Source organism: Myxine glutinosa, chromosome 2 (assembly GCF_964187855.1).
Source record: "Myxine glutinosa chromosome 2, kmMyxGlut1.1, whole genome shotgun sequence".
In the NCBI taxonomy this organism is placed as follows: domain Eukaryota; kingdom Metazoa; phylum Chordata; class Myxini; order Myxiniformes; family Myxinidae; genus Myxine; species Myxine glutinosa.
The window spans coordinates 242,372,344-242,516,522 of NC_136262.1; the positions used below are offsets into that span (position 1 = coordinate 242,372,344).

Genomic DNA, 144,179 nt, shown 5'->3' on the forward strand with positions numbered 1-144,179 from the left:
TAGGAGGGACTCGGTCTGTGGAATATTTTAATGGTAATTATGACGTCACAGGTCACGTGGTTCGGCCGCCATATTGTTTTTCGTGAAAACACGAAAAACCCTTTTTCTCTGCAACGGCTGAACAGATCGAGGCCAAACTTTGCAGGCAGAATCGCATACCCATGACGAACAAAAACTTCAGCGAGCATGACGTCATGCGTCACATGGTTTCAGAGTTATGACGTTTTTAAGCATGAACCTTTAAAACCGAGCTCCTCCCTATTTTTGATCTAATCGAGGGGAAACTTCACAGATCTGTTCAGCATGTCAGTCTACTAAAATGTCATTTTGGAATTTGCGATAGGGCACGTGGTTTGGCAGATATCGTTAAGTAAACGAAAATATTTTTTTTTAAACGGATATCTCTTGAATCGTGAGCACCTCAGACCGTGCGTTGGTAATTATATAATTCACACAGTGCAATACGTGCAGGCCGCTGCACGGAGCGACCTTGCGGGCTTATCAACGAGGCGAGGCGTGACACACGTGTCTCAGCATACCTCAGATCAAGTTTGAAAACCAGCATCAATCGTGCATAAATTTGCATATTCGATCATTTTTGACAAAGTTATGGCACTTTGTTTATTCTAGAGTTCTCCTCAAGCCGCAACGCGCGCCCTCAGCCTTGTCTCGCGAACGTCAAAAGCGCGACATAGCGCGGAGCCAAGCCGAGCAACATATATATATATACACATCGATCATTGATCTTGAAAAACAACGTATTTTGTCGTGCTTCTGCTGACCTGTCTGCGAGGTGTATAAATCTAAGTCCCGAGTGCGAATCACAGGTGAGCCCGTCCTGAGGTAATTAGTGATTGGGAACGATTCAGAACCTACAGGTAAATAACCCTTGGTAATTTCACCAACAGTTTTCCGGACTATAATTTGGAGTGCGGTAAGTCAAAGCTGTTAATATTCCTTGTGTACAATATGCTGTAATCGTGGACTGTTCTTTAAAATGCTTTCCTAGAATAAGCATCAAGTCAAAAACGTTTTCACTGAATTTTGTTTCCATTGACACAATTCTTCATATCAGGCAAGAATACATTGAATTCACATAGTTTACCAATAAATCAACAATACATCTAGGGAGGTTGGAGTGTCACTTTACCATATGCTTCTGTGCGTATAATCTGCGTGAATTCTTTAAATATATATCTGATACTCTGCCCTCTTAGCAGTATACACAGTACGCGTCAGAAGTAACCTAGCTTCCACGGTCCGCGGATAACCTGGTCAGGATAACCCGGTCAGGATAACCCGGTCTCACATCATCCACGCCCACATTCAACCGTGCATAAATTTGCATATTTAATGAGGTTCGTCTGTCACACTTTGGTTTCGTGCGATAACTCCACCAAACATTGGCTTTCAACAAAATTTTGTACACACGTGTCTCAGCATAACTCAGATCAAGTTTGAAAACCAGCATCAACTGTGCATAAATTTGCATATTTAATTAGATCCGTCTGTTCGTCTGTCACAGTTTGGTTTCCGTACGATAACTGCACCAAACATTGGCTGATTTCAACAAAATTTTGTGCACACGTGTCTCAGCATAACGCAGATCAAGTTTGAAAACCAGCATCAACCGTGCATAAATTTGCATATTCGATCATTTTTTACAAAGTTATGGCACTTTGAGCTTTGGTAGGGGACATGTATTGCAGCACAATACTCAGAATGCTTGTTTATAATGGTCATCTTGGTCACAGCGCACGATACGACGTGACTTGTTGCACGTGTTGAGTGTAAGTTGGATGGCATTTATCCATCTTTGCAAAACGTTTTAATTTGGTCATATGGAAGGTAAACGTGCCTCAAGTCAGATGTTTACCTCCGCCACCGAAGACGGACGGAGGTTGTTTTCACCCCTGTCTGTGAGCAAGATATCTCAAAAAGCTATGGGCGGACTTGGACGAAACATGGACAGGTTCGGTGTGTGACAAGAACAAGCCGATTCGATTTTGGTGAAGATCCGGATCCAGATACAACAACTTTTAAAGCGATTCTTCACCATTGAGAGATTTAGGGCCGAAAAATGATATCTCAAAAAGTTGTGGATAAGTGATGACAAAATTAGGTAGCTGACTTGGGTAGAAGTCAAGAACAAGAACAAGCCGATTCGATTTTGGTGAAGATCCGGAACCAGATACAACAACTTTTAAAGCGATTCTTCACCATTGAGAGATTTAGGGCTGAAAAATGATATCTCAAAAAGTTGTGGATAAGTGATGACAAAATTAGGTAGATGACTTGGGTAAGGGTCGAGAACAAGAACAAGCCAATTCGATTTTCGGTCAGGTCCGCATACAGATCCAGCCTATAGGTGGGATACAAACCGTAAACTGTTCAGCCGGGCGGAGGTTTGCGCTCAACTGAGTGCCATTTCACCCTTAAAAGCAAGAATGATAAAAAAAATTGTTTTATGAAGGATTTAGTGTACTCATGTGTTTTATTTCACAATATAAACTGAACATATTTCACTGAGAATACGTTGAAGAAACAATGACAGTAAATTTTTACTTTCTTGGATCTTTTGGTATTACAAGAGACAGTAAATTCGATTGCAATCATCATGTGAATCTTGACGAGGCCATTATCCTCGATTCATTTTGACATCATCAGATCTGGCGTCAGGGAAGGCAAACTATTGGTGGCGCTACTTCAGGATGTACACAATTTCATTACATTACACAACCCAGAGGCTTGACAAAACACCATCCACATTTGATGACGATTCATTAAAGGCAGTGATCTCCAAACTATTAAACTTAGCAGATGTTGGGACAAATGCTGAAAGGCATGAAACTCAAGGCCACAGACAGGATTACTTAGAGATGTGCAGGAACGAGCTCGGTCTTGCCCGAGGCTGTGATGAACTGGATGAGACTGCCCGTAGTAGGACGGCCTTTGCCCACTGCCCACTGGTGCAGAGTCCTGAGATGTAAAAGTACAACATTATCACCGTAAAATCAATTATCAACGTCCTCAATTACACCGGTGCAAGGTTGCAGTCTCGCGGCAGGCCCAGCAATGCATTTGTGACAGGGATCCATTATAGTGCATCAACGGGCATTGTAATCCATTATTTAGGTAACGAATGCATCTTCGCCGGGTGTTCAATTACGAATCTGGCCCAGTGGATGCATCATCACCGAGGCTGTCGCCGATGCAGTGTTTATAGGTTAGGGTAGCAATTTGGAACTTGCTCTGGGTGCCAGCACGAAATGGCCGACTCTTTGCTCAAGACACTGTGGGGTCTTTAACATCCACCTCGGTATCAAGTCCCAAATTCTGGTTGATGCAACAACACCTTGCCTGTGAAGCCCAAAGGCGAGAATGGCCAGGTGAGCTCAAAGAGTAGTATGATACCTCTCAGTTCTAATCTAATTTCTTAAAAGGTCAGATTTATGGGGTCCAGTACAAAATATTGCCTCATACCACAATGTAATTCAAAACAAGTTGGACACATAAAAATTTCAGTCTTCAAATGAAAAATTATAACCTAAAACAATATTTTTGCCTTTTGTTGGACCCATCACACAGGGCTGGCAGGATGGCCTAGGCCCTAGAGGTATGCACACTCGCCTCTAAGCAGTCTAGCTTGGATTTGAATCTCAACCCAGCTATAAGCTGTCATCCTGGTGTATCACAGGCAGGGTGAGGCATCAATGTGTGTGCCGTCTCTTGGAAGGGCGTTAAACCAGACGTTCTGTCTGCCAGCAATAGTTGGTGGACGTTAAAGATCCCACGATGTCCATCCCGAAGAGCAGGCGAGCTATTGCTGGCACCCTGGCCAAATTCCAAATCCCTGCCCGAACCTACAGGGGGCACTGCATTAGTGAAACAGCCACACCCTTTAGCCAATGATGACTCATAGCAGTGTGCTGTATACAAAAGAAGAAGAACCACCCATGACCAAAATCTCATATGCTGAATCAATGAAGACCAGCTTACATCAACATCAAGTACAGTGATATTTTTCCACAGTGAAAAGCAACTACCAAATACAATTTCCAGATTCTGTTTTTTAATGAGATATCACCCGTCACAAAGCCTCTAAGGCCACTCGAGGTGGGGACTAAATTGTTCAAAAGTCTGTGCGGCCACAACTATCCTGCAGAGGTCAAGAAAATGCTGACGTGGTGGCACCAAGGATTCACGCAACTGTACCACCTGGTCATCCGATTGCCATTGTAAGTATTATATCCTGCTCCGCATCAGTCTCATCACCTGTTGTCAGAAGCCACCGTCTATTGTCATGTGGATAAGTAGGCAGCTGCTGTGTATGCCCAAGGCAGTGTCAACTTAATGATTTATCTGGTTTCTCCTTGGACTGCTGCAATGTTTCATATCAAATGAGTTGTGCTCAATATTTAATGTTTACAGAAATGTGCACCTTTCACCACTGATTAAAACCAAAAGGTGAGTTCTCTTGGATTACTCCATATTAAAAAAAAATTCCAGCTGCATTCTCAACTGTCAAACATCCCTTTCTTCTCATTCTGATGACTAAACAACAACAACAACAACAACAACAACAAAATCTTTATCAACATAATTTAAAAAACTATTTGATTAAAGTATTTACTGTGGGAGGGGAAACATGAAAAAAGAAAACATTCTTAGTCCAATAAAGTTAAAGTCATCATTTTTAATCAACACTAACGTGGAGCAGGTAAGACAATACCAGTCTCAAGTGAAGGTCAGGAATGTCTTCATAATGCAAGTCATCTTCTTCTTTCACATACATGTCCTTCTATCCTGACAGACTCCCATTCCTCAACAATGGATGGAGGCCTTCAATGTCAGACATGAGTTGAGGGTCGTCTCTCTCGACATATCTCGTGCTTTTTACGTCTGGCATCCCGCCTTGCTCTTCAAACTCTTTGCATATGGCATCCAAGGCCAACTCCACTCTTGGGTTACCGACTTTTTCAACTATCGCAGACAACATGTGGGTCTCAATGGAATCCTTTCATCTCCTCTCCCTGTCAAGGCTAGAGTGCCCCAAGGCAGTGTTCTGGGCCAAATCCTATTCCTGATTTTCATCAATGATGTCTCTATAGGGTTGGTCCATTGGAGGTATTGACTTGACACCAGCATGGAAAATCCCCTTTATCTATTCGCTGATTACTCCACCCTCTGCCGTGACATCCCTCATCCTTCAGACAGGCAAGCTGCAGCCTCTTCCCTCTCTTTAGACCTTGAAAAAAAAAAATTAGAAACTGGTCAAACACTTGGAATAAATCTTTCAACACCGATAAATCTCCCACACTCACTCTCCGAAAGGACGGTATTGAAAACCCTCCCATCTACTTTCTTAGCAATCTTCTTGAGAAAGTTTAGTCACTCAAACTGCGAGATCTCACTATCAACCATGATCTTTCTTGGGCAAACGACATTTCAAAGTTGTCCTCCAAAGCCAGTTACCCACTAGGCATCCTCCGTAGCACGAAGTCCTTCTTTGGCACTCCAACACTCTTATCTACCTAGGTCTTCATCCGCATGTTGGTGGAGTAATGCTCTCTCCTCTGGGCTTGTGCCCCTGCCTCAAACCTTGCTCAGCCTGATGTCATGGAAACCAAGACCTTCAAGATCAATGGAATCTCCCATGATGAAGCTGAGTCTCTGGGCCTACCAATTAACCATCACAGGCAGGTTAGTGGCCTCTGTCTTCGACAACCTCCTTTGTGGTCTTGCAACCTCTGCTCTTTCCGTGATTTGTCCCCCACAGGTTTCTCACTATCAACCATGATCTTTCTTGGGCACAAGAAAACACTGGTTAAAGAGATTAACCTGTAGATTTGCACGAAAGTCTCCTTCCTCCAAGTCATGATGGCACCTTGTCAAGCCTCTGGTATTTGTTCCCCCTCCATCCCATCCCTTTTCTCAAACCAGCAGTACTAAAGACTCTGCCAAGGATAATGCAGAATGTCTAAACTCAATTTTTGTCTCCAAATGTCGTGTACCTAATCCATCCATCTACGTCCACATCTTACTCCGACGTACCCATTATATACTGGACTTTATCCTTCTCATGCGAGACGGTAGCAATAGTACTGTCTGGCCGAGGCCCTGCTTCGACAACAGGCCCCAATGGCATCAGTGCCCATGTTCTCAAATTTTGCTCTGTTGTTCTTGCTTCACCTTTATCTGCGCTATTCAGTCTGATTTTTTTCGCAGGGAGGAAATCAGCAAACATCACTCCGGTCTACAAGGAAGTTGCAAAAACAGATCATATCAACTACAGACCAGGGGGTTTACTTCCAATTAAAAGGAAAGTCATGAAATCCATCATTGCTTCCCATGTGAAGTCTTTCCCGTTTTCTAACAGCTTGATCTCATACCATCAGTTTGGATTCTGTCCGAGTCACAACTCTGGGCATGCTTCTGTTCCGCTCTTAGCAATGGTTGGAGGCGCTAAATTTCAATCAAGAGGTTAGAATATATTGGGCATTCTATATCATCTTGCATCCTCTTTGCTTGCCAAGCAACGTGTTGCTGTCAATGGAAACCTCCCCCCCTCTACCAGTGGAGTTCCCCCAGGCATTGTGTTGGGCCTAGTCTTGTTCCTAATCTATCTATAATTCCAGTAATCTCTGTGTGTGTGTGTGTTTGTCTGTGTGTTTGTCTGTGTGTCTGTGACCGCTGTTTCTCGACAACCACGGGTCCGATATACTTTAAACTTGCCAGGTATATTGCTGGGGACCCGAGGATGTGCCTTTTCAAGGTTTCATATTAATCGGACAAGTAGTTACCGAGCTATGGCGATTTATTTACCAAACTCCGCAAGCCGTTCGCTTTGGCTTTGCGAATTGGACCAAACCATTTCATGTAAATAGAGGGGGGGGATTGTCACCGTACTCGCAAGCCGTTCGCTTTGGCTTTGCGAATGGACCAAACCCTTTCATAGACCAAACCATTTCATGTAAATAGAGGGGGGGGATTGTCACCGTACTCGCAAGCCGTTCGCTTTGGCTTTGCGAATGGACCAAACCATTTCATGTAAATAGAGGGGGGGGGATATAATTTTAGATATATATATAGTACGGGCATGCCCTAGTATATATAATTGACCTCACCGATACTCTGGAAAACCCTCTCTTCCCCTTTGCAGATGACTCCACATTGTGTCATACAATACCCCATCCCACTGCTCGGCAGACTACAGCTGCGTCACTCCCTGCCGAACTGGAATTGATTAGATGTTGCTCTGATAAATGGAACATGTCCTTCTATCCTGGAAAATTCTCATCGTCTCATCCCATCGCTCCAGAAGGATCATCAAACAAACGTACCTATCTATTTGCATTGTAAGCGCCTGGAAGAGGTCCAGTCTCGTAAACTTCTCAGCCTCACCATCAGCCATGATCTCTCCTGAGCCAACCACATAGCAAATCTGGCCTCCAAAGCCACCCACAGACTGGGCATCCTCCGTTGATCCAAGTCTTTCCCTTGTGCATCAGTCGACAAGGTTTTTGTACATAGCTTAATGGAGTGCTGCTTGCCCCAATTGCCTGGTGCCCCAGCATCACACCTGTCTCTCTTGGATCCTGTGGAATGTAAAGGCCTTAACATTATTGGAATATCCCACGACAAGGTCGAAGTACAAGGTTTGTTGCTTTCACATTGAAGGCCAGTCGGTTCTCCATCTTTTACCACCTATTCTCCAATATTGCTCCCTCTGCTCTGTCTTCTGCCCTTCCCCAGCAACTCAAGTATTGATTCGTTCTTCCAGTAACCCAATCTGGTTAAACTTCCAAAAACCCAGCTGACTGCACTGCACTCTAACTTTGTTCCTCACTTCTTCCATCTTCCAGAGGCTGTTCTTTCCCCCTGGGTTACAAACAAGCAGGCTGTGCACTGTCGCCTCTGGTCATTTGCAATCCTGACCTCTATCTTTATCTTCATCTTTATTACCCCCCATCAACTCTTCCAAACCCAACCCTTTCCCATGCTGGTTTCAGTGTTTCCTTCCCTTTTCCCTCAGTCTTCCTTTCCTATCCCCTTGCTGGTGTGTCCCGTTGTTGCCCCACTACCCCACTATCACTACAACCTTGCTCTTCCATTTACGTTGCTCTTGCACAGGAAGGAATATATAAGGATGGCTTTTTCCATGAAAAGAGACAAGTGACTTCTGACAAGACACGTGACTTTTTGTATGACTCTGCAAGCTTGCAAGTGCCATGTCAGGATGCAAATTAGTAGTAAAAATAAATAAATAAAAGGCAGTATCTGATGCATCATTTCTTTTAAATATATTGTATATCGTATTTATTTGGCTGGGCAAAGTTCAAAACAAAGTTACTGCAGCGCTTGCGAATCCACAAATCTCCGGAAGTGAGTGTACCCAGTTGTCACACAAGTAGTTGAAATATTAACGTAAGGGATGAATCAATGCACTCACTCTGCAACAAAACTCGAGTGGCGTCCACGAGCCAAAATCGGCATCCGGCATAAACTTCCTGTTCATTGGTGTATCCAGAGTGACTCTGAGAACAGAATAACAAATTAATCACGAGTAGTGTTAACATTGCCACCACAATTCATCGATATGGCACGTAGACCTAATGGACGGGAATTCCCAGAAATTGACGAATTACCAGGCCTGAATCCATATGGATTAAAAAAAAAAGAAGATTATAAACTTCATACGAGTCAGGAAATGTGGTGCTTCTCTGAGCATGCTATTGAGTGGATCATCACAACTTTGGACTCCAATTCAAAGAAATACTCAAACATGTTCATCACACTGAGTCTTAAACTAGGCAGAAGTCACTGCTGACGATTCAGTTCAAGTAAGGGCCCGCGAAACCCTGCATGATAGACACACTCACGGCAAGATGGCCAACACAGTCACTCCTCCAGGTAGACCACTTTTCTCAGAGGCGAGGCTGCAAGTAAGCTGATGCACGGCGGCCTTGGCTAGACCCGTAACCCAGCATACCTGCATGCGAAAAGACAACATGCACCCTCAAATATATCTGTTTCACACTCTTTCCTAATCTCTTTCCATCACGTGCACCCTTTCCTAATCTGAAAGCAAAAAATTATTTTAGAAAATCCAATAACCCCCATCATGCTGCAGCCTGTCCTGGGAAAAAAAAAAAGGGAAGACCTGGTTAGAGCTGAGCTTTTCAATGCCAACAAACAAACTCACAGACTTGCAATTACCAAAGGCAAAGAGTGAAATGACATCACGTTTTCCATTTCATGATGGTCATTATACAAATACGATTTAACTTACAAAAGTTATTGATGTAATATCAACCACACTGGAAGGGGAGTGGGGGTGAGGGAATTCCAGCCCGGGGAGAATAAACATTCCTGAGGCATTTCAGTTTTAGTCTTCACTCCCAGTTTTCAAGCAAGTGGTGTACCATCTCGTCAACCACCGACTTACCCATGATATTTTGTACCATAGGTGTAGTTTGACTTCTCTATTTGGGGGGGGCAAGGGTTTAATATTAATAATGGGTAGCTAGGTCTGACTTACAAAATTACCGTTTGTTAGTGTAGTTACAGTGTACGTGAAATCACAACAGTTTACGTTCATTATTTTTACTCACGTTTAAAGTAAGGGATGTTTTTATCTAAATTGTAAGCTACTAGGGCATTGCCCGTACTATATCTATATCTAAAATTATATCCCCCCCCTCTATTTACATGAAATGGTTTGGTCCAAAGCGAACGGCTTGCGAGTACGGTGACAATCCCCCCCCTCTATTTACATGAAATGGTTTGGTCCAAAGCGAACGGCTTCCGGAGTTTGTAAAGAAATCGCCATCGCGTGCACAAACGCGGCAGGAAAGCGAATGAATCGCAAATTCGTTTTTATTAGTTTTAAAACATAGTTTAACGCCAACATAGTTTGCAAACGTGAAATAAATGAATACGCTCTCAAATGTGCCATCCGAGGCAGAGTGTGTCCGCCACGTTCGGCACACGCGATAGTTCGCTGCTCTCTGATTGGTTGAATCGTTTTTTGGACATAGCTCGGTAAGTAATTGTCCGATTAATATGAAACCTTGAAAAGGCACATCCTCGGGTCCCCAGCAATATACCTGGCAAGTTAAAAGTATATCGGACCGTGGTTGTCGAGAAACAGCGGTCACAGACAAACGTACAGACGTACAAACGTACAGAGATTACTGGAATTATAGATAGATTGAAAAAAATTAAGGTGGGGCATTTCCCCCTCCCTGCCCTCCCACCGAACTCCACCGGAGTTTTGTACCCACCTTACCCCTTCCTCATTCGACAATCTTACATGTAGGTCACTGTTTACTCCCCTCTTCTCTTTTCCTGCCCATTTCCTCACTTTTGTCCATGTTACCCCACTGTCCCACTATCAGTTTTCCAAAGCCTTTTATTTTCACCCTCTCTCACCTCACTCTTACATGAACCCTCTGTCACCCCACTCTTCTTACAAAACACTGGAGTAAATATAAAACTAGAAAGGCACTCTTCGACGTCGCAACATCGACAAATATGCCTCCGTCCACATTATCACATCATTATACACACTTGTGTGCAGCCGCAGAAGTCGGCCTCACCATCAATGAAGAAAAGACCGAGTTCATGTCGTTTGGCAACATTGGTGATCTCATCTCTCTCAGTGGTACCAAATTGAAGTGTGTCCCAGATTTCCAATATCTGGGGTCATACGTTGACAACACTGCGAAGAACATGGAGGTCCAGATTGCGAAAGCCTGGGTAGCGTCAGCAAGGATGAATGTTGTTTGGAGGTGCGACCTATGCAGAGAATTGAAGGATCACTTCTTCCGCGCCACTGTCGAGAGACTTCTCCTGTACGGAGCAGAAACTTGGACGATGACCAACACTCTGTCCAAACGGCTCGATGGTGTATACACCAGACTATTGAAGGCATCACTCAACAGTCAACATTTCATGGAGAGCACAATGGACTAACGAACAGCTGTATGAAAGATCCCCAGAGTATCGGAGTCACTACTTCAGAAATATCTCAGGTTAAGTGGGCACTGCTGGAGAAGTGATCGAGAGATGGCCCAAGATGGTACTTTTCTGGAACCTTATCATGGTCTCAAGACCATGAGATACTCTGGGGATATATGAAATACTCTGATACAAGACCAACTTCTCTCAAGAGGACGACCCGCTACAACCTTCATCGATAAACTGGAACGCGACACAAAATCAACAGGCGTGACCTCCCTGAAGCGATGGCGAGAAGAGAACAAGGGAAAAAGATGGTCAGTAGTGTCCGATCGAGATCGACCAGATGATGATTATCTATCTATAATTCCAGTAATCTCTGTCTGTACGTTTGTCTGTGACCGCTGTTTCTCGACAACCACGGGTCCGATATACTTTTAACTTGCCAGGTATATTGCTGGGGACCCGAGGATGTGCCTTTTCAAGGTTTCATATTAATCGGACAATTACTTACCGAGCTATGTCCAAAAAACGATTCAACCAATCAGAGAGCAGCGAACGATCGCGTGTGCCGAACGTGGAGGACACACTCTGCCTCGGATGGCACATTTGAGAGCGTATTCATTTATTTCACGTTTGCAAACTATGTTGGCGTTAAACTACGTTTTAAACTAATAAAAACGAATTTGCGATTCATTCGCTTTCCTGCGCGTTTGTGCACGCGATGGCGATTTCTTTACCAAACTCCGGAAGCCGTTCGCTTTTGACCAAACCATTGCATGTAAATAGAGGGGGGGGGGGGGGTTCTGTGGTCGTTGCGAATGGACCAAACCATTCATGTAAATAGAGGGGGGGGATTGTCACTGTACTCGCAAGCCGTTCGCCGTTCGCTTTGGCGTTGCGAATGGACCAAAACCATTTCATGTAAATAGAGGGGGGGGGGGAGATATAATTTTAGATAGATATATAGTACGGGCATATATATAGTACGGGCATGCCCTAGTCTATCTATAATTCCAGTAATCTCTGTTTGTTTGTACGTTTGTACGTTTGTTTGTTTGTCTGTGACCGCTGTTTCTCGACAACCACGGGTCCGATATACTTTAAACTTGCCAGGTATATTGCTGAGGACCCGAGGATGTGCCTTTCCCAAGGTTTGAAATTAATCGGACAAGTACTTACCGAGCTATGGCGATTTAGCCGTTCGCCGTTCGCTTTGGCGTTGCGAATGGACCAAACCATTGCATGTAAATAGAGGGGGGGGGGGGTTCTGTGGTCGTTGCGAATGGACCAAACCATTCATGTAAATAGAGGGGGGGGGGGGTTCTGTGGTCGTTACTGCCACGTGGCTTCAAAGTTTTTTTTTTGTTGTTGTTGTTTGCACGCATGTTTTTTTGCACCCACGTACGGGGCACGCCCTAGGATGTTTACACACACACACCCCTACACAAATTTTTTTTTTTTTTTTTTTTTGGCAAGGAACGGGCACCCACGTACGGGCACGTCCTAGCTTATATATAGTACGGGCATGCCCTAGTATACATAATTGTACCAAGTTTGATTTAAATCCCAGCAGCTGTTCTTAAGTATCACATTTTCACCTGATATGACTTGTGACCTCACCAAAATCACCTCACTCCTCACCTTTGACACCAAAATGTAATCAGTTCATCTTTTCATCATAATATACTAACAGAAGTACCCGGCGTTGCCGAGGGGAGGGGAACGGGGGGGGGGGGGGAAGGGGAGGGAAGGGGAGGGGGAAAGGGGAGTAGTCAGAATTGGAAGCTCTTTTACGGAGAATTTATATCTTAAAGGGGAGGGGAGGAGGGGAAGGGGAGGGGGGAAGGGGGAGAGGGGGAGGGGAGGGGGAGAGGGGGAGGGAAGGAGGGGGGAAGGGTGGGGAGAGGGGGAAGGGGTGCTGTCATAAGTGGAAGCTCTTTTACAGAGAATTTATATCTTAAAGGGGAGGGGGGAGGAGGGGGGGAAGGGGAGGGGAGGGGGGGGAAGGGGAGGGGGAGAGGAGGGAGAGGGGAGGGGAGTGGGGGAAGGGGAGGGGGGAAGCAGGGGGGAAGGGGAGGGGAGGAGGGAGGCAGGAGAGGAAGGGGGAGTGGCTCACGTTTGAGTGAATGTGGCTCACGTTTGAGTGAATGTGGCTCACGTTTGAGTGAATGTGGCTCACGTTTCTGAGTTAAATGTGATGCCGATCAGGAAGAAGAAGCCATACTACCAAATTCGTACACTTCCGGAATTGTTTGATTTATTTGTATTCAAATGTCTGGCAATTGTTTTGTATTTATTTATGCGAATGTGTACTTGTATATAACTGTCATTAATTTAAAAAGGCTTCGACACTATCGAGCGATTTTTTATTTTTTTGTAACTCCAAAAAAACGAACTTTATTTAAAAAGGCTTCGACACTATCGAGCGATTTTTTATTTTTTTGTAACTCCAAAAAAACGAACTTTTTTTTTCAATTGTTTTTGTTTTTTTGGCCTATAACACTCCCAGGCACTCACTGATGAACATCTGAAAGTTTGATGAAGATCCGTTCAGCCATCTCTGAATAAAACGCGGACACACACAGACAACTCACGTTTATATATATATATATATATATATATAAATCGGGATTTAAATTTAATTCAAAAATTGATCCAGACGTCTATTCTCTTTCAAACATTCAAACCGACAGAGGTAGTTATGTATCACAGCATCTGTAGAATTTTCACCCTTTTACTCAACTCCGTTTCGCTGTTATTTAGTGGAGCAAAAAGTCAACTGAGCTTTATAGATATTTAGATACTTATACCAAGTTTGGTCAAAATCACATCACTGGTTCACAAGTTCGCACGGTAGCAGAATTTTTACCCAACGGGACCTCTGAGCCTTGACCACTTAACCCAAAAATCTAATCAGTTTTGCGTCATTGTACATACTTGTACCAAGTTTGACGAAGTCCCTTTTAGCCGTTCTTAAGTTGGCACAGCAACGAAAAACTGTCATGGACGGACAGCCAGACGGACAAACTGAAAACATAATGGCAGAGAAAACGTTTGTTCTTTTCCAAACACGTGCACCTCTATGGCTTTAACACGGTGCTGGCTTCAGTTGGACACGAGGGTGAAAGTCTGCCAGGATAGTGACGTGCCTCAAAAGGTGAACAACACCTTTGGGAGTTTCAGTTTTTAATTACGGTTCTCACTGCAATGATAAACAATGTAAACCACAAATTGAAGGCTAAGACAGTGCTTGCGTCAAAGAAATTCCATTTCAATTGTGTGTAAATTAGAATCTGCGGCATAATCCACATGTTTAAAAACAAATGAGCACGCAGGTGTTATTACATCACCCTCGAGTGATGAGTGCCTAGCTCCACAAGAGCAACTAGAATGGCACTCGGGAGAGCGCATGCCTCTGCCAGGCCGAAGCGTTTACGTTTTGTATCCCACTGATAGGCCGGATGTGGATCCGGATCCTCACCAAAATCTAATCAGCTGGTTCTTGTCAACTACCCAACTCATCCACCCAGTTTTGTCACAACCCGTCCACAACTTTTTGAAATATCGTCCTACGTATCATTTTTGGCCTGATCTCTCAATTGCAAAGAATCACTACAAATTTGAGTAAACAGATCAGGATCGTCACTAAAATCGAATCAATTCGTCTTTTTCAAACACCCGACCTGTCCACCATATTTCGGCCGAATCCATCCATAACTTTTTGAGATATCCTGCTCACAGACAGACAGACAGGTGAAAACATAACACTGTGCACCTTCGGTGGCGGAGTTAACTACAAGCACGGATTTGACACCAGTCTCTATTCAAACACTATATTTGTATTCAGGTCCTCTTTGTATTCAGCCTCTTACCCAGCATGCACAAAGTATGCATTTAAGGCGGTATCATCCAGTATTTCAAAAGAGACAAATTGGTGCATAGAGCAGACTGTAGAGTGTAGACAATGCTCAAAATACTCCCATCTCCACCATGAATAAACTTACGATTATGAACTTTCAGGGAAAAACAAAGGAAATGTAGGTTCGGCCTAACTGTGTTGGATGCTCCAGCTCCTCCTGATGTAAGCATTCTAGTCTCCAATCAAGCCTAAGCCATTCTCTCTAGAAAGAACAACATGTTGGTATATCGTTACATGACAATTTTAGAGCAAAGCCTCGATCTTGTATACAAAAAAAAAAAAAAGGCAAAATGTATCGTCAAACCAAATGTGACCCACGCCTCAAGAGAAAAAAAAAGAAATCGTTTGTGTTTTGATATAATATTGTTCAAGATGCCGTGATCTGCATTTATGCGAATGAAAGTGGGATCTGTATCATTATTGGCTTTTTACTGTGATACGCACAAGCCAGGCCTCTGTTCTGTTTCCACTCAAATGTTTAGGCACACAAACTACAGCCACTGCAGTTTACAAATGACCTTCAATTTGAACTTGGAAACAGCTTTAAACAAATATCTGGGAAATTAGAAATCGACACAATGACGAGCATGGTTCATGGTTGTCGCGAAATAATCACAATGTATGTTTATTTTATCTTGTTTTATAAGTAGATCAGTGTAATAAAGGCAAAAGGATAAGACAGATATATTAGTATATACAAAAGTACAGATATTAACAATTCACAATACAGATCCACGAGTTGCTTTGCACATGGTCAGCAGAAACAAATGACCAACGAGACATCAGGAAAGCACTTTTGGAAGGCCATTACAGAGGCCTAAGTAATTATCAAGTCTACGACCTGACTGCTCAACCATGATCTGTCACGTCATGTCAGTGTCCAGTCCAGGTTAATTGAGAAATTGTTTTGTTTCAATATCGAACAAATACAAACGGGTTTAATTGCAGAGGGAGGGTCAATAAAAGACGCTACTTTTCATCAAACACGCGCACACACACAAACTTATTTTACCAATAGATGCAAAAATCTAGTATAATTTCTTGTGGTCCCAGAAGCAAACAAAAAATATATATTTATAACAGCTCTCAGTTCCCATAGCACCCCTCCTCCCAAACATGAATAATAGTAAATATCATCATTTTAAACTTACCTTGTGCATTGACAAGACCCAGATATGACCTTCCCAACGGTGTGAAGAAGCACAAAGGTTTAGATAGAACACGCCAGTCTACGAACCTCCGGCATTTCACCTGTCCACGTGGCCATGAGTTTTTGCAATACGGACTGCAAGATATCAACCTTTTTGCACCAGTTGATCAGGAAGTTCTCCAACTGTTTCATTGTGCAGACGCCTAACCCTTTCTCTCAGGTCGTTTGCGCTCTATCGAGTGCTTTCCAATAATTTTTGCCTTCTTTAAAAGTTTTTAGTCGCCCCATGCTACAATCCTTATTTGGCAGGCATGAAATACATCCAGGACACCCCGATGAACTTCACTACTTTGGGTTTCTGCGTATGCACGCCGAGCAATCTGGGGTAGATCACATCATTTCAAAAGTTCCAGATTAATAAATAGCATATTGTTTATTTTGGAGGGGCTGTGATTTGTCTACTTCAATAGTCATGAATGAAGCATATGTAAGAATATCTACGCAGTAACACATCATCCCTATACAAATGCATAAGCTACAAATGTATAAACGACAAATAACAGCTACAAATGTATGTTCATTTGGTCCGTGTTTGGGTAGTTAGCCATCTCTATGTAATAATCAGGGAATGATTGTCCTGTTTAAATGTGAATCATACGAAGGATGATGCGTTGTCGATAATTAATTTAGGTTCAATGAAAGGAATCGTATGTGCAGCTTTGTGTAATCACTGGGTAAGGCGCCAAGGTGGGGCCTTGGCAACGTCCAGGTAAGAGAGAGAGGATGACGAGTTACGATTGCCTGCCGAGGGGTGGAGGTTCGTTGCCCCTAGAGGGGACAAGCTTGGATCGCTTCAAGAGGAGCAGTGTTGTCCAGAGAGCGAGGGAAGGTAGTTGGAGATATACAATGAGAGTGGAAGGTTGATCGTGCTACTGAGGAGTAGTGTTCTTTGCTCGTCACCCTGTTTCATCGTCCTGCCTTCTCCCTGTTCCTGCTTTGTCATCTTGCTCGCCTGCTCATGTGCCTGTTCGTCCTCCTGCCCATGTGCTTTCATTTCCCCTGGTTCGTCGTACTGTTTTGTCACCTGCTTGCCTGTTCATGCCTGCCTGGTAATATTTTGTCTCCATATTCGTCAGCACACCAAGAGAGCTAAGGCCCCACCCACTTCTCGTTATCCTTTCCCTTCTGTAAATGGGTCTGGTGTGAGGCACTATATATTCTATTTTATTGTATATAATTATTTATTTATCTAATGCATTCCATATTCCATCCTTCCCTTCCTTATCCCTCTGTCGAATCTCCATCAGGTCTATCTTCCCTGGTTGTTTGTTCTGAAATAAACCCCATTTTAAAAGCGGCAAGACCCTTATGTGATTATTGCGTTCCTGCGCACTCAAAGCCACCATTAGTCTGACATGTCCAAGGGAGTAACAGCCAGTTTGGTCTAACCGTTCAGTGGCCGATGTTATTCAGCACTGAATAGGACAATATTATTGAAAGTATTAGCACAGGAAGGAAACGTTCAGGATTATTTCACCAATTTTTATGCAATCTCTATTAGAATGACTATCTAAGTTGTTGAATCTACAGTAACTAAAAACTTTCACTTGGTACCAAATGTAGATCGATACCAGGAGAAACAGAGCCAATCCTCCTGAGCAAGTGCACATGTAGTGGTGGATTTTGCGGTGTTGACCGGGTCTCAGGTGGGATTCCAAGATGCTCCAGTGGTTCAATTGAGCTTCAGTTAGGGCTCTAGACTGGCCATTGCAAATTTTTAATGTTGTTTCCATTTGAGCCAATTCCTAACAGACAGCAATATAGGAAGATACATTTTTATGCTGGTAGATACAAGCACTCTTAGTCATACATCAACGCATAATCCTAAAGTTTGGCATGTAAGCAGATTCCTTTCTGGCTTACATTTTGTCACGTGGCGGGGGAGCGGAAGGGGGGAAAACCGAGCATTCACAACAGTGTCAAATTTGTTGCCAAAGTGAGCTAAATCAAAATTGAGCATGGCGAGACCATTAACTCCTTCGACACTATACCAATCTTTCAAAGAGTATACATCGACAAGGTTCCAAATTCCTGTTTGCCAATTAGGTCTCCTCGTTTCTGTCTGCCCTGAGATAGATGTCAGATTAAAGAAGAAGAAAAAAAAAAAAAGAAAAAAAAAAAGAAAAAAAAAAAGAAAAAAAAAAAGAAGTATTTCCTTTCATCTGTCCTTACTTCCTTTTCTCCACCTGCACAACACCACCCCAAGAATCTTTGAGCATCCATCTCCTTTGACTATTGGTATTTCAAGGTTGGCCTTTTATTATTGTCAGCGCAACTCGCATTATGTGGAAATGCCAGATTGATAGTGTGATGCAGACATGTGTTACATGACATTTTCCTGTGTCAGAGGTTTGTTTTGGGTCGAGTCCAAGATAAACTGCACAAACGGTCTTACACCCTGGCACAGACAACATACCAAATTTCCAGGCAATTACAACAAACGCTTACCTCTTCAAAGTTCTACATCTTCACAAATAACGAGTGCTAACAAAAGTGAAATTAAAACAAAATATTTTCGGTTTACTTGAGTAAAGATGACTGATGCATAATGACTAAGCAATACTAGAGTAAGCAAGGCCTACATACAATGCAAAGATGAACCATATCAAACTAGAACGGCATGTGGTACAGCACATACCTCCACCAGGCTGCACAGTTTAAGTTTTGTATCCCACTGACAGGCCGGATCTGGATCCGGATCCTCACAAAATCCGAATTGGCTTGTTATTATCACCTACCCAACTCCTCCACAAAGTTTTGTCATAATGCGTCCACAATGTTTTAAGATATTGTGCTATATATATCGTTCTTGGTCATACAGTATCTCTCAATGGTGAAGAATCACCAATATTCTAATAGCCCTATCCACACCATCACAAAAATCTAATCAAGTCGACCTTGTCTCACACCAAACCTGCCCATCACGTTTTGTCCAAAACCATCCACAACATTTTGAATTATCATGCGATACAGTACATTGTACCGGGAATTATCATTCCCGATGTGTACCCCGGTTTAGAATAGGTACACCGTATCCCTGCGTGTCGTAAGAGGCGACTAAAAGGGTTGGCGTCAGGAAGGGCATCCGGCCAGAAAAACATTGCCTCAAAAAGAGAACCATGACAATTACAACCACATATGGGCAGGATACAGCCCGAAGCACCCCTTGGGGGACGCCACTCCCTCTCGTCAAAACTCAAGGTGGAGAACCCGATGGAAGCAAGGGTGGAAATCACTCCATTTATGATGACGAAACGTCTGATGCCCGAAGTGGAGATCGGTTTCTGAGGTTTGGGACATGGAATGTAGGGACAATGACAGGGAGATCAGGAGAAGTGGTGGAAGTATTGGTCAGAAGAAGAGTGGACATATGTTGTGTGCAAGAGACGAGATGGAAGGGAAGTGGTGTGAGTATGGTGAAGGGTAGGCAGGGACAGAAATACAAGTTTGTGTGGCAAGGGTTGCCCGGAGGGCGTGCATGGCGTTGGTGTCCTGTTTTCTGAGGAGTTTGTAGACAGTGTGGTGAGTGTGACTAGAGTGAGTGATAGGTTGATGATGGTGAAAATGATGATTGGAAAGCTCTTGGTGAACGTCATCTCGGGATATGCTTCGCAGGTTGATCGGAGCGATGAAGAGAAGGACAAGTTCTGGTGTAAAATAGAGAAGCTGATGGAAAACATGAAAGATGAGGAAGTTGTTGTGGTAGGAGGAGACCTAAATGGACATGTGGGAAGGAGTATGGACGGTTTTGAGGGAGTTCATGGGGGTTACGGTTATTGTGTGAGAAATGGAGAAGGTGAAAGGATTTTGGAGTTTGCTGATGGAGTTGATTTGTAATACTCAGTTCCAGAAAGATGATAATAAGCTTGTTACATACACGTCAGGTGGGTCGACGACAACCGTTGACTACCTGATGGTGCGTAGGCGAGATAGGGGGCACCTCCGGGACACAAAGGTGATCCCGGGGGAGGAGGCTGTTTCACAGCACCACTTGGTTGTCTGCGACATAAGGGTGAAAGGTGCGAGGAGAGCTCGGCGGGTAAAGTACCAACCGAGAATGAAGGTGTGGAGGTTGAAAGAGGTGACAGTAAGGGAGGCATTAAAAGAGAGGCTCAGTAGGGTAGAGGATGATGTGGTTGAGCTTGAAAGTGGTTGGATGTCAATGAAAGATAGTCTGTTGGGAGCTGTTGGTGAGGTATGTGGATGGACACAAAAGGACCACAGAGGCACTCGGAAACATGGTGGTGGGATGATGAAGTTGGAAAGAGGATTGACGAGAAGAGGAAGAAGTTCAAGGAGTGGCAGAAGGCGAAGGGTACGGGGGCAGAAAAAGCAGAGCATGAAAGTTATGAGGCAGCCAAGAAGGCTGCAAAGAAAGAGGTAGCAAAGGCGCAGGAGGCATGTAGGAAAATGTTCGGAGAACGCTTGGATTCGGAAGAGGGTCAGAGAGCAGTATTCATGATTGCAAAGCAGATAGCGAAAGAGAGGTGTGATGTGATGGGGGTGAGTTGCTTGAAGGATGAAGTGGGACAAATCGTTGTGGACCCAGATGGAATTAAAGGAAGATGGAAGAGATATATGGAAATGCTGTTGAATGCAGAGAATGAATGGGATGGCAACAAAGAGAGTAACCCAGTTTTAGGACCGGCAGAGAAGATAACTGAGAAGGAAGTTGAAGAAGCGATAAAAGCAATAAAAAAAACCACCGTTTAGAGGCCATTTTTCCCCGCAAAGCGGGGGTTGGCCTTTTCGGGGACCGTGGTAGTTGTTGTTTTTCGGTCCCCTTTTTGAAGCAATGTTTTACGGCCGGATGCCCTTCCTGACGCCAACCCTTTTTGCCGCCTTTAACGACAAGCAGGGAATAACCAGTGAACTGGTACTCAATTAGCCGACCTCGGAAGGATGACAGGCTGAGTCAACCCCCCTGGCATTAATTCGGCGATCGACCGAGATTCGAACCCAGGATCCTAGGATCCTAAGCCGGCACCCTAGCCGCTAGCCCAACACCAAAGCCCAAAGCGATAAAAGCAATGAAGAGTAGAAAAGCGGGAGGGCCGACAGGAGTTGTGGGAGATATGTTGAAGGCAGCAGGATGTTGGGGTGTGAAGAGAATGACAGAGATCTGTAATCTGGTGGTGAAAGAAGGCCACATTCCAGTGGATTGGGAACTGAGCACCCTCGTCCCTCTATACAAGTGGAAAGGTGACCATCTGGACTGTGGCTCGTATCGAGCGATATAGTTATTGGAGCATGGAATGAAGGTATTGGAAAGGGTGTTGGAGAGGAGGATGAGGAAGAAAGTGAAGATTGACGAAATGCAGTTTGGATTTATTCCAGGAAGAGGAACGACAGATGCGCTTTTTATTGTAAGGCAGTTGCAGGAGAAGTATATGGAGAAGAGGAAGAAGTTGTTTCTTGGGTTTGTTGATCTGGAGAAAGCATTCGATAGGGTTCCACGTGAAGTAGTAACATGGTCATTGAGGAAGTTAGGAGTGGAGGAATGGTTGATCAGAGTAGTGATGGCAATGTACAAAAGAGCGCGCACAGCTGTAAGGACGAAGGACGGGAACAGTGGTGAGTTTGATGTGAAGGTGGGAGTGCATCAGGGGTCGGTACCAAGTCCACTACTATTTGTAGCCGTGATGGAGGTGCTGGCTCAGAACGTAAAGGAGGGTTTACCATGGGAGTTGTTGTATGCAGATGATCTGGTGTTGATTGCGGAAAGTATGGATGGACTGAAGGAAAAATTGAACAAGTGGAAGGAATGTATGGAGACAAAAGGTCTGAAGGTGAATATCGGAAAGACGAAGGTAATGGCAAGTGGTAAAGCATGTGGTGAGGTGGAAAGAACTGGGAAGTGGCCGTGTGCAGGAAGGGTGTCGGAGTGAACTCTATTCAATGTACAATGTGCGCTGAGTGGGTTCATGAAAAATGTAGTGGTCTGAGAGGGTCATGAACCAGTGTGGCAGCTACATTCAAATGTAAGGTGTGCACAGAGGGAGCTGCAGATGGAGGAAATGTTGAGTTGGATCTTGGAGATGGCGTGAAGCTGGAAGGTGTGAAAACATTTTGCTACCTCGGAGACGTGCTGAATGGAGAAGGGGAATCAGACTCGGCAATGGTTGCTCAAGTGAGATGTGCATGGAAGAAGTTTCGGGAACTGAGTGGTGTGCTGATGATGAGGGGAGTGTCGTTGAAGCTGAAGGGAAAGGTGTATGCTGCATGTGTGAGAAGTGTTATGATTTATGGGAGCGAGATATGGGTAATGAACGTAGAGCAGCAATGAAGGCTGGAAAGGGTGAAAGCGCGAATGGTTCGGTGGATGTGTGGAGTATCGTTGAGAGAGAGGAAGACAAATGATGAATTGCGAAAGATGATGGGAATAGAGCCTGTGATTGATGCTGTGAAGAGGAACAGGGAGATGATTTGGTCATGTGTTGAGGAAGGATGAAAGTGACTGGTTGAGAAGAATGATGGAAATGAATGGTGAAGGAAGTAGAGGACGGGGAAGACCGAGAAAGACTTGGCTAAAGATGGTGAAAGAAGAAATGCGGGAAAGTGGGTTAACAAGGGGAGATGCAGGAAATAGGGCAAAATGGAGAAGATTGTCATGGGGACCGCAAGGCTAACCCCCGCTCTCGCAGGGAAAATGGCCTTAAAATGCATGTTGTTGTTTGTTTGTACAGTACATTGTTTTGGCCCTCTGAATGGTGAAGAATCACTAAAAATTTAAAAATTCTCATATCCAGATCCAGATTTGAATCTTTACCAAAATCGAATTAATTAGTTCTTGCCACACACTCAACCTGTCCACCACGTTTCATCCAAATCTGTCCATAACTTTTTGAGATATCCTGCTCACAACCAAAAACAGACAGACAAACAAATAAACAGGGGTGAATACATAACCCCCGTCCACTTTCGCTGGCAGAGGTAAAAATGAAAAACAAACAAACAAACAAAAAAAAACAGCAATGGAAGCAAAGAATATACAAAAATGTGTAACGTCGTGCAACAAACCTTTGTCAAATATTTAAATATGGGAAGAGAAGAACATCCTTTAGTTTTGTGAGGTTTTTTTATTTGAAGCAATTAATATTTAAGTTTTGTCTTTATGCCCTTCACATCCATGATATAAACAACCAGTAAACCTTCTCCCCTATGCAATCCTCCCCAAAAAACATGTTCAAAATTACAAATGTGAAATAAATAACCTACACTTGTCACTTACACTCAAGGCAAGTTTACGTGATATGACTTGTAACCTCCCTTCTTTGATTAAAGTCCTTGCTGAATTTTCTCGAGGCACCCAAGGCATGTTCAAATGATCAGAGGGACGTGCCAGACGAGTTGTTTTTTTCCAAGCCGGACACAACTAAACGGAACTGCATTTAGCAAACAGAACTACATTGCATCACCAGATTAAATTTTTATCAGATAGTCAAAATAAGATAATACGAGGCTGCAACAGCAGGCCAGATTCTTTTTCCTGGGTGTTATCTGCCGTACTTAATGCAATTCAATCCGAAATACTCAAATCCAGTTAGCGTTTGACACAAGAAGCAGCCTCGTTCAGCACTTTGCTCCAGATTCGGAAATGACAGATGTAAATTCCATGTCCAATATTACTTGATAATTGTCCATGTACGTCATGCACGATAACTCGGAAGTAGCACACATGCCTTTTAACTGTCTAGTCTGGGTCCATGACCTGCCCAGACTACAAACCGCAAAGTTCGTGCTCTGCAAGCAGAGTGTTGCATCAATAAGCAAGCAGAGTCTGTCAGGTGATCTGTTAGGCTGGGTGTCTCGTCCCGTCTGTTGGCATCGATTGCTGGACGTCAAAGATCCCATGGTGACTTTTTCAAGAGCAGGTCATCGTGTGCTCCAAATTCCTAACCTAATCTACATTTACTGTATCGGTGGCACAGCCACACTCTCATATATGATGCAACCTGTGGAAAGGTGCTGTACACAAAATAAGCTTAGCATAATATTTAATCTGATCAAACGAAGCTGGCTCAGAATGTCCCTGTCGGGAACTGGCATATCCAGCAAGAGTTTTTGTAACAAAAATGTACAACCCACGAAATCCCTCCGACATCATTGCATAACGCATATGTAAGGTCTTTTTGAATGTGTCCACCAGAACTGCAGCTGAGTCTGAAGTATCGAGATTGTCCAGTGACATAAAAGTATTTGTGAGAACATACTAACTTGACAATGGATGTCACCTTGCTTCACACGTTCTTGCTCCCTCCCCCGCTCCCCCACCCTACCTCTCCTCACATCTGTTTTTTTTTCCCCTTCCCTTTGAACTTCCTTTCCGAGAAGATGTCATGTGTGTTATCTAACGATTGTGCTTTCTTGCCTTTCCCACGATGCAGTTCTTGTAATTATCTACTATGAATGGATGATGTGTGTGTGTGTGTGTGTGTGTGTGTCATACTTTTTGTGTTTATCAATTGCATATGTCTATTAATTAATTATATAATGTACCTTTTAACCCTTTAGACTGCCGAGACCACTTCAATCTTTGAAGACCCTTTAAGACCCTTGAATGAATGAATGAATGATCGTTTTAAGGCCATTTTTCCCGATAGAGCGGGGGTTAGCCTTGCGGGCTCCACGACCTCATGGTTCCCTTTTTGAGTTTTAAAATGAAAACGGACGTTTTAAAATGAAAAACGCAGTGTTGTGTGTTCTGCAGGCAAATGCAACCAGTGATTACACACACGGATGTGCAGGCAAGATGACATGTTTCCTCCGTGGTTTATCTATGTTACATGTGATTATACTAAGGGATGCACCTGAGGCTCTTACACTTGCACAAAAATAAGTTTGGGGGAAATCTGATGTTTTTGAGGGACAATACACCTTGATGATATTGTAGAATTTCAGAGAATCATATAATTTTGAGGCTTCGCTGGCAGAAGTATTTATCTCGAAGATGGCACATGCTTGCCCGTTTTGATACAATGAGATAAGATACCCATTCTATGCCCAAGGAATTCTGAGTATTTGGGGATTGTGAGGGAGTGGGGGAGGGGTTGTTGGGGTGTGGGTGGGATTTGGGGGGAAGAGAATCTGGAGCATGTTGGTAAGGGTCAGGGGAGGGGCCATGGGGGTAGAAGGTCGAGTGGGGGACATACCTCGTTGCCCAGGTGAACCTGAGTTTGGGTGGGGTTTGCAAGGGGTGAGGTTGTGAGGGGTGGGGTGTCGAGGTGGGGGAAAGTCAAAGTGTAAAACCATTCTGGAGGAATGGTCACACTTGATGCCAATTGAAAGCACAGTAGGTCAGATGGTGTGGTCGGTGAATCAGAACACACACACAGACACACACACAGACACACACACACACACACACACACACACACACACACACACACAATACAAGTTGTCACAGCATGTGTCACATCAGTCAGCCAACCCTCACATATGGAGAATATAGTGCAGAGGGGAAGAGGGGAATTCTGCCATTATTGCTTACATGTTAAATAGACGGTTTAGTGTTTTAACCGACAGGTTTTCAGAACCCTCCCCTTCCCATCCCCTTTCTTCCCCATTCCTCCCAATCCCCATTCTTCACCCCTTCCTTCTCCCCCTACCCTATTATCTGCCCTCTCTCCCCTTCCCTCCCTTCCCACACCTTCTCCCTCCCCGTTCTCCCCTTCTCTCTTCCTGTCCCCCCCTTTCCCCTCCCCTTATCTTCCTCCATCTCCTCCCACCCCCTTCACTTCCCCTCCTCTCTCCTCTCTCCTCTCTTCATATTCCTGGCACAAAGTGACCTTGCTTTGCCCAGCAACACCGGGCACTTTTGCTCCTTACAAAATAAATAATAACTAGAACAATACTCTTCCACGGTTGACCGATATGCCTCCGCCCACATTATTACATTATAATACTTGTGCCAAGTTTGATTTAAATCCATTCAGCTGTTCCCAATTTTTACCTGACATGACCTCTGACCTTTGACCTCTTGACCCCAAAATTTAATCAGTTCATGTTTACATCACGATACATACCTGTACCAAGTTATAATTTAAACCCCTTCAGCTGTTCACACGTTATCACATTTTTACCTGACATGACCTCTGACGTTTGGCCTTTGACCTCGGGACCACAAAATTTAATCAGTTAATCTTTACATCATAATACATACCTGAACCAAGTTTGAAGCAGATCACTTCAGCCGTTCCCAAGTTATAAACCTATTACAGACTTGGCCCTTTGACCTCTTGACCCCAAAATCTAATCATTTCATCCTTTGATCATTCTACATACAGCCTGGTATTGGCTTAGCAGTTAGGGTGCCGGCTTTGGATCCTAGGATCCTGGGCTCTAATCCCGGTCGATCGCCGAATTAACACCAGGGAGGTTGACTCAGCCTGTCATCCTTCTGAGGTCGGCAAATTGAGTACCAGTTCACTGGTAATTCCCTGTGTGTCGCAAGAGGTGACTAACAGGTTTGGCAGCAGGAAGGGCATCCAGCCATAAAACATTGCTTCAAAAAGGGGACCAAGGTGCCCGAAAAAGGCTAACCCCCGCGCTGCGGGGAAAATGGCCTCCAAAGGTGGTTCTTTGATCATTCCACATAATTGTACCAAATTGTCAGAATCCCATCACTGGTTCACAAGTTAACGGTAACAGGATTTTTACCTCACATGACCTCTGACCTTTGACCTCATGACCCCCAAATCTAATCCGTTCATCTTTACCTCATTATATATACCTGCACCAAGTTTGACTAAGATCTCTTTACAAACAACAACAACAACATGCATTTTAAAGGCCATTTTCACTGCTAGAGCGGGGGTTAGCCTTGCGGTCCCCATGACAATCTTCTCCATTTTGCCCTATTTTCTGCATCTCTCCTTGTTAACCCCCTTGCCCGCATTTCTTCTTCCACCATCTTTAGCCAAGTCTTTCTCGGTCTTCCCCGTCCTCTACTTCCTTCTACATTAACTTCCATCACTCTTTCTCAACCAGTCACTTTCATCCTTCCTCAATACATGACCAAACCATCTCAACCTGTTCCTCTTCACAGCATCAATCACAGGCAATATTCCCATCATCTTTCGCAATTCATCATTTGTCTTCCTCTCTCTCAACGATACTCCGCACATCCATCGAACCATTCGCATTTCCACCCTTTCCAACCTTCGTTGCTGCTCTACGTTCATTACCCATGTCTCGCTCCCATAAATCATAACACTTCTCACACATGCAGCATACACCTTTCCCTTCAGCTTCAACGACACTCCCCTCCTCATCAGCACGCCACTCAGTTCCCGAAACTTCTTCCATGCACATCTCACTCTAGCAACCGTTGCCGAGTCTGATCCACCTTCTCCATTCAGCATGTCTCCGAGGTAGCAAAATGTTTTCACACCTTCCAGCTTCACGCCGTCTCCAAGATCCAACTCAACATTTCCTCCATCTGCAGCTCCCTCTGTGCACACCTTACATTTGAATGTAGCTGCCACACTGGTTAATGACCCTCTCAGACCACTACATTTTTGATGAACCCACTCAGCGCACATTGTACATTGAATGGAGTTCACTCCGACACCCTTCCTACGCACAGCATAGGGCCACTTCCCAGTTCTTTCCACCTCACCACATGCTTTACCACTTGCCATCACCTTCGTCTTTCCGATATTCACCTTCAGACCTTTTGTCTCCATACATTCCTTCCACTTGTTCATCTTTTCCTTCAGTCCATCCATACTTTCCGCAATCAACACCAGATCATCTGCACACAACTACTCCCACGGTAAACCGTCCTTTACGTTCTGAGCCAGCACCTCCATCACAGCTACAAATAGTAGTGGACTTAGTACCGACCCCTGATGCACTCCCACCTTCACCTCAAACTCACCACTGTTCCCGTCCTTCGTCCTTACAGCTGTGCGCGCTCTTTTGTACATTGCCATCACTACTCTGATCAACCATTCCTCCACTCCTAACTTCCTCAATGCCCATGTCAATACTTTGCGTGGAACCCTATCAAATGCTTTCTCCAGATCAACAAACCTAAGAAACAACTTCTTCCTCTTCTCCATGTACTTCTCCTGCAACTGCCTCACAATGAAAAGCGCGTCTGTCGTTCCTCTTCCTGGCATAAATCCAAACTGCATTTCGTCGATCTTCACTTTCTTCATCATCCTCCTCTCCAACACCCTTTCCAATACCTTCATTCCATGCTCCAATAACTTTATCGCTCTGTACGAGCCACACTCCAGAGGGTCACCTTTCCCCTTGTATCGAGGGACGAGGGTACTCAGTTCCCAATCCACTGGAATGCGGCCTTCTTTCACCACCAGATTACAGATCTCTGTCATTCTCTTCACACCCCAACTTCCTTCTGCCTTCAACATATCTCCCACAACTTCCGTCGGCCCTCCCGCTTTTCTCCTCTTCATTGCTTTTATCGTTTCCTCAACTTCCTTCTCAGTTATCTTCTCTGCCGGTCCTAAAACTGGGTTACTCTCAATGTTGCCATCCCATTCATTCTCTGTATTCAACAGCATTTCCATATATCTTTTCCATCTTCCTTTAATTCCATCTGGGTCCACAACGATTTGTCCCACTTCATCCTTCAAGCAACTCACCCCCATCATATCACACCTCTCTTTCGCGATCTGCTTTGCAATCCTGAATACCGCTCTCTGACCCTCTTCTGAATCCAAGCGTTCTCCGAACATTTTCCTACATGCTTCCTGCGCCTTTGCTACCTCTTTCTTTGCAGCCTTCTTGGCTGCCTTATAACTTTCATGCTCTGCTGTTTCTGCTCCCGTACCCTCCGCCTTCTGCCACTCCTTGAACTTCTTCCTCTTCTCGTCAATCCTCTTTCCAACTTCATCATCCCACCACCATGTTTCCGAGTTCCTCGGTGGTCCTTTTGTCCATCCACATACCTCACCAACGGCTCCCAATAGACTAGCTTTCATTGACATCCAACCACTTTCAAGCTCAACCACATCATCCTCTACCCTACTCAGCCTCTCTTTTAATGCCTCCCTTACTGTCACCTCTTTCAACCTCCACACTTTCATTCTCGGTTGGTACTTCACCCGCCGAGCTCTCCTCGCACCTTTCACCCTTATGTCGCAGACAACCAAGTGGTGCTGTGAAACAGCCTCCTCCCCCGGGATCACCTTTGTGTCCCGGAGGTGCCCCCTATCTCGCCTACGCACCATCAGGTAGTCAACGGTTGTCGTCGACCCACCTGACGTGTATGTAACAAGCTTATTATCCTCTTTCTGGAACTGAGTATTACAAATCAACAAATCAGCTCCATCAGCAAACTCCAAAATCCTTTCACCTTCTCCATTTCTCACACCATATCCGTAACCCCCATGAACTCCCTCAAAACCATCCATACTCCTTCCCACATGTCCATTAAGGTCTCCTCCTACCACAACAACTTCCTCATCTTTCACGTTTTCCATCAGCTTCTCTATCGCACACCAGAACTTGTCCTTCTCTTCATCGCTCCGACCAACCTGCGGAGCATATCCCGAGATGACGTTCACCAAGAGCTTTCCAATCATCATTTTCACCATCATCAACCTATCACTCACTCTAGTCACACTCACCACACTGTCTACAAACTCCTCAGAAAACAGGACACCAACACCATTCACGCCCTCCGGGCACTCTTGCCACACAAACTTGTATTTCTGTCCCTTCCTACCCTTCACCATTCAGTTCTCACACCACTTCCCTTCCATCTCGTCTCTTGCACACAACATATGTCCACTCTTCTTCTGACCAATACTTCCACCACTTCTCCTGATCTCCCTGTCATTGTCCCTACATTCCATGTCCCAAACCTCAGAAACCGATCTCCACTTCGGGCTGTACCCTGCCCATATGTAGTTGTAATTGTAATGGTTCATTTTTGAGGCAATGTTTTTATGGCCGGATGGCCTTCCTGACGCCAACCCTCTTAGTCGTCTCTTACGACACGCAGGGATATGGTGTACCTATTCTAATCCAGGGTACACACTGGGAAACGTTTAAAACATGGAAATTCTGGGGGGGGGGGGGGGGGGGGGGCGTCAGTATCACGGCTGCGGTTTAAACATATTTAAATAATATTCAAACAAAACCATGAAAAATAATCTGGGAAAAGTGTCTAAGTGAGGACGTGGATCTGAGAAAGAAGGAGCAGAGGTGGAAGAAAAAACGAGATATAGGGAGCGGGACACAAGTCGAGACGAGGAGGAGAGCGAACAAGCACGTGTCCGGGAGGAGAAAGAATTAATAAAGAATTTATTTTTTGGGGTTTGTTTATTTGTTTGCTTTGTTTTTAAAACGTTGGACAAAGGGTAAGATGTTCGTGAGAGGTAGGGGGGAGAAGAGAAAATCAAAGAAACAAGCAAATACTATGAAGGAAAGAACTTATATTCACAAAATACTGACGGTGGGGGGGGGGGGGAGGGAGGCCGCGGCCGCGCATGAGGTGCGAACAAAAAACGACTAATTACACATAAATTTGCAATATTTACAAAACCAAAACTAAATAGACATGCAATAACACATACACAATAAAATAACCAGTGGAAATTTTACAAAGACACGAATGGGAAAATACTCAAACTTTGATGTCGTGGAGAGATCGAAGCAAGCCTCCTCGCTCGAGGGACCGGAAGCGGATTTCACCAAGATCTCTTTAGCCGTTCTAAAATTATCGTGGGAATGAAAACCTATTACAGAAGGACGGACAACCTGAAAACATAATGCCTCCGGCGACTTCGTGGACTCGTTGGTCCGTTGGACCAAATTTTCATTGGTCTTCACCGCCTTGTGGCATACCTGCCTGCCGTACTGTTGGAGCATTAGCTGACCTTTCACCAAGTCCAGATATGCTTGGGCCAAGGTGGGGATAATACATTTGTTATTATTATTATTATTATTGCAACAAAAAACATTGTAACAAATCATATATTAATGAATACGAATCATATTAATAACAATAATAATAGTAGTATCATTTGGCAATACTAATAACGAATGTATTATCCTCACCCTGTCCCAAGCACATCTGGACTTGGTGAAAGGTCAGCTAATGCTCCAACAGTACGGCAGGCAGGTATGCCACAAGGCGGTGAAGACCAATGAAAATTTGGTCTGACGGACCAACGAGCCCACTACTGATAATTACACATTCAACGACTTGCAAAAATGACGACCAAGTTGCAGGTTTACAGACTCACCTCTACTAAAGTTACAGGACCTAAATTATGTCGAGTTTTCATTCCGAGTCTGATGAAGTTGCAGATTAGAAAAAAAAAAACCGATATAATCGTCCTTAAAGAGTCGGACTGAAGCCCAAGTCTCTTCCTTCAGTAAGACAGGCCTGGTACGTGTTACAAAAAAATAGTGTGATGTTAGGTGTTCCCATTTGAGCATGTGGTCAATGATGCTGCTATCCCATGGTAAAAATCGTACACACCATATTTGTTTGTCCAATTAATTTGCGATTCATGTAAAAATGAAATAATGCCACCAAACGTCCTTGACCTGCTTTTAAAGTACGTGCACGCTCCTCAATGAGCCTCAAGGTGCATTCATACAGAAGGCTTTGACCAGGGTAAATCCGATGGTTTCATAACCCCATTCCACGTTAATGAAAGTTAACATGTCGATACTATGGAATCAATCCACCAGGAACCATGGATAAGTAGTTCAGAATAGGTTTTTGTGACCATGGCACAATCATTTGGTCCAATGTGACCCGTTATCGAAAGGCATGACTTGTGTCTCCGAAATTCTCCACAGGTACATTTGAAGCATGTCCATGAAAAGAACGAGCGCAGCGATAATGCTCCTCTCCTGGTCATACAGTAATTGCATGATCCACCGCCAGCCTTCTCGGTGGCCAAATGGTTTGCTCCTTTTAATACTCAGATTTAATAGGTATTCCTCTTAATTCCCACATTTGATTAGGCATAGGGAGAGGTAAGTGATTTACAATCCAACAATGTCAAATGGGGCATAAACGAGTTATCGAGTTGTGGGTGTTGATGCAGCAAAAACCAGACCAGGTGTGCCACTGAGGGCAGCTTGTGCTCCTGTGAGCTGCAGAAGCCCCCCATCCTTAAGATGCCGAGAGGCCAAGCTGACTGCAATGGTGGATGTCCAAATGCTCTGCTTCAGCATCAGGTCGGTGTTCTTACAGAGTGCTGTAGTACAGGGTATAATGTCACAAAGCTGCCTCAAGACAAGGTGCATATACATACATGTTGCACATCTTGAGAAGACAGAAGGTAAGTTAATTGGTGACATGGAGATAGACTAGCGATGTGAGCACGGATTGCTAAATCAGAGGGTGCTGCGTCAAATTCCACGTTCCACAATCTTCCTGTTATAATATGCTTATTGGTTACATCATCTACCATCTATAAGTCTTAATCATTGAAATAAAACAAAATCTACAAAAACACAAAAACTATTCCAATGTTGTGTGCATTCAAACAACGGCTGAAATTGCTCAAAGAAAAACACCAACTTGTGTTCAGTACTAAATAAATGTACCACATAAATGTACTGTACAATACGAACCTTTAGCCTTGGCATTTCCTCCAGCCCATCCTCCAGCTACACACAGCAGGGCATCGAGTTTATCATCTCCGAGTGTGGTGGAAACACCCGAGGCCACCTAAAGAGGCAAACATGGCAGAGTCATGTTCAACATTCTGCATTTACAAACAGAAAATGCCAAAATAATGCAAACCACACCTGCCACCCCCACCCCCACCCCGACCCCATGGCTGGCAAAGCAAACAAAAACCTTTGAAACTACATTGTCAAAAGGGTAAAGGAAAACATATTTTATGTTAATAAACATCATGTCCTCTGTGATATCTGCAAGAACATGAACCACATCCCGCTGCTGGCAAAGAGCAGGACAGGACCATCTGTTCTTCTACATTTGGTGAAAGAAACGACAAACCTATAAAGCAAAATTAAGAGGGTAAGGTAGAAGATATTTTATCTTAAATAGACTGTCTTCCATGATATCTCCAAGAGAGCACATTAGGAGCAATCTTTCTTTTATTCAAATATAGAGTTAGGCCAGCCACTCACTGGGGTAATCCATCCGTGTGAATCCTTGGTGGTTATTCAAGACGGTTTAACATATTTGTGATGTTCGCCACAGATACAAATACACAATGCGCAATGATATGAACATACACTGATGCAAACCACGAGTTTCCCAAGCATTATGCAAATTTCGAATGCATTCATATTGTTACGTTTGTGGGGGGTAAACAATGAAACACCTTAGTCGAGATAGAATCGTGTAGATTAGAATGCTCCGAGTGTCACGTAGAGGAATCTCGATGTATCTAAGTAGGTTGCCTGTCCGGGTGAGAGCGTTCGCATGTCGCCATAAGGGGCGTGGCTTTGTGTTAAGTAATTCGAGGGCTTAAAGATTAATTCCCCAGTGTGTAATTTGCCCCTGTGATCTTCCCTCCATCTTTATTACAATTAAAAAGCCTGCCAAACAACAACTATAACAAACGACTCCATTCGCTCAACGCTGCCAGGGCTAACCAACACCCAGCACATTGGTCGATTGTGCCAGTCAAGCCCCGCCTCATGGCCTCACGTCATCTAACCATTCTCGAACGACGACTAGACTCCTATCCCCCCCCCCCCCTCCCCCCGACGACTCGTAATGGGGAGGCCATGCCACGCCATGCCTTCGTGATTGAGTAGCGCTCGATGATGGACAGAGTGTGACGTCAGCGTGGAATATTCGAGAGCTGGAGGAAAAAGACATCTCGCCCTCTTGGTCTCCCTTTGTCCTGGCGCTTGTTGGAGGCAGGCGCATTTTGCTTCTCTCTGTCCTGACATTCAGCAAATCAAGCGGTCGCAGCATTTTTGGTATTCTCTGGCTTGGTCTCGGGCGGTGGCGCATATTTGGCTTGTGTACGCTTGTGGAAAAAGACTGAGCAGGAGCGGTTCGGGGCAGTCGGCATCGCAAGGAAGAGAATCGGCGTGGGTGGTGGACTGGGTCCGCGTTTGCTGTTGTGGGGAACCACGAGGGAATCGCAGGAGAACCAGCCGCGAGAAGTACCTCACGTTGGGACGTCGAGGAGCGCGACTCCACGCTAGTTTGTGCGCTTCCCGCACCGTGGTTTGGAGGCAACGAACGTCAAGCTCCTCGTTGAGACCAGAGCTAAGGGCCGGCCGGCAGAACCATTATTTATTTTGTTTTATCATTCCCTTGTTTGTATATGAGTCCGAGAGGAGCCATCTCAAAGTAGGAAATAGGTTTTTACCTCACATTCATTTTAATTGCTTGCATTATTTTCATTAAATCATTATTTGTGACTTTCATTTCTTGTCTTGTTTCGTTTCTTTGTTTGTGGGTTCGGATTAACCCTGTGTGTTCCTGATTAGATAAGGCTGTGTGTTCCTGTGATTAAACACCCTGTGTGTTCCTGCCTTCCCGCGCGCGTCAAATATAATCCCGCCAGGGTTCGGAGTACGCCTCGGAGTTAAAGCTCTTTACGGCTATCCGTCACCTCGGGGATCTTCATCCCCGGCGAAGCGACAATATTATTACCCATTTATATATCACGGTGCGTAAGATCAAAATTAAAAACAGAAGAAATTCAATTCTGAATTGAGCAGACAGCTCTATTAAACCGTTTGCTTTACCCTGACTTGAGGGGATGTCAAATGTGTGGAAATCCAATGTGGATACTGTGAGAATCATTAATCCAACAATGGATTTGCTATGTTGCCAATGATTCACTCAAGCAGTAGAGTATTCCTGACTCCTGTTAGTGGGTAAAGGGGAGGTCCATAGCTGAGTTGTGTTACGACTTTAGCCTGGACCATGTGTTCGAGTAAGGTATATTTACCCTTGCATTAGAGAAATTGTCAGAGATAAGTCTTCTTGTTAAATGTGCACTGAGGAGCCAATGAGCATCAGAGAGCAGAATAGGGTAAGATTGTTGGGTTCGGTAGGACTTCCTGTAACTCGACGCCATTGCGCACCGAGCCGCACTTGGGTGACCTGTACGCCATAAACCTGTGCCTGCCTTAAGCCCTCGCTTGCCCCTTTGTTCCTCGTGAGAGTCCAGCATTTGGTGCCATTACCTGGAGATGGGCCTTATTTATTTTGTACACAGGTTTGCATTTCCCATCATCCCCGGTTTGTGTCTGTTGCCAACTTGGTTAGTTATCCTATATTTATAGAAGCCTGTCTTCCACATCCCACATATTATTTCAATAAACCCACTTTTAATGACAAGAAATGCTTTCACGCCTTTTGACTCCCATACGTTTTCACAGCCAGGTTCGGCTTTTATTGGAACAATCCTTGTGGAACGTAATTGGAAAGAATGCAATTTAGAGATAGCAACTGAATGCAGTAATTTAAAGATCGCTTAAGCATCTGCGGAGTTCTTACCAAACCTTTGGCTCAGTCGGTCTGTGTTAACGGACCATCTGACGCGACACTATACCCAACAAGAATGGCACTCAGTAGAGAGCATCGTGCACCTCCACCAGGTGAATATATATGAATGAATGATCGTTTTAAGGCCATTTTTCCCCGCTAAAGCGGGGGTTAGCCTTGCGGGCCCCATGACAATCATGGTTCCCTGTTTGAGGCAATGTTTTTATGGCCGGATGCCCTTCCTGATGCCAACCCTTGGTCACGCTCTTACGATGCGCAGGGATACAGTGTGCCTATTCTGAATCGGGGTACACACCGTGATCATTCATCCCAGCAAGTTGGTACTCAATTTGCCGACCTCGGAAGGATGACAGGCTGAGTCAACCCCCCTGGCATTAATTCAGCGATCGACAGGGATTCGAACCCAGGATCGTAGGATCCCAAGCCGGCACCCTAACCGCTAAACCAACGCCAACCAGGTGAACAGTTTACATTTTGTATCCTAGAGTAGACCAGAAAATCACAATGCAGAATCACATTTAATCAACATCATCTGTCCACAACTTTTTGAGATATCCTGCTTTGTATCGTTTTTGGCCCAATCTCCCAATGGTGAAGAATCACTTTAAAATTCTACGAGCCGGATCCGGATCCGGATCTTCACCAAAATTGAGTCGATTCTTCCTTGTCACACACACAACCTGCCCACCAAGTTTCGTCCAAATCCGTCCATAACGTTTTGAGATATCCTGGTATATGTTGGTTTTAGCCCTATCTCTCCATGGTGAAGAATCACTTAAGAAACTAAATAATTCTCATATCCGAATCCATATTCAGATCTTCACCAAAATCGAATCGATTCTTCTTGTCACACACACAACCTGTCCACAAAGTTCCGTCCAAATCCAACCATAACTTTTTGAGATATCCTGCTATGTATCGTTTTTGGCCCAATCTCCCAATGGTGAAGAATCACTGAAATTTTTTTAGTAGCCGGATCCGAATCCGGATATTCACCAAAATCTAATTATTTCGTCCTTGTCACATACGCTACCTCTCTGACAAATTTCGTCTGAATCCGTCCACAACTTTTTGAGATATCTTGTTCACAAACAAACAGACAAACAGACAGACAAACAGACACACACACAGACAGACACACAGACAGACACACAGACATGGGTGTAAACATAACCTCCATCCACCTTTGGTGGTGGAGGTACAGTAATTATGTGGTGAAGCAGTGGTGACTTGGGAGAAACCAGGGATTCATACAAACAATGAGCTCCAGTTTTCTTCGTTCATATGCAGCACAAAGGCTGCGGGGTAGCATCATTGGCTGAGGGTGTGGCTGTGCCACTGATGCAATGCCCTCTGCTAGTTAGAGCAGGAATGTGGAATTTGTTCATGGTGCCGGTGATAGCTCGTTTACACTTTGTGAAGGACACCATGGGATATTTTACATCCACCAACAAATGCTGGCATACAGGACGCCAGTTTAGCATCCATCGGAGGGACGGCACACAGACTGATGAATCACCCTGTCTGTGAAATACCGGGAAGACAGTTTATAGCTAGGTCAGAATTCAAACCCAGGCTAGACAGCTTAGAGGTGAGAGTTGCCTAACCCTATGCCTATGCCATCCTGTCAACCCAATTGCTCCAGTGTGGTCAGCTTTAAACAGACATGACATTTAGCAATCAAATAAGATTCAAATCTGTTACCACTTTCCCCCATTGTTTGAAATGGAAATAACCATTCTGAGATATTTGGCGAAACAATGACCAGCAGTTTCAGAAATTTGTGAAATACCGCAGTGGTCTAAGCTTAATGTTACCTTCAATAGTCCGTTTTGGCCGCTAATGACATCAATACCAACAGATGCGAACTCGCGAGTGATGTTACGGGTAAACAAGGAGTTGGAATAATCTTACTCTTTAGAACTATTGTAGTCACACATCGGTAAATGAAACACTGAAATGCAAGTCATAATGGAAGGAAGTAAGTCTCACTTGTTCTTCTTTTCTCTCACCTGTGGATCCAACTTCCACAGTCTGTTCAGTCCATTTGTTCCCTCCATGGCTTCAAAACAGTTGTTCACCACTAAATCAGGTCATCCCTCATCCATATTCATGATCTCATCCACCCCAAATGATCCCATTCCCAAGCACTCCTTTTTCCAGATTACTGTAATTCCCCCCCCTCTTTTCATTTGATCCTTTCCTGTTTCATCCCAGCTTTCCCCTTCCCCTTCTTGCTGTATTTCATTCAGCAAGTGTGCAGCTTGTTCACCCCATGTGTCCTTTCCCCTCCTCTTGATCTCATTCTCACTTCCACTCTGCTGTTGATGTTTTCCCTTTTGTTCCCCTCCATGCAAATTCTCTATATAAATGTGTATCGTGTAGCGCCACCACCAGGTGGGAGAGGGTATTACAAGTCCTTACCCTTTGCAGGGCAGTATTCTTTTACCCACGTTTTCCAGTGCATTTAGGTGTTTTGAATAACGCAGCGAGAGGTACTTTGGAAAGGTACTTCGAATTATACGTTTGAAAGAGGACAATAACGTAACCCTCCTGGCCGGGTCCTTCTGTTCAGTTATAAAGTGCCACCAAAATAATTTTTCAATTACCTAACAATGTTGAAGAAACACATCTCAACAAATAATCAACAAGAAAACTCCAAACCGAAGCTATGGCTCAATGAGAAGTTTAAGAAGAAAATACAGGTACTTATTAATCACTCTTTACAGGAACCAAATTGTGTGAATGAATCTCTGCAAGGTTCCGAATCAGTTGATGTGAGTGAGGCTTCCACCAACGCTAGAAGGGTATTCTGTAAGAAAGGCAAGCATCTCAACTCTGACGACAACAAAGGAATAGTTCATCCGAACTCCAGTGGAATTAGTACCAAGGCGATTGCAGACTAATATGGTTGTACGGCCCCACACGTCTGTGCCAAACACACCGATATTATAACGAGGTAAGCTGCCACATCATCATCATCAGACATCATCGAGCTGAAGAAACAAGGAATTCCCCAGCTATTGCAAACCTTTATAGGCCCTGCTCTCTGCCTTTGAACTGCAAAGCTGTTGCCAATTTTTGGTTCAACCTATTCAGGAGAGAAAACATTCTCTGTGATGGGGGACATCAAAATCGATACATGCAACAGACCGATGTGATGGGAGACATCAAAATCGATATATGCAACAGACCGATAGGTGTACACCTCACTGCTTAGTAACTGCACCTGCCTTACTCCCAACTTCAAAAGGTTGGTGGAAAATGCACTCAGCATTCACATCAAGCTCGCCCTACACTTATGACTTACTTGAAATGCTTTGTCCTTTCTATTGACACGTTCAATTGGCAAATTACATTATTAGTGTTTATATAATGTAATACGGATGTATATTTGAATTAAAATGCATCACTTTGGCTTGTAATCGTGGTAAAGGGGGTCTTGCAGTCCTTTTAGTCATTTGAGGGTCGGACGTGAGGTACGCCGATTAACCTAGGTTGCCCACCATTGCTTAAATCCCTGGAAGTATTTTGCTCAACTTTGACATACTAAGTATGACTGCAACATCAGCTTGTCATAAAGGTAACGTACCACAGTTTAATTAATGTTGCAAAGTTAATGAGATTAAAAACTAGAGCTAAGTCGATGAAGTGCCATCGCAAATACCCACACTTCCAATCTAAAGTTTAAAGATGGCAAAAGGTTCCATCAGGAATGACCCAATATCAAATTTTTAATTTAAAAAATTTAGTTTCCCGTTTTGACCCCTGTGACCCGATGTCCCCACCCTATGGGGCATGATCTGTTAAAAAAAAGTTTTAAAAGGTGCCTGTAATTGCATTTTCTGATATTTGACCTTTTGACCCCACATCATGGGGCATTGGGGCAGGATCAAACATGATACTGCTGTCGCACCGTCTCGCCATGGTGGTGATCACAACTACCATGCTTGGTGAATTTCGGCCCAACCGTTTTGGAGGAGATGGAGCAACGGACAGACAAAAGGAGCAGATTACAATATCCCCCTGATCCTTTTTCCCAAAAAGCATGGAAATGAAGGTAAAACAGTTTGGCTAATCCACTCCATTAATACTAAACCCGATTTGTGCTGAAAGCAACCATTGAAGTCTGATGACCCCACAGGTTTTTTGGAAGCAACACATGTTCAAACATGGACTTTGTCAGGAAAACAAATACCAGAAACGCACAAGGAAAACATTTTCAAAATCAACAGACAGCCATGTCCACAATTTCTGCCCTCTTTGAAACAAAGCAAATAGCCAACAGGTCAACACTCCACCTCAATCACCAACAGTTTAAATACAACGGCCGAGTACACAAAGTTTAAACAGTTATTGAAAAAGAATATATGAACGGGAGAGCCCAGACGATTTCCAGATTGCATGCATCATGGGGCCCGACAGGACGGTGCAAAGGTAGTGCACTTACTAATGTGCTTTGAGCACAATTAGCTTTGAGCTAATGTGCTGTCTATTCATTTTGATTCCAGATCCGACTGCAAACTATCCAACTGTTGCTTCACAGACAGGGCGTTGCATCACAAAGTGCTCCATCCCTCAGATGGACGTTAAACCGAGCGTCTAATCTGCTAGCATTAGTTGATGGAGGTTAATGAACCCACGGTGTATTTTGACAAAGAGTTGGCAAATTATCACCGGCATCATGAACAAATTCCAAATTCCTTCCGCAACCGACAGGAGACACTGCATTGGCTATGCTCCCTAGTAATTATGCAAACTAACAGTCATGTGATAGATTTGAAAGAAGAAGAATCAGATGGCCACAATATCTCCCAATTATTCTCACAAACACGTACACAAACATGAACCATTTTCCCCTATAATGGTGCATGAGGAATGATGCCGGACACCACTGTTCCTCCCTACCCTGGCACTTAATTCAATTTGTTCACAGTTAATTTTTATTTAATTTGATTCTCTACATGACCACTCGATGACTGTAGTGTGTCCCCATCCACTTTGGCATAATGCCGTGGTTAATTAAATAAAGTCTATATCATTATGTGGTATCCTGGCACACAAAACATTTGGCCATTTTCATGGAAATATATATTTTTAAAATTTTTAATTACAAAAAAAATTGCTTTGATTTTTTGGAAATGGCTGATTGAGCTGACCGAATTTTACTTGACCTCTAAAATGTCTTCCTGGTTTTTTGGAAGATATACAAATCACAGGCATGGCGTGGGATCAATGAGTGTTCAATCCCTCGGATAGATGTTAAACTGGGCATCCCGTCTGTCAGCATTAGTTGGTGGGCATTGAAGATTCCACGGTGCCCTTCGCGAAGCGTAGGTGAACTATCTCCAGGGCACAGCAATGTATTGCAGTCAGGGTAATATTGAAGCAAGGAGATGCAACACTGAAAGAACCATGTATGGCTATAGTACATGTGGTGCCAGCAACATACCTCATCAGCCTGAGCAGTGAATGAATCGTTGCTCTTGATCACGATGGAAGCATCGGCCACGTCGCTCGCCTCCAGGTCAACGCTAAGAACCCACTGTGCGACACAACAGATACAAACGGAATGCATAACAAGAACTCCCCCTAAGGGATGTTTTCATTCCAAAGGTAACAGTGTTTTGCACTACCTGTACCAGTCTTATTATGGGTACTGGTGTGCATACATACCTCCTCTAAATGAACATCTTTGCATTTTCCAAATCAAAGCAATCATCTACAATTGAACATCTGTGGCAGATTACACTTAATCACTAACAAATTACATTTGTATATCTTAACACAATGTTTTCTTTGTACGTTAACAGATGTTTATCACACCATCCTAAAATAAACAATTTGGAAGTGTACTTTTGAAAGCGAGATATGCAAACATAAGCTTTGAGATTTCAAAAATAATAACAAGTCGTAGCATTGCTAATTATACTTTTGCTACGTTACATTGATTACAATCGGTTTGAACGATCTGTATGTGCATATATTAATAAATGTGTATATATTAACCCTTAGTTACATTACATTACATATTATTAACCCTTAGTATATATTAACCCTTATGTTGTTAGATGCAGACGTCAAAAACACTACATAAACGCAGCCATTGGGCCTCGGAGGCCCAACGGATGTATTCGTGTAATGTTATTTTTATTCTTTATAGATTTTTTTTTCTTTCATATCCTTTTTCAATCCAAGTCGATGCTCATGGGCGTGTATTTGCACAAAAAATGTGAATCATTGATCCTATTATTTGGAAGAATCCCATACAAGTAATGAATCTTATTTTTTTTTGGCAAAAAAAATTTGCTTTTGGTTTTTAAACTTTTTTTTTCTCTAAAAGGTTGAGGCTCATGGAGGAGTATTTGCTCAAAAGATATGATTCACTAATACTTTTATTTCGAATGTATATGACCACAACTGTCAAAAATCCTACGCCAATGCAGCCATTCGGCCTCGGAGGCCCCACAAATGCATTCGTACACAGTTTTTTTTTTAATATAGATTTTTTTTCTTTCTTTTCCTTTTTCAATCCAAGTCGATGTTCATGGATGTGTATATGCTCAGAAAATGTGAATCATTGATCCTATTATTTGGAAGAATCCCATACAAGTCATGAATGATTATTTTTTTTTGCAAGAAAAAAAAGATTGAGAGGGTTTTCAACTTTTTTTTTCTCCAAAAAGTTGAGGCTCACGGAGGAGTATTTGCTCAAAAAAAATATGATTCACTGATCCTTTTATTTAGAATGTATATGTCCACAACATTGTCAAAAATCCTACACCAATGCAGTCCTGGGCGGCCCCTGGGAGGCTAAGCATTTTATTTACTTATTATGATTATGTGTAATGTGTAATAAGTGTAATGTGTAATAAGTGTGATGTGTAACAAGTGTAATGTGTAATGGGTTATGTGTAATGTGTTATGTGTTATGGGTAATGTGTTATGGGTAATGTGTTATGGGTAATGTGTTATGGGTAATGTGTTATGGGTAATGTGTTATGGGTAATGTGTTATGGGTAATGTGTTATGGGTAATGTGTTATGGGTAATGTGTTATGGGTAATGTGTTATGGGTAATGTGTTATGGGTAATGTGTTATGGGTAATGTGTTATGGGTAATGTGTTATGGGTAATGTGTTATGGGTAATGTGTTATGGGTAATGTGTTACGGGTAATGTGTTATGGGTAATGTGTTATGGGTAATGTGTTATGGGTAATGTGTTATGGGTAATGTGTTATGGGTAATGTGTTATGGGTAATGTGTTATGGGTAATGTGTTATGGGTAATGTGTTATGGGTAATGTGTTATGGGTAATGTGTTATGGGTAATGTGTTATGGGTAATGTGTTATGGGTAATGTGTTATGGGTAATGTGTTATGGGTAATGTGTTATGTGTTATGGGTAATGTGTTATGAATGAAGGTTTTATCTCGAATCTGAATGAAATATGTATATATTTATTCCATCGAATTATTTATATCCAAGTTATAGGAGCATACAAGAAGGCTCATGCAAAGCAAAAAAATTATGACATGGATATAACACAAGAAAACTTATGAGCTGCCTCTAATGCCCCAGGCCTGCATTAGTGTTATGAATGAAGAATGAAGCTTTTCCCACGAACCTGAATTAAAATTTTCATAATTTTGTCACTGAATTATTTGTAACCAGGTTATCGGAGCATATAATGAGGCTCATATCAAGAAAATAATGATACAACATAGTAGTACGACAACATTTATGCCTGCTGTTACGGATTTGTCACTTCCATTGTTGTGGTTCTCATCCACTGTAAACATTTTTGGTTGCATGTACTATTGTTATCGTTTAAGTGAATTGGAGATAACTGTTTTCAAAAGGTAAAAAAAAATTAACGTTTTAAAAAGAAACCGGAAACCGGATCGGGAACCGGACGAAGAAGAAGAGGAAGAAGAAGAGGAAAAGGAGGCGGAGCGAGTAAGGTGGAGAAGAAGCCGAGCTGCTTCGAGGTGTTGAGCATACTCTGGCGAACGGGGGTCACGAGTGAACTTTGGGGTTTCCTGGGAAAGGGATTCCTGTGACAGAGTTGTTATCGCTGTAACAGATAAACCTGCGTGTCAGGTTTTGCGGTCGATTCCGAAGAGAATCATTGGAGTGCCGTTACGTCTCGAATACGGGCCAGTTGGCCATTTTGCCTCGCACCCGATTTCGCATCGCTCCAGGTTTTTCACCTCGCTCCAACCATTTCAACGCATCCAGCCGTTAGACTGGTTTGCATGTGTAACATGGATTTCGAGTGGGAATTTGCGGTTCGCCGTGTGGGGAGCCGTTGAACATCCATACCCGAAGGTGTGATTTCCCAGTCGCCGCTTGAGGGTACCTTTGCCCATCTTTGGCAGTGTGACTGTCAACCGAACGGGATTCTGGTCTCGATACAACATCGTTCTGACGATCACTGGAGCATGATTCGACTTTGGCTTGAAGCCGGGACAGAGACATTGGGAATGTTCTTTTCGCTCACTTGGAGCACAGTGAGTTATATTGTACGAAACTGATGGTACCATCATAGGAATGATATATTGGTTGTACAATTGATTAATATTGTTATTGCTGTTATTCTTGTGTGACCTTAATACAATACTTGTTTGTTGGTAACAATTGGTGTGATTTCACCATTGATCTGTGACACACAGAATAACACATCTTTCTGCCGCGACTCCTCTCGGGGCTCGGAGGTACACCGTGACCGGGGTTTGGGGAGGAGCACGTAACACCTGGTCTCTTAGCCCCTGGCCTGCATTCATGTTACGAGTGAAGAATGAAGATTTTCCTACAAACCTGAATGAAATTTTCATATTTTTGTCACTGAATTATTTGTAACAAAGTTATAGGAGCATATAATTTGGTTATTGTGGAACCAAGAACCAAGTTATTGCAGAAAGTATGGATGGACTGAAGGAGAAGATGAGCAAGTGGAAGGAATGTATGGAGCCAAAAGGTCTGAAGGTGAATATCGGAAAGACGAAGGTGATGGCAAGTGGTAAAGAATGTGGTGAAGTGGAAAGAACAGGGAAGTGGCCGTGTGCTGTGGCCAGGAAGGGTGTCGGAGTGAACTCCATTCAATGTACAATGTGCGCTGAGTGGGTTCATTAAAAATGTAGTGGTCTGAGAGGGTCATTAACCAGTGTGGCAGCTACATTCAACTGTAAGGTGTGCACAGAGGGAGCTGCAGATGGAGGAAATGTTGAGTTGGATCTTGGAGACGGCGTGAAGCTGGAAGGTGTGAAAACATTTTGTTACCTAGGAGACATGCTGAATCGAGAAGGTGGATCAGACTCGGCAAAGGTCGCAAGAGTGAGATGTGCATCGAATAAGTTTTGGGAACTGAGTGGCATGCTGACAAGGAGGGGAGTGTCGTTGAAGCTGAAGGGGAAAGGTGTATGCTGCATGTGTGAGAAGTGTTATGATTTATGGGAGCGAGACATGGGTCATGAATGTGGAGCAGCAACGAAGGCTGGAAAGGGTGGAAATGTGAATGGTTCGGTGCATGTGTGGAGTATCGTTGAGAGAGAGGAAGACAAATCATGAATTGTGAAAGATGATGGGAATAGAACCTGTGATGGATGCTGTGAAGAGAAACAGGTTGAGATGATTTGGTCATGTGTTGAGGAAGGATGAAAGTGACTGGTTGAGAAGAGTGATGGAAATTAATGTAGAAGGAAGTAGAGGACGGGGAAGACCGAGAAAGACTTGGCGAAAGGTGGTGGAAGAAGAAATGCGGGTAAGGGGGTTAACAAGGGGAGATGCAGAAAATAGGGCAAAATGGAGAAGATTGTCATGAAGATCGCAGGGAAAATGGCCTTAAAATGCCTGTTGTGTATAATGAGGCTCATATCAAGAAACTAATGACATAACATAGTAGTACAACAACATTTATGCGGGGCCTCGAAGGCCCCAGGCCAGCATTCGTGTCGGATTTTCGGGTTGTAAGTGAAGAATGAAGATTTTCCCACGAGCCTGAATGCATTTTTTTTTTATGTCACTGAATTTTGTGTAACAACATGAAAGTCGGTGAAATTGAGGCTCATTCCAAAAAAAGAAAAGAAAAAAAAAAAATTGTACAACATCGTTTTTGCAACAACAACAAAAAAAACCTTGTGGGCCTCTGAGGCCCAATCACTGCATCCAAGGGTTAATAATCCAAAATTACTTTATCATCCATCCAAAATTATGTATGTGCATGTAGTAATAAATAAATAAATAAATATAAACAGAGGGTTTTGGAAGGTGTAACAAAGTCCTCCCAGGACATGAAGTATCCACCCCTGCTTCAGTGAAGGATTGCGATCCATGGGCAAAGTTGTGAAGTTTTGTTGTTCTCAGGGTTTTGTTCCAAGGGCTCTTTTCAGGATCGTCACTGAGGTCCGTACAGCCTCCAACTGTAGTTCGTTTGTGGTTATGTTCCCAGGGATGTTTTTTTAAAGATCTCCATAAGGCTGCTGGGCCATAGAAGTTCACGGTTCACGTTTCACGTTTCACGTTTCACGGTTCACGCGTGTAAAGAAAAGTGGACAAACGTAGTATGACTTGCTCTGGGCCATAGAACGCCTTTCATGTTTCACGTTTCACGTTTCACGCGTGAAAGGCGGAATGAACATGCACACTTTTTCTATGCGTGAACACGGAGATCTCGGTCGACCTGATTATTTTTAGACTGACATCCGGGCAAAATCCGCGTGTGGCGGATTACAAAGACAAGGACCAGAAGGCACAAGTTTGGGAGAACTTGAATGGCCGTCTGAATTCACCGACAGGTTAAGGTTTATTGTTTTCGGGTGTGTGCGCGTGTGTGTTTGTTTAATTGTGTGTGTGTGTGTCAATGTGTGTGTGTATGTGTGTGTCAGTGTGTGTGTGTGTGGTTGTTTAATTGTGTGTGTGTGTCAATGTGTGTGTGTCAGTGTGTGTCAGTGTGTGTCAGTGTGTGTCAGTGTGTGTCAGTGTGTGTCAGTGTGTGTCAGTGTGTGTCAGAGAGAGAGAGAGAGAGAGAGAGAGAGAGAGAGAGAGAGACACAGACATACAGAGTGAATGAGACAGTGATAAAGACAGAGACAGAGTGAGAAGTTGGAAACGTGTAAAGATTTATAATCCAAATTCGCTATTAGCAACACAAAAACCTGTACTACTTGTCTTTTCATTGTGTTTTAATTGATGTCATTTGCAATGACATTTTGGAATAATGTGTTCCTGTTGCTAGTGATCATTCTTCCCTGGGGGCCATAGAACATGTAAAGATTGATATTTAATTTTGTTCTGACTGCACTACAAAATACAATATTAGTTGACATTTCAGTCTGTATTAATTGATCTCATTTACAAGTACATTTTGTAGGCCTACGTGTGAACAGGTGAACAGCCAAGCATGAAATCCTATGGCCCAGGGTCCGATTGTTCACGTGAACGTGAACCGTGAAACGTGAAACGTGAACCGTGAACTTCTATGGCCCAGCAGCCTAAGGTTCTTCTTTAGCATTCCCATTGCTCAAATAATCACTGGTACAATTTCGGTGCTTTTCAGCTTCCAGGATCTTTTCACTTCATTTTTGAGTTCTTCATATTTGGTCATTTTATTGATTTCTGCATTATTTAGGCCAAAATCGATGGGTACTGATATCTCAATCAGCATTGCTGTCTTTACCTTTTTGTTCGTGAGTACTATTTCCTGTCACAGTGCTTCGTTTTCTATGTTCATGCTGGATAGGATCATCGAGTCATATGTGAGCATTATGTTCTCATTTTCAACGATTGTTTTTACAATCGAGATCGAGTCAATTGTACCCGGTGTGTACCCTGGTTAGAATAGGTACACCGTATCCCTGCGTGTCGTAAGAGGCGACTAAGAGGGTTGGCGTCAGGAAGGGCATCCGGCAATAAAAACATTGCCTCAAAAAGAGAACCATGACAATTACAACTACATATGGGCAGGGTACAGCCCAAAGTGGAGATCGGTTTCTGCGGTTTGGGACATGGAATGTAGGGAAAATGACAGGGAGATCAGGAGAAGTGGTGGAAGTATTGGTCAGAAGAAGAGTGGACATATGTTGTGTGCAAGAGACGAGATGGAAGGGAAGTGGTGTGAGAATGGTGAAGGGTAGGCAGGGACAGAAATGCAAGTTTGTGTAGCAAGGGTGCCCAGAGGGCGTGAATGGTGTTGGTGTCCTGTTTTCTGAGGAGTTTGTAGACAGTGTGGTGAGTGTGACTAGAGTGAGTGATAGGTTGATGATGGTGAAAATGATGATTGGAAAGCTCTTGGTGAACGTCATCTCGGGATATGCTCCGCAGGTTGGTCGTAGCGATGAAGAGAAGGACAAGTTCTGGTGTGCGATAGAGAAGCTGATGGAAAACGTGAAAGATGAGAAAGTTGTTGTGGTAGGAGGAGACCTAAATGGACATGTAGGAAGGAGTATGGACGGTTTTGAGGGAGTTCATGGGGGTTACGGATATGGTGTGAGAAATGGAGAAGGTGAAAGGATTTTGGAGTTTGCTGATGGAGCTGATTTGTTGATTTGTAATACTCAGTTCCAGAAAGGGGATAATAAGCTTGTTACATACACGTCAGGGGTCGACGACAACCGTTGACGACCTGATGGTGCGTAGGCGAGATAGGGGGCACCTCCGGGACACAAAGGTGATCCCAGGGGAGGAGGCTGTTTCACAGCACCACTTGGTTGTCTGCGACATAAGGGTGAAAGGTGCGAAGAGAGCTCGGCGGGTGAAGTCCCAACCTAGGATGAAGGTGTGGAGGTTGAAAGAGGTGACAGTAAGGGAGGCATTAAAAGAGAGGCTGAGTAGGGTGGAGGATGATGTGGTTGAGCTTGAACGTGGTTGGATGTCAATGAAAGATAGTCTGTTGGGAGCTGTTGGTGAGGTATGTGGATGGACAAAAGGACCACGGAGGCACTCGGAAACATGGTGGTGGGATGATGAAGTTGGAAAGAGGATAGACGAGAAGAGGAAGAAGTTCAAGGAGTGGCAGAAGGCGAAGGGTACGGGAGCAGAAAAAGCAGAGCATGAAAGTTATAAAGCAGCCGAGAAGGCTGCAAAGAAAGAGGTAGCAAAGGCGCAGGAGACATGTAGGAAAATGTTCGGAGAACGCTTGGATTCGGAAGAGGGTCAGAGAGCGGTATTCAGGATTGCAAAGCAGATAGCGAAAGAGAGGTGTGATGTGATGGGGGTGAGTTGCTTGAAGGATGAAGTGGGACAAATCGTTGTGGACCTAGATGGAATTAAAGGAAGATGGAAAAGATATATGGAAATGCTGTTGAATACAGAGAATGAATGGGATGGCAACATAGAGAGTAACCCAGTTTTAGGACCGGCAGAGAAGATAACTGAGAAGGAAGTTGAGGAAACGATAAAAGCAATGAAGAGTAGAAAAGCGGGAGGGCCGACGGGAGTTGTGGGAGATATGTTGAAGGCAGCAGGAAGTTGGGGTGTGAAGAGAATGACAGAGATCTGTAATCTGGTGAAAGAAGGCCGCATTCCAGTGGATTGGGAACCGAGTACCCTCGTCCCTCTATACAAGGGGAAAGGTGTACTCTGGAGTGTGGCTCGTACCGAGCGATAAAGTTATTGGAGCATGGATGGAGGTATTAGAAAGGGTGTTGGAGAGGAGGATAAGGAAGAAGGTGAAGATCGACGAAATGCAGTTTGGATTTATGCCAGGAAGAGGAACGACAGACGCGCTCTTTATTGTGAGGCAGTTGCAGGAGAAGTACATGGAGAAGAGGAAGAAGTTGTTTCTTGGGTTTGTTGATCTGGAGAAAGCATTCGATAGGGTTCCACGCGAAGTATTGACATGGGCATTGAGGAAGTTAGAAGTGGAGGAATGGTTGATCAGAGTAGTGATGGCAATGTACAAAAGAGTGCGCACAGCTGTAAGGACAAAGGACGGGAACAGTGGTGAGTTTGAGGTGAAGGTGGGAGTGCATCAGGGGTCGGTACTAAGTCCACTACTATTTGTAGCTGTGATGGAGGTGCTGGCTCAGAACGTAAAGGAGGGTTTACCGTGGGAGTTGTTGTATGCAGATGATCTAGTGTTGATTGCGGAAAGTATGGATGGACTGAAGGAAAAGATGAACAAGTGGAAGGAATGTATGGAGACAAAAGATCTGAAGGTGAATATAGGAAAGACGAAGGTGATGGCAAGTGGTAAAGCATGTGGTGAGGTGGAAAGAACTGGGAAGTGGCCATGTGCTGTGTGCAGGAAGGGTGTCGGAGTGACCTCCATTCAATGTACAATGTGCGCTGAGTGGGTTCATCAAAAATGTAGTGGTCTGAGAGGGTCATTAACCAGTGTGGCAGCTACATTCAAATGTAAGGTGTGCACAGAGGGAGCTGCAGATGGAGGAAATGTTGAGTTGGATCTTGGAGACGGCATGAAGCTGGAAGGTGTGAAAACATTTTGCTACCTCGGAGACATGCTGAATGGAGAAGGTGGATAAGACTCGGCAACGGTTGCTCGAGTGAGATGTGCATGGAAGAAGTTTTGGGAACTGAGTGGCGTGCTGATGAGGAGGGGAGTGTCATTGAAGCTGAAGGGAAAGGTGTATGCTGCATGTGTGAGAAGTGTTATGATTTATGGGAGCGAGACATGGGTCATGAATGTGGAGCAGCAACGAAGGCTGGAAAGGGTGGAAATGTGAATGGTTCGGTGGATGTGCGGAGTATCGTTGAGAGAGAGGAAGACAAATGATGAATTGCGAAAGATGATGGGAATAGAGCCTGTGATTGATGCTGTGAAGAGGAACAGGTTGAGATGGTTTGGTCATGTGTTGAGGAAGGATGAACGTGACTGGTTGAGAAGAGTGATGGAAATGAATGTAGAAGGAAGTAGAGGACGGGGAAGACCGAGAAAGACTTGGCTGAAGATGGTGGAAGAAGAAATGCGGGCAAGGGGGTTAACAAGGAGATGCAGAAAATAGGGCAAAATGGAGAAGATTGTCATGGGGACCGCAAGGCTAACCCCCACTCTAGCAGGGAAAATGGCCTCAAAATGCATGTTGTTGTTTGTTGTTGTTTCAATGATTGTTTTTGGTTCATGTTTCCATGAGTTTTCTGGAACTGGGATATTGAATTTTTTGCAGATGTGCCAGTGGATTACTCGACATACCTTGCTGTGCCTTTGGATGTACAGCTGCTCTGACATGAGATGTTTACATCCCGATAGGAGGTGACTCGTGCTTTCTGTTTCTACCTTGCAGAACCTACACCTGTCTGATTGACTCAGTCCCGCCATCTTTTTAAAGCCATTGGTGTTGTGTCCTTAGTCTTGGGCTATTATGATTCGTTCTCCATCCCAGTTGAGCGGACCTCTTCTTAGCAATTCCAGTGATCCTTCTTTGTCTATTCCCAATCTGTCCAACTCTTCTTTTTTTTTTTCCCCTGCTCTTTTGTCTTTCTCCCAGTTGTCACTATATATCTGCTGGTATTTCATCTTGTATTTTTCTTTTGTCTTTTTTGCAATCGTTGGGGCTATTTTCGGTTTGGTACGTGACTGACATCTTCTAATCGCACCAGATTTAGGAAGTTTTTTGCAAGGTGAGTGAGAGATACCTTTTGTGGTTTGCTGTGTTCATGCTTGTACACAAATTGTATTCAGTAGTCTGTTGAGCTTTTGAGGAAGTAGAGGACGGGGAAGACTGAGAAAGACTTGGCTAAAGATGGTGGAAGAAGAAATGCGGGCAAGGGGGTTAACAAGGGGAGATGCAGAAAATATGGCAAAATGGAGAAGATTGTCATGGGGACCGCAAGGCTAACCCCCGCTCTAGCAGGGCAAATGGCCTTAAAATGCATGTTGTTGTTTGTAGTCTGTTGAGCTTTTCATGTAATCTGCTAATCCCACAGTCGTCGCTCTGTGCACTTGATCGAGTTCCATCATGCGCCACCTCCTTCTTTCTTCGGCAGGTACATTCTTGGGATGCACTGATTTTTGTAGAACATTTTGTGTATAGTGGGGAGTTTCCTTGTTTTGATATCTAGTCTTTTTTGATATCCGCTTGCGGCCAGTTTCCTATTCCACAGCTGAACTGGAACACTGGTACTGCTAGTTGGTTTATGGCTTTGATTTTGTTGGGGTGAGATATGTTTTCAGGATCAGCCTCGTTCTACACAGGTATTCTTTGGTAATTGTTTTGTGCATCTCTAGATGACAAATTTGGTGGCCCTCTTCTACTCCAAGGTATTTGTAAGATGCTTCATTGTCCATCTCCTGTATTGGTGTATTTCAGTCGATTTTTATGTTTTTGTTGGTCTATCTTGCACAAATGTGCATTTGGCACACTTATCAAGGCCAAATTCCATTGGGATGTCATCGGCTGTTTCACCAATTTCAGTGGTTCTGACAATTTTTTGTCGTTTTGTGCAAAGAGTTTTAAATCATCCATATTAGGTGGCCGGCCAACCGGCAAAAAAGTGCTTTAAAAAAGTGTCGTAGGTATTTTTTGCTAGAAGCTGGCATCCATGCTGCATGTGTTCACAAACCTTGCTCTACAGTCTACAACATCGGGGTGGATGCCAAGCTCAAAATCGCATTTTTTCGGACATACTGGTCAAAACTGACCACTGGTGACCCAAATTACCATTTTTCAAATACTGCTTTATTTTCATCTATAAGACAAGGGCTTTCCAAAACTATCATTCAAGGATGTAGAGTCGTTCATAAAAGTTTGGTAGCCTTATAAATCCTTGAAATTATATTGAATTACTAAGAGATTCTCAACACAAAAACACGTTTTTCTCTAAATTGTAAAAACAGGCCTGGAACGAAAAAATAAAGACACCGTTTTGCCACACTTTAATGATTTATTAAACTTGATCATCCAAACTGTTTGAAAACATACATATTCTACTATTTCTAATTAAATTATTCTTAACTGGCAATGAAATTGACCCCAAAATGGATTTGATATCCCAAATCGCAAAGCGTAATGCTCGATCAATGTGGGTACAATATCGGTTTCACAATTGATATTGTGAATCAACCAACAATACAATGAAAATACTTCCATTTAGTCCTTTTAGAGTTTTTCATTTATATTGATATACTATATTCACATGTATTCATATATCCATATAAATGAAATATTGATTGATGCAGTGGATGCAACTTCTACTAGCGAACTTTGTTCATGAATAGCATAGTTCTTATAGACGAATCTGTTCGCATAGAAACACACGTCTCAAAATTGTATTTCTATGTCACAGTCCATGAATGTTTATGGTTATTTAGTCCATGGTTTGATCGGACGGATTGAAACAGTTCTCTGCATTACAGCCACATGCTGGAGTGCACACCTGTCTCGATGCATAACACTTGCAGTTAGCCCAGCGTATTAAAGTCAAAAAGTCATTTTGACCATATATGGTCAAAACTGACCATTATGTCTGAAATATGCAAATTTGAGCGTGGCATCCACCCCTATGTTATTACTCCCACCAGGGAGTAATGCATGTGTGTGTGTGTGTGTGTGTGTGTGTGTGTGTGTGTGTGTGTGTGTGTGTGTGTGTGTGTGTGTGTGTGTGTGTGTGTGTGTGTGTGTGTGTGTGTGTGAACAAGATATCTGGAAAAGTTCTGAACGGATTTGGATGAAAGTTGGTGGGATGATTGAATGAATGATTGAATGAATGATTGAATGAATGAATGAATGAATGAATGATCGTTTTAAAGCCATTTTCCCCGCTAGAGCGGGGGTTAGCCTTGCGGGCCCCATGACAGTCATGGTTCCCTGTTTGAGGCAATGTTTTTTTATGGCCGGATGCCCTTCCTGACGCCAACCCTTAATTGCCTCTAACGATGCGCAGGGATACGGTGTACCTATTCTAAGCCGGGGTACAGACCGGGATCATTCATCCCAGCAAGCTGGTACTCAATTTGCCGACCTCGGAAGGATGACAGGCTGAGTCAACCCCCCTGGCGTTAATTCAGCGATCGACCGGGATTCCAACCCAGGATCCTAGGATCCCAAGCCGGCACCCTAACCGCTAAGCCAACACCAGGCTTGCCCATCCCAATCAAGGGATGATTGCCCTTGGGATAAGGAAGAATTGATTAGTTTTTGGTGAAGCTCAGAATATTATTCCCGATCCAGGAATTTTTTGAAGGATTTTTTTACCATTGGAAGATAGGGCTCATTTTTTTTAACATTATCTTCTATATATTCTATATTTAACATTGTGATATGAAAATAGTTTTCATATTTGTTGTAAATGTAGTTTAAACTCGTGGTTATGCGTTAGAGCGGTGTATTTTTTTAGCAGCGTCGTCTTCAATGTTCATTTTTTTTTTTCTAATAAAGACATATTCTGTCATTTTAAAACCACCAAAGTGTGTATTCGGTTTCCCCGTTTCATAAAATATATCGTTTGATACGTATAATGCTTTAAAACTGTTTTTTTTGTTTGTTTTGTTTTTACCTCAGAAGAGATATCAACATTTAGCTCAGCGAATGTCATTCGCGGTGTCAGTATTTGATGAACTTATAAAGACTTATTTCCAGATTTGTCAATGGCTGAGGTATACTAACAAACGAATGAAACAGATTTGGCAAAATTCCAACTTTTTAAAAAAGCTCGCATATTCACCCAGGGTTGTGAGAGGCTGAAGAAGAAGAAATCTCGCATGGGCTTCCCAGACCAAATAAATAATTCTGGTTCTGGCTCTGCGATTTTCAGGTTTATTACTCCCGCCAGGGAGTAACGCATTCGATCGTGTCCGTCCGTGTGTGTGTGTATATGTGTGTGTGTGTGTGTGTGTGTGTGTGTGTGTGTGTGTGTGTGTGTGTGTGTGTGTGTGTGTGTGTGTTTCGTATGTTCGTGTGTTCGTGTGTTCGTGTTTGTGAACAAGATATCTGGAAAAGTTCTGAACGGATTTGGATGAAAATTGGTGGGATGATTGCCCTTGGGATAAGGAAGAATCGATTAGTTTTTGGTGACACTCAGGATATTATTCCGGATCCAGGAATTTTTGGGGGAATTTTTTTTGGGAAAGATTTTTTCTGTTTTACTGCATTGAAGCTTTTATTCTTATTCTTAAATGATGTTTTTCTCCTCTAATTCCGAGATATATAAAAATTAATTCTTTGACAGTTAGGGCTTACTTTCTTTTTCATTTATTGTTTTGGGGAGAGGGGATGTTAAACAAAATGTATTATTCCAACTAAACCCACGGCGGGAGTATGCGCTCTACTGAGTGGCGTTCTAGTTCAGCAATGTATTCTGAAGATAATTGGCGTGGTTGCCAGCTTCTAACAAAAAATGCCATGCTAAGTGTTTTTTAGGCTTGCTGGCCAGCCGCCTATATACAGTAGATGTGTCACCTTTCTTGTTTCTTTGGACATTATTTTATTGGATGTTCGGGTGTATCTCTGTCTTTGCTCATTAATGAGGTTACTTAGTGGATCCAGGGCCAGGCAAAACAGGAGAGGAGAAAGGCTGTCTACTTGGAAGATCCCCCGTCATATCTTCACGCCTGCTATTTCAATCTTTCCGTCTGATTGCTGCAGGATTAGTGTGGTATTGTATAGATCCATGGCTTTCTCAATCAGTTTGATTATTTGGGGATTTATCTTGTACATTTGCATGCAATTTGTCATCCATGAATGTGGGACACTGTCAAAAGCTTTTTTCTATCCATGACCGCAAAGGTCTATCCATGATGTAGACAATTTGATTCTTATTGTATTGGAATTTTCGAGTATGGCCTTGTTTAGTAATAGGTGGTCCATTGTACCGTAACATCATGTGTGTGTGTGTGTGTGTGTGTGTGTGTGTGTGTGTGTGTGTGTGTGTGTGTGTGTGTGTGTGTGTGTGTGTGTGTGTGTGTGTGTGTGTGTGTGTCTATACCACAAATCACCTACTCGTTTACCCACATATAAAACACGTCTTAGCTGGTTCTTTCATGTTAAAGGTGAGCTTAGGTTCTTTAACATGAATATCTTGGGATGATTATGTTGAATTTCGAAAGTACATGCTTGTGATACAGCCTAATGTTCATAGCATTGTGATGCACAGCTGTCTATATGTGGGTTAGGGTTAGTCTGTAGATGTAATACAGGTATGTCTGTTTCGTTATCTCCACTCACCAAAGGTGGAAGGACGAAGGTGGAAGGACGTCGTTTTCACAAATGTCTGTCTGTGACCATTCTAGTTTTTATTGTCATATGAAATGTAGGTAAAAAGAGCCAGTATGTATAAAAAATACATTTAATTAATGAGTACCTGCTTGTACTACCTCACCATTAACATCTTCTGCGTCATTTTGCATAACAGGTGGTTGTATATGGATTATTAAATAAAATTGTGAGTGGAAGATATCAGATTCAATATAAAAATGAAAGACATCACATTTAATGATGATGATGATCACCATTCCTTTTGCACCGTGATGATGCATAGGGCTGCCGAAGCAGTTTCCTTGGCTATTGGGCACAGTCCTGGACGGGTCGCCACTCCGACGCAGAATACCCGAATGGCTCATTCATCGAAGCAAGCTGGTACTCAATTTTGCCAACCTCGGAAGGATGCCAGGCTGTCAACCCCCCTGGCGTTAATTCAATGATTGACTGGGATTCGAACTCAGGATCCTCGGATCAGGATCCCAAGCCAGCACCCTAACCGTTAAGCCAACACCAGGCTCGCATTTAATGAACTGTAATACTATTCAGTACATTTAAACATCAGGGTGGTGGGGAGTTGGGTCAGAGATAGGCTCGTTAGGGGGCAGGAGGGCAAAAAGTTTAATAACCACTGAACTATATATTGAAAGTAGATTTGCACACGGACATTCACTGGACACAGTGGTTACATACAATAGCCTCCTGTACTTTCGAGAATGGAAGTAGCACCAAATAACAGATTGTGTCAAACCCACACAGGCAACTTGCACCCGTGCGGGCAACACGCCCCCCCTCAGGCAACGCGGACCGGCAACAGACACGCACCAGCAACTTGTACTCTCAGGCAACCCGCACCGGCAACTCACGCCCGCACCGGCAAAACGCACCCGCACCGACCGACAACTCGCACCCGCACCTCGCACCCGCAACTCGCAACCGCACCGGCAACGGACACGCAGCGGCAACTCGCACCAGCATCGGCAACTCGCACCCGTACCGGCAACTCGCACCCGTACCGGCAACTCGCACCCGTACCGGCAACTCACACCCGTACCGGCAACTCGCACCGGCAACGGCAACTCGCACCGGCACCGACAACTCGCACCAGCAACGGCAACTCGCAATTAGCACCTCGCACCAGCACAGGCAACTCGCACCAGCACAGGCAACTCGCACCAGCACAGGCAACTCGCACCAGCACCGGCAACTCGCACCCGTACCGGCAACTCGCACCCGTACCGGCAACTCGCACCCGTACCGGCAACTCGCACCCGTACCGGCAACTCGCACCAGCAACTCGCACCCGTACCGGCAACTCGCACCAGCACCGGCAACTCGCACCCGTACCGGCAACTCGCACCAGCACCGGCAACTCGCACTGGCAACTCGCACCAGCACCGGCAACTCGCACCCGTACCGGCAACTCGCACCCGTACCGGCAACTCGCACCAGCACCGGCAACTCGCACCCGTACCGGCAACTCGCACCAGCACCGGCAACTCGCACCCGTACCGGCAATTCGCACCCGTACCGGCAACTCGCACCCGTACCGGCAACTCGCACCCGTACCGGCAACTCGCACCCGTACCGGCAACTCGCACCCGTACCGGCAACTCGCACCGGCAACGGCAACTCGCACCGGCACCGACAACTCGCACCAGCACCTCGCACCAGCACAGGCAACTCGCACCATCACCGGCAACTCGCACCATCACCGGCAACTCGCACCATCACCGGCAACTCGCACCATCACCGGCAACTCGCACCATCACCGGCAACTCGCACCATCACCGGCAACTCGCACCATCACCGGCAACTCGCACCATCACCGGCAACTCGCACCATCACCGGCAACTCGCACCATCACCGGCAACTAGCACCATCACCGGCAACTAGCACCATCACCGGCAACTAGCACCATCCCCGGCAACTAGCACTATCACCGGCAACTAGCACCATCACCGGCAACTCGCACCCGCGAACTCGCAAACACAGGCACCTCACACCCACACCGTACCTCGCACCGGCACCTCTTCCGTTTTTCACTCATAATTCACGTACACATTTTCCTTTCCCTCCCCTCACCGTGTCTTCGCTTTCAGAGTCCTGTTGACGTCTCACCACAAACTGAACTACCTTCCGATGCTAAAAGCTTTTGAACACAAGGATACCGTAAAGGTGGACATACCCAACCTTTGGAGCGCAGAAACCGCACGCATGTAGCACCCAGTGCGCCACGTCCACCATACACCAATGCCCTGCGCACCACACCAGCCATGCTTGCGACTCTGCAAATCAGCGTCGTCTCACCAACTCAATCACAGACCACAGTCACCACACGCGCTGCGCACTGACATCCGCCCAGCCACCTGGACGTCACGCCCCCACCATCTCTGTCAATAAATACATTGTTTTTGCAGGAGAAGCTTATTTAACATGTTATAGAGATACAGATCCACCATACATCGCCATAAATAAAATAACGAGTCAATTGTATGCGAAGATGCTAACTACTCCATCATGGCCACAAGGTAGTACGTACAGTATTTATGGTGGAACAGCCAACCTGTGACAATTTGCGCTTTGAACGACGTTGCTCGTTAAATGGCAGGCATCCATGCCAGATCAGACATCCATAGGATGAAGAATAATATATGAGTGGATACCATCCACAATTTTGAATTTTAACATCATTTCAAGGTCAAATGTTGTATTTTTTAGAACATGCATTGATGTATGGCATAATGAAACAAAAGTGTGATTTCCTCGAAAGGAAATGTGTTGATCAATTATCATGCATCTTTGGTCCAACCAACAATTGAACCTTTTCGTAGATTTGTCGGCCATTTTTGTCCATTGGACAAAATTTTAATTGGTCTTCACAGCCTTGTAGCATACCTGCCTGCTGCACTGCTTGAGCATGAGCTTACCTTACACTAAGCACAGATGCGATGTGCTTGGGCCAGGGTGGGGATACTTTTGTTATTATCATTGCCAAATTTTATTAATATCATTATTGTCATTTATATTATTAATTAATATGTTCTTTGCTACAATGTTATCATTGTTTTTTTTGTTTTTTTATGTAATTAGAATGTCATGCTCACATGTTAAGGTTAAGGTGCCATGTTAAGGTGTATAGATCAGCTCAATAGGTCCTTCCATGGAAGGACCTATTGAGCTGATCTATACACCTTAACATGGCAATGCATTTAATACATGGGAATTCTTCCAGATTCGATGTTGTCAATTCGCCTAATCAACTCAGGAGATCATAACGAACATTTTGGTTTATCACAATCTACATCAGAAAGCTCCAGTCGAACTCCCCAAAAAACATGCCTCACACACACACACACTTCATCCATTTATAGTAGGCCGTTCTCCGAGAGTGAAATGTGATTGGCACACGAGTACTCGTTTCATTGTACAAACTCTCGTAACTGTCCCATCATCGCACATGTTGTACACATGACCACGAGACAGTCCTGCGCCCAGGTGTCTGCACATGCAGCTTCATCATGCACTGATCCAGCCACGGTTCCTGTAGATCCATTGATGATTTTACTCTCACAGATTGTCTCTCGAATGCTATCAAGTATGCAAGATGTTAACAACCTTCAGCTCAAGTCGCTAACTCTTGACAGTCAGATTCATGACTGGGCCAGTTCTGGCACGCTCAATCATGTCTGCAGATTTTTACAGTGTCTGTACTCTGTGAACCTTCATTACCCTGCGCTCGCGAAGCGAAAACCATGGTTAAGCATTCAGTTGTGTACGTGTGCCGTAAATTTTGTGCCGTATGTGTCTGCATTTTAAAAATTCATTTTCTCAGCAACTGTCGGTCCGATTGACACGAAAGTTTACCATAGAACCGCCTCCGCCTGTAGATTTTTTTATATTCATAATGACGCCATCTTGGAAAAACGTGACACCTCCATATCTCCCAAACCACGCAATGGAAAAAATTGAAACATGGCTCATTGTCAAGTACTCACCATGGGGAATAAGATATGTTAATGATGATATCATCTGTGCCTTCATTATGACGTCATAATTCGACAAGTACAACACTTATCCAATCATTGTGAATTTTTTTTCTCAGCAACTGTTGGTCTGATGGGCACGAAATTTTCACCACAGGAGCACCTCCTCATGTAGAATATTTTAATAATAATCATGACGTCATAGGTCATGTGGTACAGGCGTCATCTTGGAAAAACCGAAAAATATTGCACCTCTAAATCTCCCAAACCGCTGCATGGAAAAAATTGAAACATGGCTCATTGTAAAGAACTGCATATGGGGAATAGGTGCTGTTAACGATGACGTCATTGGTGCCATAATTATGACGTCACAATTCGACAGGGACAACGCTTAGTCTGATCAATTTGAAATGTATTGAGTGTGATCAATGCAACAATTATATTCGAGAATATACATTTATGATGTCATCGCTCACGTGGTCTGGCAGCCACATCGGATCAAAGGAAAAAAATGTTCGAAAACAGAAGAGTTGGCTCACAACAAGTTGACTGCGCAGGGTAAGTATTCTATGAATACCATCGAGTTTTACCATGTGCTTGGCAAAACCTGCAGAGCGACCAGTCGATTACTGGCCGAGAACTGCACGTTGTGGGTGCTGAAAGGCTGCTTGAGCATGGATCAGATTTAGCACTGGTCGGTGCCACTGCTGATGCCTGGCGTTGCCTTCTTAATCTGCAGGTAGAATAGCAGGCTTTGTGCCATTTGATTTCCAGTACATAAAAGTCTCCCTCGGAAATGAACTAGAGTCTAACAAATCCATCACCAAGTTTTCTTCGCTGCTGACCAACACTCCATGTCCTGGCCTTTCCATCCGATGATGCTACGTGGAGGTCACCTGCATTGCAGTAACAGAAGAAGCATCCCATCTATCTATAATTCCAGCAATCTCTGTGTGTGTGTGTGTGTGTGTGTGTGTGTGTGTGTCTGTGTGTCTGTGTGTCTGTGTGTGTGTTTGTTTGTTTGTCTGTGACCGCTGTTTCTCGACAACCACGGGTCCGATATACTTGAAACTTGCCAGGTATATTGCTGGGGACCCGAGGATGTGCCTTTTCAAGGTTTCATATTAATCGGACAAGTAGTTACCGAACTATGTCCAAAAAACGATTCAACCAATCAGAGAGCAGCGAGCTATCACGTGTGCCGAACGTGGCGAACAGACTCTGCCTCGGACGGCACATTTGAGAGCGTATTCATTTATTTCACGTTGGAAAACTATGTTGCCGTTAAACTATGTTTTAAAACTAATTAAAACTAATTTGCGATTCATCGTAACTGCGATTTGCGACCTTCCGGACAGTGAAGACTGCACTTCCGGCAGCCAATCACAGAACGCGTTATTGCGTAGGCGTGGCCGATGTAAGAGCGAGCCGAGCCGAGCGCGTGCGCCATTACGGTTCGTAATTCGATTTCTTCCGGAGAAAATAATAATTTCTCGATTTCTTATGCGCATTATTTCTCCCAATTCAGTCAGAGCGAAGGGCGGAAGCGAAGAGCGTTGTTTTTTTTGTTTACGGGCGTACGGGCGTACGGGCGGGGTAGAGCGTACGGGTAGCGTTTTTTTTTTTTTTTGGCAAGGAACGGGCACCCACGTACGGGCATGCCCTAGTCTATCTATAATTCCAGTAATCTCTGTGTGTGTGTCTGTGTGTGTGTCTGTGTGTATGCGACCGCTGTTTCTCGACAACTACCGGTCCGATATACTTGAAACTTGCCAGGTATATTGCTGGGGACCCGAGGATGTGCCTTTTCAAGGTTTTAAATTAATCGGACAAGTAGTTACCGAGCTATGGCGATTTCTTTACCAAACTCCGCAAGCCGTTCGCTTTGGACCAAACCATTTCATGTAAATAGAGGGGGGGGGGGGGATTGTCACCGTACTCGCAAGCCGTTCGCTTTGGACCAAACCATTTCATGTAAATAGAGGGGGGGGATATAATTTTAGATATATATATAGTACGGGCATGCCCTAGTCTTATCAATGTCGGTGTTGTCTCTTGCGCTTGATGTTGAACATAGGATCAATGGCCATTGCCTATCAATTAAGGGGTTTATGTGTTGGTTTGTTCAAGGGTCCTGACAGTTCCTGTACTGCCTGTAAATGAAAAGACACAACCTTTTGATGTTAAACCCTGTACTGAGGTATGCCACTGGTAAATATTGTGTCCATTTATTGGACTCCTACCCGAAGGGGACTATAGGTTTGCTCTCCGTCTGTCTGTCCGTCCATCCATCCATCCATCACACCTATGCCTTTTCAGACTTTTTCCCCATACCCTTCAACATATTCAACTCAAACTTGGTATATGACTTTATTATGACAAGTTACAGAACAAGTTAGAGTTCCCATGCATTTCATCAATAAAAAAATTTTTTAAAACATTAATTGGCACCTGTGGGGGACATGCATTGCAAAGAAACTCTCTTTTGTCATTTCCGATTTTGATATCTCGCCATAATTTGCTACTTATTTCTATAAAGTTTTTAGATAATCATTATATATATATATGATATATATATGATATATATATATATATATATATATATATATATATATATATATATATATATATATATATATATACATATATATATACATGTATATATATATATATATATATATATATACATGTATATATATATACATGTATATATATATATATATACATGTATATATATATATATATACATGTGTATATATATATATACATGTGTGTATATATATATATATATATACATATATATATATTGTTGTGGATATGAGGATTGTGTTTTTTTATTGTGTTTTTTATTGCTGTATTCTGGACCCTCCTGCCTCCAGTCTGTTGTATAAAGGTCAAAGGGCGTTCCCGTAGTTAATTCCATAAAGCATACACGAAGGACACCATATACCCCTGTTAAGTAGTTATATCCTTAATATGTGTATTAGGCTAAGGATTTGTCTTCCATTAATTTAAATACTCCATTGCACCAAGTGAAATAAGAGTAGATCCCCTTTCATTCACATTCCCCTTCCAACAATTGCCAACTGTTCCCTCCGCGACTCCATTCGCCACGAGGTCGGCTTGGAGAAGAAGGGGGAGGAGCTGCCGACTCCTGGGCGTGCCCACCCATCGTCATCAAGGGCGGAGCCAGAGGGCCGTGCCGACCAATCAGGGCCGAGGCGAGCCCACCGATGGGCGTGTCCTGGACACCAGCGGCTTGATCGCCTGAGGCGCTATATAGAGCGCGCGCGAAAGCCTGGAAGTTGTTGTTGGACTAAGCAAGAGAGGACTGAGTTGGACTAAGAGTTGGACTAAGCAAGAGAGGAAGTTGTTGGACTGGGTTGGACTAAGAAAGAGAGAGGAGAGAAGGGGCGAAGTGAAGAGTCCTGGAGTTTGTGAGAGAGGGAGAGAGAACCCATCACGCCAGACCCCCCACCAGCAGCTTGGCTCCACCAAGCAGCTCCGACCCGTTACCCCGCGCACACGACAGGATCGGTGGCATCGGCGGCCGTCGAGGTCCAGCCCGACGTCCCGTGCGGGATCAAGCTTCAGCCAGCTCCGTGCCTTCCCCCCTCCAGCCACCCACCTCCTGTCATTCCTGCCTGCAATTTCCTCATTCGTGTACGTGAGTTTGTTCTGTTTGTCTTGTCCCTGGGTATTAATTAAGCCTGTTTAGATAAGCTAGTGATTTTCACTGTGTCTCTGATTTCTTCTGTATTTTATTTTATTATCCTTCCTCCTCCTTGGTTTCCCCCCGCTTTGCGGGGAAAAATGGCCTCTAAACGGTGGTTTTCTTCTCCTTGGTTTCTTTGATTGTGAAAATAGTAGGAATAAATTTAGTAGCATTTCCAACCTTTTTGCTTTGGTGTTCTTCTTCTTCACATCCTTCGCTTTAGTCTTTTCCCCATTGAATATCTGTGGCGCGATTCGGCCAACGTTCAGGAATCGGGTTAGTCGGGGTAACTGTTCGGGCGCGGCGGCCATCCGCTCGGCAAACAACATCCTCGCCGCGGTCCCGTAACAATTGGTGTCGGGAGCGAGATTGGACCCGAAGCGCGCTTAACGCGCTCAAAATTACGAGTGGCCGAAATTTGTTTGGTTTTAGAAAAACCCGAACTTTGAAATCGCGCCATGGCTAGTCAAGGCGATCGGATGCAGGTGGGTGAGCTAGAAGAGGGGTTAGGGGTAACAGAGGACCACAGGGAAGAAATGGAGGAGAGCAATGATGATGTGGTTGAGGAGGTGTCAGGTGCACAAAATGGCGCCCTCGCGCACGTGAATGCAGCGGTACCAAATTTAGCGGCGCCCGTGACCGTAGCAGCACCGGTGGATTCGAACCTTTTTTTGCTACAAATGGGGGCCCTTATGGACAAAATGGGTGAGCGAATGAGGGATGAAGCGAGGGCTAATAATGTACGATTGGAAAACCAACTTGTGGGAATGAGGGCTGATAGCGAGAAAAGGGAAAACAGAATGGGGGAGCGGCTGGAAGCTAAATTTGAAGGGTTAGACAACGGGATAAAAGAGGTGAAGAAGGGGTTAATGGGGTTGGAAAATACAATGGACGACAAATTGCGGGAAGTAGGGGAGCAATCCGCCCGGGAAATCAAACGGATGGGGAACCAGATAGAGGAGGTGAAAATCAGGTTGGAAGGTAAATTGGATGCTCAGAGGGATGAATTGGGACAGATGAGGGCGGCATCTACTAAAGAGATGGAGGAGATGGAGGAGATGGAGGAGATGGAGGAGATGAAGGAGGAGATGAAGGAGGAGATGAAGGAGGAGATGAAGGAGGAGATGAAGGAGGAGATGAAGGAGGAGATGAAGGAGGAGATGAAGGAGGAGATGAAGGAGGAGATATGACGAGGTGTAAGCGAGGAGGTAAAGCGAGGTGAGAAGCGTATGGAGAAAGAGGTGAGAAATGGAACGGCTAGGTTACAAGGGGGCATAGAGGACCTGACGCAGGAGGTGGAACAGCTGACGGTGGGACAGACGGAGTTAGTGGAGCAGGTACAAAGGAACACTGCGGTACTAGGAGGGTTAAAGGCGACACAAAAAGAACTAAAAGATGACTTGACAGCGACGAAGAGGGAATGTCAGATGGTACGTAAGGGACTGACAACGAGGTTGGATGAGGTGACAGAAGTAATGGAGACAAAGGACCGGGAGATGAGGACGCACATAGAAACGGTCAAGGTAGCCTTAGAGGATGAAATTGAGGAGACGCACCGGGAAATAAAAGAGGTGAAGCAAAAGTTAGAGAAGGTGGAAGAGGGGGTGAGTGAAATTAAGAAGAGACGGACGGAAACTAAGAGAGAAATACAGGAGGAGGTGATGGAATATGTACAAGGTCGGTGCTCAAATCGTGATGGTGTGCTCGCTAACCAAATAAAGAGTTTGCAGGTGGCGAAGGAGGTGCGGAGACGAGGTGCCAAGGTGAGTGGCGATATATTCGGAAATGTATATGATGTGAGGGGAGCTTCAGTCGGCTTGGGGGTTGATTTGGACCCGGGTGTTCGTGAGAGGCCGTTGGTGAAGTGTGCGACAGGTACGGAGTACGAGAGAGGAGGTGTGCGAGAATGTCTGACTTTGTGGTGTGTGAGGAAAAAGTGCGCGCCGAGGAGTGAATGTGCTGTCGAGAGTGAGTTGGTCGTAGCGCATGTGCGAGGGGGCACATGGAAGCGCGGAGTGGGGAGTGTTACAGAGGATGTAACGAGAGAGTGTACACCTGTGGGGAGTGTTACGGAGGGAGTACCGAGAGAGTGTGTGCAAGAGGATGCGCGAGAAAGGTGTGTAATGGACGGGTGCATGAGGAAAGAGTGCGCTGTCAAGAGTAAGGGAGAATGCACACCTGTGGTGAGTGTTACGGAGGGTGTAACGGGAGAGTGTGCGCAAGAGGATGCGCAAGAAAGGTGTGTAACGGACGGGTGCATGAGGAAAGAGTGCGCTGTCAAAAGTAAGGGTGAGTGCGAGACCGAGTGTGGAGGTGAGAGTAGTGAGAGTGACACGGAGCGTGAGTTGGTTGTGGCAGGTGAGAGAGGATGTACACCTGGAATGGAAGGATGCACACCTGGAATGGTAGAGCGCGTATGGGAATGCACACTGGAATTGGTAGTGAGGCACGTGATTGGCTGTGCAAGTGAGAGCACACCTGTGGTCGTCACAGATTAGGTGACCGAGGAGGGGGGGCGAAGAGGTGTGTTGGTGAGGTGTGCGAACGACGAGTGTGTGCAAAGGTGTGTGGTGGTCAGGTGTGTGACAAAGTCTGTAAGCGGATTGTGTACCTGGGTGTGCCAGGAAAGGTGCAATGACAAAGAGCATGGAGACGGCTGGATGTATGAGCAAGGAACGGGCTGCGGGGTGTAAGCATGCGAATGGAGCATCGACGCTAACCGGGTTAGCAGTTAGAGCGACGTATAGCCGAATCGGGCATTCGGTGCGAACCGGGCAGCTTTGCGTGCCACGGGGATCCGCGGCGGTTTCGAAAGAACCGCCGTGTGAGATCCACGCCGGGCCGCGCTTTGAACGGCCGCGTCTGTGCTCCACTAAGCGGCGCGGGCGGCCCTGTAGGAAGGGTCGTCACGACAACCCTTTGTGGTTGAGGCGTTCCGGCAGGTCGAAATCAGGCCATTGGACGGCTCCGTGCCGAGATGGTGCGTGGGATCTTGGCCCGGGTAAGCGTCCTTCCCTGCACCGAATGCCGGACGCATCCAGCCGCCGGCACCAAGCAACCCGCATTCATTGCTCGGCTTTACGAAGCCAAGCTTTAGAAATAAATTGGCGCACCGAGAGGCACTAGTGAGTAGACTGTGATGATGAGGATAGTGTTTTGGACCCGAAATTGGAAAAACAAAATTTGATGATTGGCAAAGGATTGGCAGAGTGATGATTGGTAATGGCAGAGTGATTGGCAGATGATTGGTAGTAATTGGAAAAATTTTGATTGGTTGAAATTTGATGTGCAAAATTGGTAGTGGAAGATGCCCGATGTGGTGGGATGGCAACTTTGCCATCTCTCACAAAGGGGGCAAAGGAGCAATAGTGTTATGGGGTTTGGCAGTGAAAACTATCCCAGGAGGGTTAGGATATTGTGTGTAGGGACCTAGAAGATGACCTTAGGTAACGTTAAGATTAGGTAGTGACAATGATACCTGTAGAGGGAACTACACCTACGAGCCACACTAAAAGTTAAGGTAAGAGGCCCGGGACGTGCCTAAGAGGAGGAGGGTGCAGTGTTGTGGATATGAGGATTGTGTTTTTTTATTGTTTTTTATTGCTGTATTCTGGACCCTCCTGCCTCCAGTCTGTTGTATAAAGGTCAAAGGGCGTTCCCGTAGTTAATTCCATAAAGCATACACGAAGGACACCATATACCCCTGTTCAGTAGTTATATCCTTATTATGTGTATTAGGCTAAGGATTTGTCTTCCATTAATTTAAATACTCCATTGCACCAAGTGAAATAAGAGTAGATCCCCTTTCATTCACATTCCCCTTCCAACAATTGCCAACTGTTCCCTCCGCGACTCCATTCGCCACGAGGTCGGCTTGGAGAAGAAGGGGGAGGAGCTGCCGACTCCTGGGCGTGCCCGCCCATCGTCATCAAGGGCGGAGCCAGAGGGCCGTGCTGACCAATCAGGGCCGAGGCGAGCCCACCGATGTGCGTGTCCTGGACACCAGCGGCTTGATCGCCTGAGGCGCTATATAGAGCGCGCGCGAAAGCCTGGAAGTTGTTGTTGGACTAAGCAAGAGAGGACTGAATTGGACTAAGAGTTGGCCTAAGCAAGAGAGGAAGTTGATGGACTGGGTTGGACTAAGAAAGAGAGAGGAGAGAAGGGGCGAAGCGAAGCAAAGAGAGAAAGAGTCCTGGAGTTTGTGAGAGAGGGAGAGAGAACCCGTCACGCCAGACCCCCCACCAGCAGCTCCGACCCGTTACCCCGCGCACACGACAGGATCGGTGGCATCGGCGGCCGTCGAGGTCCAGCCCGACGTCCCGTGCGGGATCAAGCTTCAGCCAGCTCCGTGCCTTCCCCCCCTCCAGCCACCCACCTGCGGTCATTCCTGCCTGCAATTTCCTCATTCGTGTACGTGAGTTTGTTCTGTTTGTCTTGTCCCTGGGTATTAATTAAGCCTGTTTAGATAAGCTAGCGATTTTCACTGTGTCTCTGATTTCTTCTGTATTTTATTTTATTATCCTTCCTTCTCCTTGGTTTCTTTGATTGTGTAAATAGTAGGAATAAATTTAGTAGCATTTCCAACCTTTTTGCTTTGGTGTTCTTCTTCTTCACATCCTTCGCTTTAGTCTTTTCCCCATTGAATATCTGTGGCGCGATTCGGCCAACGTTCAGGAATCGGGTTAGTCGGGGTAACTGTTCGGGCGCGGCGGCCATCCGCTCGGCAAACAACATCCTCGCCACGGTCCCGTAACAATATTGTTGTGGATATGAGGATTGTGTTTTTTTATTGTGTTTTTTATTATTATTATTGCTTTATTCTGGACCCTCCTGCCTCCAGTCTGTTGTATAAAGGTCAAAGGGCGTTCCCGTAGTTAATTCCATAAAGCATACACGAAGGACACCATATATCCCTGTTCAGTAATTATATCCTTATTATGTGTATTAGGCTAAGGATTTGTCTTCCATTAATTTAAATACTCCATTGCACCAAGTGAAATAAGAGTAGACCCCCTTTCATTCACATTCCCCTTCCAACAATTGCCAACTGTTCCCTCCGCGACTCCATTCGCCACGAGGTCGGCTTGGAGAAGAAGGGGGAGGAGCTGCCGACTCCTGGGCGTGCCCGCCCATCGTCATCAAGGGCGGAGCCAGAGGGCCGTGCCGACCAATCAGGGCCGAGGCGAGCTCACCGATGGGCGTGTCCTGGACACCAGCGGCTTGATCGCCTGAGGCGCTATATAGAGCACGCGCGAAAGCCTGGAAGTTGTTGTTGGACTAAGAGTTGGACTGAGTGGGACTAAGAGTTGGACTAAGCAAGAGAGGAAGTTGTTGGACTAAGCAAGAGAGGAAGAGTTGGACTAAGAGTTGGACTAAGCAAGAGAAGAAGTTGTTGGACTAAGAGTTGGACTAAGCAAGAGAGGAAGTTGTTGGACTGGGTTGGACTAAGAAAGAGAGAGGAGAGAAGGGGCGAAGCGAAGCAAAGAGAGAGAGTCCTGGAGTTTGTGAGAGAGGGAGAGAGAACCCGTCATGCCAGACCCCCCACCAGCGGCGTTGGCTCCACCAAGCAGCTCCGACCCGTTACCCCGCGCACACGACAGGATCGGTGGCATCGGCGGCCGTCGAGGTCCAGCCCGACGTCCCGTGCGGGATCAAGCTTCAGCCAGCTCCGTGCCTTCCTCCCCCTCCAGCCACCCACCTCCTTCCAGCCAATCCTGCCTGCAATTTCCCCATTCGTGTACATGAGTTTGTTCTGTGTGTCTTGTCCCAGGGTATTAATTAAGCCTGTTTAGATAAGCTAGCGATTTTCACTGTGTCTCTTTGATTCTTCTGTAAATTATTTTATTATCCTTCCTTCTCCTTGGTTACTTTTGGTTGTAAATAGAAAATAAATTATATCCGTATTCCCTACTTCTGTCTTCTTCTTCTTCACATCCTTCGCTTTAGTCTTTTCCCCATTGAATATCTGTGGCGTGGTTTTGGCCAACGTTCATGAATCGGGTTAGTCGGGGTAACTGTTCGGGCGCGGCGGCCATCCACTCGGCAAACAACATCCTCGCCGCGGTCCCGTAACAATATAATATATATACATATATATATACATACATATATATATATATATATATATACACACTCAATGTACAAAACATTAGGAACACCTTCCTAATAAGTTGCAGTCGCTTTTGCCCTCAAAACAGCCTCAATTTGTCAGGGCATGGACTCCACAAGGTGTCAAAAGCGTTCCACAGGGATGTTGGCCCATGGCAACTCCAATGCTTTCCACAGTTTTGTCATGTTGGCTGGTAGTGGTTCTCCAATCAGAAAAGCTCGTTCCATCTCATCCCACAAATGCTCAATTGGATTGAGATCTGGTGACTGGGCAGTCCACTGCAGGAAGCCGAGTTCACTGTCATGTTCGTGGAACCATCCCTGGGCATTATCCTGCTGGAGAAATCCATTTGTAGATGGATACACTGCTGCCATGAAGGGATTCAATTGATGATGATTTTCAGATATCCTGTGGCATTCAAACGTTGCTCCACTTTTATCAATGGGCCCAATGTGTTCCATGAAAACACATCCACACCATCACTCCACCACCAACCTGCAATGTTGACGCACTGCATGATGGATGCATGTACTCATGTGGTTTTCTCCATATCTTTGTCCTCCCATCAGCGTAAAAATCACCATCAAACCGTCATCACAGTCAAACCCCATCCAAAACCTTGATCTTTTCTATCCCCGCTAATTCACCCCAGATACATTTTTTCGAAATTCCAACTTCTTTCCTGGAAGTCCATATGTTTTATACCTCTCCCACCTCCCCCCAAGCCCTCTCCCTCCCACATTTCTCTCGATGTTCCTGTTCTCAAATGTTGTGTTTTTGTGGTCCCCTTTCTCTCCCCATCTTGTCTACTGCTCCTCTTATTATATGTTTTATGTGTCGGTTTGACTTTTTGTGTGATTAATGTTAGCTCTTTCACGAGCCTCGATCTTGTATACAAAAAAAAGGCCAAAACAAAAGCGTGAAACAGCAGGAACCAGGATTCATCAGACCAGGCAATGGTTTTCCAACACTCCAGTGTCCAATGTTTTCCTTCCTTAGCCCACTGCAACCGCAGGTTCATGTTTTTTGCTGAAATAAGTGGAACTCTGTCCGGTCGTCGGCTACCATACCCCATTCGTGTCAAGTTACGACGAGTTGTGCATTCTTTTATGGGTCTTTCAGCACAAATGTTGTACTGGACTGTCAGTTGACTAACTTTATTCCATCTGTCGCTCTGCACAATTCGTATCAGCCTCCTTTGGCCTCTTTCATCAATAAGCCATTTTCGACCACTGGCCTGTCGTTGGCTGGTTGTCCTTTGGGTGGTGGACCATTCTTGATACACACGAGAAACTGTTGAGCTTGAAAAACCCAGCAGCGTTACAGTTCTTGACACACTCAAACTGGTGCGCCTATTACCTACTACCATACCTGTTCAAAGGCATTTAAATATTCTTGCCCATTCACCCTCTGAATGCCACACATACACAATCCATGTCTCAATCATCTCAGGGATTAAAATTCCTTCTTTAACGTGTCTCCTCTCCTCCCCTCCATCTACACTGATTGAAATGGATTTAGCAGGTGCAATCAATAAGCAATCATAGCTTTCCCCTGGATTCATCTGATCAGTCTATTTCATGGAAAAAGCAGGTGTTCCGAATATTTCTATTTTACACCGAGTGTATAACAAACAGACAGATAGCAATTTGTTGCCATGGATACTCACTTTTGATGTGACAATTGCCTCCATTATGAAGCTTCAGACAATATATTGTTGCGGTTTTGAGAACCCACACTCTTGTAAATATGACATCATTAAATCGTTAAAGGTTGCACCCCATAGGTAAGCCACAAGCAACACGTAGGTCACCATAGGACTTCAGTTATTTCATTAGTATGTGCATAGATAAGGCCGTGTTTCCAATAGTTGAATCTGCGTTGTGTCAATCAAATAAGGAGTAGGCCCCAATCTGGTCATTTTGGCAGCCTCACTCTCCAAGCGACGCCAAAACGCGCCCTCCAGTCTGCCCATGGCCCTCCCAAATTGTTACGCGCCTTGCCAGCAGCGTTCACAACTTCGCTGGGCTTCCGCCCAAACACCACCATAAGCCATGAGGTGAGGCCCGAGAAAGGGGGCGGAATGCCAGGAAGAAGGTGTGGCCACGTCAACTCACCATCAGGGCGTGGCCGGTAAGCGATGCCCAGCCAACCAGGGCTGAGGTAGGATCGCCTGAGAGGCGTGGCTTTTGGGCTCGCGTAGCGATCGCTGCTCGACTTATATAAGCGCGAACGCAGGGCCCTTTCACCGGACTTATATGGAGCGCACATTTGTGACAGGACTGCACGTAGTGGACTGTTGTGATTGCAAGAGAACTGGTGGGGAGAGCCTCATAAGGGAGGCCTGTGAGGACTGCAAGGAAGCGCGCTGATTAAGAGGACATTGGAGAGGGGGTATTTGGCGTGAATAGTACGCATATTACATACGCAGCACACCAGCCTTTCCCCCGTTATATAATTGTCCGTTCGCGATCAACTACACGCGAAGCTACCTGCCGGGTTTCGTCCGTTGGACCGGAGCCTGGACCGGAGCCGGGCTGGAGCCTGGACGCGTTGGTGACCATCAACCATCTACAATCCCCGTGTGAGTGTCTGAGACGGGCCCGTTTGTCCTGGGGTATTAAGAATAAGACTGTTTAAGGCTGCCCTGTGTAACTGCTTCTTCCTCTTGCTATCCTGTACATTCCTTTCGTTTCCTCTTTTCTTTCTTGTAAATTGTTAATAAATTGCCCTGTTCTTTCTTGGTTTCCTCTTATCCGATCGCATCCGTCTTTTCTCTCATTGGGTAAACGTGGCACGATCGGAACCGCCATAATCGGGTTTAGTCCTTGCTAACGGCCCGAATTGCGGCTCGCTTCGCTTCGTGTCCACTAACGCCGTGGTTCGGGTGGGAGTTATTTCCCTGCTTCACAGTCGGTGTTAGGCCGAAAAAAATATATTGCTGGTCTCTGGTCAGACCAAAGTTCCAGAATTGATGCGGCGATGCGGGTTTTTTTTTTCTTGGTTTTTTTTGAAAAGCATGGATTGCACATGTAAAGGTGTTTTTTGTGTCCTCTTGCCTTGCGGTCCTCCTCATCTGCCGTGGCGCCGTCCAGAGAGAAATTAAAGACAGCCAATGGGACAGGTCGGCCTTTTTGTAAATAATGAACACAAGCTTTAGTTATTTTAAAATGTATTTATTCTGTAAATCATTAAGTTTTTCAAGCATATTATAGACTGCCATTTCGTTCTCGAGATAGCCTCGCCGTACCGTCAAACATTCCAATGCGTCGATCGCGTCAACACTGCGCATGCGCAAGTGGTCTAACAGGCCGATGGTCTCCCACGATCTCTTCTCCCAGTCCATCAGATTATCAAAGACACTTACAACTTCATGACAAACGAGATAGGAACCAGTCCTAACTAACGAGACCACCCGCACCTCTCTTGGCCTTCTGGTTGCTTCACACTAACCCGACAAAGAACGTCTTCGTTTCAATAAATGACAATATCCAGCCGATTGGATTCATGCGGCACGGCACACAACACTACTCATATCTTTGGAACGGCTGGTTGGATTTGGACAAACTAAACTTAGTTCTGTAGGGGAGAACCGTGCGCGAACGTCGATATCAATGGCGACCCTCACAGACCCGTATTTCCCGAGATAGCGCGCCGGCCCGGCAACAACAGGCGCGCGCTGTCGTAGGTACTGTTGGAAATTAAAAAAAAAAAAAAAAGGGTGACGCGCAGGGTCAAAATCGATGCACACGCTGACCAGAGACCGGAAATATAATTTTCTCGGCCTTAGTAATTAGGTATTCTGACTACGTCGACCGATAACCCTACCTAATACCGACCGGAAGGAGCGTATAACTTCCAGGACTCGGGTCGGCCAGATAAAAGGACAAGGGGATTAACCCCCCCCCCCCCCCTTGATAAGGGGAGAGCCGACGTCCGAGATCCGCAACAATATGTTGGAAAAAGGTTGTTGACTGCTCTCACACTTCATCAACAAATCTGCCACAAGAGGGGCATGCTATACAATGTATCTTATATGTTAACATTACCAACACACAATGGCCTATCCTTTGTGAAAGGTTCTGGGATATTTAACGTTCACCACCAGTAGAAGCAATCAGGACACTGTGGTGCAACATCCTACCAGCGACAAGATGAGTTTTTATAATTACTGGAATCCTGGCCCCATTATCTATCTATAATTCCAGCAATCTCTGTGTGTCTGTCTGTGTGTCTGTGTGTCTGTGTGTCTGTGTGTCTGTGTGTCTGTGTGTCTGTGACCGCTGTTTCTCGACAACTACCGGTCCGATATACTTGAAACTTGCCAGGTATATTGCTGGGGACCCGAGGATGTGCCTTTTCAAGGTTTCATATTAATCGGACAAGTACTTACCGAGATATGTCCAAAAAACGCTTCAACCAATCAGAGAGCAGCGAGCTATCACGTGTGCCGAACGTGGCGATCGGACTCTGCCTCGGACGGCACATTTGACAGCGTATTCATTTATTTCACGTTGGAAAACTATGTTGCCGTTAAACTATGTTTTAAAACGAATTCAAACTGCGATTAAATTAAAACGATTCATCCTAACTGCGATTTGCGAACTTCCGGACAGTGACGACTGTCCGGCAGCACGCTTTCCGGCAGCCAATCACAGAACGCTTTGTTGCGTAGGCGTGGCCGATGTGAGACGAGCACGAGCGGAGCTGAGCGCGTTACGAGCTGACCGCCATTACGGTACGTAATTCGATTTCTTATGCGCATTATTTCTCCCAATTCATTCATCTCCCAATTTCTCCCAATTCAATTCGTATCACTAATAAAAACGAATTTGCGATTCATTCGCTTTCCTGCGCGTTTGTGCACGCGATGGCGATTGCTTTACCAAACTCCGGAAGCCGTTCGCTTTGGACCAAACCATTGCATGAGGGGGGGGGTTCTGTGGTCGTTGCGAATGGACCAAACCATTCATGTAAATAGAGGGGGGGGATTGTCACTGTACTCGCAAGCCGTTCGCCGTTCGCTTTGGCGTTGCGAATGAACCAAACCATTTCATGTAAATAGAGGGGGGGGGGATATAATTTTAGATAGATATATAGTACGGGCATATATATAGTACGGGCATGCCCTAGTCTATCTATAATTCCAGTAATCTCTGTATGTGTGTTTGTTTGTTTGTTTGTTTGTTTGTCTGTGACCGCTGTTTCTCGACAACCACGGGTCCGATATACTTTAAACTTGCCAGGTATATTGCTGGGGACCCGAGGATGTGCCTTTTCAAGGTTTCATATTAATCGGACAATTACTTACCGAGCTATGTCCAAAAAACGATTCAACCAATCAGAGAGCAGCGAGCTATCGCGTGTGCCGAACGTGGCGAACACACTCTGCCTCGGACGGCACATTTGAGAGCGTATTCATTTATTTCACGTTGGAAAACTATGTTGCCGTTAAACTATGTTTTAAAACTAATTAAAACTACTATCTATAATTCCACGGGTCCGATAAAAAACACCGTACTCGCAAGCCGTTCGCTTTGGACCAAACCATTTCATGTAAATAGAGGGGGGGGATTGTCACCATACTCGCAAGCCGTTCGCTTTGGACCAAACCATTTCATGTAAATAGAGGGGGGGGATATAATTTTAGATAGATATATAGTACGGGCATGCCCTAGTCTATCTATAATTCCACTAATCTCTGTGTGTTTGTTTGTTTGTTTGTCTGTGACCGCTGTTTCTCGACAACCACGGGTCCGATATACTTTAAACTTGCCAGGTATATTGCTGGGGACCCGAGGATGTGCCTTTTCAAGGTTTCATATTAATCGGACAATTACTTACCGAGCTATGTCCAAAAAACGATTCAACCAATCAGAGAGCAGCGAGCTATCGCGTGTGCCGAACGTGGCGAACACACTCTGCCTCGGACGGCACATTTGAGAGCGTATTCATTTATTTCACGTTGGCAAACTATGTTGGCGTTAAACTATGTTTTAAAACTAATTAAAACTACTTTGCGATTCATCGTAACTGCGATTCGTAACTGCCGTTCGCTTTGGCTTTGCGAATGGACCAAACCATTTCATGTAAATAGAGGGGGGGGATTGTCACCGTACTCGCAAGCCGTTCGCTTTGGACCAAACCATTTCATGTAAATAGAGGGGGGGGATATAATTTTAGATATATATATAGTACGGGCATGCCCTAGTACTTGCAACTCGTACTGTGGTTCGTTCTGGACCCATCTGGATCCATCTGGATTTAAAGCAATTCCAATCTCATTTGAATGAAGAAATTACCCAAACGGCCCGCTTTTCCAGGTGAAATACCATGACTGCCTGTGTGAGGTGAATTTGATTGAACAAATCACTCAATGTGAAACAATACCTGCGGTCTACCTCTCTCTCTCAAAGCAGATGGGATGATGCAGGGTAGTGCATTTACCTTCGAGCTTCGTCCGTGTTCAATTCCCAACTCGACTGTAAACTGCCGGATTGATGATTCGGAAGCAGCCTGCTGTATCACAAAGTACCAGGTCCCTTGGATGGAAGTTGAGATGGGTGTCCTGTCTGCTATAGCATTAGCTGGTGGACATTGAAGATCTCATGGCATATTTTATGAAGAGTAGGCGAGGTATCGCCGGTACCGTAAACAAATTACAAATTCCTGCTGTGGAAGAAAAATTAATTGCGTAAGTAATTTGTGTAAATTGAGTGGATTTCCCGGAGCCTCGACCTTGTCTTTGCAAACACTTAAGTTTTAATTGCAAACACGCAAGCTTCATAAATACATATATTAATCAATGTTAACTATATTCTATGAAAATCTAACAATTCTAAACTCCTTTACCGAGATTACAATCCAGGCAGGACTGGCAAACTCGCGTTTAGAGGCAAACGTCCAGCTTGAACTGTGAGATGTTATCAAGCTTCAGAGCCTCGCAGTCAAATCAGCCCGTTTGGAGAATAAAAAGAAAGTCTCTTTTATTCAAATATTGTATAACAAATAAATGTACTCTTCATACAATACATATATACACATATATATTGAAGATTTAAACTATCGAACTGAATCTTGTAACAATAATTTGTAACCCTCTGAATCTGAACTCTTGTACTCTTCTTTTCTCCAGGCGGGAGATTGGGACAAAGCAGATGTCCTCAGTCATGCTAAGCATGTCATTATCTTAAAGAAACAGCGAGCTTTGTGTATATTAGACTCCTGGCCGAAAAAGATACAGAGATAGCGACCTGGAAGAGGCTGCCTGCCATGGATGAATCCAACAACTGGCGAAATCACAAATGACTGCTATGCTGAAATGTTATCTTTCCTCTCTGACCCTCTCCTGACCTCTCACGCTTTCATCTGCGACCATAAATAGCCGTGTAACAGAAAGTTGTGGAGATTCTCAGTCCAGTGTGCCTGTATTGAATGTAATGTGCTGAGCCTGCGTGGAGATTTTATTCAGTTCGTGTATGTGTTACTTTGACGAGATTTCTTACTGAGAATTTGCGTATGGAAATTGAAGCGAGTGTTTTGAAATACCTTTATAAAAGTGAATTGACATCTCTCACGTTCCATTAAAATCAGCCGATTGTCTTCTGAAACAAGTTTGGACCTTAATTATTGAGTCAATGAGTCAATGAGTATCATTCAAGGCTAAATTAATTAATTCTCCAACACTGCCCAAACCACCTTCTCTCGAACATCAGGTCTGGCCAACCGGTTTGTGAAATACTTGCATCAAAATATTTTCCCCAGTTGACCCCACAATAAGGTAGGAGTAGGGGCATAGTCGTAGTAATAGTAGTAGTCGTAGTAGAGGATTTATAAAGAAAAGAATGTGCTATCTAGTCTTCGGTCTCTCTTACCTATGTTGGAGGAAAGGTGATTTGACGTGAATTAACCATGCGAATACAACTGAAAGTTTTAGGAATAAAAACCACATATTGCCAAGCTAAGCCTCGTATTTTATCCATTGTGGTTTAATTTTGCAAATCTGTTAAAAGAGGTTGTTCAGTTTACACGTGACTTTATTAACCAAATAAACCCAGGTAGAAAATTCATAACAGCGCTACCGACATACCTTAAGGCAGATTAGGTGGGATCACAATTCTGGAATTTGGCCACAAGTCTAATGCTTGTGGTCTGTTGAGGTGCACGTTTACAATGCACCTGTGAATAATGGTTTGTTGTAGTGCAAGGCTGCTAGTTTTTTAAAATTATTATAAAAGGTGGTATCCTGGTGTGTACCCCGATTTAGAATAGGTACACCGTATCCCTGCGCATCGTAAGAGGCGACTAAGGGTTGGCGTCAGGAAGGGCATCCGGCCATAAAAACATTGCGTCAAACAGGGAACCATGATTGTCATGGGGCCCGCAAGGCTAACCCCTGCTCTAGCAGGGAAAATGGCCTTAAAAACAATCATTCTATCAACCAGTGCGGGCAAACGTCATAAATAAGGATGCGCTGCCTCCTGATCAATCTCCATCCAATTGATGGCACACAGCGATACATCATCCCCCATCATGCAAAACACCAGTGTGACAGTTTATAACTGGATCCAGATTCAAAGCCAGGCTGGAGAGTTCAGAGGCAAATGCGTACAGTATAGCTTTCGCCATATTCTACCGACCATAACGAATCGAAAACTACAAATTTAGACGTTGCACTGACATTCTATTTAATTGTGGAGCGTTTTACTTTTTTCAACCATTAAATGTTTCCATCTTCAATCTGCACCATACATATCTAATCTTAACCCTTTATTACCATCTCCTCCCAAGCGCATTCCCCAAATGTCTTCGCTCCTGTACTCCCTCACCTTTTCAATCTCCCGATGCTTTGCAAACAGACTCGGTGGTGTAATGGTTGGAACATTAGCTCCGAATCTGGGAGGTCGGTGGTTTAAACCCTGGCAAAGTCATACCAAAGACTTTAAAATGGTGCGTGCTGCTTCCTTGCTCGAGTTCAGCATTTAAAAGGATAAGCAGGACAGACAATCCCAATAGGTGGGCATCCATGGGGAAGAGGAAATTCCTTCTTAGGAAATGCTCCGCTGAGTGCGGTGAGAAAGGCGATGCCATTGTTGTGGTGTCTCTGGTACCCAGAGTGCCCCGGGAAGTGACGGCACTTCCCCCAAGCTCAGTGGCTGTGTTGGTCTCGTCTAACAGTCTTGTGTAGTGTCTCGTGTATTCGTCTGTCAAATAAAAATTGAGAGTAATTGTCATGGGGATTCCAAATGGGGTAAGGATGGAGATGGCAAAAATGCAAATGGCATCTTGTCAATGAGCCAGCAAGCTGGGGAAAACGATGCACATTTATTTCCACATCTGATGCAATTTGAATGTTGTAATGGCGGCGAGGTGCTCCATTTGAAACTGCTTGTTCAATATAGGTAGCCTTTTGATGCCGAGGGTGCGTAATGAAAATTTGCATTGGTGTTAAAGCCAGTAACAAATTGCAAATTAATAGGAGGAGGATTAAAATAATGGGGTCATTTGACATCAAACTGCACTTTTCATTTATGACACTGTGGAAGTCCTTGTTCAGGACTTCCTTATGATTGGAAGAATTAATAATGTCCTTGTGAGTGAGTTCTTACTCACAATCTGGATCTGCTTCCAACACACTCTGGACCAGATAGAGTACACATCTTAACCTAAAGTTACCATGCTCTAACTAATGATGTGATTAATTACTTGTTGATGTTTTATCAGCTTCACATTTGCTTCACACAGCTTCACATTTGACAGTTTGATGTTTTCCTTGAACATTCAAAAGCTTATCATTTGTTCCTATATATATTTCACATGGATATAATATCCAAAATCAGGTATGTATTTCATTACAAAACTAGGAGTAGCATTTAAAGTTGCTTTCACGTTAACATAGTTTAAAATCATGCAGTCTTTGTCATGCAAATCACAGAGGAATAAGTTCATTAATAATACGTAAATATGATTAAATCACAACAAACTAAGCATAATGTATTTATTATCATAGATTGATGATATTGACAAGATTGACGAGACCTACTTACTATTACTTGAGACTATATTATTACTATAGACTATTATTATTAATATATAGACTATTATTAATATAACTATACTATTAACTTACAATTATTACTATTATTATTATAAATATTATTATTATAACTTACTATTATTATTATATTATTATAATTATTATAGACTATTATTATTACTATTATTACTATAGACTTACTTGAGAGCCGATTGATTGACGAGACCTGCCTACTCGTACATTCTTCAAGCTATACTCTGTTAGATGATGGGGTACATCTGGACATTGGCGTCGGCTTGTCTGGGAATACAATGACCTTCCTTCACTTTATTCTGTTTAGTCCAGCTCCGACAACATTCTGGTGGCTGCAAGATTTAAAAAAAAACAGCTTGAAGAGATGCCATCTCGTCTGACCTATGGTGACCTTGTAATACCCTTCTGCTCTTCCTCCTTGGCATCAAAGAAACCACACGACTACCGGTATATAGAGACAGAATTCTCCGAGGGCAGAGAGAACCTGGCTGGACGTCTTGTGTGTTGTGTAATGAAATGTATGTGGTGTAAACTCTAAGTGAATTTGTATTAGCAGGTATTGATTAAATTGTACACAAGAAAGTGATATTCTCTGTCTCTCAGTCATCTTATGAGGAGAGATATTCCATCTTTGATAAGTCAACAGAGACCATTTCAGAGAAGATTCCCAGCATCTTGTGTACCTGCTCACAAAACGTCAAAAGGTATTAGTGTAAAAGCTGAAATATACTGGCTCATTACAAAACGTGAATAAAGGCTGTTCATGTTCAAGATGGCATGTTAGTGTTCATGTCCTGAGACAATTTAAGCTGTATGGAAACACATGGAGAGAAGTTCCACGCAAATCAACAAGACGGCTCTCAGCTGAAACAGGAATCAGATGCACATCAGCATGATGAATACTGAAGGAATTCATCTTTTACAAGCACTTCATGAAAATTATCACAGAACACGGTATGAGTTTTTAAATTGCTTTTGCGACGCACTGGAGAATGAACACCAGGGCATCGATGACATCATTTTCTCTGAATGTTCTGGATCTTTAGATTAGTGGGATGACAAACAAATAGAATTGCAGATTTGGGGGGATTTAATTCCCATCGTCTCTCAGATCTCCTGACTTGTCACTGCTGGATTATTTTTATGGGGTCTGATCAAAGGAAATGTTTTGAGTTGGAAGCATCCACATTCCACAATTGCCAATTTGAAATATGCAGTTATTCAGATAAAGGGGGTTACGCAAGACACTTGTTTGTGTGTTTGTCAAACTACTCCTACCGTTCTGGGCCACACTTGATACATAGGATCAGCATGACCCAAATTGGTGTATTTTTTATTTTTGCCGGTGGTCTTGGGGGAGAACGGAGGGACGGACGTAAATTCTCGATGTAATTGTGTATCGTGTGGCGCCACCTCCAGGTGGAAGAGGGTATTTATTGCAACTTACAAGCCCCAATCCTTTACCAGAGCTGTATTCCTGTCCCCACGTTTTCCAGTAGAGTGAGGTGTTTTGAATTATAAGCAGGGGGCATGTTTTTGCTTCATGCACGTAACCCGGGTTATTTTTTAAATTTATTTTTGGCAGCGATTGAGGGAGCTTTCAGTTGCCTATACACCGTTTCACCGTTTAAATAAAGGTATACGTCAGAAAGAATGTGTTGCATGCTTGGAACAAGATCGCCCTTAGGGTGGGTACTCCACTAGTGTATAAAACAGAGGAGAGGTCATATTGAGCACTTGGCTGATGTATTGAAACTTTATGATAATATGGAGAACACAAATGAATAAATTGAGTCAAAATGTGAAAGGGCAAAGTCATGGTAAATAAAAATAGGTCTTATTATCCAGTACACCAGGTTTTGTAAACGCTTCCATATTGCTTTATTTACCATTTGAGCTTTTGTCATGAAATGGTCAACAAACCTTTATCATGAGAACATGGAGAAAAACTAATTTTTTATTTTTTTTAAATTAGCTGTTGTTTTTGTCAAGTTTAGATTGAGTACAAAGTGGTCATGGACGGGCTTTGCATTTTGAGATGCTTTCTAGTTTACCTTTTTATGGCCCACCCTGTTTGAGACATGTATCTGTTATAATTTAGATTTGGAGACATGGCATTCTCATTGGGTCTAGACATTTTATTTCTCATGTTCTTTAAGCTGATGTAACAGCTGTTTACTTTATGGAAATAATGATAATACAATATACAAAGAATTAGGAAGTCTGACAGGATGTGCAGCGATTTGAGTTATATAGTTTGGGTTCGATTCCTGGCCTGACTTGAAACAGTCAGATTTTTGCTTCATATACGTGAGAATTGGTAATAATAAATTGCAATATGAAGAACCTATTTAGGTCGGCTTTTTTAATCCAGGAGATCGGAAAGGTATGTAGGTTAACTTTGAAAAGCACAAAAAAACAGAGTTGAAGGGGAACTAAAGCAAACGTTTATTAAGATAATGTACAGGAGACATCTGCATCGGTATTTTTCAACATGTTCTCGAGGAAGGTGAGAAAGGATCACAACATGTGTGTATTTTATAACACCTTATAGCAGATCAAGACAGCCTTAAAGGTGATGCATCATGGTAAAAAGTTGTGTCTGTCGTGGTACATCTGAAAGGGGTCGCCGATATACCAGGTGCGGCGCTTCCAGAAACCTGTCACCATTTTGTCCAGCTTCTTACTCTGCGTTTTGTTGCACAAAATGTGATCCCGCAGACGCTTTCTTTGCTTTGGCCTCTTACGCCATAGTCTTTTCTTGTATCCAGACTGCACAGCACAACACAGTCCTTTGGTCAAATACTGCTTTCGTTTCCCATATAACTTTCACAACCTTCAAACAATTACCAAAGTGACTTTTGGATTAAAGACACTTATTGGAAAGCAGGTAAATACGAAGAAATAATTAAAGCATGATCGATATTTGTTCATAGCACATTTGTAAATGTCATAAAAATAAGAATGACATTTACAAACACCCCATGAGCAAATATGGAGGTAAGAGGAATTGCAAATGTTAGCGACATGAACGTTCAAGGTTCAAGAACGGTTTATTGCAAACAAGTTTGCTCTTGAAAGTCCAAAGCCATATCTGTACTTTGATCAAATGATGGCCTTTTTCCTCAACTCAACTTTTCATTTCTATTACAAATTTCATGGCAATCTAACCTGCTGAAACCCTCACACCACATCCTTCTTTCTGAGTACTGCACATAAAAACATAAATAAATATTTTCTACCCTCATTAACCCCCTCTCTCCCTTCCCCAACCTCACCCCAATCCCTGCTCCTTCCAAATTTCCAGTTTTCTCTCTTGAGAGTTTCCTTCCATATCCATGTTGTCCACCCCATGCCATTACTCCCCACACCCATTGTTTGTCCAAGTCTCCCTCCATCTTGGCCTTCAACTCTACTGTTTGTGTCCCCCCTATCTCGACTGCTCCTTTTGTCTAGTTGCATCCTGATCCATTGAGTGTACTCATTATAGCTCTTCCACGAGCCTAGAACAAGTACATATACAATTTTTTGGGGATAATTGTGATCTTATCTCCACTAGCACTTTGGAACTTCGCACGATAACCAGATCAAGCTGAAACCAAGTTTAGCATCCCCATTTGCACAGCAGAAGGTCCAAACGGATATTGTTCAAACATCCATACATGTTGGGTCGAAATAATAAATGAAAGGATATCCTGTACTTGAGTTATCATAAATGTGTAGAACACAACTCTTCACCAAAAGGCATAATTTCAATGATTACAGATACATCCAAAATAGTTTTGCAACAGGAACTAGCTGCGGTGGCATTTGGGGGACACTTTCGGCCATAGCAGTCTACAAGGTTGATTCCAAGAGTTTTGCACTTTTAAAGCACATCACGGAAAAAACGGGATTCACGGGCACGTTGCAGTCCACAGTGGCAGTTTATTTGGTGGACTGTCAACACGGCTGCCTTGGATAATGAATGGATGAGCAAAGTGCACGAGATGACACTATGACAATGAAGTGAAGGTGTGCCTAATCTAATATATTAACAATGCTGAACCAGGTTTGGGCCTAACTATTAAGGTACCAAGTCCAGTCCGTTGTGTACAAACACTTAAATTCACTTACTGTACTGGTTTCAGTGCTGCTTCCTCTCCTCGTTTCCCTTCCTGATTTTTTTCCTATTCGCATGATTGTTGTTTGTCCCACTGTCAGTTCTACCTTGCACTTCCATTCTTGCCAGTTTTAACTTTTAATATAATTTGTGGCACAATATATTGTTGCGGTTTTGAGAACCCCTCACTTTGTAAATACTTGTAAATATTCCATCATTTAATAAGGTTAAAGGTTGCACCCATAGTTAGGCCACAGCAACACGTAGGACACCATAGGACTTTGTTATTCCCTTAGTATGTGTTTCAGATAAGGCTGTGTTCCCAATAGTTGAATCTGCGTTGCATTAATTAAATAAGATAGGCCCCATTCCGTCCATTTTGCTAGCCTCTCTCTCCAAATTGGGTTACGCGCCTCTGCTCGCCCAGCAGCGTTCGCTGCCTCGCTCCAAACGCCATTACGCACGCGGTCAAGCTTGGAGAAGAAGGAGGCGGAGCGTCAAGAACGAGGCGTGGCCCTGTCAACGAGCCGTCAAGGGCGGAGCCGGTGAGCCCTCGCTATCCAACCAGGGCAGAGGTGAGGATTTCAAAGCGTGTTATATAAGCGCAAGCGCGAGGACTGCTTTCGGAACTGCGCAGGGGACCGTTGCTATTGAAGGAACTGCAAGGAGACGTCTGATTGTAACTTTATCCAGAGGACAGCGCGGAGGCGCGCTTGTTTCAACGAACTGCGCAGGGAACCATCGTTTGATACGAACTGCCGTTTGATACGGACCTTGATTGATCGGGAGAGAGAGAGCGTTCGGCACGCTATACGTACGCAGCATTCCAGCCCCTCGCTTATGTAAGGTCCGGTCGCGCGCCAATGATACGCGAAGCTGCCTGCCGTTCTTCGCCCGCGGACCCGGAGTCTGGACCGGAGCCGGATCCCATCGCCTGGAACCATCTGCCTGGACCTTCCTCCCCTACCACTACCATCCCGTGTGAGTCTGTCTGTTGTCCGGGGTTGTAAGTAAGACTGTATAGATAAGATTGCCCTGTGTCCTTTTGCTCTTCTTCCTCTTGTATATTACTTTCGTTTCCTCTTCTTTTGGTTTTGCACATAATTAATAAACCCACTCTTTGTTCTTCCCTTACTCTGGTTTCCTCTTATTCGATCGCCTCCGTTCTTTCTCTCAATTGAGTACCTGTGGCACGATTTGGAAACCGCTCAGGATCGGGTTAGTCTTTGTTAATGGCTTGGGCCATTTGCTAACCGCTCGGCAATTTCCATCTTATCCGTGGTTCGAGCGGGAGTTATTTCCCTGCTTTACGGTCGGGTTAGTACGTAGGTATTTGGGACTTCATTAACCAATCACCCTAGCTAATTCCGACCGGAAGGAGCGTCATAGCTTCCAGGATTGGGGGACGGCCAGCTTAAAAGACAAGGGGATTAACCCCCCTTGATAAGGGGAGAGCCGACCCCCGAATCCGCAACAATATTATACAAGCTTCCTCTGGCCTGTTATTTAGACCGTCTTTAAAGCTGATAACTTCAGGGACTAGACTGCTAGCCTGGGGTGGGTTTTTGAGGTATGACCTAATATAACACAATGTGAATAATCAAGAAATCCAGACCAATATAATGCAATGAACAATGTCCCCAAAGGAGATTTCTTGTAAAGGATGGAAATATTTGGACACTCACTGATGCTCTGCACATAGGGGGAGGGACATTGAAAACGTGGCCTTTGTAAGGTTCTACATACCTGCCTTCGCAACCACAGACCACAACCGAGTCGGAGGAAGCGATGTACAACAGCCTTCACGGTCTTTTTCTTGCCTTTGTTCATACTACACCTGATCAGCGATCTTACAGGCATCACTGTTGTAACAGCTGGAGCAACAATTGCATTTCTGTAGCACATGCACAAACCATTGGGGTTAACTTTTTGAAAAACTTTTGCCACACAAATAAATGCTAAATGAAAAGCGAAATGACAGAAGGTGGTCCAAGGTTAATGTACTGACAGTGAGGAATAAGTGACTGTGGGTTCCATGAACTGAAAGAGTTAGGGAGCAGACCCTTCGCGCAAAATAAAAATCGCACCCGTGTATAAAGGAAGTGTTCAGTTTGGTATTTTTCAAATGAAATAGGCAAACCCAATAGAATTACACTTTAGAACCCTTTAGAATTAAACATGGTGGGCTTAGAAAGGTTCTTCTTCTTCATTTTTGACAGACGGATGGCAAGAAGAACATAGCTAAATATTGAAGCATCTTCACCGCTTTAAAATGGGGGCAGGGTGCAAGTCAAACTCGGAAGCGGCACTTGTGAGAGGGATGGGGCATTAACAAATTGGGATGGGGGAAGTAGGTGGGATGAGGAAAGAGGTGCATCTTGGCATGAAGAGTTCCAGATGTGCATAAATTATATCAATTTTAGATACACTCATGCTGTAATCCTCCCCATCCTCCAGATACACGTCGCTGACAAATATTTTGGAGACACAAGCCAAAGTGGTGAATCGTACTGTGGGTCCAGGCAGATAGAATGAATGAATGATCGTTTTAAGGCCATTTTCCCCGCTAGAGCGGGGGTTAGGCTTGCGGGTCCCATGAAAATCATGGTTCCCTGTTTGAGGCAATGTTTTTACGGCCGGATGCCCTTCCTGACGCCAACCTTTGGTCACGCTCTTCCGATGCGCAGGGATACGGTGTACCTTTTCTAAATCGGGGTACACACCAGGATCATGGGTCCAGGCAGATAGGAAAGAAATAAACTTAATTCAGAGTATTTTACGTATTTTCAGGGGACAAAGCGCTTTATAATAGGTGCAGGGAGCATTCCAAGAGGGGTGGGATGCAGCACCTCACTGGTTGATTCAAGGCAGGGGTCTACAGAGACAAAATAATGATATTCTATTAAATATCAGATATACCAACAAGGTACATGTCATTTATGCTGTATGACAAACAATCATTACCTCAAAAAGAAAGACCCTCGTATTTGTTGGGCCGTTGCTCGTAGCAACGGCACAGCAGGTCCTGCAAAAGATGCTTGTAGGGCACCCACAGAGAAGGATCGCACCGGGTTCAACATGGCTACCCGGGGAGGAGCCATTGCCTGGACCATGGGGACTGAAAGACGCATCAGCCCTATAAACGCACAGTGACAATCAACAAATCCGAATGCAAGGTGTGGGTCACAGAAGTTGACAATTAAGCGAAAGAAAACAAAGAAGTTTTCAAAACAAAGAACTATCTGGTAAACAGAATGCAGGTTTTAATCACAAGTGCAATTTTAGTGAATTTTCTTGTCCCATCTTGTCATTGCAATAGATTAGATATACATAAATTAAAATTACATTGTGCTGTGTTCTGCCAATATGACACAGAGTTCGAGTGTGATTATAGCATCATTGGTTTTTCCAAAGGCTAAAAGTGCACGAACAACTCATGTTCTCACTGTCCCTTGACAAGTAAAGACTGGCAGGCAAAAATCCCTCAATATATTCGTTGTCTGCCTCTGGGAGAAGTACAGTACTGTATTTGGAGCTGCTGGGCCTCATGATCAGCTATAACCTATCCTGGGAATACCATATGTCCAAGATGGCCTCCAGAGCCGGCCACCACCTCTGAATTATCTGCGGGTTAGTCCTATTGCTGTCCTCACCTTTTGAGAACGGTGTACAAAGCCTTCACCTGGTGGAATATGGCTCCCCCTTGTGGGCAGGGTTGCTGCTTTCTTCAATCATCCCCCTTTTGAGGACCTGGAATTTTCGACCGTGTGTACCAATGGAAAGCTACATCAATAGGCCTTGTCTACGGGTCTCCTTGTTCCACATAGGGAGTTATAGAGGCTTTGGCATTTTCGTGAACGATCACATTCCAGTCTTGCCCTTCCCTACCATAAACCCTTTCCTCGTTTCTCCCAGTCTAAACTCAACACTCACCTCCATTCTTTCATACCCCTCTATTCTCACCTGTGGAACTGACTTCCTGAGTTCATTCTCTCAAACTCTTCACGAAAAGATAAATCCCCCAGAATTACAGATCTACCAGCTTGACTTCCGATTACAGACCTACGGTGGAAGGAAAAGTATTCCAAAACATCATTCGAGATCACATAACCGATCACCTTGACAGACACAAGCTCATCCGTAAGACACAGCATGGCTTTAGAGAAGGGAATCGTGCACCACAAATCTCTTGGAACATCGATAAAATCTCACTGAACAAATTGGTGAAGGTGTCCCAGTTGATGTGGTGTCTGTACATAAAGATGGCCAAATATTTTGGCACGGTTCCAAACAAATGACTCGCTGACAAAACTGCAATGTACAGAGTAGGTAGACAAGTTCGACAGTGGATCAAGGTATGTTTATCACATCGGAGACAGGGTAATCTCTCATACCTGGAGCCCTTGGTATGACAGGAATTAACTATTATACAGACGAAAAAAAGGTTGTAATGCAGCTGTACAAATCCCTCGTTCATGCACACCTTGACTATACACACCTCACACTATAGACACTATAAATGGAGAGTTACTCTTTGAAAGAGCGGAATATGTGGGTACGAGAGGTCATTCAATGATATACGAGAACGGCAATCAGGTAGGGCGCATACCTCCACCTGGCTGAACAGTTTATGTTTTGTACACCACTGATGAGAAGGATCTGGATCTGGATCCGGACCTGAACCAAAATCGAATCAGCTTGTTCTTCTCACCTACCCAACTAGTGCATCAATTATGTCCACAACTTTTTGGGAATTATCACACACCAAAATTGTCCAGCAAGTTTCATCCGAATCCGTCCACAACTTTGAGATATCCTCCTCATGGACAGACGTGAAAACAACCTCTGTCTGGTTGAAAACAACCTCTGTCCACCTTAGGTGGTGGAGGTAAAAAAGCAATATGTCCGTCTGGATGTCAATAATGCATTTATTTTATATAGCGCTTTTCAGGAAGCCCAAAGAACGATCAAAGCATAGAGGTTCATAATAACACGCGGTTATCCTGGTCAACGCAACCATGCGTCGGTCCTAAAGGTTGACATGTGGTACCGGAATGTGCCTCAACCTTTTCACGAACACAGTTCTACAGTCTACTGTGCACGAAATACTCCTCCTCCTTCTCTTTTCTCCCACTCCTGCATAATCTAGACTCGCTTTATGAATAAATACTAAAAGGACAAAAAGAGTGATGGGTGAGTGGAATAAACTTCAAATGAGTACAGCAGCCACCAAATGCGTACAGCAACCACCAAACGAAAACAGCAACCACCAAACGAGTACAGCAACCACCAAACGAGTACAGCAACCACCAAACGAGTACAGCAACCACCAAACGAGTACAGAAACCACCAAACGAGTACAGAAACCACCAAACGAGTACAGCAACCACCAAACGAGTACAGAAACCACCAAACGAGTACAGCAACCACCAAACGAGTACAGCAACCACCAAACGAGTACAGAAACCACCAAACGAGTACAGAAACCACCAAACGAGTACAGAAACCACCAAACGAGTACAGCAACCACCAAACGAGTACAGAAACCACCAAACGAGTACAGCAACCACCAAACGAGTACAGAAACCACCAAACCAGTACAGCAACCACCAAACCAGTACAACAACCACCAAACCAGTACAACAACCACCAAACCAGTACAACAACCACCAAACCAGTACAACAACCACCAAACCAGGACAACAACCACCAAATGAGTACAGCAACCACCAAATGAGTACAAAACCACCAAATGAGTACAACAACCACCAAATGAGTACAGGAACCCCCAAACCAGTACAACCACCAAATGAGTACAGCAACCACCAAATGAGTACAGGAACCCCCAAACCAGTACAACCACCAAATGAGTACAGCAACCACCAAACGAGTACAGAAACCACCAAACGAGTACAGAAACCACCAAACGAGTACAGAAACCACCAAACGAGTACAGGAACCCCCAAACCAGGACAACAACCACCAAACGAGTACAGCAACCACCAAACGAGTACAGCAACCACCAAACGAGTACAGAAACCACCAAACGAGTACAGAAACCACCAAACGAGTACAGAAACCCCCAAACCAGGACAACAACCACCAAACGAGTACAGCAACCACCAAACGAGTACAGCAACCACCAAACGAGTACAGAAACCACCAAACGAGTACAGAAACCACCAAACGAGTACAGAAACCACCAAACGAGTACAGCAACCACCAAACGAGTACAGAAACCACCAAACGAGTACAGCAACCACCAAACGAGTACAGAAACCACCAAACCAGTACAGCAACCACCAAACCAGTACAACAACCACCAAACCAGTACAACAACCACCAAACCAGTACAACAACCACCAAACCAGTACAACAACCACCAAACCAGGACAACAACCACCAAATGAGTACAGCAACCACCAAATGAGTACAAAACCACCAAATGAGTACAACAACCACCAAATGAGTACAGGAACCCCCAAACCAGTACAACCACCAAATGAGTACAGCAACCACCAAATGAGTACAGGAACCCCCAAACCAGTACAACCACCAAATGAGTACAGCAACCACCAAATGAGTACAACAACCACCAAATGAGTACAAAACCACCAAATGAGTACAACAACCACCAAATGAGTACAGGAACCCCCAAACCAGTACAACCACCAAATGAGTACAAAACCACCAAATGAGTACAACAACCACCAAATGAGTACAACAACCACCAAATGAGTACGATCATTTAAGAAAGAACGATCAAAGCATAGAGGTTCATAATAACACGCGGTTATCCTGGTCAACGCAACCATGCGTCGGTCCTAAAGGTTGACATGTGGTACCGGAATGTGCCTCAACCTTTTCACGAACACAGTTCTACAGTCTACTGTGCACGAAATACTCCTCCTCCTTCTCTTTTCTCCCACTCCTGCATAATCTAGACTCGCTTTATGAAGAATTGATAAATGTCGATTTGAAAAAGCTTGATCCATACGAAGCAAATCTCCATATAATTATAATACCAAAGGTACAAATGACTTCAACCTAATTCCTCGAAAACAACTTCAACCTCGGGCTCAATGAAAATTAAATATATTGTTGGACGACAAGATCAAATGGCAAGCAAAGGCAAACAGATGACTCAACATATCTTATAAAGGACGAAGTGATCGCTGATACGAAGACATGAAGTCATAACACTCACCCCTCCCAAACACTCGCATGGCCGCCGCCATTTTGTCTTAACCGGAAAACGTCATCTTTGCCATGTCCGTTGTTTTCATGACGACCAGGTTCCTTATTAAAACCCCACGGAAGGTTTCATAATTCAAGCCCGTCAATCTCTGCGAACTTCAGATTTGAGGGAAAGAAAAAGATTTAATGAATAAAAATATTTACGCGCAACAACTACACCGTCCATAAAACGGGTAATTATTACACTTACACGAAGGTGCAGACCAAAAAAATTAAAAAGGAACAAGTTTATTTTGGTTTATTTATTTAAAATGATGTGTCGTATCCTTTGCAAAAAAGTGCGGCCAAAGTTTAATGTTTCATAATAATTTTACACGTCATTACGCAGACATTATTGTTCTAAAAAGCCATCTATTTATTACATACACAAATATGTTGGCGTTTCGCTTCTCAACAATTCCTATACAGAATGCACCATTCTCCTTTGTTCTTTGACAGTATTATGGCAGTGATCCATGGAAAGGCAAAATGTGACTTCAAGTCCTCAATCCCTCTCTTCTTCAAGTCTTCAACCCCAGCCCCAAGTCTTGAAGCCCCGCTCCCAACCCCAAGACTCAACCTCCCCCTCCAAACAAGAAGGCTTCAATCCTGATCCTGATCTACACACTCCAAGTCTTCAAACTCCGCCCATCACAACTCCTCAACTCGTCCACCACCACCACAACACCTCCTCTCCATCTCACCGAGATCCCAACCCCCAAGACTCAACCTCCCCCTCCAAACCAGAAGGTTTCAATCCTGCTCCGATACTACACACACTCCAAGCCTTCAAACCCCGCCCATCACAACTCCTCAACCCGTCCACCACTACCACAACACCTCAACACCCACTCTCCATCACACCGAGACTCCAACCCCCAAGACTCAACCTCCCCCTCCAAACCAGAAGGCTTCAATCCTGATCCTGATCTACACACACTCCAAGTCTTCAAACCCCGTCCATCACAACTCCTCAACTCGTCCACCACCACCACAACACCTCCTCTCCATCTCACCGAGATCCCAACCCCCAAGACTCAACCTCCCCCTCCAAACCAGAAGGTTTCAATCCTGCTCCGATACTACACACACTCCAAGCCTTCAAACCCCGCCCATCACAACTCCTCAACCCGTCCACCACTACCACAACACCTCAACACCCACTCTCCATCACACCGAGACCCCAACCCCCAAGACTCAACCTCCCCCTCCTAACCAGAAGGCTTCAATCCTGAACTACACACACTCCAAGCCTTCAAACTCCGCCCATCACGACTACTCCGCCCATCACGACTACACCCCCCCCCCCCTCATCTCACGGAGACCCCTGTCATATGGATATGTGAGCGGTGGGCGTGGCCTGGGCGAAGGAGCAGGGGCGTTGCTTGCTGTGCTATTCATTAAAACTGGTCATCTTCTAAGTTGAGACTTGGATTCATCTTATTACAACCCCCACAACCAAAGTCTCAACCTCCCCCTTTCATCTCTACCCCATATTTGCTTTCCCCATCCTTCAGAACTTCCACCTGTTCTCTTGGCTCACTCAGGATTTTTTTTATGGACACAACCGGATAAACGTCAAAAACAACGTGAATACTTCTCCTAACCTGACTTGTAAATGTCTGAGAAACTATTTCAGCTCATGTATGAAACTGTGTGAAGCCTGTGCTTTTTCTCGTCCTCATCAATGATCTCTCCGACTCTGGAAAATCCTCTCTATATCTTTGCTGATGACAAACAAGTGGAACATGTCTTTCAATCCTGACAAATCTCACACTCTCACTATGTCTCTCTGAAAAGATCGACTGGACAACCCTCCAATCTACTTTCTCAACAATCCTCTCCAAGAAGTTCTGTCACTCAAGCTTTTAGGTCTCACTATCTGCCATGATCTTTCTTGGGAAAACCACATTTCCAAGCTGGCCTCCAAACCAGTCGCAGACTGGGCATCCTCCATCGTGCGAAGTCCTTCCTTGGCACACCTGAGCTCCTCACCACCTACAAGGCTTTCATCCGCAGCTCAATGGAATACTGTTCCCCCCTCTGGGCCGGTGCTCCTGCCGCACACCTAGCTCGTCTTCACGCTGTTGAAACCAAAGCTTTCAGAATAATTGGGATCTCCCGCGATGAAGATGATTGTGAGGGGTTTCACTCACTCACCGCAGGCAAGTTGGTGGACTTCCTGTCTTCTACTGACTCCTCTCCGGCCTTGCCCCCCGCCCCCTCAACACTGTCTGTGATCTGCCCCCCAAATATTCCCACAGGTCGTTCAAGATGTGCCAGCAACCCTCTTATGGTGAAACTGCCAAAATCAAGACTCTATGCTCACCTTCACTCTTTCATTCCCCTTTTCAGCTTTTCTCCCGCCTCTGGAACAAACTCCCTCACTCTCTTCAATCCCACTCCTCCCTCCAGGTCTTTAAAACAGCTGTTCACCACCATCTCTTATCTTCCCCCATCCAAAACCTTGATCTTTTCTACCCCTGTTAATTCACCCCAGATCCACTTTTTTGAAATTCCAGCTTCTTTCCTGGAAGTCCTTGCAGGCTTGCAGTGTCCATGAGTTTTATACTTCACTGCTTACCAGGCCCGCAAACCTGGAAGTGACGTGCTTTCCGCATCCGCTTGTTATATGTTGTCGACGCGAAGGAATACATGTTGCATATATCACATCATAGTATTTCTTAGATTACATGTGCTAAACGGTACTAAAATATTTAAACAAACTGGACAAACTACATAGTTGGCTGGAACCTGAAGCCTGATAGCTCCATTTTTTGCCGACATTTGTGTGTGTGGTATATATAGAGCCGCACAGCTCGGAAAGAGAAAACGCTATTTAAATTCAAAAGAATAAGGAGAAGAAGAAGAAAATACTAATTTAATTTTGATTCTATTGTTCTTGTCATATAAAACCTTATATTATTTGAGAGATTACATGTACGAAACGCAATAACCAACCGTTTTGCAATTGGGTTTCCGTGGCGGCTGTACCTTGGACGTCTTTGCCCTTTTCCATCCATCCATCTGGCCTGGCCTGTCCTGAAATGAGCGTCGCCTATTTTTCGTCCTTCTCTTAATTCCAATTCGTTCCCCTCGGTTTTCCTTTGCACTAGATTGAACCTGTTTTGCCTACATCATCTTTGGCGAGATGTTGCGAGTTCTCTCTCGCCCTGGCAAGGTTGTGAGGGTGAGTTATACAGTGTTGTACAGTGCGGGCCGCATTAAGTCGCTCCATTCAGCCTCCTTTATTTCCATCGGCGCGTCGTTAAGGCTGGTGTGAGGATCATACGTCATCCTGGTATACCTGGTGGAGTGAGGCGTGTGCTGGTATACCTGGTGGAGTGAGGCGTGTGCTGGTATACCTGGTGGAGTGAGGCGTGTGCTGGTATACCTGGTGGAGTGAGGCGTGTGCTGGTATACCTGGTGGAGTGAGGCGTGTGCTGGTATACCTGGTGGAGTGAGGCGTGTGCTGGTATACCTGGTGGAGTGAGGCGTGTGCTGGTATACCTGGTGGAGTGAGGCGTGTGCTGGTATACCTGGTGGAGTGAGGCGTGTGCTGGTATACCTGGTGGAGTGAGGCGTGTGCTGGTATACCTGGTGGAGTGAGGCGTGTGCTGGTATACCTGGTGGAGTGAGGCGTGTGCTGGTATACCTGGTGGAGTGAGGCGTGTGCTGGTATACCTGGTGGAGTGAGGCGTGTGCTGGTATACCTGGTGGAGTGAGGTGTGTGCTGGTATACCTGGTGGAGTGAGGTGTGTGTGCTGGTATACTTGGTGGAGTGAGGTGTGTGCTAGTATACCTGGTGGAGTGAGGTGTGTGCTAGTATACCTGGTGGAGTGAGGTGTGTGCTGGTGTACCTGGTGGAGTGAGGTGTGTGTGCTGGTATACCTGGTGCAGTGAGGTGTGTGTGCTGGTATACTTGGTGGAGTGAGGTATGTGTGCTGGTATACTTGGTGGAGTGAGGTGTGTGCTGGTATACCTGGTGGAGTGAGGTGTGTGCTGGTATACCTGGTGGAGTGAGGTGTGTGCTGGTATACCTGGTGGTGAGGTGTGTGCAATTACCACACTTGGCGAGCGCTCTGCAATAACCTGGTAAACGGAACACATCTCAGGTAAACTTACACCTGGATGCATTGTGCAAATTGCTTTTTGTCAGTGAGAAAGAGGTGGAAAGATATTTTGTACATTTGTATGAACTAGTCCACCCACTCTGTATGGGAGCAACAGGAAAGGTCATTCTATTAGGATAGGAAAGGTCATCCTCTCTGGGGTATATAGATTACCGTAGATCTAGGCTCTGGCCTCAATAATGTTGGGGGTTACCAAGTGTTCAGTTACCAAGTTTCTTGTTCTTTTATTGCCCTTCCATGCGATACAATATCTGATCTTTGCCTTTGAAGCAATGACTGTTTATCTAACCTTGACTGTTTTTTCCACTCTTAAATCAATCATACAAGAAACGTGGATCATATTATGACGACAGTGGAGGAATCTGAATGAAAGCATAGCTTGTAAAATTTCAGGTCCCGATGACAATTATGGATTTTTATTTGCCGGAAAAGATTCCGGCAAGTATGTTGATTGGTTTGTCTGTCTGTCTGTCTGTTTGTCTGTCTGTCTGTGCGCAGCACTACGTCTACACCGTTGCACAAAGAATCGCCAAACTTTACACACATATTTGTCTTGCCCTGGAATAGACTGTTCCCAATTTTTATCTCTCTCAACCCAAGGCCTCCATTATGATGTCATAATTCGATAATTTGACAAGTACAAAACTTCATCCAATGAAGATGCAATTTCTTGAGCGACATGATGGCATAAACTGGTGGACCAAAAAAATAATGACGTCATCGGTCACGTGGTTCGGCCGCCATCTTGGAAAAATCGAAAAACTTTGCACCTCGATATCTCCGAAAGTGCTGAATAGAAAAAATTGAGACATGGCTCATTGTAAAGAACTCTCAATGGGGAATAAAATATGTTAATGATGATGTCATAGGTGCCTCCATTATGACGTCATAATTCGACAAGTACAAAACTTCATCCGATCAAGATGAAATTTCTTGAGCATAATCTAGGAATAAATGAGTTTATAAAACAAATAATGATGACGTCATCGGTCACGTGGTTCGGCCGCCATCTTGGAAAAACCGAAAAACCTGATCCAAAATGGCCGATAAAAAAGTACATTCCGGCAAGTCCTCGGAGGACTGACCGATTGACTGACCGGGAGGACTGACCGAGGACTGACCGACCGGAGGAGCCTCTGACCGATTTTTCATTTTTTTTGTGATTGTGATTCAAATTATGAAGAGGCAGAAATAGGGCTGATAGGATGGCCTAAAGGTAAGCACACACACCTCGAAGCTGTCTAGCCTGGGTTTGAATCCTAACCCAGATATAAACTGCCATCCCGGTATTTCACAGGCTGATTGATTCATCATTGTGAGTGCTGTCCCTCGGATGGACGTTAAACTGGACGTCCGTCTGCCGGCATTGGTTTGTGGGAGTTAAAGATCCCACCGTGACCTTCGCGAAGAGTAGGCGAGCCATCGCCGGCAACCGAAACGAATTACAAATCCCTGCTCTAACCTTAATCGATCGCTATGCCTGTCCAGTCGGTTTGTGAAAGACTTGGACCAAGTGAAATATCCACCGGCCAACCCCACAATAATGCGGGAATAATTGTGGCCATTAAAGAAGAAGAAGAGACAGGAATAAAGTAATGTTGTGATGCAAGATACCTATAATGAGGTGGACAAATATAGGCTAAAACAAAAAGGAACGCAAATTAAAGATTTGGGTATCGGAGGAGGAATCAGCTGGTATGCAAAACTTTACATTAATAACTTTGCAATATCACTCATTACCAATGATTACTACAACAATTTGTTTTATTCTCCAATATCTTCTCCAAATCTTGTGATTGTGAATCTTCTCCAAATTCTTCTCCAATAATAATAAACTTTTGAGATTGTCTTTAGCCTCTTGAGGAAGTTCAGTCATTCAAACTCCTGTGTCTCGCTGTCAGTCATGATCTTTCTTGGGCAAAGCACATTTCAATGTTGGCTTCCAAAGCCGGCCACTGATTGGGGCATCCTCCGTCATATAAAGTCCTTCCTTGGCACACCTGAACTCCTATCCACCTACAAGGCCTTCATACATAGCTTGATTGAATACTGCTCTCCTGCCTCGCATATTTATTAGCTTGATACCATGGAAACCAAGGCCTTCAAGATCATTGGAATCTCCCGTTGAGTGAAATCTCTCTGAAGCTGAGTCTATGGGCTTATCACTTTGCCATCGCAGACAGTTCGGTGGTCTCTCTTTATTCTACCGCCTCCTTTCTGGTCTTGCACCCTCTGCTCTTTCTGTGCTTTAGTCCCACCCAGGTGTCTGCAATGCTCACACAGTCCACCCTGAACCCTCTTCTGGTGAAATACCTAAATCCAGGATCACTGCTCACCGATGCTCATTTGTTCCTCTTTTTTTCCCCCCACCTCTGGAATGAACTTCCACATCCTCTTCAATCTCATTCTTCCCTCCAGATTTTTAAGACAGCTGTTCACGCCCATCTCGGAATGTCCCCAATCCAAAAGCTTGATCTTTTCTAACCCCATAATCCACCCCAAATCCACCTCCTTCAAATTCCCTCTTTTCTTTCCTGAAAGTCCTTGTAGTGTCCATCTTATTTATTCCGTGTACCCTGCACCAGACCTCTCTTCCACAGATCTCCCGATGTCCCTCTTCCCTACTGTTTTTGTGGCTCCATCTCTCTCCCCTCTCATCTCCCACTCCCTTATATGTTTTATGTGTTAGCTCTTACACAAGTCTCAACTTGGTATAAAAAATAAAAAAATAAAAAATATCACTTCAAGCGAATTCCATAACTTTGGTCCAGTATAAATAATAGTTTTGTTTGCAAAGGAAGTTTTTGTTTGTAAATGGTACATAGCTTGTCTCGTTGGGTAATTATGAATGCAATCACGCAAAACGGACGTGTTCACGTGAAGCATGAGCCTGTAATGCTGTCTCCATCAGCGAATTGTAGCTAAAGATGTAACTTAATGAATTTCTCTAAACTGAGGTTTCTTCCATTGCTCCGTAGTATGTGTGAATTTTAGTCGATGTTTTACTGAGAATTGCCTTGCTCTCCCTCCAACTCTCCCTGCTTGCGGTCTCTGCTGTGCACTGCAGTGTGTATGTGGGGCAGGAATCCGATGCCTTGGGCCCAAGCGATGCTACTCGGGGAGCAAGTTGTCTTCAGGGTAGGTACATGTAAGGAACTTGCAGGGCTTATGTGTTTGATATGATTAATCAAAAAACAAAAAATACTCTTTTTGACAAAGTACTTGCTCACTATTGTGCCGACATTTCAGCTTCCTAGCTCGAAGGATGGCTGAGATATCGCCCGGACAAACAAGAAAACAACCAGAGTGAAAACTGAGTACTCCCTTTCAGCATGCGTCACTGCCGAGCCCCCTTCGGTGCCCGGCAATGACGTTATGCAGCGCCTGGAGATGGCATAGGAAAGGTGCGGTGTACAAAAAAAAAATATATATATATATATACTGTATATCAAATACTGTAATATATACTGTATATCATGGTATCAAATACTGTATATATATATATATATATATATATATATATATCTTTATCAGACATTCTTCAAGACCAGTTCTGCAGGAAGAAAAGATGTGCAGTAACTTGCAGACCATAAACATTTTTCATACATCTGCATTTTTATTACACCTGCATCCTAATGCAGGAAAACATTTACTTCTTTAAATTTGGAATAGTTTGCTTGTTTTTGGCACGACCGTGCAAAGCTAGTGCACTTAGCTTTGAGCTGTCCCGAACCGACGATAAACCGACTGACTGGTCCCAAGGTGTCCTTCGGATGGACGTTAGGCTGGGTGTCCTGCCTACCAGCTTCAGCAGATCATCGTTAAATGTAATATTGCACAGATGGGAAAAATTTTTTTGCAGATTTTAACAGTGTGGAATATTTGAGAGTTGGGTCCACAGTATTTTGCATTGGGTCTATCGTTGCGCTTGGACTTGATAGCAAAAACTCGGTTTCGGATACAGCTTGGTAATTTTGGCAAAAATATACTGGGTCCCGGATCTGCTTAAAACTCAGATAAGTACCGTATGTTTTGGAGCAGAAGTCGATACTTTTTTCCCGGAAGTTTGTGCTTCGGCTTGTATTCAGAATTTACTTTTCTCTGGTTTAAGACTTTGAATTGTATGAATTTTAAAAATCTACAAAGTGTGATATTCTTTGAAATAAATTGTATAATTGTTAAATTGTATAACAGATCAATAAAGCACACAAATGGACAATTAATTGTTACAGTTACAGGGGTCCTCACTAAAATGCAAGGCCGAGATTGCTTGTCGGGACAGGAGAGGTGCGGTTGTGGAGTTGTCGGGGTTACAGGGAGGGTCGAGGCATGCCGTCATGTCTCGGACGGACTGCTCAAATAATATGTGAGCTGGGTAGGCAAAGCGGAGGTAAGACTGGAGCGATTGTGGTGCTCCCCTCGCCCTAATCGGGCTTTCGGATGAGTCGCATGGTGAATCTGGAATCGAGGAATATCCGATCGAGCGGAGAAGTCGTCACCGAGCTGCGAGATGGTGCAATCAGAGCACAGGGATTTCAGATCAGAGCACGATTATTTGTATGAAACAAATCTTGTGTTGAGAAGAAATAGTGCTTAAAAATGATGCACACTGTACTTTACAGAAATTATGAATTGTCTGAAACGTTTGCCGATTGTGCGAGCAATTAAACGTTAATCCGCTCACTGACATCCGCTCACTGTGCGATATTATCCAATCGATATGTGAGTATTGAATCATTCAATCAATACTGCATGACATCATCGCCGGGCACCAAAGGGGGCTTGGCAATGAGGCAACGCTGAAAGGGAGTACTCCGTTTTCACTCTGGTTGTTTGTTTGCTTTCTTGTTTGCTTTCTTGTTTGTTTGTTTTCTTGTTTGTCCGGGTGATATCTCAACCATCATTTGAGCTAGGAAGCTGAAATTTGGGCACAATAGTGAGGAAGTACTTTGTCAAAAACAGTATTTTTTGTTTTTTGATTAATCAATTAATTGATGAGTTACTTAATTATTATCGATTAATGAAGTACTTATATATTTCCTTTGTCTTCAGGGCATTATCTCAGGCACCTTTTGAGTTAGGAAGCTGATATTTGGACATGACAATGACCAAGTGATTTGGCTGTAAAGGCTACTTTTGAGTTGTTGATAATCAATTAATCGATTAATTATTTAATTATTCGATTAATAATAATAATAATAATAATGCATTTATTTTATATAGCGCTTTTCAGGAAGCCCAAAGACGCTTTGATTAATGACTTTATCTTTTTTTTTAAGTTACAGATTCGCATGAAATGGTGGTAGTTTATGTATTATATTAGCCAATTGATTAATTATTTAATTTTTTATGATTATTATATATATTTATTTTCATTATTAAGCATTTATTTATTTTCTTTCTCATCTGGGCAATATCTCAGGCACCTTTTGAGCTAGGAAGCTGATATTTGGACACGACAGTGACCGTGATTGGGCTGTAATGGGTATTTTTAATTTATTGATTAATCAATTAATCGATTAATGACTTAATTATTTTTTTGAAAGTTACATATTCGGATGAAATGATGGTGGTTTATGTGTTCTATTTGCCAATTGATTAATTATTTATTTTTTTACGATTATTATTTATTTATTTTCTTTCTCATCTGGGCTCCATTCAATGTACAATGTGTGCTGAGTGGGTTCATCAAAAATGTAGTGGTCTGAGAGGGTCATTAACCAATGTGGCAGCTACATTCAAGTGTAAGGTGTGCACAGAGGGAGCTGCAGATGGAGGAAATGTTGAGTTGGATCTTGGAGACGGCATGAAGCGAGAAGGTGTGAAAACATTTTGCTACCTAGGAGACATGCTGAATGGAGAAGGTGGATCAGACTCGGCAACTGTTGCTGGAATGAGATGTGCATGGAAGAAGTTTCGGGAACTGAGTGGCGTGCTGACGAGGAGGGGAGTGTCGTTGAAGCTGAAGGGAAAGGTGTATGCTGCATGTGTGAGAAGTGTTATGATTTATGGGAGCGAGACATGGGTAATGAACATAGAGCAGCAACAAAGGTTGGAAAGGGTGGAAATGCGAATGGTTCGGTGGATGTGTGGAGTATCGTTGAGAGAGAGCGGAAGACAAATGATGAATTGTGAAAGATGGTGGGAATAGAGCCTGTGATGGATGCTGTGAAGAGAAACAGGTTGAGATGGTTTCGTCATGTGTTGAGGAAGGATGAAAGTGACTGGTTGAGAAGAGTGATGGAAATTAATGTAGAAGGGAGTAGAGGACGGGGAAGACCGACAAAGACTTGGCTAAAGTTGGTGGAAGAAGAAATGCGGGCAAGGGGGTTAACAAGGGGAGATGTAGAAAATAGGGCAAAATGGAGAAGGTTGTCATGGGGCCGCAAGGCTAACCCCTGCTCTAGCAGGGAAAATGGCCTTAAAATGCATGTTGTTGTTGTTGTTTCTCATCTGGGCAATATCTCGGGCAACTTTTTGACCTGGGAAGCTGATATTTGGACAAGACAGTGACCAAGTGATGTGGCTATAAAGGATATTTTTGATTTATTGATTGATCAATTAATCGATTAATTATTTATTGCTTAATAAATTAATTATTTATGTTTTTTATTAATGACATTTAATTAAATTCCTAAAAGTTGCATCTTTGGACGAAGCACTAGTTATGCTATTAGCCAATTGATTAAGAAATTAAATATTTTATTATTATTATTTATTTTAATTACGCAATTAATCATTGTACACTTTTCCCTTCCAATACCGTCTCCATGTGCTGCACGGCGGCATCGACAGGCCGAGGCGCCCTGGCAATACTACGCGGATATTTTATTTATTTCTTAGGCATTGGGGCGGTGTACTTTGAATGTATCTGTGCTTGTTTTTTTGTTTGTTTTTTTGAAATTATTATTATTATTTTATATGACCGAAGCTTGTGGAAGCACTAGAATCAATTGCATGGGAGATACATGGCCTCAATCTAAAGTTTGAAATTTTTTTATTTCATTTTCCTTTTTTTTTTTTTCTTTTTTTTTTTGTATACTGAATCGAGGCTCGTGAAAGAGCTAACGTTTATTTCACAAACAAATCAACCAGACAAACAAAATATACAAAAAGAGGGAGCGGAAGAGAAGATGGGGAGAGAAGGGGAAGCACACAACCACAACATTTGAGAGCAGGGAGAAGTGTGGGAGGGAGAGGGCTTGGGGGCAGGAGGCATGGGAAGGGGAGGGGGGGGGGGGGGGGGAGAGGTATAAAACACAAGGGGACCGAAATTAGCGGGGGTAGAGAAGATCAAGGTTTTGGATGGGGGAGGATAAGAGATGGTGGTGAACAGCTGTTTTAAAGACCTGGAGGGTGGAGTGGGATTGAAGAGAGTGTGGGAGTTTGTTCCAGAGGTGGGAGAAAAGAGGAATGAAGGAGTGAAGGTGAGCAGAAAGTCTTGATTTTGGCAGTTTAACCATAAGAGGGTTGCAGGCAGATCTTGTGCGACCTGTAGGAATATTTGGGGGACAGAGCCCAGAGAGGGCTGGGGGGGCAAGGCCAGAGAGGAGTCGGTAGAAGACGGAAAGACCACCAACCTGCCTGCGGTGAATGAGTGAAAGGCCCTTGGAGTTAGCTTCATCGCGGGAGATTCCAATGATTCTGAACGCTTTGGTTTCAACAGCGTGAAGACGGGCTAGGTGTGAGGCAGGAGCAACAGACCAGAGGGGAGAGCAGTATTCCATAGAGCTGCGGATGAAAGCCTTGTATGTGGTGAGGAGCTCAGGTGTGCCAAGGAAGGACTTCACACGACGGAGGATGCCCAGTCGGCGACTGGCTTTGGAGGCCAGATTTGAAATGTGGTTTTCCCAGGAAAGATCATGGCAAATAGTGAGACCCAAAAGCTTGAGTGACAGAACTTCTTGGAGAGGATTATTCAGAAAGTGGATGGGAGGGTTGTCCAGTCGGTCTTTTCGGAGAGACATCGTAAGAGTGTGAGATTTGTCAGGATTGAAAGACATGTTCCACTTGTTTGCCCAGTCTGTGATTTTGTCCAGGTCTGCAGAGAGTGAGGAGGCTGCAGACTGCCGATCTGAGGGATGAGGAATGGAGCGACAGAGAGTAGAGTCGTCAGCAAAGAGATAGAGAGGATTTTCAAGAGAGTCAGAGAGATCATTGATGAAGACCAGAAAAAGCACAGGGCCCAGAACACTACCTTGGGGAACTCCAGCCTGAACAGGAAGAGGAGATGAGAGAAACCCATTCAGGGCCACACGTTGACTATGACCAGAGAGGAAGTCCACCAGCCATGCATGGAGATTTCCATGGATACCAAAGGAGTGGAGTTTGGTGAGCAGAGCAGGGTGCCAGACCGTATCGAAGGCACGTGAAATGTCAAGGGAGACAGCTCTAATTTCCTGTTTGGCGTTGAGGACCTCCATCCGTTGTTGAGAAAGCAGAAGCAGCATGTCCAGAGTAGAGTGACCAGGTCTGAAACCAAATTGATGATCAGAGATCAAGCCATTGGAGAAGAGGAAAGATTTGAGCCTCGAGTTCACCTGGAACGAAGTTCAAGGGAGTTTATGCGATATATATTTTCAAATATACAGAATCAAGGCTCATGTAAGAGCTAACTCATTGAACATTAAAAGATGCACAGACACATAAAAGATGCGATGAAGGGAGCGGGAGACGAGGGGGAGAGAGAGAGAGAGAAGTACACAAGCACAACAACAGAAGAGAACACGGACTTCGGTAGATCTGTGGAAGTGCACTGCAGTATATGGGAGGGTTGGGAGGGTTGCATATGGGAGGGAGGGAAAGTATATGGGAGGGTTGTCCAGTCGGTAGATCTGCTGGGGGAGGAGGGAGAGGTACACGGTATGAAGCACATTAACAATTTCAGGAAAGAAGTTGGGGATTTAAAGAGGCGGATTTGGGGTGTTTTATCGAGGGTAGAAAAGATCAAGGTTTTGGATGGGGGAAGATAAGAGATGGTGGTGAACAGCTGTTTTAAAGACCTGGAGGGAGGAGAGAGATTGAAGAGAGTGAGAGTATGGGAGTTTGTTCCAGAGGTGGGAGAAAAGAGGAATGAAGGAGTGAAAGTGAGCAGACAGTCTTGATTTTGGCAGTTTCACCAGAAGAGGTTTGCTGGCAGATCTTGTGTGTCTTGCAGGAATATTCGGGGGACAGAGCACAGACAGAGCTGGGGGCGCAAGGCCGGAGAGGAGCCGATAGAAGACAGAAAGACCACCTACCTCCCTGCGGTGAGAGAGGGAGAGAGAAAGGCCCTCAGAATCAGTTTCATTGCGGGAGATTCCAATGTTTCTAAATGCTTTGGTTTCAACCACGTGAAGCCGAGCTAGGTGTGAGGCAGGAGCACTAGCCCAGAGGGGAAAGCAGTATTCCATTGAGCTGCGGATGAAAACTTTTGTATGTGGTGAGGAGCTCAGAAGTGCCCAAAAAGGACTTCGCACAACGGAGGATGCCCAGTTGGCGACTGGCTTTGGAGGGCAGCTTGGAAATGTGGTTTTCCCAGGAAAGATCATGGCAGATAGCGAGACCCAAAAGCTTGAGTGACAGAACTTCTTAGAGAGGATTGTTCGGAAAGTTGATGGGAGGGTTGTCCAGACAATCTTTTCCGAGAGACGTAGTAAGAGTGTGAGATTTGCCAGGATTGAAAGACATGTTCCACTTGTTTGACCAGTTTGTGATTTTGTCCAGGTCTGCAGAGAGTGAAGAGGCTGCAGTCTGCCGATCTGAGGGATGAGGTATGGAGCAGCAGAGAGTGGAGTCATCAGCAAAGAGATAGAAAGAATTTTCCATAGAGTTGGAAAGATCATTGATGAATACCAAAAAAGCATAGGGCTCAGAACACTGCCTTGCGGAACTCCAGCCTGAACAGGAAGGGGAGATGAGAGAAATCCATTCAGGGCCACACGTTGACTGCAACCGGAAAAGAAGTCCGCAAGCCATGCATGGAGATTTCCATGGATACCATAGGATGAGAGTTTGGTGAGCAGAGCGGCATGTCAGACCATATCGAAAGCATGAGATATGTCAAGGGAGACTGCTCTGATTTCCTGTTTGGCGTTTAGGACCTCCATCCATTGTTGAGACAGCAGAAGCAGCATGTCCAGAGTACTGTGACCTGGTCTGAATGCAAATTGATCCGAGATCCAGCCATTGGTGAAGAGGAAGAACTTAATATCAGAAGCGATGATGGATTCCATGACCTTGCTGATGATTGGGAGCAGGCTGATTGGTCTGCAGTTGCAAGGATCTGATTTTGCACCTTTTTTGTGCAAAGCGGTAATGTTGGCTGATTTCCAAACAGATGGTAGATGACCTTGAGCAAAAGAGAGGGTGAAGAGAACAGAGAGAGGGTGTGAAAGAGCTACAGAGCAGGATTTTAGGACCCATGGGCTGATGTATTCTGGTCCAGTTGCAGAATCAGAATCAAGGTTTGATAGAAACTTCTCCACCTTGTCAGGATAGAAGGACACAGAGTCCAGGAGCAGCTTGGTTCGACTAGGTAAGGTGGGTAGAGAGAGATATGGGTTTGGGACACAGGATTTTGAGGCAAATACAGAGTTGAGGCATTCAGCTTTTTCACGTGCGGGGTCAGCTTTTTTTAATTTTTTTTTTTTTTGTATACGGGATTGAGGCTCGTGAAAGAGCTAACATTTATCACACAAAAAAATCAAACAAACACATAAAACATATAATAAGGGGAGCGGTAGACAAGATGGGGAGAGAAGGAGAAGCACACAAGTACAACATTTGAGAGCATGGACATCGGGAGATCTGTGGGCGGGAGAGGGCTTGGGGGGAGGGGGAAGGGGGAGGGGTGGGAGAGGTATAAAACACATGGACACTGCTAGGACTTCCAGGAAAGAAGTTGGTATTTCAAAGTGGATCTGGGGTGAAATTAGCGGGGGTAGAAAAGATCAAGGTTTTGGATGGGGGAAGATAAGAGATGGTGGTGAACAGCTGTTTTAAAGACCCGGAGGGAGGAGTGGGATTGAAGAGAGTGAGGGAGTTTGTTTCAGAGGTGGGAGAAGAGAGGAATGAAGGAGTGAAGGTGAGCAGAGAGTCTTGATTTTGGCAGTTTAACCATAAGAGGGTTGCTGGCAGATCTTGTGCGACCTGTAGGAATATTTGGGGGACAGAGCCCAGAGAGAACTGGGGGAGCAAGGCCGGAGAGGAGTCGGTAGAAGATAGAAAGACCACTAACCTGCCTGCGTTGAGTAAGTGAAAGGCCCTCGGAGTTAGCTTCATCGCGGGAGATTCCAATGATGCTGAAAGCTTTGGTTTCAACAGCGTGAAGCCTAGCTAGGTGTGAGGCAGGAGCACCAGCCCAGAGGGGAGAACAGTATTCCATTGAGCTGCGGATGAAAGCCTTGTATGTGCTGAGGAGCTCAGGTGTGCCAAGGAAGGACTTCGCACGACGGAGGATGCCCAGTTGGCGACTGGCTTTGGAGGCCAGTTTGTAAATGTGGTTTTCCCAGGAAAGATCATGGCAGAGTGAGACCCAAAAGCTTGAGTGACAGAACTTCTTGGAGAGGATTGTTCAGAAAGTATATGGGAGGGTTGTCCAGTCGGTCTTTTCGGAGAGACGTCGTAAAAGTGTGAGATTTGTCAGGATCTCACACATATAGCTGTGTAGATGTTTGGGGTTAGGGAGGGGATGGAAGATCACCAGAAATAGATTTGACACCAGAAATACAATGGAAGATCACCAGAAATAGATTTAACACCAGAAATAGATTTGACCAGATGCCACCAGGATTTGGAAGAGGGAGACCGGTTTGAGAGTTCAGTCTTGAGAGTTGAGAGATAGTGTTTCCTGGCTCTCCTGAGGGTAGACACACACTTGTTCCAGGCTTTGTGAAAGGAACTGAGATTGCCTTCAGTTGGATTAGCCTTCCAAGAGGAACAGGCAAGTTGTTTTATGGCAACTGCCTCACCACAAGATTCTGTGTACCATGGATGGGAGGAAGGGTATTGAGAACTGAAGACGAGATCGGATAAATTTGTGCATGAGAGAGAGCAGTTTGCTTTGGAAGAATTCCCAGGATGAGTTGATGTCAGCGGCAGTGGAGATGGGAGACCAGTCCGGGTGATTGATGGCTGCCTGAAGACTGTGCCAGTCGGCTTGAGTGAAATGCCAGACTCGTCGACACTGAGGAGGCTCTTTGAGAATGGCCAGAGAGATATCCACTTTAACAAGCACATGATCAGATGAACCGATTGGAGCAGAAGAAGAACAGCAGATATTTGCAGGGAAGTTAGTCATAACCAAGTCAAGAAGAGATTATGTACCGTTGACTGAGATCCGGGTCGGGAAATTGACATATTGTGTCAGTTCCAATGAGTCGCAGAAGTCCTTTGCTGAGGTACCATGGCTGGTGCGAGAGGTACCCACACCCAGCCAGCTGGCATGACAGTTAAAGTCGCCACATATGAGGAAGAGAGAGTTTGGGTGAGTTGATAGAAGTTGGTCCATGTTGTCAGACAGCGAAATGTAAATGGAGTCATCACTGTTTGGTGGACGGTACAGAACACATACGAACAAAAGGTGGGAGCGGAGGGGAAGCCATAACCAGAGGTACTCTTGGGGGTAAGGTGGAGAGGGCAGTGCAGGGAGGGTGAGGAAGAGAGTTTTTGAGAAAAAAAAATTGCAACCCCGCCACCAGGATAAGGCTCAGGTCTATCATAACGGAGGAGGGAGTAACCAGGAAGAGAAATTAAGGAATCGGAGACATCTTGAAGGAGGAAAGTTTCTGTTAAGCAGATTGAGTCTGGTTTGTCTGAAGCAACCTGTATGGAGAGATCAGTTAGGTTTGAGTGATGGCCCTGGATGTTTGAGTTCCATACCGTCAAGGAAGAGGGAGCGGGAGCATCAAATACAGTACAGGGGAGCGGAGAGTTATGGAAAGATGATGTGTCGAGGGGGAGGTAGGGAGAGCTGTTGACAGTGTGTCGGAGATTGCAGGAAAGCTCGGAGAAGGGAAAGGATGAGGAGGACAAATGGTTTGATGGTGTTGGGATGAGGCACAGTGAGGTGTTGTTTGAGGGGCGGCAGAGTGAAGTTGAAGGTTGGAGGATGTGGAGGTATGAGTTGGAAGGGAGAGGAAGTGGGGAGGAGGCAGCTTTGTGGAGGAGTTAAGAGGAAACTTTGAGGAGGAGGGGTGAGAGGGGAGAATTGAAGAAAATGGTGAGGCGGGAGTTTTGAAGGGATGGGGTGAGGTGGAAAATTTGAGGGGGAGTGGTGAGGAGCTAGATGTGAGGGGGGGGGGGGGGGGGGGAATTTGAGGGTGAGTTGGGAGTTTTGAAGGAGAGAGGTGAGGGGAGAGATTTTGAGGAGGAGGGGTGAGGGGGGAAATTTGAAAGTTTTGAATGATTAAAGAAAATCTAACATTTGTTACAGACTGGGTTTCTTGAAATATTCAAATCAGAATTATTTTTTTTGCGATGGAAGGATTTAATCAGCAAATTGATTGCAGCCGTTTGAACAGGAGGAAAAAAAGCGAGTTGTAGTATACAAAGGAATACAACATGGCAGGGTGGAGTTTTAACATTTTAAAAGCAAAACCACCGGTTGACCACGTGGACACGGGCGGGTGAGGGAAGAACATGTGGACACGGGCGGGGGAGGGAAGAACACATGGACACGGGCGGGGGAGGGAAGAACACTTGGACACGGGCGGGGGAGGGAAGAACACATGGACACGGGCGGGGGAGGGAATAACACGTGGATACGGGCGGGGGAGGTAAGAACACTTGGACACGGGCGGGGGAGGGAAGAACACTTGGACACGGGTGGGGGAGGGAATAACACGTGGAAACGGGTGGGAAGAACACAAGGAGAGAAGGTCATTATTGTTATTATAATTTTTTTTAAATTTTTGTATTTAAGACATCAAAAGGTAGGGGGTGAAAAAAAAATCCAGAGAGAGATCGAACGTGGATAACAAAAGACCATACGACGGGACTGGGCAGGCCTCGAGGCTAACCAGGCCCCAAAAACACGAACGACCAAACAGACTGTCTAATACACAATTGTGCACGAAATGCAAATCACGATCGAACCAGAAACACAGTAGACACAAACACAGCAAAACAAAAGACTTCACTTTGAGAAAAAAACAACTCAACTTTGATCGATGAGGACGAGCTCAGATGACACACAACCTCACCTGGGGAACCGGAAACGGAAGTGACGGAAGTGGCTCTGCTTGGAAGTGCACCTTGCCGAGTTTGAGTTCGGTTGCAGCACTCGTCTATTAAATGAGGGTGTTTCTCCACGTATAGTGGAGTATCTGAGACAGGATAAGGGCCCTACATTTTGTTTGTTCCACCAAGGAGAGTAAAAGCAACCACCATGTAAATATCATTGTGTATGCAAATACCCTCATCAATTCTAGGGTAAATTTTGTTTCTTCCACCAAGGAGAGTAAAAGCAACCACCATGCAAATATCATTCTGTGTATGGAAATACTCTCATCAATTCATTCCTGGTGGTTGCTCAATATGCTCCTCAAAGACGCTGGAGTTTTGGAGTTTTCTACATTCCTTCAAAGAGTATTTTGATTTGAGGGACTCGCTGTTCTTTTGAAGTGCGGTTGAGTGAAACGGTTGCTATGTGCTCAACCTCGACGATCTGTTCCAGTTCGACAGCCATAAAGGTCATCGGTGGCAGCATGCTGTTTATGGGCGGGGGTGTTGGCGGTACCATGCTCTATGCCACGTGGGACCCCAAGTTTCGAACAAAAGTGGAAAGCACTGTTCCATATTCAAACTGGATATTTGATGCAGTACTGGGACCCACTCAACCTAACAAGCCGGTGAGTGCTTCTCTTTGACTGCTTACTGGTCATGTACAACGGGCTGTATTGGTGAACAGAAATTCCTCCAAGGCCTTAACAGGGCAGGTGTTAGTTTTTAAATTATTTGTTGAAACAAAAGTTAACGTCATCTTATTTCTAATGCATAAGTTGTACTGTGGGGAAAGGGTTCTGCAAGTGTTTTCTTTTTGTCTTTTCTTTTTCAGATCAATGATTTCAAGCCAATTAATTTTGCCAGGACAAAGGATGTGTCTACATCTGATGAAGGTTACTACTCTTTCTTCCTTAAATTCAATTTGAGAGCTATATGTAGAATGAGTTGTTTTTTGCTCATTATTCATCAAAAAGGTAGCTCTACACTTTTGGACGCAGCCTCGGTGTTGCCGAATAAATTTAATTGCAGAAAATGCAATGGGTAGTTTGCCATTGCTTTCCCAACAGTAATCTTGGCAGGAAGTTGGAGCTTGGCTAGCATGCAATTATGCCCTCCTATTTTACCAATATCGGACGGGTTTGCGCTCCGACACAGGATACTTGACTGAAAGTGGCAGCAATTTGAAATTTAAGGGTTACAGCAATGCCACAACCTGCCTACTCTTTGTGAAGGAAACCATGGGATTTTAAACTTCTACCACCAACCAGTGCTGGCAGATTGGTCCACCAGCTTCACGTCCATCTGGTTTTGCCATTTAATGGAGCAATATAATTTCGTCTTTGTGCCTGAAAACCTATTTTCTAATGGAATCTGAGAGGCTCTGCTTGCATCTAAATACAATTTTATATTGTGCCATTCGTTGACTCCAAATTCTTTCCTCTGTCAAAGAATTTACGCAGCCAACCAGTTACCCCAGTGGTAAGACGTGGCTGTTTCCATGGAGAAGTTCCTAGGAAGTTGTTTCTGCGACTTAATGGTGCTATTTTATTTTAAAGGAACTGAACTTAAACATTCAATAATAAATTAGATCGTGTTTTTTTCACTTTAATTTCACTTAATTTGGTTTGCAAAGTTTGGACTTGCTGAAGGGCTATAACATAGGACAGAGCAGTGAGAAGAGAGTGGGAGAAACACACAGCTACAGCAGGGTAGAAAAACATTTAGAGGGAAAATGAATGGGGTGAATAATGAGAGCAATGGGTGGGGTGAGGGAGGAGGACACAGGGTGAACAAGCTGGATGCCAGCTCAAACAGCAAGAAGGGGCTGAAAGAAGAGGAGGGGAAAATGATAACCTGGGAGAAAACGTGATAACCTGGAAATGAAGGGGTAGGATTTGAAACGAGGGTAGAAAAGATAAGATGAGTATGGATGAGAGACTCCGAGGAGTTGGTGAAGATTGAGGAGGTTGGTTATACAGTTAGGGGATGGGGAGGGGGGGGGGGCGGGGGAGGAAAGAGAATGGAGGTGAGCATTCAGCCTTGATTTTGGGAGTTTCACCAGGATTGGGGTACTGGCATATCGCAATGCGCCTGGTAGAAATTTGAGGGAGGGATGAGAAGGGTGGTTATGACGATAATGGAAAGGACAAACGCTGCAAGGTCAGAAAAGATGTGGTAGAAGACGGAGAGGCCACCAACCTATTTCCAATGCAGGAGAAAGAAGCCCAAAGATTCAGCTTTATTGTGGGAGATTCAAATTATTTTGAGGGCTTTGGTCTCCACAGCATGAAAATGTGAAATGTGTGTCGGGAGTTCTATCCCACAGGGGAGAGCAATACTCTATCGAGCTGCAGGTGAAGGCATTGCAAGTTGTTAGGTCAGGTTTGCCAAGGAAAGACTGCATAACGGAGATTGGACAACTTTGATATGTGGTATGCAGAAGAGATTGTGGCTGACAGAGAGGCCCAAAAGTTTGAAGGACTGATCTTCTTTCAGAGATTTGTTAAGAAAGTAGATTGGAGGGTTCACCAGATGATCCTTTCAGAGAGACACAGTGAGAGTGTAAGATTATTCGGGGTTGAAACACTTCCAAGTGTTGGAGCAGCTCTTGAATCTATCAGCCTGCAGAGAAGGAAGAGGCTGTTGTCTAACTACCTGAAGGATGAGGTATGCTACGGCACAGTGGAGTCAGCAAAAAGACGAGGAAGGTTTTCCAGAGAATCCAAAAGATCGATGATGAAGATGAGGAGCAGGACTTGTGTCCAAGTGTGTGTCCAGACACTCCAGCCTTGATAGGGGAGATGTGATGAGAGAGCCATGTGTTGACGAAGAGAGTGGAGGAAGTCTGCAAGCTATGAGAGGAGGTGGCTTTGGGTGACATATGAGCAAGGCAGGGTGCCAGACTATGGTAAATGCTCAAGTTGTGTTCAGAGAGACTGCCCTGATCTCGGCTGAGATTCAGGGCCTCCATTAATTGTTGAGAGAGCAGAAACGGCATGTACAGTACAGGGTAGAGTGACTGGTTTGGAAACCAAACTGATGGTCTGAGATCAAGCTGTTGGAGAAAAAAAGTGTTTTGTGTCAACTGTGATGATGGATTCCATGACTATGCTTATAATTGGAGTTTATGATGGGATTTATGATGGTATTGATGGGATTGAGATTTATGATGGTCTTCGATTAGGCTTTTGGAGAAAAGAATTATTTTTTAAATATGTTCAAGGCTCCGGCCATGGACTATATAGTCCTCATCAATGCCAGGCCTTAAATAAAAGAGTTGCATTGATAAAAAAGTGAAGAAAAAGAGAATAGTCTAAGAGTTTTTGAGGAAGTAAAAAAAAATCTGCTTTTTGGAAAGGGGAAGATCATAAGTGTTTGTAAATGCGTGAGATGGTAAAGAGTTCCAGAGTTTGGCAGTGGAGGGGAAGAAACAAACGTCATAACGGCCCACCCTTGAGTTGCCAATGGCCACACAATAATCATGCGATGTAGTGGCTCATCGAGTATTCCGTTGTCTCGCTAATGGTGGAGGTACACAAGCAGCAAGTTCTTGGGAGCAGAAACCGAAGTAATATCTGTAGAAAAGAGAAAGAGGGCCAACTTTGCGGTGTAGTTCGAGCGGGTCGAGTTTTGAGGTCAGATTGGGTTGATTCGAATTGATTTGGATTCAATTCTATCCATTTAGTATGTGGAGCTATAACTGACCCAGATGTGAGAGCAGTACTCTATACAAGGACTAATCAATCCTTTATATAGTTGAAGCAACTGTTGACAGTAGAATAATCTTTGACATCTGAACAGGACTCCTATTTTCTTCGAGGCAAACTTAGCTGTTTGTCTAATCTGTGGATTCTAGGGTAAATTTGATGTTGGGGTAATACCTAGTAGGTTGATTGAATCAGATTGTGTAATCGTGGAGCTTTCAAAGGAGATTAGAGAGTTGAGAGGAGTTTTAGAGAGAGATGGGAAAAATTTGAGTTTTAGAAGCATTAAACATAACCTGAGTATTTAATCAAACTTAACCATAAAACTTAAGTATTTTGTGTCAACTGTGATGATGGATTCCATGACTTTCTTATAATTGGTGGTTGTCTGATCCTAAGTTAAAACAGGCTTGTGCCCCATTAGCAACCCATTGTGAGGCGATTGTAGCGAGCCAATTCATGCTAATACCTATAAATGCATTTTTCTAATTTGCTGAGGCTTGTTTGTTTATTTATTTGTTTAATTTTACAAGAGTCTCAGCTCATAAAGCTAAACAACCAAGGGCAACAGATTCACAAACTATGAAAGGGTATTGGGGAGGGGCAAGGATGGTGGGGGGTGGGAGGGAGAAGGGGGGGGGGGATGCGGGGGTAGGGGTGTAGGGTGGACATGCACAAGCAGGGATAACATAATAATAGTAGTAGAAGAACAGAATGGGAAATGATCAGCATTAGTCAGTGAGCGTGTATTCGCACGGATGAGCATGTGAGGTAGTGATGGGGTATACATTTGAGAGTCTGAAGTGAGGCGGATGAAACAGACACAGGTAGACCGGTTAATCCTTATGGACGGGTTAATTTCCTCACTTTTATGGTGTCAAAGGCACATTATGTTACGACTTGTAATACTGCCTTCCACCAGGTGTCACAACATGAAAAATCCTTCCCATGCACACCCCAATTACAACCACCAGTCTTCAATTTGTTCCATTCGTTAATATTGTATTATTTCGCTTTGTTTTGTTTTTGCATCTTACTGAACTCAAAATAATTTGTAATATCATTATTTATTTATTACTTTTTCATCTGCTTACTTTCTTGGCTTGACCCCAGAGTCCCTTTTCATTCCAGTGAATGGGTTGTTCTATCACCTATTGCTCTGCTCCTCTTTTTTTTCTCGTGTGCAGTACAATTTGGACAACGGTGTCGTGTTTGTTCCAAGGTTGTTGATATGAGGAAATGTTTTTAGTGTTGATTTTTTTTTCAATGCAATTTTGCATTTGACTTTTCGGTTGCTCCAAAGCCGCTTGTGTTTTTGCATATGAGCATGCAATATTGAGGACTGCTGTCCAATTACATGCTCTGGGTGCAGAACGCTCCTCGGATGCTGCGGTGATCATTTCATCCACGGGGGATGTGCCAAGCATGCCAGCTCCTGGCTTGGAGAGTGATCTGAAGGAAACGCCGCACCAGATTGCAGACACAACACACAGACGGCATGAAATGAAAACCTCGCAAGGTGAGGGCTCAATTTGGCCGGTCGAGATACAGTTGTCGTCGGAGCTTAGAAAGATATTTGGGTTTGTTGTGCTGTAATTGAATGCTATTAATTGTCGACTTTCACATGAGATGTAAATGTCATTTGGAGGCTGACAAAATCGTTGATCCTTTTTGATTTGTTCGTCTATTTTCATCTGCTCTTAATTTATTTAGCTGTACCCATTTTGGCAGAGTCCTTGGATGATCATGGTGATCACAGCAAGCATGAAGAGCCTTGTCTCATTGAAGATAAGCAGGGTGTGTGCGTGTGTGCACGTTTGTGATTTGGTTTATAAAAATAAATAAATAATTAAGCTACCTTTTCTTGTTTCCACTCTTTGGCAGTTGCATGTGAATCAGATGATGGCCTTGCACATATGTGGCTCTCCCAGTTTACATAGCCACATGTTATGGTTCATGAGAATAGAGCAGCTGAAAGCATGTTGTGCAAGAATGTATGAATGTGATGCTTAATAACTCAAACCTGTGGCTTCTATTGAATCGCAAGATTAAAGCATCCAGAGTGTAGTACTCAGAAAATATTCACACCCCTTGACTTTTTAACATTTTGCTGTGTTACATCAAGCTGTGCTGTAACCTGAATTTAAAATGGATTAAATTGAGATATTTTTGACACTGATCTCCACATAATACCCTATAATGTCAAAGTGGAATTTTTTTTTCTCCAAATTTTTACAAAATTATTTAAAATGAAACTGAAATGTCGAGTCAATAAGTATTTAACCCTTTGCTATGACAGTCCAAATTATGCTCAGGTGCATCCAATTTCCTTTGATCATCCTTGAGATGTCTCTACAATTTGATTGGAGTCCACCAGTGGCAAATTCAATTGATTGGACATAATTTAGAAAGAAACACCTTTTTATATAAGGTCTCACAGTTGACAAAACATGTCAGAGCAGAAACTCTGCCATGAAGTCCAAGGAACTGTCCATATAACTCCGAGATATAATTGTGAGTAGGCAGAGATCTGGGGAAGGGTATAAACCTATTCTAGAGTGTTGAAAGTTCCCAAGAGCACAGGAAATGGAAATAATCAGGAAATGGAAATAATATTGTTACGTTTGTGGAGACAGGTAATGAAATACCTAAGTCCATGTAGATTTGTATAGATTAGCATGCTCCGTATGCCGTGTGGACACCTTGATGTAACTAAGTAGGCCCAGATGCCGTGTAAGTGTATATTTGTCTCCATGCGAGGGGTGGAACTATGCTAATTAGTTAAGTATAAAGGTAAGTTTCCCAGTGTGTAAATTACCTCTGTGGTTTCCCTTTTGTTCCTTATGACACTTACAACACCAGCCATGCGATCAGCACCTACATTAAATAACGTAATCGCCGACGATGCCCAGACACCACTGACACTACTTAGTCAAATCTTCTCGATGGGCGCTAAGGGTGGTCGTGAGGCCATGCCCCGAATAACGATTGGGTTAAGAACGATGGGTTGAGCGCGTGGCGCTCATTGATTGGTGAGAGAGTGTCGTCAGAAAGAACATTCCAGCGCCAGGAGTAAAAAGGCGAAGTGCCGCCATTTTCGCTCTCTTCTGCGCTGGCTTTCATGACGAGCAGTCACAGTTATACTCTCTCTCTCTCTCTTCTGTGCTGGCTTTCATGACGAGCAGTCACAGTTCTGCTCTCTCTCTTTCTTCTGCACTGGCTTTCATGACGAGCAGTCACAGTTATACTCTCACTCTCTCTCCTGCACTGGCTTTCATGACGAGCAGTCACAGTTGTACTCTCCTTTATCCTGGGTTTGTGACAAGCAGTCGATTTGCACTCCCTGTCTCTCTTTTCTTCGGGGCTTGGCGGTCGCGTTTGCGTGCTCTCTCGGTGCGGGGCTTCAAGCGAGCAGACGGATTTTTTCCGCTCATTGGTGCTGGCTTCGTGACTGCTGTGCTTCGTGCTGGGTGAGAAACAGCGGAGCTTTGTGGAGCGTGGAATGGCGGAGGAGAGATGTTTGGCTGGCTGCGGCGTGAGTTCACGCCATTGTGCGTTTCCCGCGCAGAGACTCGGGGACCCGTTTGACAACCGCCAGGGTTCGAGGGCTACTTGAGGAGACCAGAGCTGAGTACCAGCTAACACTACCCACCACATTTTTACTTTCATTTATTTCTCCCTGTGTCTGTATATGAGTCAGTATGGAGATGTCTCAATATAGGATTTATTTTACCTTGGCATTCTTTTTATTGTGTTGCATTTATTTTCATTAAATCTTTATTTGTTACATTTTCATTTTTGTGTCTGTCTTGTTTATCTGTCGTGGGTTTGAGGACGCCCCAAGTGAGATCCATACAGGTAAGGACCTCGCTGCCCTCCACTACCCCTGCGCATGTCACTACCGTCATAGTTGGGTATACGCCTCGGAGGTAAAGCTCGGTCTGCCATCCGTCACCCTGTGGTGTTCACTACAGGGTAGACACGCGACAATATGGAACTACTCAGACTCTTCCTAAAGGTGGCCGTCTGACCAAACTGAGCAACCAGGCAAGAAGGACCTTGGTCAGAGAGGTGACCAATAACTAAATGAACACTCTGACAGAACTACAGAGTTCCTTGGCTGAGATGGGAGAACATGCCGGAAGGGCAACAGTCTCTGCAGCATTTCACAAATACAGGCTTGATGGGAGAGTGGCCAGACAGAAGCCATACCTGAGAAAAAGGCAGATGACAGCATGCCTGGAGTTTGCAAAAAGGAAGTGAAAGACTGAGAGCGTAAGGCAAAATATTATTTGGTCTGATGAGAAGAAAATTTAAATCTTTGTCCTTAATGCAAAGCGCCACGTCTGGCGGAAACAGAGCACAGCTCATCACCCATCTAACACCATCTCTACCGTGAAGCATGGTGGTGGCATCATGCTATGGGGATGCTTTTCAGTGGTAGGGACTGGGAGACTTGTAAATATAGAAGGAACAATGAATGGAGCAAAATATAGGCAAATTCTTGAGGAGAACCTGCTTCAGAGTGCAAAGACCTGAGACAGCGGTGAAGATTTAGGTTCCAACAGGACAATGACCCAATCATACAGCCAAAGCAACACTGGAATGGTTTCAGCACAAGAACGTGAAAGTCCTTGAGTAATCCAGTCAAAGCCTAGACTTTAATCCCATTGAGAATCTGTGGAAAGAGTGGAATATTGCTCTCACACACTCCTCATCCAACTTGACAAAGCTTGAGCAAACCTGGAAGGAAGAATGGGAGAAACTCACCAAATCCAGATGTGCAAAGCTGATACAGACATACCCAAAAAGACTCAAAGCTGTAATCGCTGCCATGGGTGCTTCTACGAAGTATTGACTCAGAGTTGAATACCTTTTTATTTTATTTATAATTATTTTGTAAAGATTTCTTTAAAACATTCCACTGATGATATGGGATAATATGTGTATATCAGTGACAAAAAAAATTCAATTGAATACATTTTGAATTTAGGCTGTAACACAACAAAATGTGAAAAAGTCAAGGGGTGTCATTACTTTCTGAAGGCACTAACGAAAAGGAATCTTCCCTTGACCTGCATGAGCTTCACTCCATACCACTTCAACACAGCACTTTCCTTACCATTTCTTGCAAATTGGTATGCTGAAAGTTGGTGGTGCATGCTTCGCTCTGCAGCATTGTTGACTCTGGCAATGACAAATGCTCCACAGGTTTTGCAGCACATATGATAGAGAAGACCCTGTCGCAGGTGATGTTTCATGCTTAACCCAAATACTTAAAATGGTATAAGTCTGGCATCCCACCTTGCTCTCCAAACTCTCTGCCAATGGCATCCAAGGCTACTCCACTCTTTGATTACTGACTTTCTCCAGTCTTGTAGCCAATGTGTCGCTCTCAACAGAATCCTTTGTTCTTCTCTCCCTGTCAAGGCTGGAGTTCCCCAAGGAAGCTCTCAGCTCCATTCTATTCCTAATCTTCGTCATGATCTCTCTGACTCTGGAAAATCCCCATTATCTATTTGCTGATGGCTCCACCCTCATCCTTCTGACAGCCAGGCTGCAGCCTCTTCCCTCTGCTCAGACCTTGAAAATATCACAAGCTGGTCAAACACTTGGAATATCATGTGTCTTTAAACCTTGAGAAATCCCATACACTCGATCACTTTCCCCGAAAGGACCGTACCGCAAACCCTCTGATTTACTTTCTCAACAACCCTCTCAAAGGTTCAGTCACTCCAACTCTTGGGTCTCGCTCTCAGCCATGATCTCTCTTGGGCAAGGCAAATTTTAAAGTTGGCCTCCAAAGCCAGACGCCGACTGGACATCCTCCATCGTGCAAAGTCTTTCCTTGGCACACTTGAGCTCCTATCCACCTACAAGGTTTTCATCCGCAGCTTGATGGGTTAATGCTCTCCCCTCAGGAATGGCTCCCTTGCCTCACATCTTCCTCAGATTGAGGCCATGGAAACCAAGGCTTTCAAGATCATATAAATCGAATCTCCCACGATGAAGCTGTGTCTATGGGCCTATCACTTCGCCATTGCTGAATGGTCGGTGGTCTCTGTCTTCTTCCACCTCTTTTCTGGTCTTTCACCCTCTTCCCTCTCCATGCTTTGGCCCCATCCCCCCCCCCCCTCCCCACCTTCAAGGTATCTGCAGGACACACTCGGTCCACCAGCAACACCCACCTAGTGAAACTGCCGTATTCCAGAACCACTGCTCATGTCCAATTCCTTTGTTCCTCTTTGTCCCGACTTTTGGAACCAACTTCCACACTCTTCAATCTCATTCTTCCCTCCAGACCTTCAAGACAGCGGTTCACCACCATCTCAAATCTTCCCATATCCAAAACCATGATCTATTCTGCGTCTGTTAAACCACCCCCTACCCTCCTAAAATTTTGCTTCTGTATCCATCTTGTCCACCCCTCATCGTTACCTGCATCCCTTTGTCTGTCTCAATCAACTTTCTCCCTGTGCCCTGCTATTGTCGTATCCCCTTCTCCTGCTGTTCCTTTTATTATGTTACGTCCTGATCCATTATGTGTTCTAGCTCTTCCATGAGACTTGACCATACATACAAAAAAGTCCCACATCTGTGACATGTCTTGGTCTTGCTACTTTGCAACCGTCTTCTGGTCACATGCCAGGAGCATGTGATGGTCTGCTTCGTCCGGGTTTGCAATCGGCATCACCTGGAGTTGTATAGATGTTTACAAGCACTCATACAGTATAAAGACACACAAGTGTAATTCCAAGGCAGTGGCATATTGCCACACCACATAGACACATATTGCCACATATCGCTGCCTAAATTTCCTGGACGGTGTATGGGTAGTTGTATAATTGGTGAATGAGCTGGTCTGGTCTGTCTATCAGTTTATGTGGTGTTGCCTGTAGATGAGCTTGCAAAGTGAGTTAAAGCAGACTTTCTAAATTCATGTCGTGTTTACATCATATAGTTGGGGGGGTGCCGGGCACCAAATTATTGTTGGATCTGTTTTGAGCAGCCGATTTTTAGGCAACACTGTCAATTTGATGACATTCCCCACTACTGCCAGTGGACCTTCCCAAATTTTTCTTTCGCCTGGGCTAGAGAAGAGATGTGTAGACCTCTGTGACAGGAAAATATTGAACATTATTTGTAACCAATGGTGTATGAGGTCGATTCAATGGTCAACCCTCAGGGTATGTTATCCCAAAGTTCTTCACTGGTGGTTTTTATGTTTCGGTATAAAAGTAGACTTTTGAAGCATTCCGAAAATGTATGAATCAGCTATTTGGCTCAAAGTGATTCCAAAAATGACTGTGAAAGGCCAGAGTCAACAACGCAGCCATCTTTCAAATGTCTTATCTTGGGAACAATTTGGCTCATATTGCACAGGGAAGTATGCTTCAAGCACGGCATGCCAAGCTTCATAAAAATTGGAGATGCCAAGCCCTCAACTGCCTTTTTCATGGCAGACTTGATATGAAACAACATTAGAGAAATAAAAGTATTTTATCCTCGGCCCTGTTTCTCATTCCAGACCCAATGCAGAGGCTGGACGCAGCATTGGAGCGGTGTGTGACTGTCACACGGGAGGCGGTTGTTGCCCAGGATGTTGCGGTGGGCACTTTGCAGAAGCATGCGCAGCTCATTAGGAACATGCTGGACGAGAAACAGGTTTGCATATCTCGTCCAGTTATTCTTTGAGTAATTTACTAATTTATCTAATTTATTACCCTCGCCAGAGAGGAGGGTATTGCATTTTAGTCAGTTTGTCTGTCTGTTTGTCCGCACAGAATAAATATGATTTTCTCTGCAACCGTTGGTTCGATTGACAGGAAATTTTCACCATAGGTGCAACTCCTCCTCTAGAATTTTAAAATAATAATTAATGGCATATGTCACGTGTTATGGGCACCATCTTGGAAAAAACGAAAAACTTTGCACCTCTATCTCTGAAAGCGCTGCATAGAAAAAAAATTGAGAACTCTCCATGGGGAATAACATATGTTAACGATGTCATAGGTTCCTCCATTATGACGTCATAATTCGACAAGTACAAAACTTCATCCGATCAAAATTAAATTTCTTGAGCGTCATCTATGGATAAATTGGTGGAGGGAAAAAATTATGACGTCATCGGTCACGTGGATAGCCGCCATATTTGTTAACACAAAAGCATTAAAAACCACTAAACACGTCCTGGCGAGGGTCTGCAATCTCTGATTGCACTTTCTTGCTTGCTCTATTAACCTTTGAATGACAGAATTTTTTTTATTGTACTTATGTCGGAAATTGGGTCCTATGTGATTCTGGATGGATATTTTGGAGTAGAAAGTATCTTTTCTACAAATTAAAATATACTTGAATATGAAATGTGTATTTTGTTATGATGTTGTTATGATGGATATTTTGGAGTAGAAAGTATCTTTTCTACAAATTAAAATATACTTGAATATGAAATGTGTATTTTGAATTTGACTCCAGTAAATATTCACCAAAAATGCTGGGCAAGTAAATATCTTAACACCTTTTGAAATAGTTTGAGACCATTCTTATGCAACTGGCGGTAACCCGTGAAAATCGGGCATAAATAGTGTTTATGTTCATACAAAATAACTTGTTAAGAAGTGATTATTACCATAAATCCACATATTTAACTTGGTGCAGCATTTTAGGTGCCTGCCGCCTTCCCGCTTCCTTTCAAAATAATTGTCAGTTGGCACCAACATTCATTCTGGCGGATCTCCTGAATATCGCCTTTTTTTTTTCTTCCCATATCCAATAATTCGCTTCCTCTGGTGCTTTGAGTAATTTAGATCATACAATTTGGATCATTTGGATCATACAGTAATTTGGATTTTGTCCACCAAAAAGGTATGCCTTTTTTATTATTTTATTTATTTGTATACAAGATCGAGGCTCGTGAAAGAGCTAACATTAATCACACAGAAAGACAAACCGACACATAAAACATATAACATGGGGAGCGGTAGACAAGATGGGGAGAGAGGGGGAAGGACACAACATTTGAGAGTTTGAGAGCAGGGACCGAGAGACATCGAGAGATCTGTGGGAGAGAGAAGGCTTTGGGGGGGGGGGGGGGGGGAGAAATGGGAAGGGGGTGGGTATGAGAGGTATAAAACATATGGACACTGCCAGGACTTCCAGGAAAGAAGTTGGAATTTCAAACAAGGTGGATCTGGGGTGAATTAGTGGGGGTAGAAAAGATCAAGGTTTTGGATGGGGGAAGATAAGAGATGGTGGTGAACAGCTGTTTTAAAGACCTGGAGGGAGGAGTGGGATTGAAGGGAGTGTGGGAGTTTGTTCCAGAGGCGGGAGAAAAGAGGAATGAAAGAGTGAAGGTGAGCAGAGAGCCGAGATTTCGGCAGTTTAACCATCAGAGGGTTGTTGCTGGCAGATCTTGTGCGACCTGTAGGAATATTTGGGGGACAAAGCACAGAGAGAGCTGGGGGAGCAAGGCCGGAGAGGAGTCGATAGAAGACAAAGACCACCTACCTGCCTGCGGTGAGTGAGTGAAAGGCCCTCGGAGATAGCTTCATCGCGGGAGATTCCAATGATTCTGAAAGCTTTGGTTTCAACAGCGTGAAGCCGAGCTAGGTGTGAGGCAGGAGCACCGGCCCATAGGGGAGAACAGTATTCCATTGAGCTGCGGATGAAAGCCTTGTATGTGGTGAGGAGCTCAGGTGTGCCTAGGAAGGACTTCGCACGACGACTGGCTTTGGAGGCCAGCTTGGAAATGTGGTTTTCCCAAGAAAGATCATAGCAGAACCAGCTTTGTATTCAACTGCAGTATTGTCTCTTATAGTGTGGTTACTGGTAAGTATCCCCTTTACATTTCTGATCGCATTTATATTTGTTTTAAAAGGCGTAGCATGCCTCTCGAGTCGCTGCGCGTCCGCCACACATCGGGACGTCCTCTTCTTCTCCTCGGTATCAAGTGCAGCATCTCACTGTGCGTAAAACAAAATGGCGCGAGTTATTCAAAACTTTTCACTGATTTTCAGCTTTTATTCCACACTTAGACATTTGGAGTCATAGGTATGCTTATATGGAAGGGTTAGTCACAACTACATAGTATCACACATATCTTAGGGCGACAGGATCAATAGCTGGAGAGAAGTTCCCATTACAAACTTCAGAAATAAGCGTTTTAATGACATAGATGCTCCACGCACATTATTGTTATGTGGAAAGGATGATGATGTCATCGGTCCTTGGCTAGAATGTGGTAAGAATTTAATTGTATTGACCGTGTTTGAGTGGGATATAATTTTGTTAGGGATCAGGCAGTTGTAAGTCATATGTAATGTGCACTAACGAGGCAGTGATTGTAAATAAGAGAGCAGAAAATGGGGTAATATTGTATGGTGAAAAACCTCCTCTACAGGCGATTTTTCCTCGACAAGAAACGTTTTCCCACCTTCCACGGGTGATATACCATCAAATTTGGCTGAATTTGGGCAATCCTTGGGCATTGTAAACTTGTTAAACAGAACGCAGTAAATTGTAATATCATTTTGGCCATTCGTGGAGTTCTTAGGCCTCCAGCTCAGACCGCTTGAGTTAGCTGGGCTTCTGACATTATTATATTTACCTCTGCCACCGTTTGTTCTGACTGTTTGTTTGTGAGCAAGATATCTCAAAAGGTTTGGGACGGATTCAGACGAAACTTGGTGGACAGTTTGGGTGTGTGACAAAGACAAATTGATTAGATTTTGATGAAGATCTGAATCTGGATACTAGAATTTTAAATTGATTCTTCACAATTGAAACATAAAACCAAAAACGACAATATAGCATTATGTTTCATAAAGTTGTGGAGTTATGACAAAACTTTGTGGATGCACTGACAAGAACAAGCTGATTCAATCTTGGTTAAGATCGGCCTATCAGTGGTATACAAAACGTAAATGTTCAGCCTGGCAGAGGTATGCATTTTACAGAGTGCTGTTGTAGCACACTTCTGTTATATCTATATATATATACTAGCAGAAGTACCCGGCATTGCCGGGCGGGGGAGGGGCCGGAGGGGGGAGGGGGAGGAGGGAGGGGAGAGGGGAAGGGGGCAGGGAAGAGGGGGGGATGGGGAGGGTGAGGGATGGGAGGGGGGAGGGGGAAATGGAGGGGGAGGGGGAAAATGGAGGGGGAAAGGGGAGGGGGAAAAGGGAGGGGGAGGGGGAAAATGGAGGGGGAGGGGGAAAATGGAGGGGGAGGGGAGAAGGGTAGGGTGGAGGGGGAAGGGAAGGGGGGATGGAGGGGGGAGGGGGAGGGAAGGGGATGGCCAGTCAACAATGACGTTGCAGTTCTCATGGTCGGAGAGCAGCACAACAATCGGACATAGTCCTGCATATTCGCAACAGCACGAAGCGGATTTTGGAGACTCACCGATCCTGTGACGTCCTCCAGTACCGGCGTTGCCGGGCGGGCGAAGGGAGACCTGTACATTCCCAACCCGTACATTCGCCCTCTCGACTCAAGCTCACTCGGACAAAAGCCTCGCACAAATTACACCGTGAAGGCCCAATGGTCATGTCTATGCCACAAATCACGGGTGCACTGAATTGAAAATATATAGAACGCTCATACTCCTTGAAAAGTGAAGCCGCCGTGTCGCCATCTTGGTCAGCACGACTCGACCAACTCGCTTCGCGGATCTCGTTTTGTGCGGCAATAAACTGCTCCAATCGGTTACGGAAGGGTTGTGGAAAGACGTTTCACAGCTGTTTCAAAGACATTTAATTAATATCACACAAAATCGATACAAAACACAATCGCATAAAAGGTGAAAAAACGTGTGACGTGTGACGGGATGGAACATCACGTGATCGCTCTGAGCGAATCAGCGAGCTGCTCTGGAACCGGCTGAGATTAGCGGGTACTTTTCTGAAATGCGCTGAGGTAAATATGAATAAAAAATATGGATCGTCAAATATTTTGAGTTCGGCCATGTTCGTCCCAGGCTCAATGGCCATGTCTATGTCAAATATCAAGCACGTAAGCCTCTCCGTTTAGGAGTCTATCGGTAACATTACACACACACACAAACTGTGTTTTATATATATAGATATATATAATAAAGACCCAGGAAGTTAGGAGTGGAGTTAGGAGTTCGACCCTGTTTGTAGTTAGGAGTGGTGATTTTCCTTCCTCCCGGAAGTTATGAGTGGAGGAATGGTTGATCAGAGTAGTGATGGCAATGTACGAGAGAGCGCGCACAGCTGTAAGGATGAAGGATGGGAACAGTGGCGAGTTTGAGGTGAAGGTGGGAGTGCATCAGGGGTTGGTACTAAGTCCACTACTATTTGTAGCTGTGATGGAGGTGCTGGCTCAGAACGTAAAGGAGGGTTTACCGTGGGAGTTGTATGCAGATGACCTGGTGTTGATTGGGGAGAGTTTGGATGGACTGAAGGAGAAGATGAACAAATGGAAGGAATGTATGGAGGCAACGGTCTGAAGGTGAATATCGGAAAGACGAAGGTGATGGCAAGTGGTAAAGCATGTGGTGAGGTGGAAAGAACTGGGAAGTGGCTGTGTGCTGTGTGCAGGAAGGGTGTCGGAGTGAACTCCATTCAATGTACAATGTGCGCTGAGTTGGTTCATCAAAAATGTAGTGGTCTGAAAGGGTCATTAACCAGTGTGGCAGCTACATTCAAGTGTAAGGTGTGCGTGCACAGAGGGAGCTGCAGATGGAGGAAATGTTGAGTTGGATCTTGGAGACGGCGTGAAGCTGGAAGGTCTGAAAACATTTTGTTACCTAGGAGACATGTTGAATGGAGAAGGTGGCTTAGATTCGGCAACGGTTGCTAGAGTGAGATGTGCATGGAAGAAGTTTCGGGGAACTGAGTGGTGTGCTGACGAGGAGGGGAGTGTCGTAGAAGCTGAAGGGAAAGGTGTATGCTGCATGTGTGAGAAGTGTTATGATTTATGGGAGCGAGACATGGGTAATGAACGTCGAGCAGCAACGAAGGCTGGAAAGGGTGGAAATGCGAATGGTTCGGTGGATGTGTGGAGTATCGTTGAGAGAGAGGAAGACAAATGATGAATTGCGAAAGATTATGGGAATAGAGCCTGTGATGGATGCTGTGAAGAGAAACAGGTTGAGATGGTTTGGTCATGTGTTGAGGAAGGATGAAAGTGACTGGTTGAGAAGAGTGATGGAAATTAATGAAGAAGGAAGTAGAGGACTGGGAAGACAGAGAAAGACTTGGCTAAAGGTGGTGGAAGAAGAAATGCGGGCAAGGGGGTTAACAAGGGGAGATGTAGAAAATAGGGCAAAATGGGGAAGATTGTCATGGGGCCCGCAAGGCTAACCCCCGCTCTCGAGGAGGGAAAATGGCCTTAAACTGCATGTTGTATAATAAAGACCCACCCACATCTCTCATGTGAATGGAGGGAATAACCAATCGGCTCTTACCTAATCAATTACCCAAGGTGGCTCGGATTATATAAACAAATTGACTCCTCCCATGCTCTTCTAGCCAAAGAAAGCAGCATAACTGCAACCATGAAAGGCTACATGAGGTAAGGCTTACTTACATGGTAAACACATATACACGTAAACAACAAGATTACCCCAGAGTAAGCTAATAGCACCAAGTACCAACTTTCGAAGTACCGAATCATCTCGGTAAATATGAAGGTCAGACATCATGTCAGGTAAAAATGTGATAACTTGAGAACAGCTGAATGGATTTAAATCAAACTTGGTGCAAGTATTATAATGATGTAATAATGTGGGCGGAGGCATATCGGTCGACGTCGTGACGTTGAAGAGTGTCGTTCCAGTTTTTTTTATAAAACAGAAGTGATGGTTTTTAAGAAGGTATCAATACCAACAGAGCTATACAAATATTTATATGCACCCTAACTTAGGCATTGTGTCCCCATCCTCGGGTGTATCAATTTACAAAACAACCATGACTTCTTAGAAGAGAAACATAATGGCGTGAGACAGCACCTCTCTTGAGTGCATTGTACTTCTGGTTTGGCTTTGTGTTTGTAAATATGAAATGATTTGAGGGTAGGTAGGTATTTTACAGCCTTTTGATGCCGTAATAACCATGAGCACACAACTTGCATTAGATTAAAGTATATCTCTCTGAGGCCATCAGTGTGGTTATTGGCCTGCTCAGGTGCTTGGCATTTGCTTGGCATTCATTCTGGTGCTTGGCATTCCAATCTGAGCACTTATCTCGTGATGCTGCGATGCCAGATTAAAATTCCATGTGTTGTGTTGATTTCTCCATCTTGTATGAATGCTGATGTCTTTGTCCTGCAAGGGATGCATGTAAAAGCTGCTTCATGAGCTTTTTTCCTCGCACTGTATTAAAAAAGAAGAAGAAACCCGTTTGAGTTTATAATAGTCATTCCCCATCTGCTACTGCTGCACTCATTATCTCTCATCTTGATTACTGTAATTACCTCTTCCGTGGTCTTGTAGTATCCCAAATATATCAGATCAATTGCAATACTCTGCTAACATTGGTCTTTCGCATTCCTCATTCTTCACTCATTCATTACTCCCTCTTTGCGGTCTCTCCCCACTGGCCATCCACATACTAAACTGCATTAATTTCAAAATACTCTGCCTTTCCAAATTCCCATTTGTTCCCCTTCTATCATATCTCTTCTTTCCAAAGCATTGGAACGCTCTTTCCGCTCTGCCATGTCCCGTCCTTTTGTTGTTTTACCCACGTGCACCTCAAGCTCTCACCTAACAATCCTCCCTATTCATCCTACCATACCTACCTACCATAACAAGCCTCATCCTGAACGACTACATCCTGGAAAATAAACTGGACTTTCTCTGTCTCACTGAGACCTGGCAACAACCACTGGACTACTACACGCTCAACCTCACCACACCCAATGGATATTCTTACATCAATAAACCACGCTCGGAGGGCCGAGGTGGTGGAATTGCCGTTATTCACCGACAAGACATCAAGACCAACCTCATCTCCATCTCATCTGCTCCATCATTTGAACACCTGGCTTTTAAACTCTCTGGTCACACACAGTCAGTCATGGCTGTTGTCTACCGCCCTCCCAAACCACACCCATCATTCCTGTCTGACTTCTCCTACTTTCTGACCCAGCTATGTTCCCTCTCCCCCTCAATCCTCCTCCTTGGTGATTTCAATATCCACATGGACTCCACTGACTCCACGCTAACCACTGACTTCACTGATTTACTCACCTGCTTTAACCTCACTCAACATGTCAACTTTCCTACCCATAACCGTGGTCACATTTTGGACCTTGTCTGCTCTACTGGACTAATTTTGCACCATCTCTCTGGCTCCGACCTCACTCTCTCTGACCACCTAGCCATCACTCTGACCATCAACATCCCCACCCCAGCACCAAGGCATTATCGCACTATCAACTTCCGTAAGCTAAACGCTTTTTCACCTGCCTCATTCTCATCGACCCTCTCTGAAAAAATGTCCACTTCTCCCTTCGTTGACCTCCACACCCCTTCTGACCTCACTGACTACTACAACCACACTCTCTCTTCCTGCCTTGACCAAATTGCGCCTATAAAAACCAAAACAGTTTCTTTCACCCATTCTGCTCCCTGGTTTACCCCTGAGCTCCGCCTAATGAAAACTCGTGCTCGCCAACTTGAAAGACTCCGCAATAAAACAGGTCTCACAGTTCACTCCCAGGCCTACAAGGACCACATACAACACTATAAAGATGCCCTCTCCCGCGCCCGCTCCGCCTACTACTCTCAAATTATCCACTCTGGCTCCGGAAACCCAAAAGCACTCTTCTCTACAATAAACAAACTCCTCAGCCCCCTGAACACCACCACCCAGTCATTCACAATAGACAACTGCATCTCCTTCCTTTCATTCTTCCAACGCAAAATTGAAAACATCTACAACAGCTTGACCACCGCCGCACCCGCTCCCCCTCAAACCACCTGCCCCCCCTTATCCTGCCATCCCCTGTCTCAATTCTCCCCAGTCTCCCCTACTGACCTCTCTGAACTCCTCATCGGAATGAAAACTGCCACCTGCACTCTTGACCCCATCCCCTCCAGCTTTGTCAAGGCCTCCCTTCCTGCTCTTTCTCCACTTATCATTGCAACAATAAACTCCTCCCTGTCTACAGGCATCGTCCCACCATCCCTCAAAATTGCTGCTGTTACCCCCATTCTGAAAAAACCTGGACTAAACCCTGACACCCTAAATAACTTCAGACCCATCTCCAACCTACCCTTTCTGTCAAAGGTTTTGGAACGCGCTGTAGCCACTCAACTCAAGCATCACCTCTCTGCCAATAACCTGTATGAAACATTCCAATCCGGATTCCGGTCCAACCACAGTACTGAAACTGCTCTCCTCAAAATCACCAACGACCTTCTCCTCTCCTCTGATGCTGGCAACCTCAACATTCTCATCCTCCTCGACCTCAGCGCTGCCTTTGACACCATCGATCACACCATCCTCCTCACCCGACTTGAAACCACCTTTAACATTACCGGCACTGCCCTCTCTTGGATTAAATCATACCTCTCTGACAGACGTCAGTTCATCTCCATCAATAACTGCAAATCCCCCACTGCTCCCCTCCCCCAAGGTGTCCCCCAAGGTTCAGTTCTTGGCCCCCTCCTCTTTATCCTTTACCTGTCCCCCCTCGGTCACTTAATCCGCCGTCATGGTCTCCAATTCCACTGCTTCGCCGATGACATCCAGCTTTTCATCTCCACCAAGTCCATCTCCACCGCCACCCACTCTATCCTGACAAACTGCATCACTGAAATAAAATCCTGGCTTCAAATCAACTTCCTCAAACTTAACTGTGATAAATCTGAAATAATCATCATTGGCCCAAAAACGCTCACCAAGTCCACCCATAACTTTGCCCTCAACATCGACGGTTTCCCAGTGTCCACCTCCCCTCACATCCGGAATCTTGGCATCATCTTTGACCAAACCCTCTCCTTCGACAAATACACTAAACAGATCACAAAGACAGCCTTCTTCCACCTGAAAAACATCGCCCGTCTCCGTCCATCCCTCTCCTCTGTGGCTGCAGAAACCCTCATCCACGCCTTCATCACTTCCCGTCTGGACTACTGCAATAGCCTCCTTTATGGTTCACCCTCAACAATCACCAATAAACTCCAATACATTCAGAACTCCGCTGCCCGTCTACTCACCCATTCCCGGACCCGTGACCACATCACCCCCGTCCTTTACAAGCTTCACTGGCTCCCCATCTCCCAGAGAATCCAGTACAAAATCCTCCTCTTGACCTACAAAGCCCTCCATAACCTGGCCCCATCCTACCTGGCTGACCTCCTCTCCAGACACACTCCCACCCGCAACCTCCGCTCTGCTGGTACCAACCTCCTGACCCCCCCCATCCGGACCAAATTTAGATCCTGGGGGGACAGGGCCTTCTCCATCGCTGCTCCCACCCTCTGGAACTCGCTACCTCACACCATCAGAGACTCCTCCTCACTCACCACATTCAAAACATCACTCAAGACCCACCTGTTCAACACTGCATTCAACATTTAACCCACAGCATCTAACCCCTGACTATCTCCTCTCCTTCTCCCTCCTTTGTGCTTTGAATATTTCCCTATTGATTCTTCTTTTTTTGCAATTGTCTTTATGTTTTGCTATGCGTTATGTTTTGCACTCTGTCAAAGCGTCTTTGGGCTTCCTGAAAAGCGCTATATAAAATAAATGCATTATTATTATTATTATTATTCATACCGGCTCTTTAGAAATCCCTGACATTTTCGCTCCACCGGTCTTGGTTCGCTATTTTTTTTTTTTTTTTTTTTGTATACTGAATCGAGGCTCGTGAAAGAGCTAACATTTATTTCACAAACAAATCAACCAGACAAACAAAATATACAAAAGAGGGAGCGGAAGCCAAGATGGGGAGAGAAGGGGAAGCACACAACCACAACATTTGAGAGCAAGGAGAAGTGTGGGAGGGAGAGGGCTTGGGGGCAGGAGGCGTGGGAAGGGGAGGGGGGGGGGGGGGAATTTGGTAAATTATTAAATTTACTTCCACTATTTATTATTTATTTATTTATTATTTAAGTAAATAAGTAAATTATTTAAGTAAATTATTTAAGTAAATTATTTATTTCCACTTCGTGCGTCAAAAACCCATCCTTACAGCGAAACAAACGCTGACATTAAGTCTTCTTCAGATGCTCATCATCTGTCGTTGTCCTGTTGGAATATCCCCTTAGCCTTTCTCATGTGGTGAGCAGCCATTCGTGGACAAAACTAAGCAGTGGAGAGACATAGAAGAAGCCATGTTGGTACGGAGCCAGTCTGTGGAAAAAGCCACGTCGTCCTTTCTTCAAGCCAAGTGAGTGATGGATCGTCCTTTAACTTGTATTAATTATCAAAACCTGGAGTTTCATTAATTTATTTATTTTGCAATTTTGTACAATTGGACTGGATAATGAGGTTTGCCTGTACAGTGTTATGGTTGAGTCACTTCAGCAGGGACAGTATGCCGTAACGGGAGACCATTTTTTAAAAGGTTTGTAGGATTGTACTAATTGCACCGAATAATTTACCAAATGTGCCCCACTTGTCATCACATGCTTTACAACGGAGCCATTTGTATTTGGTTGTGCACTTGTGGTTATTTCTCGAGGGAGGAGTTGGAGACCCTAAAGGATGAGATTGAATTGGTGAAGAAGAAGGGTATGAGCTCACAAGTGCATCTCGCAGAGAAAGAATTAAACAAAATGATGGATCAACTGGAAAGTGTTGGCGGCAAGGTGAGGTTGGATAGATGGATGGAGTTGCTTTCATTACCGGCTGCTAATACACAACTTTAGTGAAATGATTCTTCTGTTGGTGCAGATGGTGTTGTGCGTTCTTTTTTGCACTTTTTATTTGATTACTGCATTCGTTCCTCTTTTTCCCCGCCTGCGGAATCAGCTTCCACATTCTCTTCAATCTCATTCTTCCCTCCACGTTTTCAAGACAGCTCTTCACCCAATCCAAAACCATGATATTTTCTACCCTCATTAGCCCCCTCCCCGCTCCAATTCCTCCTCCTTCCAAATTTCCAGTTTTCCCTCCTGAGAGTTTTCTGCTGTATCCATCTTGTGCACCCTATGCATCCTCTCCTTCCTCCCCACACCCATTGTTTGTGCGGATCTGCCTCTGTCTTGGTAATTGACTCTGCTGTTGGTGTCGCCCCAGTCTCGGCTGTTCCTGTTGGCCTGATCTCTTTTGTGTACTTGTATTAGCTCTTCCTTGAACCTCGGCTACGTATACAAAAAAACAAAATTGAAAAAAAAAAAAAATTGGCCTTGGGCCGAACCATTAACATTGATTCAAGTAAGGCTTCTACCATTTGTTAAGCATTTTGCCTGTGGTTGTAAATAAAGTTGCGTGCGATGTTCAACATTTTCTTGGAGAGAGAACATTGGGTACTGCGTGGCTACTCCAGGTGAACTGGAAATCTTTGCCTCATGTTTCCGGGATAATCAAATGTTCAAAATGTGGCCACGGCAGGTGGCGGCAGTGCAGGCAGAGACTCAGCAGCAAGAGCTGGCTCAACAATGGAGCAAGGCCTTCTGGAAAGAGTTGGATATAATCGTGCCTGGGTGGCATTCTAAGAGTGAGTTACCATTTTTCATCACACTAGTCTTCCCTCATTTACTGCAGGCATGTGGCTGCTTGGTTGCATCATTTTCTGGGGGAGTAGCTGTGCCACTGATGCAATGCCCCCTTACCAGCTAGCTGGTACTCATTATGTCGACCTCGGAAGGATGACGGGCAGAGTCAACCCGACTTGTGTTAATTCACCGACACGACAGGGGCTCAAACTCAAGACCCTAAGATCTTAAGCCAGCCACCATAACCGTTAAGCCAACCCCAGGCTGCATTTTCAGATGCTTTCTAGTTGCTTTTTGTCTCCCACCCATTGGACAAGGTCGGAGATGGGGGATATTAAAATGAGCTCCAACCGACCGATCATCTGTCCATTTACTTTTGTGTACGCGATATTTCATAAACCGTTGTTGAAGCTGAAGCTTTCATAAATTGCAGATATATATTCCTCATTACATTATCTCAACCTGATTAGATCATGGCTGTGATTGGCTGAATTCTGTTTTCAGGGCAATCGTCTCAGTAAGTTGGCTTGTGTACGCGACATTTCAAAAACCGTTCAAGATTTAGCTTTCATATTACATAGATCTATTTCTCATACCACCCAAAAGGTGGGGGACCGAGAGTATCAGCTCCATGTTTTTTTTGCGGCATCTCTCCAGCCAAGCTCGATGCAGATGAAGTTTCCAGATTGTTGGGCGTGGCACAGCGGCGTGTCCTGCAGTTGGAGGGTGACCTCTCGTTGGAGCGCCGGAGGCAGGAATCTGTGCAGGACATGCAACAAAGGGATGCCCAGAGTAAGCTGGTGGACAGACTTCGGTTAGAGCTGGGCAAGCAAAGGAAGGAGTTGTCTGCTCTGCAGAGACAGCAGGTGCACTCTCAGTTATGATCCGGTACCATTCATCGACGAGATATTAAATGCTGGTGATTCCTGGGCACAGTATGCTGGATGGTTTGCCCAGATTTTATTTCTTTCGGAGAGTATCAAGCCACACTGGCCTGCTCTTTTCAAAACACGTTGGGATTGTTTTTCAATGTCCATTAATGGGTGCTATCAGATGGGACAGTCAGTTTAATGGCCCCTATAAAAGAATACAAGCATAGTATGTGATGCATCACCCGGGTCTCATCTTATTGAGATTGAACCCAAACTTGGCAGCTCAAAGGCATGCTATCCTGCTGTCCTGCCATAGGTCGTGGAACTGCGTGATGCAATGGAGATGGAGATGAGGACCCAGCTAAAACGGCAGACTATCGCACATGCAGATCACCTCCAGGAGGCTCTGAAGCTCCAGGAACATGATCTTCATTCAAAATACCAGCAGGTAGATTGTAATCATTAGATCGTAATTTGGTGTTGTGAAAGAACCTGAGATTACCTTCTTTGTATGATGAGACTAGCAGAAGTACCCGGCATTGCCGGGCGGGGGAGGGGAGGGGAGGGGAGGGGGGAGGGGAGGGGAATGGGGGGGAGGGGAGGGGAATGGGGGGGAGGGGAGAAGAGGGGGGGAGGGGAGAAGAGGGGGGGAGGGAGAGAGGGAGAGGGGAGAGGGGAGAAGAGGGGGGAGGGGAGGGGGAGAGGGGAAAAGAGGGGGGGATGGGGAGAAGAGGGGGGGATGGGGAGGGGGAAGGGGGAGGAGGGGGGAGGGGAGTGGAGGAGGGGGGGAGGGGAGGGGGCGGGATGGGAGGGGGAGAGGAGTGAGGGGGAGGGGGGTGGGGAAGGGGAAGGGCAGAAAGGAAGGGGTAGGGGGGAGGGGAGGGGGATGGGGAAGAGGTGGGGCGGAAAGGAAGGGGTAGGGGGGAAAGGGAGGGGCATGGGGGAAAGGGAGGGGAGGGGGGATGGGGAAGGGGTAGGGGGGAAAGGGAGGGGCATGGGGGAAAGGGGAAGGGAGGGGAGGGGGAGGGGAAGGGAGGGGAAAGGGGAGGGGGGAAGGGGAGCGGGTAGGGGTGGAGGAGGAAGGGTAGGGGGAAAGGGAGGGGGAGCGGAAGGGGAGGGGAGGGATATAGATGGTTACTGGCAATATCACATCCACAAATGATGTAATCCACACAATTTATGTACTTTACATAACGTTAATAGGAATACATGGCCGTGTAGATGGGAAATACAGTTTGTTTGAAATAAATCACAAATATCAGATGAAAGTGAAAAAAAAAACCTATGTGGTGTGAATGGCAATGTTCCTCGCTGAAATGTGAAAAAACTGAATTACGTGCGAACGCATAACTGTAAGATTATGGCGGCAAAGTTGGAACATCACATGATCGCTCTGAGCGAATCGGCGCGCTGCTCTGCCGTTCCGGTCATAATATTCCTCGCTGAAATGCGCTGAGGTAAAAATATGGTTAAAAAATATTATGAAATAAATTTTTAGGTCGCCCATGTTCGTACCAGGCTCAATGGGCATGTTTGTGCCAAATATCAAGTTCGTGAGCCTCTCCGTTTAGGAGTCTATCGGTAACATTACACACACGCACACACACACACACACACACACACACACACACACACACACACACTGTGTTTTATATATATAGATGATGCAGATGGAAAGTGCTCGGTTTGTGTACATCCCTGGTTTACTTTGGCGTGAACACAGGTAATGCAGAGCAGGCTGGAGGATCAAGAGCTGGCATTGCGCAGCGCTTCTCAAGAGGTGCACTTTGCCCGGATGGAAGATGTGCAGGCTGCAAAAAGGCGCCTCCAGGCCATCGAGGGTTCTGTGGAAGGTGCGCACTGCACCGTGCACGTACCAACACTGACACGGTCTATAGATTCCTCTGACAACTTTCTTTTAATACTTTTTAAACTGTTATTCACCCACAGTGGTGGTATTTTGGTCATTAACAGAGAAGTCGTTCTACATTTCCCTTTCATTTTGACATCATACCTTTAATTTTGTGGATTAAAGCTGATCGTCAGATTGCTTGTTTCCCCGCAGGTCTGGCAGAGCGTGAGGAACGAGCGCGCCTTGCGCACGGGCTTTGGCAGGCCATAGACTTCCTGCAAGAGTCCCTGCGTACATCGACGGGCGACGGGCCAAGTGCGCCACTGGCTGCGGCACTGCATGCAATGCAAGTGGCCAGCCCAAACCCAGCCTTCACAACGGCCATGACTGCGGCCGTGCCGCAGTTGGCCACCGAACGAGGCATCTACACTGAGGACGCCTTGCGTCATCGCTTTTCTTGTGTACGCAAACTGGCACGGCGTGTGGCACTCGTGAATGAGGACAGGAACAGCCTCTACCAATACTTTCTGTCATATTTGCAGGTACTTACTATTAAAGCACAGCATCACTGCACTGAAATCTGTTCACTGAAGTTGTTTCCAAAGAATTGTTTTGAAGTACAAACTCTTGGTAGATAGTTCATGTAACACCCTAACCCACACAGTCTTGAGAAACAAGGTCATTGGCGGGTGTGTGAGCATCAAATTTGATTGGTCCAGATGATGTAAAATGGTGTAATATTTTGTCCAAGTACTGTTAAATATATGGTTTGTTTAAAGTGCCAATAAGGTGATGTGTGCTCTACAGTGTATATAATTCAATTGAAATAAAATAAAGATTGTAATGGTTGTAGAAAACAAGACTGATAGTCTAACAGCGGTAAGTTATATCCGGGCTTGTTTGATACTTTAGTTGGAGGATAGTATAACCTGGGTGGGGACACCAGTTAGCAGTTGGCAAATAATGTAAGTATTCAATTTTTTTTTAAGTACTGTAAGTCTCTAAGCTGTCTGTCACCATGGAAATGAAGAGATTGCATTGAGACACTGGTTTATTCTATGTTTCGAGTCAACAATGAACCAACCATACACCGCTTCAATCTAGAAACTTTGCAATAACGACAAAGGGATTGCAGTGTTACGATTATATTTACTATATTATTAGTATTAACGTTATTATTATTATTATTATTATTATTATTACGTAAACAATACTACTGTATTAAGAAACCTGGGCTAATTTGTCCGAAAAGGCCTGCTGGTGAGGCATGAATGCATGAAGCCCAAGGCCTATACATAGTGTCGTCGGAAGAGGCGTAACGTCTATGCTTTTGACATTTGATGGTCATTTTAACAATCAGTTTGTTTGTGTTTCACACTGAATGAAAAATGCAAAAGGTAGAGCATGGCGATTGTGATATATGACAGGTTCGGTGGTATGTTCTGCCTGAATGGCATAGGAATCAAAATGGCAGAGTGTGGAGTCAGCCGTGGTACGCCGTAATTACATCAGACGTAATCACATCACCCTGTCATGTGACTAGATCCTCAGCTCTGATTGGTATACATTTGAGGGGACATACATACAGACAGACAAACATTGTTCTCGACGGCTTTACCCTATGGGCTACACCATAAAAACCTTTTCCGGAAAGCTCACCGCTATTGATGCAGCGTCTTTTACACCACCCTATCTAACACATTACATTAGATATTTGTGCGTGTTGGTTGACATGAATTATCCTGCCACAGGATTTGGTCAAAATAACGCCATGGCGAGGATGTCAGGAACGTGAAATAGCCTGGCCAGTGTGAGAGATGGCAGGCAATATCGTGACTCTTGCCAAAAAAATTATTTTCTCTTATTTTAGAGAATTATGGCTCGTGGGAGAGCCAGAAGACAAAGGGCGGAGGGTCAATAGATCAACAGGTGTGGATGGGGACCGTGCAGTCAATAATTCTCACATGTACTCTATTAAATGAAGGGGAGCTTTGGTTTGAAAGTGAGGTCAGGGGTCAGTGAGAGGAGAAAATCTCAAGAGTGAAGATGGGAGACCATGAGGTAGGTGGCATACCAGTTTCCATGATTTTGCAAGTATGCTCTCTGTAATACCCTTGGTCTTCCCACCTGACTTCCAGGCTGATTGCACACCCAAACTCCTTTGTTCCTCGATTCTTCCGTCTTTGTAACTGCCTTCCAGAGGCCGTTCTTTCCCACTCTTCCTTCCATGACTTCAAGCAGGCAGTGCACCGCCACCTCGTGTGATCCCCCATCCCTACGCATGATCTCTATTTATACCTCTGTTAACCCAGAACGAACCCAACTCTCTTACTTGCTGATTTCAGAGTTTCCTCCCATTCTGTCCTCTCCCTGTCTTCCTTTCCTGGTTGTTTATTCTTTGGCTGGTTGTTCTCAATTATTGACCTGATACCCCACTGGCAGATCATTGAAGCTGTCTCATCTCTATATCTTAGGAGCTATGACCCTTTGTTATGACACTTCCACACAGGTGTTTGCTCTTAACATCCACAGTGCAGGGTTGAAGTTGCTCAAGCACTACTCGTGTTGGAAAACGTTTGCAAATGTCCCAGGTAGATTGCTCAATGTCAAAATCACTTTCTCATTAAATTGTATTGATTACCTCTGCTCCGTTTTTTTTTTTTTGTTGTTTTTTAAACGTTGAACAATTTTGGTTTTGTTTATTTAAATCAAACTTTCAGCAGCTCTCGGCTGAATATGATTGGCATAGGTTTATCATTCAAGTTTTGTATACAGAGTTAAGGCTTGTAGAAGAGCTAATACACTGAACGGATCAGGACAAAAGGAACAGGAGAGAGAGAGACAGACATATTCCAAGTGTTTGACCAGCTTGTAATTTTGTCAAGGTCTGAAGAGAGGGAGAAGGCTGATACCTTCCTATCTGAAGGATGAGGGATGTCCCAGCACACTGTGGAGTCATCAGCAAATAGATGATTTTCCAGAGAGTCAAAGAGATCATTAATGAAGGTCAGGAATAGGACTTGGCCCAGAACATTGCCTTGGGGCACTCCAGCCTTGACAGGGAGAGGAGATGAAAGGATTCTGTGGAGAGCCACACGTTGGCTACGAGAGTCGAATAAGGTAGTATGCCATGTGTGGAGTGGGCCTTGGAATGCCATCGGACATACAGTCACGTGAAAAAGTAAGTACACCCCATGTAAAGTTTTGACTTTTTCAACATATTTCAACATACAGCTATTTGATCTTCATTTCAACAATATTGATAGATAAAGGTGATATAATATAACAAATATCATGAAACATTTACATTTTGTAGTCCATTGTATAATTTAAATAAACATAAATGCAAATTTCGCATGTGGGAAAAGTAAGTACACCCTTGGCTCTAATAGGTGGTATTTGGCAGAAATTTCCCTTTTGGGATTTCCCTCCCAAATTTCCCTCCCAAATATTCCCTTTGGCAGAAACAACCTTAAGTAAGCATTTCTTATAACTGTCTACCAGTCTCTGACATCGACTGGGAGAAATTTTTGCCCACTCCTCCATGCAGAATTATTTCAGCTGTGCGATGTTTGAGGGGTTTCTTGCATGCACAGCACGTTTCAAATCCCCCCACGACATCTCGATGGGATTTAGATCCGGGCTTTGACTTGGCCATTCCAGAACCCTCCATTTATTTCTTTTCAGCCATTCCTTGGTGGATTTACTGGTATGTTTTGGGTCATTGTCATGTTGCAAGGGTCACCTTCGGTTGAGCTTCAACTTCTCCGACAGATGGCCTCACATTATCCTCAAGCACCCTCTGGTACAATGAAGAATTCATCGTGGATTATATGATGGTGAGCTGCCCAGGCCCTGATGCAGCAAAGCTGCCCCAAACCATAATATTTCCACCACCATGCTTTGCAGTTGGTATCAGGTTCTTGTGGTCAAATGCTGTCTTTGGTTTTTGCCAAACATGTCTTCTGGTACTGTGGCCAAATAGCTCTACCTTTGACTCATCTGTCCAGAGCACATTGTTCCAGAAGTCCTGGTCTTTGCCTAGGCGTTCATTGGCAAACTTTAGTCTTGCCTTGATGTTCTTTCTGGACAGCAAAGGTTTCCTCCTGGCACACCTCCCATGTAGATCAAATTTGTGCAGCCTCTTTCTAATGGTAGACTCGTGCACTTTGACATCAACAGTGGCAAGAGCTACCTGTAGGTCCCGTGATGACATTCTGTGGTTCTTAGAGACTTCTTTCAGCATCTTGCAGTCTGCTCTCGGGCTGAACTTGCTGGGGCGGCCTGGACTGAACAAGTTGGCAGTTGTTTGGAATCTTCTCCACTTGGAGATGATCTTCCGGACAGTCGAATGATTGATTTCAAATTGTTTGGAGATCTTTTTAAATTCCTTCCCAGACTCGTAGGCATATATAACCTTCTTTCTGAAGGCCTCAGAGAGCTCTTTTGATCTAGGCATGGTGATGCCGCACACTTCAACAACAAAGAGCAAACCAAACTAAATGTCTGAGGTTTAAATAAGACAGGTTCCTCCAAGATCTTCTCTAACGATGTTCTAATCATTTGCACCTGAGCTGGTGCACCTGATTCTAATTTGAGGTATTTGAAGTAGTGATAAATGTAGGGGTGTACTTACTTTTTCCACATGCAAAATTTGCATTTATGTTTATTTAAATTATACAATGGACTACAAAATGTAAATGTTTCATGATATTTGTTATATTATATCACCTTTATCTATCAATATTGCAGTGAAGATCAAATAGCTGTATGTTGAAAGATGTTGAAAAAGTCAAAACTTTACATGGGGTGTACTTACTTTTTCACGTGACTGTAGGTCGACGGTTTGGTGAGCAAGGCAGGATGCCAGACTGTATTGAAAGCACGAGATATGTCCAGAGAGACGGCCCTGATATCATGTCTAACATTGAGGGCATCCACCCATTGTTGGGCGAGTAGAAGCAGCATGTCCATGGTAGTGACCTGGTCTGGATCTAAATTTATGATCTGAGATGAGGCAGTTGGAGAAAAGGAAGGATTTCGGATCAAAAGGTTTTGACACCAATGTTGTGATCATGATTATTTGACTTTACTGCTAGCAGACAATTGCCTTGTACAAGCTTAATTTTCTTGTCCAGCAAACAAAAATACCTTTTGATTTTCTGCTTATTTGGAGGATTTACCAAGTGGTAGAATTTTAATCGCTGATGTGTTTGCTTCTTTAAATAAATTATGCTGTTGCATTCCAGTGCACTTTTGTTTTTACTCTTCATCTTTGTACCAACCTGGCAGGCTTTCCTCATGGCAGATTTGCCTGCAACAAAGCCTCCTAAGGCAGGGCTTTCCTCTCCTGAGCTTGAAGACCCCCTTCTGCTGCTCTCTTATGCCACATACTGCCTTGAGCACGGCAACCTTGAGGGGGCGGCACGCCTTGTGAACGCGCTGCCTGGCGAGGCTCGTCGTGTGGCTGACGACTGGTTATCCGAGGCCAAGGTCACACTGGAGACCCGGCAAGCCTTGGGTGTCATGTTGGCTTTTGCTGCAGCATCGGGGTTGTCTGCCACTGTCGCACAGCCATGAGAGCACCTGCCTAGAGGTGGTCATTATTTTGAGTCAAGGTTGGCGTAACAGAGATTGAGGGATGGTGATTGGTGGGTGGGCTATTGTACCAAACAAAGGGTTGGAGGAGGAAGGGAATCGGTGAGGTGTAGGGGCAGGAATGGGAATGTATTTGCCTACCTCCCCTGCACTGTCAAACAGGATTGTACAGCATGACTGCATATTGTAACAGGAAGTTGCATTACACTTACCCATGAGTGTGGGTTCATATGTTATGAGATGCAGCAAATAAAAGAGTAAATCCACTTTGTATTGCTTTGTAAATCCACATTCATTCATTCATTCATTGCAAATCTTTTTGGCGAGTTAGCTGCATTATCCACCCGATTCCTTTTATCACACCAGGGAAGGAAAATTTTGCTGTAAGATGAAGTGGTACCCAATTGGGGCAAAAAAATTTTTTTTTTTTTTTTTTTTGCATTAGCGGTGGTGGGGTGTGGGAAGCAGTGTATTCTTGTAGAAAATTTGTGCGGTGATAGGTTATCGGGAATTGTGGGGTAACCACCACGGTGCTTACAATTGTCAACATTTGCTCTTCCTGCTTGGGAGAATAGTTTAGTCCCCATGGAAAAAGGACCCCGAGTTTTCCGCTTTCGATTTATGGATTCTATAATTTTGATTAAATTATTGAGGCATGATAAACTAACCATAGCCTGGCAGCACCCATTGCGAAGCAGTTATTGTTTTGGCCTGGTATTTTTATACATGGCCATTGCTCTTTGTATTCAGTAGTCTTCCTTCACCAATTCCATTGTGGAATCCCCAAAGCCTTGTATGCAAACAGCACACACACACACACTTCCTGCATTAAACCCGTACTTGCTTTTGCCTTGCGCTCTCCGCTCTCCTGCTTGTGGCTGGTTGGCAGTTGCAGGTTTTCTTCATTGTTAAAGAAGAATGCAAACAAACGTACAATTGCTGTTTGTTTGTTTATTTATTTATTTATTTTTCAATATGTGCATTTCTGGTGACGAGCCTTGAGGTTTAACTTTCACGGGTCTCCAATGTGCTAGACAAGTTGTTAACAGCCGTTTTTTAAATTTTATTTTAACCAGGAGTTCGTTCTTATTTGTTATAACAATCCGGCACATTGTGCAGACTCAGTTTTGCTGCGGTGCAATACTTTTTTGGACACGTTTCAAAGTGGGATTTGCTGCTCCTTCTCGTATTGTTTGTTTTTCTGAGTTTTTCTGAATTATTGGCACGCTATCAAATTTGTGTCCCTGAGTGGTGAGAGAGACGTGCGGAGCTTGCGGAGAAGGTAAGAGGTGCTGGCGGAGTATGTCTCTCCACCCGATTGTTTCCAGAGTGTTGGGCCCCTTTTTTATGTTAACATCACTGAGGAGCAGCGCCCTCGGTTTGGGTTCAAAGAGACGCTTCTGTACCTTGTCGAGATCCTCAGTGGCCTTTGAGTTGTGCTTTTTGTGCACCTTTTTGCTCCTCCCGATCGAATTCGCCAGCAAGACTTGGGTAGGAAACCTGAAACCAAACAGAGTGAGGTATGATCAAGGGAGGAAGGTTTTTATTCGTTGTTTCATTTTTTTTTAACTTCCTTTTAAAATGCATTATTTATTTAGCATTGCATTATTATATTTTCATAAAATGCATTATTATTTTTTTTTTTTCGTGACAGGTCCAATCTGTATACCATTCTTAACTCGAGATGAGGTGCTGCTGAAACTCTTGGAGAAGGTATTTGGAAGTTAGGCAGGGATTCCAGCAGCAATGGCTTACTCTTGTTTGAAAGGCACTGTTCCATCTGTAGGACACCAAGCTTACTCTGATAGGACAGTACAAACTATGATTTATTGTGTATGTCCTTCTCTATCTGTTTCCTTTTTCCCGAGGGTGTTAGGCTCTCAACTTCCCCAATATAACGCTGTGTAGTAATACGAGTAGGCCATTGATTGTGTTCGTTCATGAGTAAGATAATCTCCAGTTCTCTCCATCTCTCCCCATCCTTGCTTATGAAGCACTTGGACGGCATTTTTTTTTATTCCGAGCTGTTTACCCTCCCTACTGATGGGTAAGCTGATCTAATGTGGATTTAAAGTAGTTGAACTTTGCTGAAAGCAAAGATTGCATTGTATGTACAGTTCCTATAGAAAGTCTACACCCTCTTTCAAGATTTTCACCTTTTGTTGCCTTATAGCCTGGAATTAAATTACATTAAATCAGACTTTTCCCACCGTTATTTACACATCGTAACCCACAACTTCCAAGTCAAAAACAACTTCTACAAATTTTAGTAAATTAATAAACAATACAAAACTAGATTATCTTCTTTTCTTTTTTTTCTTTTTTTTTGTATACTGAATCGAGGCTCGTGAAAGAGCTAACATTTACTTCACAAACAAATCAACCAGACAAACAAAATATATAAAAAGAGGGAGTGGAAAACAAGATGGGGAGAGAAGGGGAAGCACACAAACACAACATTTGAGAGCAGGGAGATGTGTGGAAGGGAGAGGGCTTGGGGGGAGGAGGTGTGGGAAGGGGGGGGCGGGGGGAGGGAGAAGTATAAAACACAAGGACACCAAGGACTTCCAGGACAGAAGTTGGTATTTCAAAAAAGTGGAATTGGGGTGAAATTAGCGGGGTTAGAAAAGATCAAGGTTTTGGATGGGGGAAGATAAGAGATGGTGGTATCTTGGTTGGATGGTTGGTTGGATAAGTGGTTGGTTGGATTGGTTGGATCTTGGTTGGATAAGTGCCAATAAGGTGCTGTACATCCCTGGGCTAATTTTTCCCTTTCTCCCCTGCTGTCAGCGAATTTGCAATCCCTCTCCCAGCCCCAACACAATGCTATTAATCCCAATATAATAGCAATTATTATAATTAATTGATTATAATTAATTAGCTGAGGTGTAACCAATCACCTTCAACATCACACACCAAGTGAATGGACGTGCGGAGTTAAATTGTCGTGATTCTGATTATTTCAGAATAAAATCAGCTTTTCCTGTAGGTTTCCTTTGCTGTGTAGTGCATTTCATAGCAAAGACTTAACCTTAAGCACCAAGGAGCTTCCAAAAGACCTCCGGGATAAAGTTTGTGGAAAGGCACAGATCAGGGGATGGGTACAAAATATTTCAAAGGCTTTGAATATCCCTTGTAGCACAGCGAAGACAATCATTAAGAAGTGGAAGGCGAATGGTTCCACCAACACCCTGCCTAGATCAGGCCGTTCCTCCAAATTGGATGACCAAGCAAGAAGGAGACTGATCAGAGTGGCCACCTCGAGGCCAATG

At 44.4% G+C, this 144,179-nt stretch overlaps 4 protein-coding genes across 6 annotated transcripts; 2 read left to right on the forward strand and 2 right to left on the reverse strand.

Annotated features, from left to right (window-relative positions):
• Positions 1-2,736: 2,736 nt before the first annotated feature.
• On the reverse strand, positions 2,737-58,004 carry QDPR (quinoid dihydropteridine reductase). Its single transcript, XM_078772394.1, is given in 9 exon segments — positions 2,737-2,979; positions 5,517-5,523; positions 8,461-8,537; positions 8,883-8,977; positions 8,979-8,992; positions 32,147-32,287; positions 32,667-32,763; positions 40,994-41,086; positions 57,882-58,004. Coding segments are annotated over 9 exon segments (720 nt in total). The 5' UTR covers positions 57,972-58,004; the 3' UTR covers positions 2,737-2,873.
• On the forward strand, positions 51,047-57,988 carry LOC144890729 (uncharacterized). Its single transcript, XM_078772393.1, has 2 exons — positions 51,047-53,022; positions 57,057-57,988. Exons 1-2 carry the CDS (start codon positions 52,961-52,963, stop codon positions 57,568-57,570), a joined length of 576 nt encoding a protein of 191 aa, XP_078628519.1. The 5' UTR covers positions 51,047-52,960; the 3' UTR covers positions 57,571-57,988.
• Positions 58,005-81,996: 23,992 nt separating the features above from the next.
• On the reverse strand, positions 81,997-93,388 carry MRPL35 (mitochondrial ribosomal protein L35). Of its 2 annotated transcripts, none has more exons than XM_068105991.2 (4): positions 93,240-93,388; positions 86,639-86,810; positions 85,421-85,568; positions 81,997-82,344 (listed from the first exon to the last, which is right to left on the reverse strand). In XM_068105991.2, exons 2-4 carry the CDS (start codon positions 86,803-86,805, stop codon positions 82,156-82,158), a joined length of 504 nt encoding a protein of 167 aa, XP_067962092.2. In that variant the 5' UTR covers positions 86,806-86,810; positions 93,240-93,388; the 3' UTR covers positions 81,997-82,155. The 2 variants fall into 2 exon arrangements, with proteins under 2 accessions (XP_067962092.2, XP_067962091.2); XM_068105990.2 differs by lacking the exon at positions 93,240-93,388 and adding an exon at positions 90,882-91,014.
• A 336-nt stretch (positions 93,389-93,724) lies between these two features.
• IMMT (inner membrane mitochondrial protein) lies at positions 93,725-141,173 on the forward strand. 2 transcript variants are annotated; one of them, XM_068106003.2, is made up of 15 exons: positions 93,725-94,100; positions 98,111-98,181; positions 109,700-109,874; positions 110,081-110,141; positions 114,325-114,471; positions 114,684-114,749; positions 120,481-120,617; positions 131,215-131,315; positions 131,610-131,736; positions 132,482-132,587; positions 133,243-133,451; positions 133,774-133,905; positions 135,181-135,310; positions 135,523-135,851; positions 140,602-141,173. In XM_068106003.2, the coding sequence occupies exons 1-15, from the start codon at positions 94,062-94,064 to the stop codon at positions 140,887-140,889; spliced, it is 2,118 nt and encodes a 705-aa protein (XP_067962104.2). In that variant the 5' UTR covers positions 93,725-94,061; the 3' UTR covers positions 140,890-141,173. The 2 variants fall into 2 exon arrangements, with proteins under 2 accessions (XP_067962104.2, XP_067962105.2); XM_068106004.2 differs by lacking the exon at positions 114,684-114,749 and having other exon boundaries at positions 93,847-94,100.
• The last annotated feature ends 3,006 nt before the right edge of the window (positions 141,174-144,179 follow it).

Coding starts and splice junctions, on each gene's coding strand:
- LOC144890729 (XM_078772393.1), top strand. CDS start 52,961: ATGTCTGAAATATGCAAATTTGAGCGTGGCATCCACCCCTATGTTATT. Junction 53,023..57,056: donor GTTATTACTCCCACCAGGGA/GTAATGCATGTG, acceptor AACTCGCACCAG/CACCGGCAACTCGCACTGGC.
- MRPL35 (XM_068105990.2), bottom strand. CDS start 90,912: ATGGCGGCGGCCATGCGAGTGTTTGGGAGGG. Junction 86,811..90,881: donor CATGCGAGTGTTTGGGAGGG/GTGAGTGTTATG, acceptor GTGCGTTTATAG/GGCTGATGCGTCTTTCAGTC. Junction 82,345..85,420: donor GTCTGTGGTTGCGAAGGCAG/GTATGTAGAACC, acceptor TGTGCTGTGCAG/TCTGGATACAAGAAAAGACT.
- IMMT (XM_068106003.2), top strand. CDS start 94,062: ATGTTGCGAGTTCTCTCTCGCCCTGGCAAGGTTGTGAGG. Junction 131,316..131,609: donor TCGTCCTTTCTTCAAGCCAA/GTGAGTGATGGA, acceptor TTATTTCTCGAG/GGAGGAGTTGGAGACCCTAA. Junction 135,852..140,601: donor ACTTTCTGTCATATTTGCAG/GTACTTACTATT, acceptor CCAACCTGGCAG/GCTTTCCTCATGGCAGATTT.